At 44.7% G+C, this 142,657-nt stretch overlaps 5 protein-coding genes across 8 annotated transcripts in view; 2 read left to right on the top strand and 3 right to left on the bottom strand.

The window, feature by feature from the left end:
- GOT1L1 (glutamic-oxaloacetic transaminase 1 like 1) overlaps positions 1–695 on the bottom strand; it is a 6,105-nt gene extending 5,410 nt beyond the window's left edge. Inside the window, exon 1 of the mRNA XM_003412409.3 lies at positions 306–695. Within this exon, the coding sequence (XP_003412457.1) occupies positions 306–420 (115 nt within the window). The 5' untranslated portion in view covers positions 421–695. The remainder of the gene's footprint in view (positions 1–305) is intronic.
- A 20,982-nt stretch (positions 696–21,677) lies between these two features.
- Positions 21,678–22,886, bottom strand: ADRB3 (adrenoceptor beta 3). The gene has a single exon (XM_003412408.2). The coding sequence runs from the start codon at positions 22,884–22,886 to the stop codon at positions 21,678–21,680; it is 1,209 nt and encodes a 402-aa protein (XP_003412456.2).
- Positions 22,887–57,136: 34,250 nt separating this feature from the next.
- EIF4EBP1 (eukaryotic translation initiation factor 4E binding protein 1) lies at positions 57,137–90,532 on the top strand. The gene is made up of 3 exons (XM_003412536.3): positions 57,137–57,318; positions 87,668–87,847; positions 90,052–90,532. The coding sequence occupies exons 1-3, from the start codon at positions 57,174–57,176 to the stop codon at positions 90,081–90,083; spliced, it is 357 nt and encodes a 118-aa protein (XP_003412584.1). The 5' UTR covers positions 57,137–57,173; the 3' UTR covers positions 90,084–90,532.
- Positions 90,533–101,369: 10,837 nt separating this feature from the next.
- ASH2L (ASH2 like, histone lysine methyltransferase complex subunit) lies at positions 101,370–127,493 on the top strand. Of its 4 annotated transcripts, XR_010318647.1 has the most exons (18): positions 101,370–101,584; positions 102,259–102,325; positions 102,437–102,582; positions 106,521–106,609; positions 106,907–107,001; positions 109,774–109,869; positions 110,686–110,781; positions 111,836–111,911; positions 114,118–114,211; positions 115,086–115,303; positions 118,315–118,482; positions 118,756–118,949; positions 121,973–122,065; positions 123,404–123,502; positions 124,229–124,288; positions 124,395–124,506; positions 126,134–126,427; positions 127,393–127,493. XR_010318647.1 is itself a non-coding variant. In XM_003412535.4 (17 exons), the coding sequence occupies exons 1-16, from the start codon at positions 101,397–101,399 to the stop codon at positions 124,500–124,502; spliced, it is 1,887 nt and encodes a 628-aa protein (XP_003412583.1). In that variant the 5' UTR covers positions 101,370–101,396; the 3' UTR covers positions 124,503–124,506; positions 126,134–126,429. The 4 variants fall into 4 exon arrangements, 3 of the variants coding, with proteins under 3 accessions (XP_003412583.1, XP_064128881.1, XP_064128882.1); XM_003412535.4 differs by lacking the exon at positions 127,393–127,493 and having other exon boundaries at positions 126,134–126,429; XM_064272811.1 differs by lacking the exons at positions 123,404–123,502; positions 126,134–126,427; positions 127,393–127,493 and having other exon boundaries at positions 124,395–126,121.
- A 45-nt stretch (positions 127,494–127,538) lies between these two features.
- Positions 127,539–142,164, bottom strand: STAR (steroidogenic acute regulatory protein). Its single transcript, XM_003412534.3, has 8 exons — positions 141,787–142,164; positions 132,869–133,265; positions 131,666–131,779; positions 131,216–131,343; positions 129,914–130,072; positions 129,586–129,770; positions 128,848–128,941; positions 127,539–128,402 (listed from the first exon to the last, which is right to left on the bottom strand). The coding sequence occupies exons 2-8, from the start codon at positions 132,930–132,932 to the stop codon at positions 128,289–128,291; spliced, it is 858 nt and encodes a 285-aa protein (XP_003412582.1). The 5' UTR covers positions 132,933–133,265; positions 141,787–142,164; the 3' UTR covers positions 127,539–128,288.
- Positions 142,165–142,657: the final 493 nt, after the last annotated feature.

Here is a 142,657-nt window from a genome sequence, read left to right as displayed (position 1 = left end):
CAGTTCTACTCTGTTCTACTCCGCTATAGGTCAGATTTGGCTCGACTGCAGTGGGTAAGATATACTAATTCTTGTCCCCGAGTGGTGCAAACGGTTAAGCGCTTGACTATTGGCAGGAAGGTCTGTGGTTCAATCCCACCCAAAGACACCTCTGAAGACAGGCCTAGTGATCTCCTTCCAAAAGGTCACATCCTTGAAAACCTTTGGAGCAATTCTACTCTGCACACCTGGGACCACCATGAGTGGGAATCAACTTGACAGCAACGAACAACAAAAACAGTACTCCAGAACTACTAGGCAGCTACCTCTATAGGCCAGGAACGTCTTGTTAGGGTGATCATCTTGTTTGTAGCTCTTTAGCAAGCTGCCTTCTAGCTTGTGGGCCATGGGTACATCCGTGAACACTGAAAGGGTGGGCATAACTGAGATGAAAGTGGAGCCGAGACTATGACTTTGTGACCTGCCTTATTCCAAGCCTGTGCCATACAGGCCTGCCTCTTCCCAGAGCCTTGGCAGCTCCAATGCAGAGGCTCCCAACAACTGGTTACCAGAGCAACAGAACCTCACAACTCCCAGTCTCTGTGGTGACAATCCACAAGGGCCATAAGAACATTCCATGGCACTTAAGGAGAAGTCCCTGAGAGAGGGGGAAGGGGGAGGCAGTCTCTTCTCTAGTCCCAAGTCGCCCAATTCAAACTAACACACCAGCCCCTTTAAAGCCAGAACAGCAGGGCAGGCAGCAAGGAGCCAGGTGAGGGCTTTCTCTGCCTTGAAAACCTCAGACCAAGCGGCAACACAGGAGGAGGGATAAGTTTAAAAAGCTTCTACTTTCATTTTGCAAAGGGCCCCAGGCTTTAAAAGGAATAGAAAGAAAGCACTCTGAATAAAGAGTCCTATGCTTAGAAACAGTGTAATTTGCATTTCCCCAAGCTGGTCCTATTTCTCTCAGTTATCTCAGTGATCTAGAGTCAAAACTTGCTTCTACATTTGTTAGCAGTTTCAATTCTAGCTGTTCCATGGTCAAGCAGCGTAGAAGGCAAAGAGGCCAAGAGGAAAAAGACTCATCCTCTGTAGGGTTAATCTTGCATTTTTCTTTTTCTTTTCTGTTAATAACTTTTTAATGATTGTTGTAGACACTGTTGATATCTCACCCAGTTATCCTTTACCAGTCAGTGTCCCCACTGCTGCAGCTGTGCTGGTGGATAAAGGCTTATGCGTGTACCTTCTCTGGAGAATTGTCCATCAGTGGCAGAAGCCAATTCACCCGGAAAGGCTACATCCTCACCGAAGGGGGTAGACAATGACTGCCTGATCTAGGCAAACAAAAAGCCTGCCCCTCTGTCTCATTTGCATTCCAGAGCCCACCCTCAAGTCAGGTGGAGGCTAGACTTTACCTGAGATCACACCTGGGAACACAGTTCTGCTTCCTTCACTCCCTTACAGGTCCCTCCAAAGGGTTTTTGTGGTTGCTGTTAGCTGCCATCGAGTAAGCCACTGACTCATGGCGACCTCACGTGTGAAAGAGTAAGACTACTTCATGGGGTTTTCTAGCCGTAACCTGGAGAAGGACACCACGCTTAGCAAAGTAAAGGGTTAGCAAAAGAGAAGAAGACCCTCAACAAGATGGATTGACACAGTGGCTGCAACCAATGGGCTCAGGCATAACAACGATCACCAGGTTGGTGCAGGACCGGGCAGTGTTTCATTCTGTTGTACACAAGTTGCTATGAGTTGGAACTGACTCAATGGCACCTAACAATAACAACTTTTACAGAAGCAGGTCACCAGGCCTTTCTTCCGCGGCACCAGTGAGTAAGTTCAAACAGCCATTTTCAGTTAACTGATCGCAAACCACTTGTACCACCCAGGCTCCTTTCCTGAAAGGTACTCCTTCTATAAGTCATGTTTCGCTGAATCCCTTCTTGGTCTGTGCTTCCAGAGACCCTGCCTTGAGACAAATGATTATGCCTCGAGACAAATGATTATGAAAACAATCCATACTATTGTAAAAAATGATCATGCCGAACACAAATTTCCTACAATCATCCATACACCAGTTAACATTTTGGTGTACTTCCTTTCAGTTTCTTTTCTATGATGTTTGCATTTTAAGATCGATAACTGACACAAAAATTTTCACATAAATTTTATCATACCTTCTTCATTGAACCCTTAAGTTGTGAGTATTTTAACATGTGTGCCACTTAGGACTTTTTAAGCAGCAAATAATAAAAAAAAACAACCCAAACTAACTTGAGTAAGAGAGAGCATGTATTGGCTGTCATAGCTGGGCAGTCCAGGGTACATCTGACTTCAGCCACAGTTCAGTGCAGTGCTTCACAGTGTCATCAGGGCTCCAGCTCCCTTCTTGGTGCTTCTCTTGGCTCTGCTCTCTTGGGTGCTTCAGCTGTGTGCTCTGGCTGGCTCTGGTCATGGGAGCAAAAACAAATGCAGCGCACGTGCAAGATGATACACATTCGAGGAACTGGCATCGCAGCTTTGTTTAGAAATAAAGACAGTGCCAATTACTGAAAGGAATGGTTTACTTAATAATGGGATAGCCATGTAATGGAATTCCAGGCAGCTGTTAAAGGCGGCTCTTTGAATGGAGATGTGGAAAATTCTCCAAGATACTTCATCAAATAAGAACAAGGGAGGTACAAAATCCCGAGCAAAGTGGCAGCATTTGGGTTCACGAATACATGGAAGATCTCTGGAAAGACACAAAAGAAGCTGGTAACTGTGGCTACCACTGCAAAGTGGAACTGGGTGGTGAATGGGGAGGGAAAGGGAAGAAGGTATTTTGTACCTTTTCAATGCTAAACCTTGTGCATGGGTTTTATATTCAAAAACAATGTTTATGTTTTTAAAGAATGGTTGCAGTCCTTTCAGATGTCACATCCTTACTCTTCTAGAGGAAGAAAGAGCATCTCTTGTCCTAAAAAGAGAGGAAGTTTCCTTCACTGAAGCCCCTAACCCCCTTTCTCCTTTCTCCTGGGCTTCAGTTGAGTCATTGGCTCACCCTTTTTCTGCACACGGTTTAGGATTGGATACTGTGGTCAGTTTAAACCAACCACCTAGAGCTGAGGGTGGCGTTAATCTCTCCCAAACAGCGCTTCTAAGGATGGGAGAAGAATTTCCAAAGGAGAATTCATTCTCTCAAGAATGGGAAAGGGGAGAGGGGATGCTGGGAAGGCAGTTAGCAGCTATTCACCGCAACATCCATTCCAAATTCTAAAAAAAAAAAAAAAATCATTTTAAATGGCTATTTTTTGTGTTTATTGGCCTGTACTTCCAAACCTGTTAAACATCCAGGGTCTCCATTCTGCCTCCGTAGCAGTGGGAAGAAAGGAGAGTTCTTCTCTGGATTACCCCAGTCTATATAATGACAGCAGGTAGGGGTTGTAAGAGAAAGGGGAGGTTGGCTTGTGCCAGGGGCTCTTCCTGGTAGCAAGTCAGCCAATAATTGGGGATGGAGTGTTTGTGGCCCCATGTTTCCATCTCTCACCAGTCCAGGGCACAAACGTGGTTGTATTAACCAGACTAACTTGTCTTTCCCAGAATCTTACACATACCTACATAGTCTAGGACCACTAGTCCCTCTTAGTCTTCCCTAGTTGTTTCTGGGCATTCCTGGGGGTTTCTGAGTGACCTTAGGAACAATACTCTCACGTTCTTCCAGTCCCATCCCCCTCACTGAGATACGAGTCTTAGGATGTCACTTCGGTTGCATATTTCCCCACTGCTAGGTATTGGCAGGAAACCCTGGTGGCATAGTGGTTAAGAATTATGGTTGCTAACCAAAAAAGGTCAGCAGTTCGAATCTACCAGGCACTCCTTGGAAACCCTATGAGGCAGTTCTACTCTGTCCTTTAGGGTCTCTATGAGTCGGAATCTACTCGAAGGCAATGGGTTGGTTGGGTTGGTAGGTATTGCAGCCACTGTGACAACCATGTGACATTGGTTTGGATGCCAAGGGTGCAGCCTCGTGAAGCTCCTGAAGCTACAAACTCCCGCCTACCCACGCAACCAGCACACACCTGTGTCTTTCAGAGTCCCCTGAAAATAGCCGCTTCAGCTCTTATCTGCCTCCCTTCTTGGCACTGCACTCAGATATGAGACCACTCTAACTAGAGCCCCAGGGTATAGTGGACAGAGGAGAGTGTTGGGTGCGAGGCAGATACCTTTCAATCTCAGCTTTTCCCCTTAGTGCCCGTATGGACTTATGTAACATGTTTAAAAAGAGCCCTTGTGGTACAATGGTTAAGTGCTCCTCTGCTAACTGAAAGGTCGGGGGTTCAAACCCACCCATCAGCTCCACAGGAGAAAGGACCTGGTGATTTGCTCCTGTAAAAATTACAGCCTAGAAAACCCTATGGGGCAGTTCTACTCTGTCACATTGGGTAACAAGGAGTCAGAATCGACTCCAAGGCACTTAACCACAGAACATTTAAAATCTCACCCCAGTGTATTCACTTTTAAATGGAGATAATAAATATTATAGAGTCAGGTAAGGTTTATGGAGAGGGGCAGGTCCCATGGGCCATTACAAAAAGAAACTACAAAACCAAGATCCAAATGCAAAAGGTTTCGATTATGGAGTTTATAGTACAGAATAATTGGAAGGTCCTAGAAATAAACTTGATGAACAAACAAGGGTCTTAAAGAAGTCCCCCCCTCACAAGAAAAATTGCGGTTCCGCTAGCAATGGCCAGGTTTCTGTAACCATACTCACCAAAGTTGGCTCCTAAAGTGGAATTGCCCTCTCGTGCTCTCTTGAGGGCAAAGGAGACATCACCAAGGGGGAGGGGCGAGTATCTTCATTAACTGATTCAAAGAGTTCACTCCATTGCTTGGAACATGAACCAAAAAATGGTTGGATCCTACACCATGTCCAGATGGATGTGGTATGTGCGCTGGACCAGTGGCCATTGTGTTGTTCCCCTTGCCTATTTTTCTAAATGGGAAATTTTCTAGCAGTTTGCCTCCCAGCATTGTAGATTGGGTATATAAAGAAGTGGATAAACTCCATTTAGTCCATAAGCTGCAGTATCTTGAGCAGCCCACTTTCAGATCAAAAGAAAGGCACCTTCCCCAGAGATGCTAGGCTCTGGATCTCACGTTGGATGTGACTTCAGCTTGTTTCCTTTGGAGAAGACAGAGTGAGTTTTTAGTTGAATGTGAAAAAATTGCATAATGCTAAAAAAAAAAAAAGCTGCTGTGGAGTCAATTCTGACTCATAGTGACCCTATAAGATGGAGTAGAACCGCCCCATAAGGTTTCCAAGGAGCAGCTGGTGGATTCAAACTGCCGACCTTTTGGTTAGCAGCCAAGCTCTTACTGTGCCACTGGAATTACACATTTGAGGAAAAGAATATACACTGATGAGCAGCCAAAGGGTGGAAAGTGGTGAGTTTTCCCTAAGCCCACCCGGAAACCCTTTTCCTACACCTTCTGGTAACAAACCTCACTCCACCCCCAGCCTTGGTTCTGAATTAGAAGTTACAGTGCTTGCTCTGAGAGGAGGCATAAGACTCGAGTCAGAACTATTGAAGTCCTTTCCCAGTATTTTCTGTTGGAGCAGGCAGAGAAGAACCTTTTACTACTGTCTGTCTGTGGAGTTATAAGGAAATGATCCCAAATCTTCCAGAAGCTACTGGTCCCTGACCTGTAGGAAAACCCCAAAAAATAAAGTCACTGTGCGCAGAGAGAAGTCAGAAAGAAAGAACTTTAGCTGACAAAGCCCTTATTTCCTGTCAGTACCAGCTAGGATTCTTGGTTGTAAGCAACAGAAACTGACGAGCTGATTTAAGCATAAGAGGAATTCATTAAAAGGCTATTGGATCACTCACAGAATTGGTAGGGAGGCTGGAGAACAAGGCTTGGAGTTCCTGGAGCAGAACCACAACCAAGATCAGACCACAGAAGGAAACTAGTGAGGATTCAGCTGCCACTTCTGAACGCTACATGATGCTGTGACTGGCTCCACCCTCACACTCCTCTGCAGGCTTGGTTGCCACTGCAGGTCCTATAGAGGGTGACCTCACCACCACAGCAGCCGCTGTCGGAAAGGATCCTCCATTGCTCTTACTTCTTAACTTCACAGGCTCCCTACACACAGAACAGGAAGCCTATGTCTGATTGGTTGAGCCTAGTCATGTGCAATATGCAGATGACACAACCTTGTTTGCTGAAAGTGGAGAGGACTGGAAGCACTTTCTGATAAAGATCAAAGACTAAACCTTCAGTATGAATTGGCCTTCAACATAAAGAAAATAAAAACCCTCACAACTGGACTGATAAGCAACATCATGATAAATGGAGAAAAGATTGAAGTTGTCAAGGATCTCATTTTACTTGGATCCACAAGCAATGCCCATGGAACCAGCAGTCAAGAATTCAAACAACGCATTGCATTGGGCAAATCTGCTGCAAAAGACTTCTTTCAAGTGTTAAAAAAAAAAAAAAAAGATGTCACTTTGAAGACTAAGGTGTGCCTGACCCAAGCCATGATATTTTCAATCACCTCATATGCATATGAAAATTGGTCAGTGAATAAGGAAAACCAAAGAAGAATTGACACCTTCGAATTATGATGTTAGTGAAGAATATTTATACACTATGGACTGGCAAAAGAATGGAGCCCTGGTGGTGCAGTGGTTAAGAGCTTGGCTGCTAACCAAAACTCAGCAGTTCAAATCCACCAGCCACTCCTTGGAAGCCCTATGGGGCAGTTCTGCTCTGTCTTACAGGGTCACTAGGAGTTGGAATCTACTTTACCGCAACAGGTTGCCAGAAGAATGAACAAATCTGTCTTGGACGAAGTATAGCCGGAATGCTCCTTAGAAGCAAGGATGGTGAGACTTCTGCTCACATATTTTGAACATGTTATCAGAAGAGACCAATTCCTGGAGAAGGACATAATGCTTGGTAAAGTAGAGGGTCAGTGGAAAAGAGTAAGACCCTCAACGAGATGGACTGACTCAGTGGCTGCCACAATGGGCTCAAGCATAACAGTGATTGTGGGGGTGGCGCAGGGCCAGGCAGTGTTTCATTCCATTGTACATAAGGTCACTATGAGTTGGAACCAACTCAGTGACACCTAACACAACAATAGTCATGTGCACCTGCTGGCTCCTCCACATGCTCTCACTAAGGAGCCAGTATTGGGCAAGTTCCTCTTTTAGCCACCTTTAAACTGGAACCTGACAAGGAGGGGGATTCTGGAAGACAGAGTTCCCAGATTGTATGAGTAATAGCCAACATAAGGTCGATTTCCAAAATGTGACAATAACTCATATCCCTACTTTCCCACTTCATCTTTCTGACACCAGCCACCCATGTGACACTTTCTCTCTCTGACCCTAAGCACCCAGACTAGTGTTGGGTCACCACAAGTTAGGACTCTGTCCTTCCAGCCCCTGCCAAACAGGCAAATGCCAGCCTCTCTGCTGGTTCTCACTGCCTCCGGTGGGTTTGATAATTCACTAGAATGACTCACAGAACTCACAGAAACTATTACCTATATTTACAGTTACCCATTTATTATAACCAGAAAGAATATAAGCATAGAGACACACCAAAGTCTGGGAGAATTCCTGGCACAAGGTCTCCATTGTCCCCAAGGACATTGTCCCCTCTCCAATGCACAGATGTTTTCACCAATCCAGGAGGATCCAAAGGGAGCACTCATAGGTCCCAGGTACTCTAGTCATAGGGACCTCAATGAATATGCATGAGTGGGCCTTAACGCATAGTTACAATTGACCCAGTCAATGAATGTGCATGATTGCACTAGGCCTCCCTCCATTTCTGAAGTGAGTTTGCCAGGTGTATGACCTGAGCAGCCCCTATTTTCCTGGCTATTTTGGAAAACTAAAGCATATTGATCGCTTGGGTTATTTTCAGAAACCAGAGTCAAAGGGCCAAACCAAGTTCTTTGTCCCACACAGATTAACCAAGGTGACAACAAAATGATCAACCACATTACATTCTCTGCTCATCTTTACAGCAATAGCTCTTGAAAGAGTTTTCTATGCTTCCTATCTCCACTGTTTACCTCCCATATTCTGTTGAACCCACTCTGGTTACGTATTTCATCACCACCATACCATCAAAACTGCTCTTACCAAGGTCATGAACAGTAGACCTGTTTACTGCCAAATCCAGTGGTGTGTTCTCAGTCCTCCCCTTATTTGATGTTCCAGCAGCATGTGGCCCAGCTGACCACATCCTCCTCATAACACTTTCTTCCTGTGGCATCCAGAACACTACTTTCTTTTGGTTCTGCTTTCATCTCTCTGCTGCTTTTCTCAGTTGGCTTTGTTGGTTCCTTCTATTTCTGATCTCTAAATGTTGAAATGCTCCACGGCTCAGTTTTTCTGAATTCTTGAAAAAAAAAAATTTTTTTTTTTTCCTATGGTTACCATGCAGGTGGTCTTATCCAATTCCATGAGCTTAAATATCTATCTTTCAAATTTATATATTTGGCCCCAACCTCGCTCCTGATCTACCAACTTGAAAATCCAAGGGCCTACTTGATATTCCAGTAAATGATTAATAGACTTCCCCAATTTACTATGTCCAAAAACTCTTAATCTCATATCCCCCCACCAAACCTGCTGTTATCACCCCTTCCCCCATCTCGATAAATGGCAAGTCCATTGTACCAGTTGCTTGGGCCAAAAATCTTGGGCTTTTCCCAAACTTCTCTCTTTTCCTCTTATATTCTACATCCAACCCTTCAGCAAACCTTGTCAGTTCTACCTTTGTAACATATCTAGAGTTTGTTCCCTCAATAAAACCTTATTGAGATGGATGGTTGGATGGATGGATGGATGGTTGGATGGATGGATGGATGGATGGATGGATGGATGGATGGATGGATGGATGGATGGATGGATGGATGGGTGGGTGGGTGGATGGGTGGATGGATGCGTGGGTGGGTGAGTGGATGGATGGATGGATGGATGCATGGACAGATGAGCAGAGGATACTCTTGTGTTTGCGTGGATGATAGAGGTACAGTCTGTGTGAAAGTACAGAGGCAGAAACAAATGTGAGATGTTCAGTGAACTAAGCTTAGGGAATTTAAGCATGGATGGGATAAAAGCGTATGGGGTCATGGTATGAAATAAGGTTAGAAAGATAACCACAGCCCATATAATGCCAGACCCTTTAGGTTGAGGGTTCTGAATTTTACCCCAAAACCTTTCGGAAGCCTTTGAATGATCTATGAAAGAGAATGACATGATCCAATTTATATTTTAGAAAAATCCCTCTGGGGGCTTGTGGAGAATGAATTGAAGGAGAGCCAGAACATAATTTGGTTTGGAAGTGATGAAGGTCTGAGCTCAGCCAGTGGCTAAGGGGTGGAATGGCCAGACATCCTCTATAAAAATACCAGGCACCAGGCCAAGCCTGGGGAGATGTTGGCAGGTGGTGGCCATTCTGAAAAACACCTGCTTAATTTAAACAATGTCTTATGTATCAATAATAATTTTTACATATTTTAATGCAACTTTTATATCTCCTTATTTGTTTAAGAAACAGGTATTTTTCATTAGAACAACTAGCAAGGAATGTTGAAGGAAAGCAAATACAAAGATTTATTGAAACTTTTTCATTTTACCAGCCCCGAAGCTCTCATAGCAGACTACCCCGGACAATACCTCCCATCTGGCAACACTACCAGGGGACGGGCATGTAGTTCTTAGGGGTAAGAACCTCAGTTGTGTTCTCCCTTCAGTAGGACCACTGCAGCACTCCCGTCAGGACACGGAGGCGGTGGCGGGGAAGCCCTCACACAGCTAGGCTCTGAGTCTTGAAGAAGCTGGAGTAATAGAGTTCACCATCAGTCTCATATGTTTCTCCCTCCCCCAAAATGGTAGGAATTTCTCTGATGGAAAAGCAGCTGCCTAGTTGTTAACAGCTCGGCTGCTAACCAAAAGGTTGGCAGTTCAAATCCACCAGCGGCTTCTTGGAAACACTATGGGGCAGTTCTACTCCTTCGTTATGAGTCGGCATCGAACCAATGGCACCTAACAACAATAACATGCTTCCCTCTGTCTCCCAGCTGCATTCCCTGTGGTTCTCAGAGAGTACTCCAACATCAGTTTGATTCAGACTTGGGCCCAAGGGGAGGCTTCAGGAGGAATGGCTCCTTCACATGATCCAGTAACTGCAAGAGAATTCGGAGACACTAGGGGTAGCACGGAGTTCATGCAAATCACTCCCCTTCCCATTGCTCTCCTCTCTGGGAAGAAGTGATTTATCTCTTCTTCCTTCTGGAAATACCAACAGCCAAAGCAATAGTATTTCATTTTGTTCCTTGCTGAAGAGATTTTGGGAACTATGTTTCCTGTGGCTTTGTGTTATAAAGTGTGGCCCCTCACTAAAAACTGTTGCCACAGAGTCAATTCCGACTCATACTAACCTTATACGACAGAGTAGAACTGCCCCACAGGGTTTCCAAGGAGCAACTGGTGGATTCCAACTGCCGACCTTTTGGTTAGCAGCCATAGCTCTTAACTACTGCACCACCAGGGCTCCTGGCCCCTCACTCACTAGCAACTCAGCAATGTAAACGGTGGTAAATGGATTCTGAACTTCTAGTTCCTAAATTTCTTAAAAGGTGTATGTGTATGTGGTGGGGGGAAGAGGAGAACAAGAGGTAATGGGATGACTGGTCATTCCTTCAGGATGAGGACTGAGAGACCCTATTCCGGGAACACCCAAGCAAGAGTCCCCACTAGGCCTTTGGAAGAGAGTGGTAGGTCATGACAAGGGGCTCTCCCTGAGCACATTGTCCCACTTTGTTTTGGGTTCTGATGGGAAACCTTTAAAAACATCACCAGAGAAGAACTGTTAGAAAGAGAAGCTTCGGACAGAATCGTGCATTTAGTTTCTATTAGCTTTCTATTGTTGCATAATAAATTACCACAAACTTAGCAGCTTAAGACAACACACATTTATTATCTCACAGTTTCAACAGGTCAGGATTCTGGGTATGGGTTGACTGGGTCCTCTGCTCAGAGTCTCACAGGGCTGCGCTCAAGATGTGGGCCAGGGCTGTGGTCTTATCTGAGGCTCAGGGTCCTCTTCCAAGCTTACATGGTTGTTGGCAGAATTCATTTCCTTTCAGTTGTAGAACTCATAATGGCTGACTTCCTCAAGGCCAGCAAAAAGAGTTTCTTTGACTTTTGCTTTTGACCTCAAGACCCTTCTCTAAAGGGCTCGTCTGATTAGGTCAGGCCCACCCATGGAAATCTCCCTTTTTATTAACTTAAAGTCAACTGATTAGGGACCTTAACGACATCTTCAATATCTCTTCAAGCAGTTGGACATCCCATCACTTTTGCCATATTACATTAGTTAGAAGCAAGTTATAGGTCTCACCTACATCCAAGGGGAAGGGAATACACAAGGGTATCAGTCACTGGGGGTCATCTCAGAATTCTGCCTACCACAGAGTTAAAGAGCTTCTGAAGAAAGCAGCCTTTCCCTGAGGGGTGGCTGGAGTGGATGATGATCTTTTGAAACCAGAACTCTCAGTTAAAGGGTTTACAAGTGTTTCTTACTGTAGCGGGTTGAATAGTGGCCCTCTAAATAATATGTCCACCTAGAACCTCAGAATGTGACCTTATTGGGGATAAGTGTTTTTGCAGATGCAATTAATTAAGGTAAGAATCTTGAGGTGAGATCATTCTGGGACAGCCAATGACGGGTGTCCCTATAAGACAGAAAAGGAGAAAACACAAAGAGACACAGGGAGGGAAACCAAGTGAAGACAGAGACAGGGTTCGAGTGATCTGTCCACAAGGGAAAGAACACCAAGGACTGCCAAAGTCACCAGAAGCCAGGAGAGTGGCAAGGAATCAATTCTCCCCCAGACCTTCCAGAAGGAACCAACCCTGTTGTCACCTTGATTTCAGACTTCTGGCTTCCAGAACTGTGAGAGAATAAGTTTCTGTAGTTTTAAGTCACCAAATTGGTGGTAATTTGTTGTGGAGGCCTCAGGAAACTAACACACTCATTGACAATTATCTCCATAAGAATCCAGATCAAGGAGATGGACTTGGTCTTAGATGCACCAAGAACACAGGCTCTACAGAGATGCCAGTTCCCATAGATCAGAGGTGACCTAAGAGGTAGCAGAGCAAGGTGGTTTTATGGCTAGGTCGACCCAAGCTGCATTCATCACAGAATGTGATGTCCACTCATTTATAACTTCCTTTATCATCTCTTCATTGATCTATTTGTTTGATTCAGCTACTGTTAAAAAAAAAAAAGTCTAAAATAACTATGGCTTAAACAAAACAAGTTTATTTATCTTTCATTTAAGAGTCTTAAATGTAAGTAGTCAAGGGCTGAAATGGTGTCCACACTGCTGGATTCGCAAGCTCCTTCTGGCTGGCTTTTCTGCCATCTACAACATATGGTTGCCGTCTTGTGATCTAAGGAGGCTGCTTCATTTTTCACATCACACCTGCATTCCAGCCAGTGGGAAGGGGAAAATGGCCATGGAAGATATGACTTTTCCCTTTAATAGCAGACCCGCAAGCTGGTCACTTTCAGTTGGCCTAGAACTTAGTCACAGGGCTATACCTAGCTGCAAAGGAGGCTGCAAAATATCTTCAGCTAGGAAGATGAGTGCCCAGCTAAAAGGGAGAAGAGGAGAATGAAGAATGGACAGCAATCTCTGCCCATAAACCAAAGCCGAACCTGTTGCCATGGAGTCGATTCCGGCACACAGCTACCCTATATGTATAATCTGTGCCCATAGGGGAAAACAAACACGAGATCTGACTTGATCAGTGGCCTCTCAAATCTGGGGCCCGGAGAGATGAGAGGAAAATCCCAGAAATGGAAATCCAGGAATAGATAGCTCTCTCTTCTCCTGCAAATGGACATTCTGTCAGGTGATAGGATGAAACTGAGCCTTTAAAATACGAATTTGTAGGGATGGGAGTGAGATGGGCATGGAAAGGCCGGGAGTAATAGTGATCTCCCCTTGCTGTCACCATCTCTTCCTTTTCTGGCTCATCAGGGTCCAATTCTCATGAACCTTTGGCCCTCATGAGGGCTTTAACCTCTAGAAATGCTCTATGTTCTAAACCTTTTACCCCGTACTTAAAATATATTTTATTATACGCTAGCAAGCAGCCATCTAAGATGCATCAATTGGTCTCAACCCACCTGAAGGAAAGTAGAATGAAGAACACTAAAGACACAAGGTAATTATGAGCCCAAGAGACAGAAAGGGCCACATAAATTAGAGACTACATCAGCCCAAGACCAAAAGAACTAGATGGTGCCTGGCTACAACCAGTGACTGCCCTGACAGGGAACACAACAGAATCCCTGATGGAGCAGGTGAGCAGTGGGATTCAGACCTCAAATTCTCATAAGACCAAACTTAATGGTCTGACTGAGACTAGAAGAACCCTGGAGGTCATGTTCCCCAAACCTTCTGTTAGCCCACAACTAGAACCATTCCCAAAGCCAACTCTTCAAACAGGGATTAAACTGGACTATACGATAGAAAATGATACTGGTGAGAAGTGAGCTTCTTGGCTCAGGTAGACACATGAGACTATGTGGGCAGCTCCTGTCTGGAGACAAGATGCGAAGGCAGAGGGGGACAGAAGCTGGCTGAATGGACAGGGAAATAATACAGGGTAGAGAGGAGGAGTATGGTTTCTCATTAGGGGGAGAGCACCTGGGAATACATAGCAAGGTGTACACAAATTTTTGTATAAGAGACTGACTTGATTTGTAAACTTTCACTTAAAGCACAATAAAAAATATATATATATATATATATACATATATAAAGATAAATGCTACATGGCCAATGATGGGATGAACGAAACCAGGACCAAAATAGCAGAGACAGGCCAGAACAAGGTCTGAACATCAAAATAGAGCCAGCCATGGAGATGTACAGCAACGTGGATATAAAACCAGGGAAATCAGTCTGAGGTGGCTATGAACCTGCAGAACAAAGACCAGGCAGGATGTGCCCACAGTGACCAAAGCCCAGTGGGATCCAAGACCCAGGCTGTCGATATAAGTAGGACTATACAAAGATCAAAACCAGGAGAACTGGGACTAGTCCTAGCTCCACACTCTAATTATACCACTTTATATTGGAAGAGGAGTCTCCGAGTGGTACAAACAGTTAAAGCCCTTGGCTGCTAACCAAAAGGTTGGAGGTTTGAGTCTACTCAATGGTGCCACAGAAGAAAGGCCTGGCAATCTATTGCTGAAAAAAATCAGTCATTGAAAACCTTATGGAGCAAAGTTCTACTCTGACACACATGGGGTCTCCATAAGTTGGAATCAACTCAAAGACAACTGGTTATACATTGAGGGAGCCCTTACACTTTTCAAAACACTTTCACATACAGTATTTCATTTAGTCTTCAAAATCAGTTTGTCCAAAGATTAGACAGGCCTATAAAACAAACGGAAACCCTGGTGGAGTAGTGGTTAAGAGCTACAGCTGCGAACCAAAGGGTCGGCAGTTCAAACCCAACAGGCACTCCTTGGAAACTCTCCAGGGCGATTCTACCCTGTCCTACAGGGTTGCTATGAGTCGGAATCGACTCAATGGCAGCGGACAATAAAACAAACAATAATACCTGTAGTTCAACCGTGTGTATGACACTAAATGGGCACACCAGCACAAAAGCAAAGATGAGAAGGCAAGAAGGGACAGGAAAGCTAACGAATGGAAATGTGGACCCCAAGGTCAAGAAGGGGAGAGGGTTGTCACACTGCGGGGCTGACAACCAATATCACGCAACAATATGTGTATTAATTGTTTAGTGAGAAACTAATTTGCTCTGTAAACTTTCACCTAAAGCACAATAAAAACACACACACACAAAAAGTTTGTGTGAGCTGAATAGAGCAATAATACAATCTTCAGTTGATTCAGAGACCAAAAAAAAAAAGAAAAGGTCAGAAAGGCTAAGTAACTTGTTCAGTGTCGCATAACTGATTATCAGCAGTGTGTGGAGAGAAAAGAAAATGAACTTTCGAGTTTGGGAGTCTGGGTTAGACTCAATACAAGGAAGCGATGGAATTTCTCTGAGGCTCTATTTTTTATTTGTCGCCACTAGTAAATAACATAACATTGGTAGAGCACCTCTCCCAGTGTTGGCATACACTAGGTGCTCAATAAATGGTCATTCCCTTCCTTTCCCCCTTTCTTACTTTTTTCCTTGTTTTTCCAGCTCCAAGTTCAGTGCTCTTTACCCTACCACAGTGCTACCTCTATTAAGTAACCTTGGCTACTCGCTTAACCCCTCTCCAGAACTGCTTCCTCAACCCTATCATAAAAAACAAAAAACTGAAGGACATTATTTCTATGGTCCCTTCCAGCTCTGATAGTTTATGGTCTTATGGAAACTCTGGTTCTGGCTGCCTGACTGGACCGGCATTAGGAAGCCCAGACCTAGTGTCTCTCACATCCACCAGCAGGGGGCGCCTAGTACCATTTATGGCCCGAGCAGAACAAATAAGCAGGGAAGCTCTCGATCGCACTGGGTTTGGGTTTTTTTGGTTTTCTGCCCAGGACTTCACAGAGCTTCTAAGAGCCACCCCAGTCACCTCATTCCCCTTTTAAAGGCAAGAAAGGAGAGCCAGGTACACACTTTATTTTATAGATGGGGAAACCGAGGGAACCCATTTGATTTTCTTTAATCTCATAATAGGATGAGCTGTGAAAAATTAGATGATCTTCCGGAGCTTCTGTTGATTAAACTAAATTGCTCTTTATCCCTTAACCGCTCATCGACTGGCCTAAGGCAGACTGTACCTAGGGCTCTTCACATGAGGAGTTGGGGGGGCCATTAGCAGCTCTCCAATCGGATTGCAAGCTTCTCTCAACAGACACACAGACACAGACAGACTTCCATAAAGAACTCTGAGAAGGAGCCTAGGTCTTTGGCTTTTGGGATTGAAACAGAAAGCAGCATTATTTTCATGGCCTTCACCATGGGCCCCCGGGACCATTCTGGGTACAGTGAAAACACACCAAAAGAGAAGTTGCCCCTACTCTATAGCGGCTGAAGAATTAAGCCAGTGTGTAATTACAGCCTGGTGGATGTCCATGAGGACCACATCCTGCACTTAACCACCATCCTCCAGAAGAATCTACTATGGGGAGAGGACTTAGGGAAGTCTGTCTTCAGCCTCCTCCTTACCCGAATTCTGCTCCTTAGCAGCCCTACCTATGCACAGGGTAGGTCACCTCTGGAAAGCCCGGTCACTATTCCTTCCCTCTCCTTCAACCCAACCCCCTTTCCCTGTCATTTTGCCCCAGACCAGGCACACCTCCTGCTAACAGACTCTGGGGAGGGGAGGGGTTCCATGGGTTCTTTCATTCTCATTGGTCTGTAAGTCTTCACATTTCTAGGTTCAGGGGATGGTTGTTTGTCTTCCACAGTTCAAGTACTCAGGCCTCGTGCTAGCAAAGGCAGCCTGCTCCCCATCCAGGGATGTAAATCTCCCTTAGCCTGACACCCAGCCACAAGTTGCTGGAGAAATGACCAGGGCTGCTGCATCTCCGCCTGTCAGATGCACTGGTGACAATCTGCAGATGGAATCCACAGCCCTGGTACAAGTCTAAACACTCAAAAGGAAGTCTGACAGCTGGCACACATGTGCATGTCAAGCAAGACTCAAGCAGTATAAGCTCCTGGACAATGTTCAAGGACAATTCTACAAACCAGACCTCCCTTCTCTGCTAAGAGCCACAGTTCAAAAGTTGAGTCCTTGCCAAGAAGCCTTCCCCGTCTCAGACACCAGAGATCTCACACTGGTCTAGGTTGAAAAGGAGGTCATCTTTGGTACGCAAACATCCTAAGAAATAAAACCTGTATTCCTGGAAAAAAGGGAGCACCATAAGGCAGGTCCAGTTCACAAGGAACACCCATATGTGGAAGTCCATCAACCTTATCTAGAAGGCAGATCAAAGTTTTATAACTCTGTATTCCCTGAACCTAGCCCATTAAACGTTTGGTGATTTACTGGGTATCCTATAAATCAGCCTGGACAGTGGTCTTTGCTCATGGAGCTTTAAATAAGAACCCACAAAACTCTTCCATCATTTCTATAGAAGTTTTCTTTCCATAGGAAACTTGCCTGATAGGGTTCTTAAAATTTTTGGAATAAGAAAAAATATGAACAGGCTCAAATATGAAACTCCAGTTTTACTTTCAGGGGATGACATAGATTTCTGCAGCCAAGGAAGGGGAGAGGGAAGGTAGAGATTATGGAAAGGACGGGAAACATCGGAATATATTTAAACCAAACACAAACAATGCTTTATCCCCCTAGACACACACATACAGCGCTGGACAAAACTAGCTCCTGGTGGCAATGGGATCTTATGAATACAATACTGGCTTACAGCATGGGGGGTGACATGTGCCCTGTATGCCCTGATCCTGGGCACAGAAAACACCACACTACTGTGCAACTTTGCTACTCACTTGCCACTGGATTCCAGAAGCTTTAGAAAGGATGGAGAGGCAGGCGTGTCAAAGGCTCAAGCTTGCTCCTCTTTACTCGAACAGAATGTCTTAGTTATCTAGTGCTGCTATAATAGAAATACCACAAGTGGATGGCTTTAAAAAACAGAAATTTAATTTCTCACAGTTTAGGAGACTAGAAGCTCAAATTCAGGGTGTCAGCTCTAGGGGAAGGCTATCTTTCTCTGTCAGCTCTGGAGGAAGGTCCTTGTCTCTTTAGCTTCAATTCCTTGGCTTCTTGGTGACCTTCATGTGGCATGGCATCTCTCTTCCCCGTCTCTCCTTCTTTCCCTCACTTGTTTAATCTCTTTTATATCTCAAAAGAGACTGACTTAAGACACGCCCTACACTAATCTTTTCATTAACATAACAAAGACAACCCATTTCCAAATGGGGTTAAAACTATGGACATAGAGGTTAGAATTTACAATGCATATTTTGGGGGGACACATTTCAACCCATAACACCCCACCCTTTGGTCCACCAAAATTCATGTCATTGCCACATGCAAAACACATTCACCCCATCACATCATCCCAAAAGTCTTAAACCAGCCCCAAGTCCAAAATCTCATCTTCTGAATCATCTAAATCCAATATGGGTGAAACTTTAGGTGTATTTCATCCTGGGGCAAAATTTCTCTTCATCTGTGAACCTGTGAAATCTAGACTACAAGTTATCTGCTTTCAAAGTACAACAGTAGAACAGGCACAAGGTAGACATTTCCATTACAAATGGGGGAAACTGGAAAGAAAGAAGGGATAACGGACACTAAGCAAGTCCAAAACTCAGCAAGACAATTTACATTAGCCCTCAAGGCTTGAAAACAACCCTCTGTTCTCTGAGACCATCTGGGCAATGGCCCTGCCCTCTAGATTCTGGGTGTTGGCCACACCCTCTGGATTCTGTGTGGAGGCCCCTTAGCCCTGGGCTTCAGCTCTGCCTTCCAGGCCCACTGGGATGGCAACACTTTCCCTCATCTTTGGGTGGTCCCATTCTCCTAGTCCATCTGAGTGGCAACCCCACCTCCTCGGCCCCAACAGGCTCTATTTTTCTGCCCCTTGGGCATTGCAGCCCAGCCCCCTCAGCCTTGGGCAGTGGCCCCATCCCCTGGCATACTCTGAAACAAAATTGGCAAAGATGCATCTCTTAAAACCTAGGAAGTTGAGGCCGCACCCTTTCATATCCAGAAGACCATGGCCCCACCCTTTGAAACTGAGAAGGCCCTGCTTCTTGTGCTCCTTCCAACAGTTCTGCTGATCTCCGAGCTGCTCCAGGGATGGTCCTTTTATTTTCCTGAAGGGCACAGATGAAGTTCCTTTGGCCTGTTTCCTTCCTATAAAATGCCAAGAGGCAGATGGCACTCATTCCTTTCATTCTTTCTCTGTCCCCTGCGGTCTAAGCTGATGGGTTTCCTGCTGTGGTAACTGGTTAGGTCCATCAGTCACAGGCTTAATCTCTTCAACAAAAGATTGTGTAGTCATGGCCTCAGTGAACATTCTAGGACACATGTCCTTAGTTTGTATAACAGAAATTTCCAAATCTTTAAGTTGTGTTTTCATTTTCATTTTGCACAGCTCATTTTTAAGTTCATCTCTCTCCTCTCACATTTTGCTATAAATGGCATAGAGAAACCATGCAGCCCTTTAAAGTCTTGCTTAGAAATTTCATCAGCCAGATATCCAAATTCATCACTTACAAGTTCTGCCTTCCTCCAAACATTTGAACATAATTGAGACAAGTTTTTTGCCACTGCATAAAAAGTATGGCCCTTCCTCCACTGTCTGATCACGTGTTCATGATTTTCCTTTACAGCCTCACAGAAGCACATTTAATGTCCACATTTCTAGCAACATTTTGATGCTGGCACCATATGTATTCCCTAAGATGATAGAGATTTTCTCTATAGCTCTCCTCACTTCCTTCTGAGCCCTCACCACAACTGTCGTTGACATCCATAATTCTACCGGCAGTCTCTTTCAGGTAATCTAGCCTTTACCATTAACCCATTTTTTTAAAAAAGACCCATGCTGTTGAGTCGATTCCAACTCATAGTGACCCTATAGGACAGAGTAGAACTGCCCCATAGGGTTTCCAAGGAGCAGCTGGTGGATTCGAACTGCCAACATTTTGGTCAACAGCCATTTCTTAACCACTGTGCCACCAGGGCTCCTTTGTACTATTAGGCACCTTAAAACAGATACCTAAAATGTGGAAGCAGTTTTGGAATTGGGTAATGGGCTGGAAGAGTTTTAAGGTGCTTAATAGTGAAAAACAAAACAAAACCTGTTGCCGTTGGGTCAATTCTAACTCATAGTGACCCTAAGGACAGAGTAGAACTGTCTCGTAGAGTTTCCAAGGAGCACCTGGTGGATTCAAACTTTCAACCTTTTAGTTAGCAGCCATGCCCCTTAACTACTATGCCAGCAGGGTTTCCTCTAATGGCAAAAGGCACCTTAAAACTCTTCCAGCCCACTACCCACTTCCAAAAACTGCTTCTACATTTTAGAGCAGTACCCCACTCTACCGGTACCAAATTCTGTCTAGTGTCTAGATAACAATTCAATCCATAACACAGACTTTCCATTTTTGTTTGATGAGGATTAGGAAGAAAGGGAGAAGGATTAGTTCTAGTTTACTGTGTCTGTCAAAAGCCAACTCTGAATAGAAAAGAAAGGAGTAAGTGGATTATGACAAGAAAACAAATGGAGAAAAAAGAGGGCAACAGATGGACCGCATTCAGTAATATTTATTAATTGATTTTAAAGGGAAAAGAGGAGATCCATTCTAGTTGTTCACCTTCCTATGAACCCTGGAGCCTTCCAAAGCCCTGAAGGGGTCCTTTTGGAAACTGCTGAGGTAGATAAGAGCTGTTTCATGTCTAAAGCAAGGGAGGCTGGTGCTTAGAGAGTTGTAGTGAGGGAGCCAAGGACAAAAGCCCAAACTGTGACCTTTTCCAGCCTCCTGCTCTCAGCCTAGGCCACAGAATCTGGAGAGTGGTTCATCAGGGTCTGGGCAGCAGAAGGTATGCAACTAGGGGTGCTCTCTTTGCCCTGAGCACATAGCACAAAAGTGAGCAATGCGATGGGTTCCCCTGCCAAAGCCCCCTGCTGCTGTAAGAGCAGTGAAGCACAGACAGCCTGACCCCCCAGCTGCTGAGGTAGTGGTGAAGTTCAGGGATGGGGTTCAGAAAACTTCCTCAGAGAGAAAAGAGGGAGGGGAAGCCCCAGAGGATGGTGAAAACCCACTTAGTAAAGATTCTCCCTCCCCAGTGTGCTCCCCACCCCCAGTTTCCATGGCCCAGTCATCGGGTCCTGAAGGATAGTTTTTCAGCTGGGAAATTCCACAGGTCTCATTCTGATCAGAGGCCAGAAGCTTTCCAAAGGTTCTGGATCAACGGAGTTGCAGTTTCTCATCCTTTAAGGCCTAAGAAACTCCTTCGGGAAGCCCTGAAAATGGAGGTAACATATCTTGGGGTGAGGGGTGTGGGGGGAGGGTGGGAAGCTGGGGAACTGAAGGGAAGGGGCAGAGGTCAGAGATTCTGGAAACTGTAATTACCCAAAAGCATCCGGGCCCCACCCAGCCTCAAATCCCCTCCCTCCAACTCCAACCAGCCATTTCCCAGAAGAACTGGCACTCACGGGTTCCTCACTCATGTCTATACTTCACACCAGAAGTGGATTCTCACCAATGTAGCCATCAAACCTTTGAGAGAAACCAGAGTTGAGGCCGAAGGGTTAGGAGAGCCTCTCTGCAAGTTGGAGCCAGCCCTAGTGATGGCAAGATATCTGGGCTCCCACAGAGCTGAGGGAAACCCAAATTAGAGTTGATCAGACAGGGTCAGAGGCCTTGGGTCACAGAACCACTTCCCGCGTCGCACCCATGATCTCCAGTGAAGAACAACCCGCCCTTCCTTCTTTGCTTCAACCCTTGGAAAGGGTGGGTTAGGTACGAGAAAGAAAAGGGTCCTGGGGCCCATTTTGGCTCCCTACACCTGGTTCCCACTTCCCTCAATGCAGAGACCCTCTGCAGCTCCACCTCCTCCTACTGAATTCCAAACTCAAAAAGTTGACCAAGGAAGGGGGACACCGAATCCTTGCTGACTCAAGCCACCGGTTCCTCTGCCCCGGTTACCTACCCGGTTAGCGGTGGGGACTGCCTAGACTCCGCGGGGCAGGCCAGGGCCACAGGCGCACCAGCGGAGTTGCGGACGGGGGAAGCGGTGGCGCGGGGCTCCACCGGCCGGCAGCTGCCGCAGCGGCACAACAGGCGGCGGAAGGCGCCGCGAAAGTCCGGGCTGCGGCAGTAGATGAGCGGGTTGAACGCTGAGTTGGCAAAGCCCAGCCAGTTGAGGGCGAGGAAAGCCGGGCTGGGAACTAGAGTGGGGCCCCCGATGGCGCGCACCACGTTGGCCACAAAGAAGGGCAACCAGCAGAGAGTGAAGGTGCCCATGATGAGACCCAAGGTGCGCAGAGCCCTGTGTTCGCGAAGAGGCAGAATGCGCGCGGGCTGTCGACCGCACGAGGGCACCCCTGCAGGTGAAGCGCACGGCCCCGCCGGAGCTGGGGGCAGAAAGCAAGGCAGAGCCTGTGGAGAGTCTTCTGGTGGGAAGCGCCCCAGCTCTCCGCGCAGCAAGCGCAGTTGGCGCGTCGCCACGATGAAAACTCGTGCGTAGACGAAGAGCATAACAAGCAGCGGAAGGTAGAAGGAGACTAAGGAGGAGAGCAGCGCGTAAGGCATGTTGGAGGCGAAGGCGCAGCAGCGCGGATTGGAATGGCAAAGCTGCGCCTCGGCGTCGGCCCCCACGCGCCACCACTGGCTCATAATGGGCGCAAATGACACCGCAGCGGACACAACCCACACCAGGACCACGGCCGCCCGGGCGCGGCGCTTGGTAACCAGAGCGCTGTAACGCAGTGGGTTGGTCACAGCCAGATAGCGGTCCACGGCCAGGGCGCACAGGGTTTCGATGCTGGCGGTCACGCACAGCACGTCCACCGAGTTCCACAGCTCGCAACCAGTGGCGCCTAGGGGCCAGTGATCAGTGAGCGCCACGGTGGCCCCCGGGGGCACTACCAAGAGCCCCACCACCAGGTCGGCTGCGGCGAGCGAAGTCACGAACACGTTGGTTATGGTCTGGAGTCTCGGCGTCCGGGCGATGGCCACGATCACCAGTAGGTTGCCGCCCACGGTCGCCAGCGCTAACAGCGCCAACAGCGCCCCGGCCAATGCCGCCGCCCTCGGCACCCCTGACAGCCCGCTAGTGTTGGCGGCAATGGGCGCCAGGGTGGGGGCGTCTGGCCACGAGGCCAGAGAGCTGTTCCCGTGAGGCCACGGAGCCATCCCGCGGTCGCGCGCGGGGCGTGGGGGGAAGGGAAGGGTGTGGCCCAGCCCTCCCGGCTCAGGGGAGGGGACAGCGGGCCGTGGGAGCGATTCTCCTGGCCTGGGCCATCTTCCCTAGTTGACCGGGTCGAGAACGCTCAGCCCTCCCCCGCACCCCCTTTGTGCCACTGCTCAGGGGAGGAGTGACGCCGCTTAAAGGGGCAGCAGCCAATAGTGTCTACACCCGGACTCAGTAGAGGAATTGGAGGGAGGGGAGGAAGCGGGATGGATGCTCGACTTTTCCTTTAGCCAAACCTGGAGTAGTGTACGCTCTGACTTCTCTGTCACGATCTATCCACTCGCGCCACGGCCAGCTCCCCACACTCAGCCCGGCGCCCCCTCCACACTCATTTCCTGGAGCTCTGCAATTCCTTCACGGAACGGTGGACACTGTCCAGCAGCAACGCTCAAAGAAGTATATTGGAAAACCCCTTTATGTGTCAGAGGACGAGGTACCCCCATCCAAGGCAAGCAAAATAATTCACAGTAGCCCCTCATCGACTTGGGTGCCCTTCCCTAAAAAAAAAAAAAAAAAATTTAAGGTATTTTAAATTAAGTAACAGAGGGCAGCCAGTATCTTTTCTCCTCTCCCAAGACCTCATTCCAATGAGGTTTGTCCCCCTTTTCTATTTCACTTACCCTCCAGTTTTCTGTTCTTTTTATTTTTAGCTACTGCGGAAATTTGCCGTTTCTCAGCTAGCCATTATCATTGCCTGTCCATTTTCACTTGGATTTGGCACTAGGTAGCCTTGGATGCTGAAGAGCTTTAATTTCTCCTTTTCCTCCACTCCACACTCCCCACTCCACTCAACCTAGAAATTTTCTAATGTGCTTCTTCTCTTAAAATTCTTAAAAAGATGTACTAAAAATAAATTGGGATGACCTCTTGGTTTGACGTTGAGGCTTGTCCACCATCACCATCCAACTACCCAAAACTCTCCCATCACCTCCTCTCCTCCATGATAAAGCGTTCATTGCACTTCCTCAAAGATTTTATTCATGAACTTTAAAAAAGTGCAATACATTGAGCTGAGTTCACATGTTGCATCTTGAAGGATGTAGGAGGTATTTTAATGTTTCTTGAAGTCTTTCATTCAGTTTCATTCAGAAGTTTCCCTCACCGAAGAAGCTCAGAATTTCCTGTACCTGTTCCCTCCTTGGCACCCAGGCTTAAAGCTTAATTCCACCAGCCAAGCTCTCCCAATCTCTAAACCAGTGCCCCTCAAATTGTGTGTGGGGATCCATTTCCAGGACTGGAAAATGAGCCCTGGGGTTAAAGTTGAGGGGCAGGAAGATATGATACTTTTATTAAAGCCTATAGGGGCCTGATCCTTGAGCTGTCTTTCTTCCTGCACTGAAACAATGGGACAAAAGAGGGAGAAAAAAAATCATGGAAAATGCCTCCAGGGCTATGCCCTAGCATGTCTCTTTTGAACAGCTCTGTATATTTCAAAAGAACTCTGTATAGTCACTGGTCTAAGCAATCCCTCTGGGAGGCTGAGCCAGGGGTTGGCAGTTAGAAAGGTTGAAGGGGAAGTAAAAAAAAAAAAGAACCTAAAATTATCCCTGAGGAAAAAGAACCAGCTCCATCTCCCGGGAACCTAGCTCCTCACCCATGAGCAGGGTTTGTCAGTGGCTCCCAAGCAAATTCCCTTCATGCCCATGAGGTATGCCAAGCAATCCTTTGGACCCACAGAAATGCAGTGTGGGTGGAGGTGGAGAGGCCCAGCCTCTGTCCCCTCTTATTCCCCTTGTCCCCAGCCATGCCAGAGTGGTGCAGGCCCCACTTGGCCTCCAGTCTTGGCTGTGGCTTCTTGCTGATCATCAAAGCGGTCACTCCCAAGTTGAGTTTTGCAACACCCCAGAGAGTTGCCAGTTATCTCAAAGGGGTATCACAAGATTCTCAACAACTAATCTCTAAAACAAATACATGCCATTCAGGACAGCAGAGTTGGTAGGGGATGGGAAAGGGATGCCAGGAAGTCAAGCAACTTCAACTCGAGACTGTATCCACCTCTAGTACATGTAGCCTTGGGCAAGATACAGCCAACTGAACTCTCCTGGGCTCCTTCCTGACCTGTCAGGTAAATACAGGTGCAGACACACACATCCATGCACCCAGTTGTGATGTTCATAGGACCACGAGCTACAGCCAGCAGGAAAGTACTCTCTCTCCATTGTTGGTTCTGCTCCTCAGAGGCTGATGCCTCCTCTGGCTCTGCCGACCATATATTCTAAATCACAGACCACCATGTACCCCTGACAAAATAGGCTAAGCTGCACCCCTGGAGCCCCCAACACATAAACAGCAGCCTGGACTCCGTAGATTCAGAAGCCGGTATTCACTGCTTATTCCAAGGGCACAGAACAAAGTATTTTACATACTTTCAGAGAAAGTATGTAAAAATGGTTACATTTTCAAAAGAGAGAAATTTTGCCAAAGCAGATGAGTGCCCCTGAATTTGGGGAATGATTAGGCCAATACCCCAGCCAGACTGTGAGAAGAGAAATTCCAGGCCCCTGTTAGTGAGGCTTTTATGAGTAAGCAGAGCGATGCTGAAGCACCAGGCATCCATCCCCCACTGCTGCAGCCCGTTCTTCCTCATTGCTCAGTCTGGCCTCTCCTGCCCTAGCAGCTGAAGAGGTGAAGGGCTCCCTCATTTGCTACTTTAGTCTGTAAGGTTATTCTCTTTTTTGTGTGTGCTCTTGTGATCTTTAATTTTTTGACTAGATAATTCACATTGTCAGACCACCAAAAGATAGTAAATGAATACAATAAAAAGTGGCCTCCATTCCAGTTTTCATTCCCCTTATAGGTAACCACTATTAGTCCCCTGTTTATCCTTCCAGTAATATTTGAAGGATACAAATGCATATTCCTTTGTCTTTTCTACACAAATCGTAGCAAAATATACCCACTGTTTTGCATCTTACTTATTTTAACTTAATAATATATATCTGTGATCCTTCCAAACCAATACAGAAAAATGCCCGTTTTCATTATTCCATTGTGTATCATAATCTATGAAGCCAATTCACTACTGATGGATATTTTGTTTACTTCCAATCTTTACTAAGAGATGATATTGCAATGAATAACATACATGTCAGTTCACACGCGTGTAAGTATATTTGGAGGATAAAACATAGAATTGCTATGTCATAGGTATATGCAGGAAACCCTGGTGGCATAGTGGTTAAGTGCTATGGCTGCTAACCAAAAGGTTAGCAGTTCGAATCTGCCAGGCGCTCCTCGGAAACTCCATGGGGCAGTTCTACTCTGTCCTCTAGGGTCTCTAGGGTCACTATAAGTCAGAATTGACTTGACGGCACTGGGTTTTGGTTTTTTGGTTTTAGGTATATGCATTTGCAAATTTGAAAGAGATTGCCAAATTCCCCTCCCTAAGCAATGTACCAGTTTTCACTCTCGCAGTCATTTTTGGTGGCAAGCCGGGGGTTGGATGCCAGTGGCCTGCTGCTCTGGGAGGTTGTCCTATTGACTGGTACCAGGGGAATGAGTACTGCCTGGTCTGTAGAGGTCATCCAACTCTGGATAGACGTGTACATTACCTAGAGAGAGAATTACCATAGCCCTCCTCCCCCAGACGACCTTTGTTCTGTGCCCTTGGAATAAGCAGTGAATACCGGCTTCTGAATCTACGGAGTCCAGGCTGCTGTTTATGTGTTGGGGGCTCCAGGGGTGCAGCTTAGCCTATTTTGTCAGGGGTACATGGTGGTCTGTGATTTAGAATATATGGTCGGCAGAGCCAGAGGAGGCAGCAGCCTCTGAGGAGCAGAACCAACAATGGAGAGAGAGTACTTTCCTGCTGGCTGTAGCTCGTGGTCCTATGAACATCACAACTGGGTGCATGGATGTGTGTGTCTGCACCTGTATTTACCTGACAGGTCAGGAAGGAGCCCAGGAGAGTTTAGCTGGCTGTACCTTGCCCAAGGCTACATGTACTAGAGGTGGGTACAGTCTCAAGTTCGTAATCTACCCTTCTCGATTTAAAGGTCTTGGAAGGGAACAAAAAATACAGTAGGCTTAGGTGCCCCCCTTAACCTGTCTTCTGTTTTCCCAGGTAGGGGGTCCCCCCAGCCTATAAACCTAAACCAAACCCACTGCCATTGAGTCGATTCCGACTCATAATGACCCTATACCCAATAGGACAGAGTATAACTGCCCAATAGAGTTTCCAAGGAGCACCTGGTGGATTCAAACTGCCGACCTTTTGGTTAGCAGCCATAGCGCTTAACCACTACGCCGAGTCAAATTTCACTTTGTTCCCCCAAAGCAGTCCTGCCAGTCCTAGGGCTGACAACTTTCTGGTCATAGGCATTGCTACCAAAACCAGTAGCTGTGACATCGATTCCAACTCATGGTAATCCCACGTGTGGGTTTTCAAGGCTGTGACCTTTGAAAAGCAAATCACTAGGCCTTTCTTCCGAGGTGCCTCTGGATGGGTTCAAACCATGAACTTTCGATTAATAGTCTAGCACTTAACCATTAAAGCCACTCAGGGACTCCTATAGACATTGCTAGAAGGGCTTTATCCCATAATAGAGAAGGGGAAAAAGGAAAGAATAGCTCTTAGAGATGTGAAGGTGACACCTTTGAGGAGAGCCAACTGTACCTTTTTCCCAGCCCCCATGAGCAGACATGCCCTTTCCCACTCCTAGTAGGACAGGTACAGTTTAACCTTCTGTGTTCCCAGTTTTGGCCACCAGAGCCCAGAAGAGACAGCAGTAACCTGGGTCACACATCCTGCCTCTCTCTTGCCTGAGCTTGTCCCCAACAGTCCTAAGCTTCCTGTGAAAATGTTGCTTCATGGTTGCTCTGCAAGATATTGGCAGCAGGGTAAGAGGGGATTATCATTTCTTTTTTACAAAGAGAGCTATTAAGATTTAGTGAGGAAAATAAACAATAGATAAGGGGTAACTTCGTTCAAGGGTAAGACAGTATACAATGCAGGGGAAGTCAGCACAACTGTACAAGACAAGGTCATGGAAGCTCCATAGACACATCCAGACTCCCTGAGGGACCGAATTGCTGGGCTGAGGGCTGTGGGGACCATGGTCTCAGGGAACATCTAGCTCAATTGGCATAACATAGTTTATAAAGAAAATGTTCTGTACCCTACTTTGGTGAGTAGCATCTGGGGTCTTAAAAGCTTGTGAGAGGCCATCTAAGGTACTCCACTGGTCTCACCCCTTCGGGAGCAAGGGAGAATGAAGAAAACTAATATTAAAAGGGAAAGATTAGTCTAAAGGACTAATGGACCACAACTACAATGGCCTCCACCAGACTGAGTCCAGTACAACTAAATGGTGCCTGAATACCACCACGGACTGCTCTGGCAGGGATCACAATAGAGCATCCCAGACAAAGCTGGAGAAAAATACAGTACAAAATTCTAACTCAAAAAATAAGACCAGACTTAATGACCTGACAGAGACTAGAGAAACCCCAAAGGTATGACCCCCAGACACCCTTTTATTTCAGTAATGAAGCCACTCCCGAGGTTCACCCTTCAGCCAAAGATTAGACAGGCCCATAAAACAAAACAAGACTAAAGGGGCACAACAGCCCAGGGGCAAGGACTAGAACACAGGAGGGGACAGGAAAGTTGGTCGAGAAGGGAGAGTGTTGACAAGTTGTGGGGTTGTTAACCAATGTCATAAAACAATATGTGTACTAGCTGTTTAATGAGAAACTAGTTCTGTAAAACTTCATCTAAAGTACAATTAAAAAAAAAAAAAGATTTAGTGAGGAAACTTGTTCAGGGCCACAGCAAAAATGGGATGATGAAGCTGGGAAGGAAGTCAGTTCTCCTCAGTCTCCACCTTGCAGATTTTCTCTTCTGGCCTTGACTGGCAGCTCTTTCCACCTTCTCTTCAGAGAGGGGTTTGGGAACATAGGGTAAAGACGTGGAGGTGCAGGCAGGGCCAGAGTCTGAAAGCCAGTCATTAGCAGTCATTGTCCCTTAGCCCCCTGAAGAAGGTAAAAGGGTTAATCCAGTAGCGGAGAGGGGTATAGAAAGAAAGAGCAAGGAAGGGTGGAATTCTGAGCTATGCCAAGTCAGGGTGGAACTGAGCTCCCCCAGAGCAGGAAGGATGGCTTTGTTTATAGGGGCACAGTTTATCTGCGAGTCCAGAGTGAGGAGAGCCTGGAAGGGGTGGGGAGCCAGGATGCAAGGAGGAAAAGAATGTAAACAGTGCTGGGAATGTCAACTCTCTTCTCGGAGGTGGGGAGAATGGAAGACAGCCCTGGCTTTCTAAAAAGGGTCTTCCTTTTTGGCACCTGGACCCCATTAAAATACTTCAAATACTGCCATAAACACTCAAGGCTCAGGGTTCCCATGGCTCCCACGGCCTTATCAGAACCACAGAGCACCAAGAAGACCTGAAATGGTGTTATGAAGGAGAAGACTCCTGCCTGGGTGGCAGTGTGGGTCTCCTCCATTCCTTTATCCTCCCTCTCAAGAAGAAGAAGGAGGAGCCAAAGAACCAATCAGAGTCTGTTTTATGCGGTGTCAGCATTGTGGTCTGGGGGCAAGAAGGAGCCGTTGCTCTTGGAAAACAATAGAGAGCAGAGAGCTGCTTACATTCAGTGTGGATGGCCATATATATTTGCAGCAGAGGCTTGCTGATGTACACACCCAGCAAGACAGAAACTCAGATGGGAGAGCTGTCACATACAGGCAAAAGTGTAAGACACATGTGCAAACAAGTACACGCACCACCATCAGAGTCACACAAACTCAGAGACACGTATGCGTATTCAACAGAAACTCAGATACTAGGATATGCACCATTATCCCACCCGAAAGAGTCATCATATTCATGTGCATACCTGGCCTAAGTCCACTCACTCATAAATGCAAGCACACACCTCCGTGCAAAAGCCCAGAGCTTGTAACCTTCATGGACACGCTGCATTTGCTGAGCTGGGAATAAAACGACAAACCGCATGGCTGCATCTACCTCCAACCCCAGTGCAGAAGTGGAACCAGGCCGGCACACTTGGCTGCGTCTCTCACCACTCATCTCTCAGCAGTGGTGCTAATGGCACAGAACATCAGGTCCTGCGTCTGTCGTGGGAAAGTCCTTTTAAAGCATGAAAGGCAGAGCAGCCTAAATTAAGCCCAGCACAACCCCTGCTTGCTCAGAGGGAACAAGTCACTGGTTATCCAGCTGTCCACATTTCATTGTCCTTAGTCCCAGGGAAACTCCTCAGGCAACTCCTTTTTTTGGAAGGAGATGGCTGAGAAAGAATCCCTACCCTATGGTGTCAACTACTCACTCATCAGTTGACATACTGGACACAGCTGTGTGCTGGGCACTAGGCTACGTGCTGGGGAGATACCAAGAGGATCAGATGTGAGAGCTACCCTCAAAGGGATTCCACTCCAGGAGGCAAGATGAGGCTTAAACACAGGAAAGTAACTGCTAAGGGCAGAAGGAGGGGAACTAACATCAGTGACAGCGAGATTCCAAGGAGGGAGAAATCACTTCCAGATGGGATGACCAGAAAAAAACTTCCTGTGGGGGGGAATTGGAGTTGATTGTTAACAAAGGATTAGGACTTGGAAAGGGATTGCTGTTGTTAGTTGCCATCAAGTCAGCTCCAATTTATGGCGACCTCGTGTATGACAGAACAAAACTTTGCCCAGTCCTGGCCCATCTTCATGATCTTGGATATGTTTGAGCCTATTATTGAGGCTATTGCTTCAACACACCTCATTGAGGATTTCCCTCATTTTTGTTGACCTTCCACTTTATCAAACATGAAAGGGTTAGCACAGGAAATATGGCATCCCAGATAGTGGGACTGTCACAAACAAAAGCATAGAGGCTCCAGGTTGGCGTGGCTTCTTTAAGTTGCCTTGCTGTGCTTTGTTTAAATATGCCAGGCATCTTGGAAAGGCAGCCCGCTAGAAGTTACTCACCGTTCTCAGCCTCAGTCTTGGAGGCCTTACCTTCGTCCATTCACTCCTTACATTCAAACTTACAGACTTGGATACTCATTATGTTTTGGTTCTCACCTCTGATTTTAAGTTTGACCAAAGGTAATACCTTCCTACAGGTTATATTATCTCCTTCTGAAAAAGACCGGTGTTCTTTGGCCAGCTATCCACACACAGGTTTTCTTGAGCGACACCCTCTTTCCCCAACTTGACTCACCCCTTAAGGCCCTCATCCACCAGCACCTCCAGCAGGGGTACCTTTGCCACCTGATTCTCCAGCCTAAGACGATTCTGAGGAGCCCACTCTGAAGACATTCCCCTGGGAGTCTATCCTGGGTTCAATCTCTGAGAGGCTGCAGCGTCACAGGAAGAACAATGGACCAAGAGATATTATTAAAACCATGGGCAGGCCTGTTTTAAGGATGATGTTGTATGTACAGGAAGTTTCTTTCTTCCAGGAAAAAAAACAGATTTTCCTTTAAAAGTTCATCATTATAAATCCATGCCTTTTACTGCAGGTTGTCTCTCTTATTAAAAATGAAAAGGTCCCTGGAAGGGAGCATCTCTCCATCAATTACACCTTAGGGCAAAAGACTTTACAAGATCCTTTCCTGAGAAGGTCCCTGGGTGGTGCAAACGCTTGACTACAACCCAAAAGTTGGAGGTTCAAGTCCACCCAGAGGTGTCTTGCAAAAAAAGCCTGGCAATCTACTGCCAAAAAATCAGCCACTGAAAACCCTATGGAACACAGTTCTACTCTGACATACATGGGGTCACCATGAGTTGAGATCAACTCTATGATAACTAGTTTTTTTTTGTTTGCTTTTCTTTCCTGAGAAGAGTTTGCCCAAGGGACAGAGCATATGAGGACACTAGATACTCTGGGGGAGAATGGGAAAAATTTCTTTCTGTGTGGCCCAAGTTCCGACAGCCTTTGAGGAAATTAGCCCTTTGATAAAAAGGAGGGAAGATCCCTTTGAGCATCTTGTCTGGAGGCTGCTGTGGCATGATAAGCATAACCATTGAAGTGCAAGGGAGTGGACCAGGATTCCTGCATGAGACCCTGAAACAAAGTTTTTGGTAAAATGAGGGGGAGCCACTCGGGGCTGGGTGTTCTGAAAGCTAGGCTGACCAGTCATACTGTGATGACATGATAAAACAATAGACCTATGGAAGTCAGAGCTGGGAGGCAGTTGACGGTCATCTTGTTCAGTGCCCTACTCCCCCTCCCCCACCCATATTTATTTATTTTTGTTGTGATGAAAATAGACGCAACAAAACATTCACCAATTCAACAATTTATACATGTATAATTCGGTGACATTGATTACATTCTTCATGTCGTACAACCGTTCTCTCTCGCTCTCCTTTTCCAAATGATTCCACCATTATTTGTATAAACTCAATGCCCCCTAAGCAAAAATTTTTCCTTTCCCTCTCCCTCCCACTAATAATTTTTGGTTTCTATATATTTTATATATTTGCTTATTTCATGGAAGTGAGGTCATATACTATTCGGCCTTTTGCGACTGACTCATTTCGCTCAGCATGATGTTTCCAAGGTTCATCCATATTGCAGCATGCAGCAGGACTTATTTCTCTTTATGGCTGAGTAATATTCCATTGCATGGATGTATCACATTTTGTTTATCCCTCCATTGCTCGACACTCTGGTTGTTTTCACCTTTTGGCTATTGCGAGAAGTGTTCAATGAACATTGGTATACCGGTTTCTGTTTGTGTTTCTGCCTTCATTTCTTCTGGATTGGTATTGCTGGGTCATATGGTAGTTATGGAGCCCTGGTAGCATAGTGGTTAAGTGCTATGGCTGTTAGCCAAAAGGTCAGTGGTTCGAATCCACTTTGGAAACCCTATGGGGCAGTTCTACTCTATCCTATAGGGTCACCATGAGGTGGAATCAACTTGAGGCAATGGGTTTGTTTTTGTTTTTGTTTTATGGTAGTTATAAGTTCAACTTTCAGGAACCGCCAAACTGGTTTTCACAGTGGCTGTACCATTTTACAAACCCACCAGCAATGGATAAGTGTTCCAGTTTCTCCACAACTTCACCTGTTGTTTTTCATTGTTTTATTTTTGTTTGTTTGTTTGTTTTATCATTGCCATTCTAATGGAAGTGAGGTGATAACCTTATTGTGGTTTTGATTTGCATTTCCCCAGTGGCTAATGATGTTGAACATCTTTTCATGTGCTTGTTGGTCAAGAATGTGTTCTTCTTAAAACTCCATCATGCCCCTAAAGAAATAATGAATGTAGGCAATGGTCATCAATAGCTGCTAAAACCATTCAGTGAAAGGTGAAAGTTGAATAACGAATGGACTAGGCTGACAATGCCCAATAACACCGATCAATCTTAATATCACCAAAAGAAAAACAACCAGACTTTATACTCCCTCAGTGTAATGCAATAAAAGTGTGTGGCACCGTCAGCCAAAACACTGAGCCTGAATCTGATCAAGACCTTAGATCTCTCTGTTTATAGGAAATACAAGAGACAGAGGAACACTGAACTGCGGAGGTGCACCAGCAAAACCCAGAATGTGGGAAATTCTACAGGGTAAAGGATCTGGTTCCTTCAACATATTTGCTTCAAGAAAAAAAAGGGAAACCTATAAATTAAAAGAGACATTGCAACCAAATGTAATGTGTGGACCTTGTTTGGATTCCTACAAGAAAAAAAAAATTATAAGATAACTGAGGAAATTTTAACACTGACTACATATTTGGTGATATTAAGAATTATTATTGATTTTTGGAATGGGATGATGTTGTAGTTACAGTTTTTTTTTTTTGTTGTTTTTTAAAAGTTTTTATGTTTTATCAGTATAAAAACCCAAAACCAAACCTGCTTCTATCAAGTCCATTTCGACGCACAGTGACCCTACAGGACAGAGTAGAACTGCCCCATAGGGTTTCCAGGGAGCAGCTGGTGGATTCAAACTGCCAACCTTTTGGTTAGCAGCCAAGTTCTTAACCACTGAGCCACCAGGGCTCCTTTTTAACATATAGACTGTATCATTATAGATGAAGTGATAAGATGATTCGAATTCAATTCAAAATGATCCAGTTTGAAGTGGGCAAGGGATAAACAAAAGAAGATTGGCCGTGTGTTGATCACATGGAAGTTGGGTGATAGGTACATGGAAGGAGAAATACTCTTCTCTCTACTTTTGTGAATGTTGAAACTTTTCCACAATAAAAAGTAAAAGCAAAACACTCAGTCATTTTGTTATTGCAGCTGAGCTAAGAGGAAAAGGTATTTTTATTTACAGCCAACAGCACTATGTAGGAATACTAAGATGTGGTTCAGGAGAGCAGCCCAGCTCTGCCTGGCTGGGCATGTGGAAAGCAGGATCCCTGGAGAAATAGAGAAAAGGTCCCTCCACCACAGGTGTAAACATTGGCTTCACGGTGCTGACAGAAAGTGCTTAGCTCTTTCCGCCTTCTCTCTACACAGCTAGCTGCACGAGTCTGTTTTATTCTTTTAACTATCTGAAGCTGTCCCTCTGTGTTAATTTCAACGTGTATTCGCCTTCTACATAAATATACCAGGTGGCTTACACACCTTGGAAAGCTCAGAGTAATTTTCAGCTTAATGTGTTTTCAATGGCTTCTATATGCCAGGTGCTTTGCTATATGCTTAGGAAAATGAAGGAGAGTTAAATGTGGTTTCTGTCTGTTATGGATTGAATTGTCTCCCAAAAATACGTGTTGTGAATCCTACCTAACCTCTAGGCCCGTGGTTATAATCCCATTTGGGAATGGGTTGCCTTTGTTATGTAAATGAAACAGGATTTGTGTAGGGTATGTCTTAAATCAATCTCTTTTGAGATATGAAAGAGGTTAAACAAGCAATTGAAAGAAGCAGAGCTGGAGGAAGAGAGGTGCCAAGTCACATGAAGACTGCCCAGGAGCAGAAGCTCAGAAGAGACAAGGACCTTCCCCAAGAGCTGACACAGAGAGAAAACCTTCCCCTAGAGCTGGCACCCTGAATTCAGACTTCTAACCTCCTAAGCTGTGAGAGAATAAATTAAAGCCACCCACTTGTGGTATTTCTGTTATAGCAGAACTAGACAGTAGACACTAAGACTAGACACTAGACACTAAGATACTGACTCTCAAGGAGCTTACAGTCCAGGACATCAAAAGTGTTCTTTGGTGTTCATCCATCAGGAAAAATATTTTTTTTGCAATGATTCCCAATATATGTGTGTGTGTGTGTCTGACACAAGTGTTATATATGTACATTTTTAGAAGCTGACATTTACTGACAGTTTACTACGTACCAGGCACTGTTCTAAACACTCTACATATATTACTTCATTTATAAGATAAAACCCATTGCCGTTGAGTCGATTCTGGTTCACAGCAACCCTATAGGATGGAGTAGAACTGCCCTATAGTCTTTCCAAGGAGCAGCTGGTGGATTCGAACCGCTGACCACTTCTGGTTAGCAGCCGTAGCTCTTAACCATTGCACCACCAGGGCTCCACATTTATAAGATAGGCACAAAAATTGAGATTTTGAGAAAGATGGGATAAACATAAACAATATTTTAAAATAATTTTATTAATCAATAATTCAAAAAAATTTTTTTGCACCTGCTAACAGTATAATATAAGGAAAATGTTCTGGAGCCTTGGGTTTTAAATGTCTTACTAATCAGGATGACCACAAACTACTTTTAGCTACTCTCCTAGGGCTCACTACACACCTACAGAGAGGTTCATTATCAAGGCTATAGGGTGTAAAACCATATTTCAAATGGTAATTTTCTGCCTTTGTTTTTTGGTGAATTTGATAATTTTTGCCTTTTTGTCCAATTGTGAGTCAGATATGATTCTATGACGATGGATTTTTACCTTGTATTGTGGCTGATGAAAGGCTTGCTAGTTCCGGAAGAAGGGCAAGCTCAGCTATGCAGAGGGAGCAGGGAGTCCCTGGATGGCACAAATGGTTAAGTGCTGAACTACTAACTGAAAAGTTGGTGGTTCAAACCCACCGAGAGGCACCTTGGAAGTAAGACATGGCAAACTGCTTCCAAAAGGCACAGCCTTGAAAACTCTATGGAGCATAGTTCTAGTCTGCACACACAGCAACTAACAGCAACAAGACAGGGGGCAGAGAGGAAAGGCATTCAGCCAGGCTGAGGGGGAGTGAGTAAGAGAAGGCTTTCCTTGTGAAGCGATGTTGGTAGTCAAATGAAGGGTCAGAGGCAACAGCACAGAACAGCATGAATCAAGATCCAGATGCGTGAAACAACAATGTTGAGTGAAGAGAGGGGTGAAGATGCCGTTAAGAGCTGGGGTGGTTGTAGAGGGCTGTGCTAGAGTTGTTCCGGGCTTGCCTGGGAAAACTTAAGGAAACAAACAAATTTAAGTGAGATCTGAGGCTCCTCCACACAAGAACACATTCCCTTCAATGGGGAAGAGAGTCTGATGGGGGCTTCAGGGAGCTTAAGCCCCTGGGACTTGTGGGCCCAACCCCACCCTGCTACCAGCTAGGATTCTCTGCCTGGGTACATGAGCAATGCTCAGAGTAGAGGAAAATGTTGGAGATTCAAACAGCTGAGTGGTGACCAGCCAACCAGCTTCAAAGAGAATCCTAATAACATCTTCTCTGTGGAACTCAACCCAGGAATGCAAACCTGCTCGAGGCGCTGGCCAGCTTAGCTGATATGGTCTGTTTTGAGGATTTCGACCCTGTGAAACCAGTGAGGATCATAGTAGGATCATAGTAGAAAAGATAAACTGAGATTTCCATTTCAAATATACTTCTCTAACAGCAATAAATGGACTGAGTTCCCTGAAGAAAAAAGAAAAGCAATCGAGGAGCTGAGGGCAGAAAATACCTACACCAAAAAAGGAGCTTGTGGCACATAATGGAAGCTGCCAGTGCCTTCGTGGAGCAAATGCGGTGGGACTGAGTATACAAGAGGATTCCTTCCAATTCTGTGACTTTCTAAAGACCTGGCAGAGGGAAGGTACAAAGACCAAGATTCAGGTCTGTCAAAGAAGAAAATCTCATACTCTGGTAAGGGTGAAAAGAAAATGAGTTTTATTGAGGAATAATACAGCTTGAGCTGGGCAGTGCTGAGTGAAAATAAAAACCACTCTGCGGTTCAAGCAGGGTTGTTGCTGTCAGGTGCTGTTGAGTCAGCTCTGATACATAGTATCCCTAGGTACAACAGAAGGAAACACTGCCTGGCCCTGGGCTGTCCTCAGGATCCTTGCTACGTTTGAGCCCATTGTTGCAACCACTGTGTCAATTCATCTTGTTGAGGGTTTTCCTCTTTTTCACTGACCCTCTACTTTACCAGCTATGATGTCCTTTTCCAGGGACTGGTCCCGGCTGATAACATGTTCATTCTCTCGCCTTTCTCTCTTCTAAGGAGCAGACTGGCTGTACTTCTTTCCAAGACACCCAAATTCAAATGCATCAATTCTTCTTCAATCTTCCTTTTCATGGTCCAACTTTCACATGCATAAGAAGCAATTTAAAACACCGCGGCTTGGATCAGGTGCACCTTAGTCTTCAAAGTGACGTCTTTGCTTTTTAACACTTTAAAGAGGTCTTTTGCAGCAGATTTGCCCAATGCAATACATCTTTTGATTTCTTGACTGCTGCTTTTATGGACGTTGATTGTGGATCCAAGTAAAATGAAATCATTGACAATTTCAATATTTTCTCCATTTATCACAATGCTGCTTATTGGTCCAGTTGTGATGATTTTTGTTTTCTTTATGTTAAGGTGTAATCCATACTGAAGGCTGTAGCCTTTGATCTTCATCAGTAAGTCCTTCGAGTTCTCTTCACTTTCAGCAAGCAAGGTTGTGTCATCTGCATATCGCAGGTTGTTAATCTTGAAGCCCTGTTCTTCATATAGTCCAGCTTCTTGGATTATTTGCTCAGCATACAGACTGAATAAGGATGGTGAAAGGATACAACCCTGATACACACCTTCCTGATTTTAAACCATGCAGTATCCCCTTGTTCTGTTCAAATGACTGCCTCTTGGTCTATGTACAGGCTCTGCACGAGCACAATTAAGTGTTATGGAATTCTCATTCTTCATAATGTTATCCATAATTTGTTATGATCCACATAGTCAAAAGCCTTTGCATAGTCAATAAAACACAGGCAAACGTCTTCCTGGAATTCTCAGCTTTCAGCCAAGACCCAGTGATATCCCTCATTCCAAGTTCTCTTCTGAATCTGGCTTGAATTTCTGGCAGTTCCCTGTCAATGTACTGCTGTAACCGTTGGCCTTGTCATTCTTATGTCTGACATGAGTGCCTCCAGTCTGAAGCTTTTCCATTTACAGGTCCCCTTCCTGAATGAGGACTCATCCGCCTGCCTCAGTGAGCACCAGACAAATTGAGAGCCTGCATTTTGCAAAGTGAAAGAATCCGGGCTCTATCCTTGAGTAGCTTCAAGGCTGTTGGTTCTCAGTGTCTGTTGTTTTGGTGCTGCTATGCCCATAATAAAATTTCTGGCACACGTATGCTGTTTTTCTATACAAAACAAAGGCGAAACTTCAGTGCCTGTTTTTATGTGTAACCAAAAAATTGGGTCTAGTGACAGAGAGGGAGAAACAGAGAAATAACAGAAATGCTTAGGGATTCCTCTCTAAGGGCCCAGGGGTTTACTAAGCAGAGATTTTGTTGTCCTTGCTCCTTGGTTGCTAACGCTGAAATAGAATCTTCAAAGCTGACCGCCCTTGCCCAAATATTCTAGACCATAGGGTGGCAAATGATAGTCTGTGGGTCAATTTCGACCCACCACCCATGTTTGTGTAGTCTGAGAGCTAAGAATAGTTTTTTACATTTTCAAAGTGTTAAGAACAATCAGAAGAAGAATAGCATTTCATGACACATGAAAATTATCTGAAATTCAAATTTAAGTGTCCATAAACACAGTTATATGGAACACAGCCACATCCATACTTATGGCTGCTTTCACGCTACCATGTCAGAGACAAAGGTGGAGCTTGAAGTCAAGCAACCTCTAAGGCGTGTTAGTTTCCTACAGCTGCCATAACAAGATATCTCAAAGTGGTTGGCTTTAAAGAGCAGAAATTCATTTTCCTCACAGCTCTGAACGCTAGAAGTCCAAATTCAGGGCCTTTGCAGAACCATGGTCTGGCAGGGAGGATGGAGAGTGCTCAGATACCATCTATGGATTCACCAAGGGAATGAAATGGGACGCATGGGATGGGAAATCATCACATCACAGGCTGTGGGTTGTCATTTCAGCTACTTCTGTATGGGCTTCTCTGTCGGTGGCAGGAATGAAGCTCCTTCGAGTGTTATCCTGCCATGAGCTCTCCCACCTCTCCAACATAAAAAGCTCCCTCTCCTCGAATGCCTCCTGTCTGGAGACTGAAGAGTCACTGGCGCCTGCCTTTCATTCCAGCTCCTGTTCCCATTTCTTGGCTCCCACACAGGCCCTCCACACCTAATTAGCCATTAACAATCAGAAGAGGAAATGCCAGCAGGATGGGGGTCTGGTCATCTCCCAGAGCTTGGTTGGGAGGTCTATCTTGATGCCCTTGCTATTCAAGTGAACTCAGGCTTTTCCTGATCAGCTCTGGGTAATGGGCTCAGCAGCTGGTGTTAGGTGGAGCTGAAGCTTCCTGAGGTCCTGCACTGGGATCTTGGGTTGCTGATGGTGTCTGGAGACAAGATGCCTGGTGGGAACAGGGGGCCTTGAGAAGAGTAAGACAAGGACATTTTTCTCAGTCTTTTGTTCTGTCTGAAAAATAGCTGAGGCATCTCCTGTCTGGAGGGGGGATGGGAGGGTAGAGAGGGTTGGAAGCTGGCAAAATTGTCACGAAAGGAGAGACTGGAAGGGCTGAATCATTAGGGGGAGAGAAAATGGGAGTATGGAGTAAGGTATATATAAACTTATATGTGACAGACTGACTTTATTTGTAAACGTTCACTTGAAGCTCAATAAAAAAAAAAAAAAAAAGCTGAATATCCACTGGGTACAAAACTCCTTCCTGGGCCTGGTAAGATAAGCAAAAAAGCAGAGGACACAATGACACCTTTACCAAGCCGCATATCGGTTATAGATTCGTTGTTAGTAGTTGTTGAGTTGATTCCGACTCATGGCAACCTCATGTGTGCAGAGTAAAACTGCTCCATAGGGGTTTCAATGCTGTGACCTTTTGGAAACAGGTCTCCAGGCCATTCCTCTGAAGTGCCTTTGGATGCATTCAAACCACCAACCTTTCAGCTAGTAGTCGAGTGCATAACCGTTTGTGCCATTGAATATAAATCTGAGAAATAGGAACGCTCACCAGCTCTCATGTTAATAAACACAAAATAATTTGATGTAATTCAACTAGCGGTTATGAGTGGCAAGTTAAGTACAGGTGTGAATTTGGGAACACTTTTTGCAGGAGGTGAGTTTTGAATTTTGAACTGTTCTCTGATGGACAAAGGAGCAAAAACGCATTTATAGGAAGTTGCTGACTAGAGGTATAGGTGACAGCCCAGCAGGACGTTACCTGGAGAAGGAAGAACACAAGTGAAAAGTCTTCAAACCAAAGTCATCTCTACCCCTTTGCAACAAGATACACCAAGTTTGAGATGATGGGAAACTGACCATAATTAATTAGCATGTCAGTGTAATAAAATGTTCTGGTTAATCAAAAACTCTTTTTGTTACAATGTATGTTTAAGAGCTCTTTCTTGTTCCAAAATGTACACGATCATGGTTATGGAGAATACTGATTCCTCAAAAAGCTCAACATAGAATCACCATATAACAAGCAATCCCACTGCTAGATATACATCCAAAAAAAAATTAAAAGCAAGAACACAGATACTTATACACCGAAGTCCATTGCAGCACTACTCACAATAGCCAAAAGGTGAAATCAACCTAAATGTCCATCAACAGACGAAAGGGTAAATAAAATGTGGTGCATACATACAACGGGATATTTGTTAGCTATAAAAACAAAGTCCCAATACATGCTACAAATGGATGAGCCTTGGAAACATTATGCTGAGTGAAACAAGTCAGTCACAAAAGAACAAATATATATCTAGAATAGGCAAATGTATAGAGACCAAAGTTTATGAATTGTTAGCCGGGGCGGGAGGGAGGAGGGAAGGGAGGGTTACTACTTAAGGGTCACTGAGTTTCTGTTAAGGGTGATGGAAAATTTTGGAAATAGACAGCGATGATAGTCGCACAACTTGATAAATTGTCACTGAATTGTCTGTGTAAAAAATGTTGAAATGACAAATGCTTTGAGATACATATATAGAGAGAGAGAGCCCTGGTGGTGCAGTGGTTAAGAGCTTGGCTGCTAACTGGAAAGCTGGTGCAGTTCAACTCCACCAGCCACTCTGCAGGAGAAAAATGTGGCCATCTGCTTCAGTAAGGATTATACAGCCTTGGAAACCCTATGGGGCAGTTCTGACCTGTCCTGCAGGATCACTAGGAGTCGGACTTGACTCGAAGGTAATGGGTGTGTGCATATATATATATTTGTTTGTATACTACAACATTAGTAATTTTAGAAAATGAATCCTGGGTTGATTTTATATTTACCTTAAGACATACTGTGGAGATCCTAGGAGTTATTTTGTTAAATAAATTCCTCAGAGCAAAGGAGGTTCCTACAAATGGAGAAGGGCGTTAATGGAAACCAGGCTCTCTGACCCTACAGGCATATAAATGTGCTGGATAAACTCTAACACACACATATATACATGTACACACACTTTTAATATCTATATAGCCAAGTTCAAAAGAAAGATAAGGAAATCCCCAGGTTCCAGAAAAAGAGGGAGCTCACAGCCAGAGAAAGCTGCCTCACGAGCCTGATGCTGTAGCAGCCAGACAGGGTTGCTGTGAGCTGCACCCTGGGTGTAGGCTGGAAGTGAGACCACTGGGTAAAGCTGCCCAGACAAACAGGGACTTAAAAAGCTTTTCCACCAGTCCAAAGAAACAGAAAACAAGATCATTGTGTCTTAGAACTTGAGATGAGGAAAAAAAAAAAAAACCTCCTTTAAGAAATTACTACCCCAATCTATACTGGGTGAATCTAAATTTACATGACCTGCCCTATGATGTGACCAAAAAAAATTAACATGATTCATCCAGGCTCTGCTAAACACTAGGGCCCCAAGAGAAGGAAAGGCAAAATTACTAGGACACTTCAACAACATTCCCACAGAAAATGAAACAATTCTAGCTGAATATGAAAACACAATAAAAAGTTACAAACCCCAAGAAGAAATGAATGACCTGAAGGAGGCTAAGCTGACACAAGCAATGGGAGAACTGGCATCTCAAGAACTAGAAATAATGAAATAACTTGAAAGAGACTAAAAACAATCATGTTTAAAATTAAAAGAGATAAAAGAATAGAATCTGTAATGAAAAGCAGGATAATTTTAGAAAAAGAGTGGCAGATTTGGAACAGACCCAAATAGAATATCTGGGAATTAGCAGTAATCGTTGAAATTCCTGATTTCAACTTTGTGTGTGACTTGTTCTAGGAAATCCCAGTTTTGATCCTATCTCATAACCTTTTTTTTTTCTCATAACCTAAATCTGAAGCAGATTCTATACCTTTTCTTTCTCCTAGTAAAATAAGAGTTCACATAAGTCAAGGGAGCAAATGGTTCAGGGTTGGGTATAGTTTGTAACTATTAACCAGAAGGCACCTGGAGAAGGTGAGGGAACACTTGTCTCTCCCATGAGATACCTCCAAGAAACCAGCAGCATTTCCAACTTTTCCTCACATGAACCATGAGCTCATCTCACTCAAGTCCCTGCCACCCATAAATGAGCTCAAAGGGGATAAGGAATTTTGTCTGGAAGACAGAGTTTTTCTGTGTTCCCTATGGCCTTCCTGTGCCCCGTGCCCATCTATACTTCAGCCATCAGATGAGAGGGAGCTCCCTGAGGTTCCTCTGCCCTCTCAGGGAAAGACTAACCAGGGTTTGATCTCACTTTTCTGCCATCATGGCCTCTTTAGTACCTGTTTTATCTTAATATTAGTTAGGCTACTTCCTTACCCTTTATTCTTTTTTCCAAGATTTTTCTAGCTGCTCTAGGGCCTGTGCCTTTACATATAAATTTTAGGGTGTAAGCTTATCTATGTCTACAAAACAAACCTTGTAGGAATTTTGATAGAAATTACATTAAACCTATAGATCAATTTGGAGATAACTGACATTTTTACTATGTTGAATCTTCCAATCCATGAACGTGGTATGTCTCTCCATTTATTTAGGTGTTCTTTGATTTTTTTCACCAACATTTTGTAATTTTCTGCACACAGATCCTGTGCATGTTTTAAGTTTTCACTTAAGTATTCCATTTTTTTGTTTTTTCAGAGTAATTGCAAATGGTATAGTGTTTTACATTTCAGTTTCCACCTGTTTCTTGTGAACATATAAAAATGCAATTGCCTTGTGTGTGTTGATCTGGTATCCCGTGACCTTGCTGAACTCACTTATTAGTTCTAGGTTTTCTTGATGTGTGTAGATTCCATGCGTTTTCTACATAGACAATCGTGTCATCTGCAAATAGGAACAGTTTTATTTCTTCCTTTCATGTGTGTATGATTTCATTTCTTTTTCTTGCCTTATTGCAATGACTGGAACCCCAAGTACTATGTTGAATAAGAGTGATGAGAATGGACATCCTTGCCTTTTTCTAGTCTAAGGGGAAAAGCATTCAGCTTATCACATTAAGTCTGATGTTAGCTATAAGGGTTTTTTTTTTTTTTTTGTAGATATTCTTTATTAAGTTAAGATCGTTTTCTTCTATCCTAATTTGCTAAGAGTTTTTGTCATGAACGGTGTTGGATTTTGTCAAATGATTTTTCTCATCATTTGATATAGCGTATGATTTTTCTTCTTTAGCCTGTTGATATAGTGAATTACGTTGATTGATTCTTTCTCCTCCTCCTTTCCCTCATTCTGGCTTCATTCACCCATCCAGTAGCCTGTTGCCATTCACTCCTGGTGCAGAGCAGTGCCTGCATTGGCTCCTCTGCTCCTGCCAGGGAACTCAAAAGCTCAGGGCAGCAGCAGCTGTGCCTGACCAGAAAGCAGCCACACCAAAAGGGTGGTGGCAACCAGGACTGCCACCACCAGCTGCGTTACTGCACCCATACACCCTTTCCCTGCCTGGGCTCATGGCTACCTCTCCACTCCTGGTGCGCCCCACCTTGCACCCACAGAAGCACAAAGTCCAGACCTGGCTGCCAGGGCAGCCCTGCCGGTGCACAGCAGCACACTCAGCAAGGCCAGCCTCCTGTATCCAGTGAATACAGCTCTTGGGCTTTGTCCAGCCAATGGGCGGTAGAGGGGGCTGCCCCTGTTCCTCACGCAAGTGGGACAGCAACAGGGCTGGGCACGTAACCCAGGCACTGCCTGTATATAATATGATGTTCGCACAATGTCCAAATCACAGAAAGTCCTATTTCACAGAATATGTGGTGGAATTTAAGAGACGCATGAGTTTATTTTGTCAAGGATTTTTTTTTTTTTATCTAAGTTTATAAGAGATAAGGGTTTGTTTGTTTTTTTGGTACTGTCTTTGTCTGGTTTTGATGTCAGGGTAATATTGGCCTCATAAAACAAGTTGGGGAGTGTTCTTTTCTATGTCCTGTAAGATGTTGTATAAAATTGGTGTCTCTTCTTCTTTAAATGTTTAATAGAATACTCCATTGAAACTCTCTGAACCTGGAGATTTCATTTTTAGAAGAATATGTTTTATTTTGATCTCCACCTCTTTGTCCACAGGGGTCACAAAAGCTCTGGCCAAATTATAAAATCCAGAATTGCAAAAAAAAAAAAAAGCCTTGGAAATCATCAAGTCCCCCATCTCTCTCCATGCAGATAAAGAAAATAAGGCCAAGGGAGGGATGTCTTTCCAAGGTCACAGAGCAGTTAGCAGCAAAGAAGGGAAGAGCCTACAGTCAGAATAGCTCTTTTTGTTGCTGAAGTAAATGGTAGTGGCTTAAGAAGTGGAAACTTTCAACTTTTCAGACACCTTCAGTATGATACAGTCATTGCCCACTTTTTCTCTCATGTCGTTGTTGTTTGGTCCCGTTGAGTCGATTCCAACTCATAGCATCTCTCATAGGAGATAAAATGTTCCCCTGCATACAAGCCTTAAGTAAGAAGTTTCCTCCAGCTTCCTTCTAGCCCAAGTTAGAACAAGAAAGAGCCCAGGGCAAGAGCAGAGTTGGTGTGGTCTGGGGATGGGAGACCCAGGGACAAGGGGGCAGAGGGGCAAAGCTTTGATTACCAAAAAGCTCCTTCCCTGGCTCATCTCCCAAGAAAGAAGCAACCACAGAGCTGATCGACCTGGGACCCAGCTCTTTCTGTATTTCCTACAGGCGCTTGAATGTGAGCTTGGGCCGAAAGGGAACACAGAAGTTGGGCATCTCTCTCAACAGGTTCATCAAAGTGTAAAACGTTAGGTCTTCCGGCTCATACACTCTCTGTTTGCATTATGGTGGAAGCCAGAGGCCACTGTCCAATCTTCAGAGAAAAAGGTGGAAGACAGGAGTGGATGGATTATACCTCCACACCAACATAGCGAGTCATTTTCACAGCCCGATCCCATCACTGCTTGCAGCGCTGTCCAATAGAAGTTTCTGTGATGGAATGTTATATATCCTCACTGTCTAACTAGCCACGTGTGGGTATTGAACACTGGCAATGTGGCTAAGGAATTGAATTTTAAATTTTATTTAACTTTAAGTAATTTAAATGTAAATAGTCCTATGTGGCTAGTGGCTACTGTATTGGACTGTACTTTGGAAGTGGCAAATGAACTCAAGACCAAACATAAAAAGCACATGAAAATCAGAATCTACAATAAAGGACTGTATGGATCATAACAAATTATGGATCACGTTTCAAAGAATAGGAATTCCAGAACACTTAATTGTGCTTATGAGGACCTGCACACAGATCAAGTGGCAGTCACTGGAACAGAACAAAGGGATACTGCGTGGTTTAAAGTCAGGAAATGTGTGCATCAGGGTTGTATCCTTTCACCATACTTAGATAATTGGAGAAGCTGGACTATAGGAAGAATGGGGCATCAGGATTGGAGGAAGACTCATTAACAACCTGTGTTACGCAGATGACACAACCTTGCTTGCAGAAAGTAAAAAGGACTTGAAGCACTTACTGATGAAGATCAAAGACCACGGCCTTCAGTATCGATTGCACCTCAACATAAAGAAAACAAACAACCTTACAACTGGACCAATGAGCAACATCCTGATAAACAAAGAAAAGATTGAAGTTGTCAACGGTTTCATTTTACTTGGATCCACAATCAACACCCAGGGAAGCAGCAGTCAAAAAATCAAAAGACACATTGCATTGGGCAAATTTGCTGCAAAAGTCCCCTTTCAAGTGTTAAAAAGCAAAAATGTCTTCTTGAAGACTAAGGTGGCCTGATCCAAGCCCTGGTGTTTCAGTTACATCATATGCATGCAAAAGCTGGACGATGAATAAGGAAGACCGAAGAAGAATTGACGCCTTTGAATCGTAGTGTTGGTGAAGAATATTGAGCATACCACGGACCGCCAAAAGAACAAACAAATCTGTCTTGGAAGAAGTACAGCCAGAATGCTCCTTGGAAGCAAGGATGGCGAGACTATGTCTCACATACTTTGGACGTGTTATCAGGAGGGATCAGTCCCTAGAGAAGGACATCATGCCTGGTAAAGCAGAGGGTCAGCGAAGAAGAGGAAGGCCTTCAATGAGATGGGCTGACACGGTGGCTGCAGCAATGGGCTCAAGTATAACAATGATTGTGAGGAAGGCACAGGACCAGGCAGTGTTTCGTTCTGTTGTACTTAGGGTTGCTATGAGCCGGAACCAACTTGAGGGCACCTAACAACAACAATAAAGGAAAGAAGCACTAAGATATGATGGTAAGTCATTTAAAATTGAGGTAAAACCGCCATCCCTCAAGCTTACACCAATAGCTCTGGTTTTATTTTATTTGGACCCTATACATGCTAGTTAAAAATTCACTGTTGGCTACACAGAAGAAGGGGCAAATAGGCTTCAGGAGCCCAAAGGGGAGCTACTGCCCGGTTTTAGTAAGTTAATTGAGTCCCTGATGGCACAAATGGTTAACATGCTTTACTAATTGAAAGGTTGGAGGTTCAAGTCCAGTCGGGTGCCCCGGAAGAAATGCCTGGCGATCTGCTTTGGAGAAATCCGCCGTTGGAAAACCCTATGGAACACTGTTCTACTCTGACACACATGGGGTCCCTGTGAGACAGAATGGACTTGACGGCAGCTAGTGGTAGTGGTGTAGGATTAGTTAAGAGGAAGAACACTCTCTCAACAACTACAACAAAAAATTAAATTTAAAAAAGAGAGACAGAAAGAATACTCCAGGGACTTGGTGTGTTTTGTTCATTGCTATATCTCCAGTGCTTAAAATACTCCCTGGCAAAGGACATTCTCACTAAACATTTGCTGAATGAATTGACCAACGAGCAAACGCAAGGACAGACCGATGGAGGAACGAATTAACAAATTACAAAGCAAAACCTATAGATTCAAAGGAAGGACCACGAGAGGGCGCTCCAGCTCAGCAGTTAAACGGCAAGTAAAAAAAAAAAAAAATTTAGGGGGGCGCCGTGGCTAACTTCGCTCTCCTTCGCGGGAGAGGTTTTGGGTTCTCCTAGCACTCTCCCCGCTCTAGAGTGGCTTCAGAGAAGTAAAATTCCAACCACCCCCCTTCTCATCACGCCCCATCTCTACCCTTCCTTTTTCGTATGTCTGCATGTTTTCTCAGTGTATATGCCAACCCGCTGACCCAGAAGTTAGGGGCAGAGGCTATGGATGGGCGGTGCAAGGCCCCCAAGCGCGTTGAAACACTTAATAAATGCACATTTTGCTCTTTGCGCAGCAAATAAAGGAAATGGAGGGGTTACAGGCAGAAGCCCAGCCTGAGAATCAGGAGTCAGCCTTGAAGAGGACTCTTTGCATTCACTGACTATCCAACACAGTGTCCAACGGGATGCTGTTTTACATGGTGTTATCTCCATTTTATAAATTAGAACACTGAATTTCCAAGGGTGATTTGCAAAGATCATACCGGTTTTACTTGCATTTTGAGCCTTCAAAACCCTTGGAATTCACATTGGACCATCAGCCTTGAATTCTTTTCATTTATGTCTGTTACTACCGGCCGTTGCTTTCTGTGAGATCCAAGAAGGCCAGAAAACTAAACCCAGTGTATCAGTTAGTGTCAGGGTGAAGGAAGGGGAAGCTAGTTACCCTGGAGCCCTGCCTGGACGGCTGGGGTAAGGGCCATTGTCACCCCGGGGGGGGCGGTGGAGTAGGGGGGGCAAAATTCTTCAATCCTTCTATCCCTGTCTTCGCCGTGATCTTGCCTCTTCTTTGGCACTTCTTTCCTCGCTTCCCAGTAAAACCTGCTCTCACATAAGGCCACTATTATAAACATTCATGAAAAGGTTCACACACAGAAAGAAACAATTTTTGATGGTAACAAAGGAGGGGAGGGGTGAGGAGGGAAAAACACCAGCTAGAGGATAAGAGGATAGATAAGTGTTAAAAGAGGTGAAGGATAAGACAGTACACAATACTCGGAAAGCCAGCACAACTTGACCAAGGCAAGGTCGTGAAAGCTTCGTAACACATCCAAACTCCCTGAGAGACCAAATTACTGGGCTGAGAGCTGGGGATGAGGGTCTTGGGGGACATCTAGCTCAACTGGCATAACATAGTTTATAAAGAAAGTGTTCTGCATCTTACTGTGGTGAGTAGTGTCTGAGGTCTTAAAAGCTTGTGAGCAGCCATCTAAGATACTCCACTGGTCCCACTCTGTCTGGAGCAAGGCAGAATGAAGAAAACCAAAGACACAAGGGAAAGATTAGTCCAAAGGACTAATGGACCACAACTACCACAGCCTCCACCAGGCTGACTCCAGCACAACTAGATGGTGTCCAGCTACCACACCAACTTCTATGACAGGGATCACAACAGAGGATCCCAGACATAGCTGAAGAAAAATGTAGAATAAAATTCTAACTCATAAAAAAAGACCAGACTTAACTGGTCTGACAGAGACTGGAGAAACCCTGAGAATATGGGCCAGGGACATCCTTTTAACTCAGTACTGAAGTCACTCCTGACTGATGTCCACCCTTCAGCCAAAGATTAGACAGGGCCATAAAACATAATGAGACTTAGTGGGCACACCAGCCCAGGGGCAAGGATAAGAAGGCAGTAGGGGACAGAAAAGCTGGTAATGGGGAACCCAACATCAAGAAGTAGAGGGTGTTGACATGTCCTGGCGTTGACAACCGATGTCCCAAAACAATATGTGTATTACATGTTTAATGAGAAACTAATTTGCACTCTGGTGCTCCCCAAAAGCTTGGCAGTTCAAATCCACCAGCCGGTCCTTGGAAACTGTATGGGGCAGTTCTACTCTGTCCTGTAAGCTCACTATGAGCCGGGATCGACTCAATGGCAATGGGTTTGATTTTTTTGTTTTGTTTTTTAATTTGCTCTGTAAACCTTCGTCTAAAACACAATAAAATTAACTAAAAAAAAAAAAAAGCTCCTCTCAGATAAGGATTCCACCCACCTGACAATTTCCTCAGCTAATTTTGAAGCACTCTAAAGTTTTGTGGATCATTAACGTAGTAGAGTAGTTGTGTGTGTGGGCTTTGAGCTGAGTAGGCTATGTTGTTGCTGTTGTTAGTTGCCTTCAAATCAGCTCCGACTCATAGCAACTTTATGTATCACAAAACAAAACATTGCTTAGTCCTGGTCCATCTTCATAATCCTTGCTATGTTTGAGCCCATTATCTCAGCCACTGTGTTAATCCAACTCTCCAAGTGTCTCCCTCACCTTCGCTGACCTCCCACTTTACCAGCTATGATGTCCTTTTCTAGTAATTGGTCTTTTCTGATAACAAGTCCAAAGTAAGGCAAGCTGAAGTCTCGCCATCCTTGCTTCTAAGGAATATTCTGGTTCTATTTTTTTTTATTTCTTCTAAGACTGATTTGTTCGATCTTTGGGCAAACCATCCCAAACCCATTGTTGTCATGTCAATTCCAACTCATAGCGACCCTATAGGACAGAGTAGAATTGCCCCATAGAGTTTCCAAGGAGTGTCTGGCGGATTCGAACTGCCGGCTCTTTGGTTTGCAGCTGTAGCACTTAACCACTATGCCACCAGGGTTTCCAAGCAAACCATGGTATTTTCAATATTCTTCCACCAACATGACAATTTGGATTCAACAATTCTTCTGTTTTCAGAGTAGGCTACAAAATATTTAAATTTGGGCTTTAAACATGGGCACATTAACGACCCCCGAGCCTCCAAATCTCATTTTCCTCATCTGTGAAATAAGGATAATAACACTTGTCTTTCAGGGTTGTGGTAATACTGACATGACTTGGTGTAAAACCTCTTGCACTGCACAGGCAAAGGGTAGGAGCTCAGTAAGTGGCCATTTACTTGCTTCCTTATTGTAGTGTCATGAATGCCCAGGACAGTCTTATAGTTTGCAGAACCTTGAGCTAAAAGAAAAAAACTAAAACAGGAGAATTTCAGGCACCAGCCTGTCAGTCGAGGAGGTAATTAGGGGTGGGGAAGAATATTTGGGGACGGAGGACCTTGGTGCCTCACCTTGTGTAGAAGGGGATTGTGGATGTGGGTCACATTCCTTACCCCTTAACACACACACACACACACATACATACACACACACACCTGTTCAGGACAAAGATTTGCTGTGGGCTGCTCCACATCCTCCCTCCCAGTTTTTCCTCTACTCCTCTGTGCTGGAATCTTCTCTTTGCCCACTTGGGTCCGCTCTCCGCTGTTTCCACCATGCTCTGTGTCCCAGGAGGTTGATCTAGGCAGCAAGCATCAGTGGGATCCTTTGCCCTCTGTTTTCCAGCTAGATCTGGAACTCAAGAAGTCAGGCAGGAGACAGTGAAGTAGAACATCATTTCTCAGCTCCCTCCCTGTGCCTGGCCTGTGTGGTAGTCCCTCCACACAGCTCTCTCTCTCTGTGCCACTGGTCTCCAGTTGCCACCAAAGTCTCTCCTTGCTGTTTTTGGCTCTCCTGACCAACCCACAATACCTTCTCAGCCTGTGGCTCCCTCTTAGGTGGGCACACCCAGGACCATCCACCAGGGAGAAACCCCAGGCAATCACCTCTCTGCCACTTCTCCACTCTCCAACACCACTGTGTGGGTAAAACACAGTTCAGATGAGATCAGGGATATCCTGAGGGAGAAATAAGCCATAAAGGAGACTCTAGCAGCCCAGATTGGAGGAGTGAGGGCAATGTCAGAAAAGGTGAGGCCTTATAATTTGTTTTGAGGCTGACTCTAAGTGGGCCTTGGATTTTTGTTTTCTTTTTTTAAAAATGCCAGGCATATCTAGGGACCAATACAATGTGTGGCTGAGCAGACTCAGGGCACCTCCCAGCTTCCTTTGTTCTGGCGCCTCCACGGACTTTAGCCCTTATCCTATGCCGTTGCAGTTTTGCCTAGAGCTGCTGTAACAGAAATACCACAAATGGGTGGCTTTAACCAACAGAAATTAATGTTCTTATAATTTAGGGGGCTATAAGTTCGAAATCAGGGCACTGGCTCTAGGGAGGGTTCTCTCTGTCTGCTCTGGGGTAAAATCCTTGTCTTAGCTTCTTGGTGTTCCTTGGTGATCTCCCTGTGGAGTCTATCTTTCCCCCATTCTAACTTGCTTATCTCTGTGCCTAATCTGCTCTTTTTCTATCTCAAAAGTGATTGACTTAAGACACACCCTACCCTGATATGGCCTCATCAACGCAACAAAGAAAACCCTATTCTCAAATGTGATTATATCCACGAGTATAAACCGTTTGTCCACAAGTGAATTCCAACTCCTAGTGACCCTTTGGACAGAGCAGAACTGCCCGCACAGGGTTTTGCTTCGAGGCTGTAATCTTTACAAAAGCAGATTGTCACATCTTTCTCTGGTGGAGTGGCTGGTGGGTTAGCCGCTGAGTGCTTAACCACTGTGTCACCAGGGCTAATACCCACAAGTATAAATCCATTGCCTTGGAGCCAATTTCGACTCATAGGGATGCCACGTGACAGAGCAGAACTGTCCGTAAGGTTTTCTAGGCTGTAATCTTTATGGGAGCAGATCTCCGGGTCCTTCTCCTATAGAGCCACTGGTGGGATCAAACCACCAACCTTTCGATTAGAAGCTGAGCACTTAAACACTGTTCCACAAGGGTTCCTTATCCACAAGTATAAGGGTTAGGATTTACAACACATGTATTTGGGAAACACAATTTAATCTCTAACACATGCTGATACTATAGAGCCTCTCATTACGATGCTGTACTTTTTGCTTGCCAATGCTTGCGTGTGTGTATAGAGTCTATTTGGTTGCATTTCAGCGTTACAGTTAATTCCTTCAACAGGCATCTACTGAACAGGTTCTATGTACTAGGCTCTGTTCTAGATTCGGGGGATAGAGAAGCCAACAAGACCAAGTCCCTGCTGTTATAGAACAGACCTACTATTGGAGGAGATGAGAAAATACTACAGCAGTTGGCAGGTGACTTACTGCAATGAGAAGAAGATGGTGTGTGATGATATAAGGCCTGGGAACCTGTTGTTGAGGCTCAGGGGTGAGGAGAGATTGCAGACTCTGCTCCCAGCCAACTGAAAATTTACATAAAACTTTGAGCCGGTCAAAGTCACCATTGGGAATCCCTCACATTGGCCACGTATCTTGTTGCCATGACCCTGGTGGTCTTCAGTGGGTTCCAAAGGGACTCCAGTCTCTTCTTCCTTACTTTCTGCCCCAGATACAGACTCAGTCATTTAGAGAAAATATGCAGATTCACAATTGACTAGAGGGTAATAGACCACTGTTGAAGGGAAACAGTTTTTACTGTGAGAAACAGCCTTGCTATTGAATTTACTGAAGCAAGCAGAACTGAGAGTCACGGTGTCACCACCAAAGAGCCCAAAAGGTGGGCGGGAGATGGGAAGAGGGAGGTTTTGCTTAGGGGGTATTGAGTTTATGTCAATGGTAGAATAATTTGTAAAGGGATAGCAAGAATGGTTTTACAACTTGAAGAATGTAATCAATGTCACTGAATTCTACATGTAGAAATTGCTGAATGCCATATGTTTTATTGTATGTATTTTCACCATGATTAAAAAACAAAAAGAAGAAAGCATACGAGCCACCAGAGACTACTGGGGTCACGCAACAGGACACATGGGCTAACATCAAGGATTCCCTAACAGAAAGGGGGGACACTTCCAGCATTAAATATTTGCAGTGAATTAACACACACACACTTACAGGCACAAACACAAGTCTTTCTCTCCTACTGACTGCCTCCTTAAGTCCCTGCCTAGCCTGGGGGGCTTTAGAAGCCCACCTCTTCTAAAGTTGTGATTGCCTGAATCTAACAGCGATTCTCCCTCTTGTGGCTCCTGCCACTTCCCTCCCCAGGCAGCCACTCCTGGGAACCCTTCCCCACACTGGTCCACCTCAGGACAGCAGCGTTGAGGGGAACACCAGAGAATGCAACTCCAGGCTTTTTTTTTTTTTTTTTTATTGTGCTTTAAGCGAAATTTACAGCTCGAGTTAGTTTCTCATACAAAAATTTATACACGCATTGTTATGTGACCCTAGTTGCTCTCCCTATAATGTGTCAGCACACTCCTTCTTTCCACCCCGGGTTTCATGTGCCCATTCAACCAACCAGCTCCTGTCCCTTTCTGCCTTCTCATCTCGCCTCCGGATAGGAGCTGCCCATCTTAGTCTCATGTGAAAATAAAAAAATAATTAAAAAAAAAAATTTTATCTACTGGAACTAAGAAGCACACTCTTCACGATTATCATTTTTATGTCTTATAGTCCCGTCTAATCTTTGTCTGAAGAGTTGGCTTCAGGAATGGTTTTAGTTCTGGGTTAACAGAGAGTCCGAAGGCACTCCGGGCTATTCCTACCTCCCACGGATATGGTTTACTAACCTCACAAAGCATTTCCTACCAGAAGGACTGGGCCTGTGTGTCTGTTTGAGGACTCAAAGAAATTCCACTTAACTTAAACTGATAAAATCAATCCCTTTCTCCCCCTGCCTACAGGGCTAAAGTGGCATCCTCCCCTCCCTATTCCTTGGTTCATTCTGCTTGCTTTCTTTGGACTTTCAGCTGAAAGCGCTGGAACAGTTGTGCACTAATAGATTTAAAAGAGCCTTGAAGAGAAGACAGAAATAAACACGTTTGGCTTTGGGCAGCAGCACTAAAAGTTTTATCAATGACCTGTCTGAAGTAAATGCTTTGACACATATTCCTGGCCTGCAGGAGTAGATACAAAACTTGATATGAGTAAGTCCCTGCTCTGTGAAGAGAGAGAAATCACTGCAGGTGAAGCGGCTGAGCAGGAAGTTTGTCAGACACTTAAAATGTCAATGCTGAGGGTCCTCAGAGACCTTCAACTTCACCCGCTCATCTGACGGATAAAGAAACTGAGGCCCGGAGAGGGAAAGGGACTTGTCCAAGACTGAACAGCTATTTAGTGTCAGAGCTAGGACTAGAACCCAGGCTCCCGACCCCCAGGCCAGTGCTATAGCCGTGCCTTCTAGCTTACAGCTCCTCTTCTCGGCCTTGATCTTTGGGACCTGCTACCATTCTTTGAAAGCAGCCCTGGCGGTGCAGTGGTTAAGCGCTGGGCTTCTGAAGTGCCAACTGAAGGGCTGCTGGCTCAAACCCACCAGGTGCTCTGCAGCCATCAGCTTCAGTAAAAATTACAGCGTTGGAAACTTTATGGAGCCGTTCTATTCTGTCCTACAGACTTGCTTATGAGTCAGAATTGACTTTTGAGGAGACTCTGGCTTGGAAGTTGAGGGGCTCCCTGTAGCCCCCAGTACCTAGTTCTTCCAGGGCCCTATGTACAGAGGGCATTCCAAGTGTGAGCTTTCTACACAGGCCTCTTCCCTAGAATCTCAATGCCTATGAAGTCCAGGCCTCAGTCTAACCAAATATAAAACCAACCAACTCAGAGCAACCCTACGGGACATAGTAGAACTGCCCCATAGGGTTTCCAAGGCTGTTAATCTTTACAAAAGCAGATGGCCACATCTTTCACCCGCGGAGTGACTGGTGGGTTTGAACCGTGACCTTTCTGCTAGCAGCTGAGCGTTTAACCACTGCGCCACCAGGGCTTCCTTAACTTTCTTGTAGTCACATTAAAAAGGAAAAAGAAACAGATGAAATTAGTTTTAATAATAATAGATTTTACCATACTTCATATAGTCAAAATATCACTTCAACACGTAGTTGATATACTAAGAAATTATTGAGATATTTTACATTGCTTTTTTCGTACTAAGTCTTTGAAATCTGGTGTGTATTTTTATACTGTAGCACACATCAGTTTGGACTATTTACATTTTGAGTGCTCACTGGGCACATTCGGTTAGGGGCTACCCTATTAGACAGTACAGACATACAATTTAGATCAGGAGTGACCGAACCCAATAGGTCTCGTTCTCCCCCAGGCCATTTTCATACTCCACAAATCACAAACCAGTTGCCCATAGAGTGGATTCCAACTTATGGCTTCCCCATGCATTTCAGAGTAAAACCGCACTCCACAGGGTTTTCCATGGCTGTGATCTTTTGGAAGCAGAACCTGGCGGAAACCCCAGGTTCTTACTCGGCATGACTCTTATTGGCCAATAAATGAGAGATGGAGGTGAGAGAACAAAAAAGGCATCTTTATTTCATTGTACAAGGAAATGGAGCAGGAGGAGCTGTTGTTGCCAAGACTGCTCGCTAAGGGCAGGCAGGCAAGTTACTTTTAAAGGGGTTTCCAAGTAGAGCTCATACTACTTACATCAGCAACATTCTTAACCATACTACACAGGCCCAAGGAAGTTTATGTATAACCTTCCAGCAAAAGCAGGATTCATAATCGAAGCTGGGGTGGGGGCGGGGGGCGGGAAGCCCAACAAAGGAAGTGATTTTGTGGTACAACACTGTAGGGGATGAAGCCGGGTAAGGAATACAGGACCGTGGGGGTTCTGTCTCAGATCTCCAGGCCTTTCTTCTGAGGCCCCCTGGGTAGGTCCAAACTGCCAACCTTTAGGTTAGTAGCAGACTGGTCAGCCATTTGCCCCAACCAGGGACTCCTTCAAACTCCACAGTCACCAGTTAACTTTCTAAAATGCAACTCTATAATTATGTCCCTCCTTTGTCTAAAAGATCTCTGAAATCTCCTACCCTTGCAGGACAAAAGTCTGAAGAAGACCTCAACGTGATTTAAAAGACCCTTCACAATGGGCACCAATTTCCCCTTCGGACTTTTTCTTTCTCCTTCCCTCCTCCAAGATGTGGCCACAATGATATAAATCGTTCATTAAACCGACAGGCTTTTTCACCCTCTTTGCATTTTTCTCTCCTCTTGGGGAGCTCTTACATCTCTTTGAAGATTCATTCATTCACTTGTTCATTTAGGGAAAGCCTACTGAAAGCCAGGCAGCGTGCTAGGGTCTGGACCCGACTCAAACGTCTACTGGGCACCTTCTTTGACCAACTCTCATTCAGCTGGGTAGTTTGTTCACATATCCTTCTCCCACATCCTTTCCAAAGGCGCGGAAAGTGCTTTGTTCGTTATTTCGGGCTTTGTTCATTATTATCCTTAATGCTTAGTAAACGGATCAGGGGTGAATGATCAATCAATTCCCACTTTCTCATCTGAGGAACTAAGGAACTGAAGAGGGGTTGAGGGGAACTTTTGGCCTGATGTCCTTATGTAGAAGCCAGGTGTTCCCCGAGTGGGCCGGGTTCGCAAGGATTCCAGCACGGCCATGAGGCGCGTGCCCGGACCCATAGAAGCATTAACCTAGGGAGGCGCGGACACTCTCCCCTCGCTCTCATCTCTGCCACCGTGGCAGGGAGGGGCTCAAGAGCAGGAAAGGCAGGCAATGGAGGGCGGCGTTGGGACCCCAGCGGAGGCGCTGAATCGCCTGGGGACCCGGTTCTGGCGCAGCCCGAGAACTCGGGTGCAGACAATGTTGCGAGGCTGGGTGGGGCGACGTGGTCGGGGAGACTACAAATCCCAGGGGGCGTCGAGGCGAGGGGGCGGAAGGGGCGGTCTTGGGCGGGCCCGGGAGGGGCGGGGTTAGGCGGGAGGGGCAGGAGGGCCGCGCTCCGGCTGCGGGCGCAGCGCTTGAGCGACCATGTCAGGGGCCAGCGGCTACAGCCAGACCCCGAGCCGGACCATCCCCACCACTCGCCGGGTGGTCCTCGGCGACGGCGTGCAGCTGCCGCCCGGGGACTATAGCACCACCCCGGGTGGCACACTCTTCAGCACCACCCCGGGAGGTAGGCGCGGGTTCGGGGGCGCAGCGTGCCGGCTCCGGGTGCGCGCGGTAGGGAGGATGGACTGGGCGAGCGGGGGCAGCGGGGACCACCAATTGGACGGGGTGCCCAGGCTCAGGAGCGCGGTGACTGTGAGAACGGATAAGAGGCATCAGGGAGGCGCCAGGGGCCACGGAGGTGGCCCCAGGGAACTAGCGGGTAGCCGCCCCCGACTACCTGACTTCTGGGTGCGTCCTCCCGAGCCCGGGCTGAAAACTGCCCCATTTGGAGACAGCTGAGTACCCCCTCCCCCCCCAACACCGACACAGGACTGCCACATGGTGAGGACTACCACATGGGGGTTGAGGGGGGCAGTTCTGAGGTGGGATGCGGTGGGGTCAGGGTGGCCCAGGAATCAAGGACACGTCTGGCCTGAGGATTTTAGGGGACGGGATGGACTCTGTTGGATAAAGTGAGCTTAGGGGAAGAGGACGCCATTCACAATACTCGCAGAGTTCTTGTTCATTCCCAAGGCACCCCCAGATTTGCGTTGGATAAGCGCCCTCTGACGGCAGTTTTGGGGGTTTGCTGCGGGTGCTCCCCTGCCCCAGCAGCGCCTCGTGGGCACCTGTGGCATATTCCGCATTTATCCGGTGGGATCCCCGCGGAGGGGCCAGGGGCCACGGGCATGACCGTGCAGAAAAACATGTACTCCTGCTCGGGGGGGAGGGGAGGATCGTGTGACCTCCCCGAGAGGATGAGGAAGAGGAAGCTGAGCTGACAGGGGTGGGGGTCAGCCTTGGGCTGCCCTCGGGAGTCAGCCGTTCCCTCCCAGCCCGGGAGCCCCTGCGCCGAGGTGCTGATGAAACCTGCCCTCGTATTTGCATGATGAAATCCTCGTGGCTCACTGCTTCCCTGCCATCCTCGCCCTGCCCCAGCCCACTTTTGCTTCTCTTCCCTCCCCTACACCCTCCTCGACGCTCCTTCCTAAACTGCCGGAAAATGCGCCAGATCCTGGCTGGCTGGTGAGGGGCGCTTTTCGGCTGTGCTGGCTGCGCGGGTGGGGCCACAGCTTCTTCCCCTGCCCGGTGGGGGCCACATGCTTATTTTCTCAGGCAGCTGTCGGGCCTCCAGTGAGCACAGCCAGATCTGAAGTCCTTGTGTGTTTGTTCCAAAACACACAACGCGAGAGCTGTTAGGAATCTTAGATGTTCTCATCCAGCCGCGCTGCGCATACCTCTGCCTTCTTGTACTGAACACAGCATTGAGGCTCCAAAGCTGAAAACCTGTCTATTGTCCAGTGTCGCACGGCTTTCCCAGATCGACCAAGAAGCAGCCAGGCAGAGAGAGGACAAATGCTCGCTCCTCTATTAGAAATGATCCAAGGAAAAGTTCTCAGGGACCCTGCTTACCACTCAAATTCTCTTTCCCAGACTCCTGTCCTTGCTGTTCCCCTTTCTCTCTGTCCTGATGTGTCTGTGTCCACTAGAACCTTTCCTGACAAGTTTGGGGTTCCCTCAAGTGAGATTGTGAATCTCTGCTTGATCTGTTCAGGCTGGGCGCTGAGTCGGTCCTAGGGACTCAGGTGGACTTTTTTTTTTTCTATCTCTCTCTTTCCACATACTGCTTTTATTTATTTTCACCCTTCCATTAAGAAGATAGGCATTTGGTGCCCCAGATTTATTGGGGTGTCTTTCCACCTTCAGCAATTTTGCTTTTTATTTATTTAAATATTTATTGTGCTTTAAGTAAAAGTTTACAAATCAAGTCAGTCTCTCACACCTTGCTACATACTCCCAATTGCTCTCCCTCTAATAAGACAGCTCGCTCCCTCCCTCCACTCTCTGTTTTCGTGTCCATTTTGGCAGCTTCTAACCACCTCTACCCTCTCATCTCCCCTCCAGGCAGGTGGACCATTTTTGCACCGTTTGTTGCAGGAGCCCTGGTGGCACAGTGGTTAAGCATTGGGCTGCTAACCAAAAGGTCTGCGGTTTGAATTCACTAGCCCGTCCGTGGAAACCCTATGGGGCAGTTCTGCTCTGTCCTATAGGATTGCTATGAATAGGAATCAACTGGAGGGCAACTGGTTTGTTTTGTTTATAGGGAACTCTGATCCATTTCTCCCTTTACAGCAAAATTCCTCCTCCCTCTGAAAGTCTTTATGGTTGTGGAAAAAGGGAAGGGGCTTCTGCATCAGAGTTTAAAATGTCAACTGGAAGAAAGCTGGGATCTGCCAGTAGTCTAAGGCCAGTGCTTTCTTGTCTCAGGTGGCCTGTGGGGCAGTCACAGCTCAGTCCTGGAGAAGCCCAGCTGGCCTCTGCCAAAATCAGCATGCCTAGTCTGCCTCTGCCAAGGTGTGGAATCTTCCTGCAAAGTCCACTTCACCCCAGCCCTTTGCCAGCTCCAAGAAACTTGACCTAATGAGAAAAAGTTATATCCTGTTCCCTTTTTGCTGTAGCCTAGAGTGCTGTTTTCAACTGTTAATGTGCCTATGAATTGCCTGGAGACCTCTTAAATGCAGGGTCTGATGGCTAGGTCTGAGCTGCAAACTGGGATTCTGTACTTCTGTCTAACAAGCTGCTGGTGACTGATCTATGTACCACATTCTGAGTCCTCAGGAATTAGTGGAATGTGATTTCTCTCAACTTATCAAACCTCTGGGGTCTAGAAAAAAGTGTGATTCTATCCAGGTAAATTTTTAAGGTTGGGTCCATAGGGTGTTTAGAAAGGTGCCCATTTGTTGTTGTTAGTTGCCATCAAATCAGGTCCAACTCGTGGCAAACTTAAGTATTAAAAAACAAAAGAAAAACCCAAACCCGTTGCCATCAATTTGATTCCGACTCATAGTGACTCATAGTGACTCTATAGGACAGAGAAAAGCTGCCCCATAGGCTTTCCAAGGAGTGGCTGGTGGATCTGAACTGCCAATTTTTTTGGTTAGCAGCCAAGCTCTTAACCTCTGCACTACCAGGGCTCCTCCACCTTACGTATCACAGAACAAAATGTTGACCAGTTTGTGCCATCTTCATGATCTTTGATATGTTTGAGCCCAGGGCACCCTTATTTGTAGGGGGTGTCATTCCCTCACGAAGAGCCAATCAGTTCCTGCGAATGACACTGCAGTGTTTGTCCCTGGTGGAAAAGAAGCAGGAGTTGGTTTGAGCCATCCAGATTCCTGTAACTCTAGTTTGCTTTTCATGGTTCATGAACCCTCCACAGGCTGAGCTGAAGTTAGGTGCCTGGCGGAGTTAAGGAATTTGCTGAAGGAAGTTTCGTGTTTGAATTTTTGAGTCTGTAGAGTCGTGAAATCTGCCTTAGAAGAAGTATATCCAGAAGGCTTCTTGGAAGTGAGGATGGCGGTACTTCATCTTATGTACTTTGCACACGTTATCAGAAGGGACCAGTCCCGAGTCTTGAAACTCTCCAGTGACATCATACACACTCTATCAACCAGCAGAACCTTTGAATGCATCAAAAGCCTTCCTCCACACCTCCCCTGTTCAATCTTCACATTCCTAGTTCCATGTTAGTTGTTTGACCCCAAAGCCTGCAGAGGCTGCTTGGGTAGTAGTCATACCTAAGACCTGTACCTGGATAAGGTTAATCAGAGGTAAGCAGGTAGGGCTGCAGGTGTTAATGGCACCCTCTTTGGTTAGACAAACAAGGTCTATGCCCAGAAAGCTTACCTTGGAGCAGCTCCCAAGTCTTTGGCTATGGAACAGACAGTGCCGGGAAGAGGGGGAGCAGGTGGGACGCTGTTGCTGGCATAGCCAGTGTCCTGAGTCATATAGAGAAGAGAAATTCTTTCACTCTTTATTCTTTTTTTTTTACTGTGTTTTAAGTGAAACTTTATCATTCAAGTCAGTTTCTCATACAAAATCTTATACACACATTGTTATGTGACTCTAGTTGCTCTCCCTACAACGTGACAGCACAGTCCTTCTCTCCACCCTGTATTTCCCATGTCCATTCCACTGGATAGCTGCTATTCTTTATTATTATTGTGGTAAATACATATGTAACAAATTGTCTGCCATAGCAGTATCCTGCACACGTACCACTCAACGACATTGGCTATGTTCATCATGTTGTTCAACCATTCTTGTTGTTGGGTGCCCTGGAATCCATTCTGACTCAGAGTGACCCCATGTGACAGAGTAGAACTGCCCCATAGGGGTTTTTTTTTTTTTTTTTTATTGTACTTTAGGTGAAAGTTTACAAATCAAGTCAGTCTCTCATACAAAAAGCCATATACACCCCACTGTCACTCCCAGTTGCTCGCCCCTTAATGAGACGGCACATTCCTCCTCTCTGCCCTGTATTCCCCGGGTCCATTTAACCAGCTCCTGTCTCCCTCTTCCTCCTCATCTCACCACCAGACAGGAGCCGCCCACATAGTCTCATGTGTCTATTTGAGCCACGAAGTTCACTCCTCACCAGCATCACTATGTTATAGTCCAGGCCAATCCCTGTCTGTAGAGTTGGTTTCAAGAATGGTTCCAATCTTGGGCTATCAAAGAATCCAGGGACCAGGACCATCAGGGTCCCTCCCGTCTCACTCAGACCATTAAGCCTGGTCTTTTTACAAAAATTTAAGATCTGCCTCCCACTGTTGTCGTGCTCCATCAGGGATTCTCTGTTGTGCTCCCTGTCAGGACAGTGAACGGTGGTAGCCAGGCACCATCTAGTTCTTCGGGTCTCAGGCTGATGGAATCTCGGGCTTATGTGGCCCTTTCTGTCTCTCAGGCTCATATTTACCTTGTATCTTTGTTGTTATTCATTCTCCTTTGCTCCAGTCTTTCACTCTTAAGAACAGGTTAGGAGAGGTTGGATGTTAAGGCAGTGAGGAAGAAGTAATGGACACTTTTCTCACATTAACTTGAGCTTCCTTTTAAAGTGCTTAGAACATTCCACACTGTGTCCTTCATTAAAGACTTTTTGACTGAGGACCTGGCGTGGAACACCCCAAACCTCCTCTAGTGGCATGAGCCTCCCTGTTTATGTGGCATTCACCACAGCCAGCCTTGGAAGACACCCTGACCTCCAGTGTTTCAAATGCTAGTTTTGAAGACGAAGACTAACTGAAAAAAAATCGTGAGTATCAGAGGTGTATCTGTAGATGAAACAATTCGACAGACGTTTCCCCAATAAAATGGTAGAACTTGTATGATATTCAAGGGAGAATTGTCCCTTCCACGTAGCCACTCTGCTAAGTCTTACATTTCGATGATGCAGAGCTAAATCTTTCTAAAAATTTTTAATTGCCTTCAGATGTCTACGTATTTCTAAAAATACTTTCAAAGGTAGGAGGTCATTATTATTTGAAAGAGGAATTTGTTTTTTTTCTTTCCTGAAAGAGCAAAGAAAAGACCTTCGTTACCAAATTTGGTGAAAGAGGGCAAGCAGGGTAGTACCATATTTATTTGTTCGTATAAAGTGATCAGGGATTTTCTTGTTTGGGTTATTATTTGACATAATAATAATAATGTTCAGGAAGAGAAGTTAGAAAGGGGCAGCAGTGTTGAAAAAAGAGTATTGTTTCCCAGGGTGGCTGTTTTTAAAGAAAAGTGTTCATTTATACATATAAATTCTTGTGTGTTCAAACAAACAAACAAAAAGCCTGGTTACTTTCTGGTCTCACTTAGACCTGAGCCAGTGTTCTTCCTCCATTAAGATTCGTAACAAATCAAATCACATGTGTTTGTTTACATGTTTGTTCCTCAGTTAGACAGGAAGTTCTTTCAGCCCAATTTTACTCATCTTTGTATACCCAGCATCTAGTGCAGGACCAGGTGTGTAGGAGGTAAAAGGTTGAAATAAATCCTGGAAAGAAAGCATTACCACCAGGCCTGGATCTGAGCTGGCTTAATAAAAATGTTTAAACTTTATTTTCTGTCTTCTCAGTTGCAAGGTGTCTTAGGTTAAGTTCTCTAGAGAAGCAAAACCAGTGCAGTGTGTAAGTATGTATACAGAGAGATTTATAGCAAGGAAATGGGTCACGTGGTTGTAGAGGCTGGTACGTCCCAAGTCTGTGGGCCAGGCTGGAGGCTTCTCCGGATTCATGTAACTATAGGGGCTAGCGAACCCAAGATTGGAAAGTCAGGCAGCAGGGCTCTTGCTCACAGGCTGCAAAGATTGACAAATTCCAAAATTGGCAGGCAAGATGGCAGGTAAGCTGCTAGCTTGAGTCCCAAGACCCGGAGGTCAGATGAACAGCAGCCAGCTGCAGGGTCCAGAGCAAGCAAAATCCCACCAGCCTTGCCAGAAAGCCTGCTTATATTCAATGCAGGCCCCACGCCCAAGGAAACTCCCTTTCAACTGACTGGCTACTCACAGCAGATCCCATCATGGAGGTGATTACATTATATCAAATCTCATCGTGTTGGTAATTACATCATCTGCCAAACGATATCATAACTGCCAAACCACTGAGAACCATGGCCTAGCCGAGCTGACACACAGCCTTAACTATCATACGGGGTAGAATTGTTTATCTCTAAATGTCCCAGGGGCATAAGGAAGGGACAGAAATTAACTGTCTCTGAGCTTTCTCCCTTATCTCAATATAGATAGTCCCTGATTTACCACAGAGTTACAAAGAACCGCACTTAACGACATGTACATTTTGTCTTTAGTAATACGTACTGTATACAATGTTGCATCGTGTTATTAGCTGATGTCATTCTCAGACGTTCGCTCACAGATGTTCAGTTTTATCATTTGCTGATTAAATTTATAAAGATACTGATAAATAAAAGCCAATAATAATGGAAACTAAAAAAAAAAAAAATGAGGTATTCTACTTACATCAGAGCCAACTTAACGACAGAGTCATTGTAACGGAAGCCTGTCATAAGCAGGAGACTGCCTGTATTACAGATAACAGTATTGCTGGCAGATTAATTTCCCCAATATATTGGAGCAGAGAGTGGAAAGAAATGATTTTTTCATATACTGAACACGTCAGTATTGCGGCTGGCGTCTCAGAGACTAGGATTGATACGCCTTATTCTGTGCACCCAGTGTCACTGACTAGGCAGGAGTAGATGATGCCTGCCCACTGGCATTTGGTGCTCAAGGACACAGGAAACAAAGGGCGCCTTGTAATCCAGATAGCTATACCCATGAAAGCTCTTTGAGGGAGCTCAGATACCAGGCCCAGAGTAATAGGGCTTACCAGTTGCCCAGGGACACTTGTCTTGGTGTGATGGGTTGTATCCGTTAGCTGTCACAGTAAAATAAAAAAATTATTTAGTAACTTATTTTTTTTTATTTATCTCCATTCTCTAGGCAGGCTGTGCAGTCTTTGGTGATCTTGCCTGGGGTCTCTTCATGTGGTTGCATACAATTGGCAGCTGGTTTGGGCTGGGTGGGTTAGAAAGTCCAAGATAGCCTTACCTCCACGTCTGGAGCGTTGTTGGAGATAGCTGGAGGACTGGGGGCTCTCTTTTCTCTTGATCTCACATAATCCAGCAGTCTTGTTGTTAGTTGCCATTCCAATTCATGGCGACTCAATGTGTGCAGAGTGGAACTGCTCCATAGAGCTTTTTCTTTTATAATTTTTATTGTGCTTTAAGTAAAAGTTTACAAATCAAGTCAGTCTCTCACACAAAAACCCATATACACCTTGCTACACACTCCCAATTACTCTCCCCCTTAATGAGACAGCTCACTCTCCCTCTCCACTCTCTCTTTTCGTGTCTATTTTGCCAGCTTCTAACCCCCTCCACCATCTCATCTCCCCTCCAGGCAGGACATGCCAACATAGTCTCAAGTGTCCACCCCATCCAAGAAGCTCACTCCTCACCAGCATCCCTCTCCAACCCATTGTCCAGTCCAATCCATGTCTGAAGAGTTGGCTTCGGGAATGGTTCCTGTCCTGGACCAACAGAAGGTCTGGGGGCCATGACCACGGGGGTCCCTCCAGTCTCAGGCAGACCATTAAGTCTGGTCTTATGAGAATTTGGGGTCTGCATCCCATTGCTCTCCTGCTCCCTCAGGGGTTCTCTGTTGTGCTTCCTGTCAGGGCAGTCATCAGTTGTGGCTGGGCACCATCTAGTTCTTCTGGTCTAAGGATGTTGTAGTCTTTGGTTCATGTGGCTCTTTCTGTCTCTTGGGCTCATAATTGCCTTGTGTCCTTGGTGTTCTTCATTCTCCTTTGATCCAGGTGGGTTGAGACCAATTGATGCATCTTAGATGGCTGCTTGCTAGTGTTTAAGACCCCAGATGCCACTCTTCAAAGTGGGATGCAGAATGTTTTAATAGATTTTATTATGCCAATTGACTTAGATGTCCCCTGAAACCATGGTCCCCAGACCTCTGCCCCCGCTACGTGCTCCATAGAGTTTTCAAGGCTGCAACCTTTTTTCTGGAAGTAGCCTCAACTTATTCACACGGCAGTTTCCAAGAGAGTGAAACAAGCTGTAAGGTCTTTTACAGTCGGCCCTGAAGTCACACAGAGGCACTCACAATATTCCTTTGTTTAAGGGAAGCCACCACACCAGCCCAGATTCAAGGAGAGGGGGAAATAGACCACCTTCAAATGAGAGATGCTTACGTGTACAGTGATGGAAGGAATTACAGGGGCCATGTTTTCAGACAACCTTCTACAAGGGTCAAGTCTCAAAGGACAGGCCTGTGGAAACTTACTGCCCATCTGATACGTGGTCAGCAGAGCCAGGGCCAGGCGTGGAAGCAGACTAGAATTATAAGCCTATGAATCTCAGCTGTTAGTTCATGAACAGAGGAAACCTTCCTGAAAACTGGGTCATAGATCCCATGCCCTGTTTTCAAGGCCTTATGCCTAGTTCCACAAAGCAAGCCAAGCAAGTGGCCATAACACAAGGTGGCTGGACACTGCATTCCACTTTGTGGCATGCTGCCCCTTATCAGCCTCACCCACCTGACCTCTGCTTTCTCCCACCAAGTGTCCTGCAAGTCAGGCTTTGGGAAGGCCCTTCAGAGGAACCCACGCTTGGGGGGGGTGGTCACGCTTGGAGGGACACTTGCCCCTCCCTCCCCCCAGCACTCCCACGTAACATCCTTGGTTTTCTAGAATATTGGCAATAGGATTATCTTAGTTTCCCAGGACTGCCATAACAAAATACCGCAAAGTGCATGGCTTTAAAGACAAAACTTTAATTTCTCACAGGACTGGAGGCTAGAAGTCCTAATTCAGGGTGTCAGCAGGGCTATGCTCTCTTTCTGTCTGCGCTAGGGAAGGATCCTTCCTTGTCTCTTCCAGCTCCTGGTGGCCCCAGGTGTCTTTTGGTGTTGCTTGGCTTGTAGATGATCCTCACATGCTGTCTTCCTCCATGTGTGAACTTGGTTTCCCTGTCTATCCTCTTTTTAAATATTTTACTATGTTTTAGTGAAAGTTTACACATCAAATTAGGTTCCCATTTAACAGTTTTCATACATATTATTCATGCCTTTGGTTACAATTTTTATCATGTGTCAGGATTCTCATTTCCATTCTGTTTGTTCGTTTTCATTATCTAGTTTCCCTTCCCCTCCTTCCCTTCTCATCTTTGCTCTCAGGTAAATGTTCGTTTGTTCTCATGTAATTGCTTGTTTAAGGGAACATGTTATTTCCAGGTGATATTGTTTATCTTATAAACCAGTCTATTTATTATTTGGCTGAAAGGTGACCTCCAGGAGTAGCTTCAGGGCCAAGCTCAAAGGGTATCTTAGGGCGGTAGTCTTAGGTGTTCCACTAATCTCTACTGGGGCAGTAGATCTGGCCTTTCTTAGGAATTTAAATTTTGTTCTACATGTTTCTCCCATTTTATCCAGGACTTCTGTTGTGTCCCTGGTCAGAATAGTCGGTAGTGGTAGCTAGGCACCATCTAGTTTCTTCTGGTCTCAGGAGAGGCTGTGGTTTGTGTGGGCTATTAGTCCTATGGACTAGTTTCATCTTTGAGTCTTTGGTTTCCTTCATTCTCATTTGCTCCAGAAGAGTAGAGACCAATAGTTGTATCTTAGATTGCCACTCAAAAGCTTTTAAGACCCCACATGCTACTCATCAAACCAAGCATGCAGAACATTATCTTTATGAATTATGTTATGCCAATTAAGTAAGTTGTCCCACAAGATTATGGTCTGAAGCCTTTTAACCCAGCAAACCAATTCCAATAATTTTTTGGATATGTCTAGGAGGTCTCGGTAACTGTGCCCCCATGTGCTTTATTATATATATGGATATATATGCAGCACACACAGACATGTATAAACATGTCTTCAGGTACACCTGCACGTGCATGTATTCACATATACCTTCCTGTACACATATATGCATATGTATCTACCTATGTAACCACATACATTTTTTTTTTTGCATGTTATTACTGTTGTTGCAAAATTGTGTATGTTATAGCATTTACCGAAATTCTTCCTTGTGTACTTCTTAGTGTCATCATTTACCTTGTCAGGTTGTGCAGACTTCACCCATATTTGGTATTGCCTTTCCCATCACCAGAAATAACAAATGTCTACTATCTAGAAGGAGCCCTGGTAGCGCAGCGGTTAAGAGCTTGGCTGCTAACCAAAAAGTTGGCAGTTTGAATCCACCAGCTGTTCCTGGGAAACCCTGTGGGGCAGTTCTGTTCTGTCCTATAGGGTCACTATGAGTCGGAATCAACACAAAGTGATTCCCATTCCGCCACCCTCACCTCCCTGGTAACCATCAAAGAACGTTGCTTTCTATTCTTGACTTTTTTTTTTTCCATTGTATCCATTTCTTTTTTTTTTTTTAATTAACTTTTATCGAGCTTCAAGTGAACGTTTACAAATCAAGTCAGTCTGTCACATATAAGTTTATATACATCTTACTCCTTACTCCCACTTGCTCTCCCCCTAATGAGTCAGCCCTTCCAGTCTCTCCTTTCGTGACAATTTTGCCAGCTTCCAACTCTCTCTATCCTCCCATCCACCCTCCAGACAGGAGAAGCCAACACAGTCTCAAGTGTCCACCTGATATAATTAGCTCACTCTTCTTCAGCATCTCTCTCCACCCCCACTGTCCAGTCCCTTTCATGTCTGATGAGTTGTCTTCGGGAATGGTTCCTGTCCTGTGCCAACAGAAGGTTTGGGGACCATGCCCACCGGGATTCCTCTAGTCACAGTCAGACCATTAAGTATGGTCTTTTTATGAGAATTTGGGGTCTGCATCCCACTGATCTCCTGCTCCCTCAGGGGTTCTCTATTGTGCTTGACTTTTTTAAATAGTGGGACCGTACAGAACATTTGTCTTTTCTGACTGATTTATTTCACTCAGCATAATGTCCTCCAGATTCATCCATGTTATATTTCACTGCCTCCTCGTTATTCTTTACAGTTGTGTAGCATTCCATTGTATGTATGTACCACAATTCGTTTATCCATTCATCTACTGATGGGCGCTTAGGTTGTTTCCATCCTTTTGCTATTGTGAATAATGCTGCAATGAACATAGGTGTGCAAATGACTGTTTGTGTCACTGGTCTTACATCTCTTGGATATATACCTAGGAGTGGGATTACTGGACCAAAGGCATTTCTATTTCTAGCTTTTTGAGGACACATGGTACCATTTTCCACAGTGGTTGTATCCATCCTCTTTTACAAGCTGCCACTCAGAAGGGATTAGATTAGCACCCACCCTACTCCCCATATGATGTGACTTCATTAATTTAACTGATAGCACCTGTGAAGAAAAACCTTACTTCCCCAAACAAGTTCACATTCACCGGTGCAGGGGTTAGGACTTGAAAATATCTTTTTAGATGACACGATTCAACCTGTAACAAGGATGAAATCAAGTTTCCAGGTCCAGCGGTCCAAAAGTGGGGTAGGAGTGAGAACACCAGAAGGTACAGGTGGGTTCAGAGATCCCTTTGGTTTCAGCTAAGAACGAGATCTCTTGCCTGAGGGTCCTTGGGCAGCGCTGCCAGCGGGCCGGCCTCTGCCACACAGGGGCCCCAGCCATGGCCCGGGAGCAGTAAGTGGAGAGCCTGAATGCACTGGCCTCCCTCGCGCTTAGAAAGGGCCTGCTTCATTGTCTGCGTGCAGATTTAGGAACCGAACTTGTTTGTAAACCAGGGACTACCTGTAACCTAGCCAAACACCTAGACGGACTTTTCTGCTCTAAGAATAAAAGGGAAGAGTGGCCCTTTTCCTTTCCAACTGGGACAGCAGCTGGTGCTGTTTGAAACCGAGACATTACAGAAGGACCCTCCCTGTCGATGATAGTGAATTTCAGGGGTAGCCCTACCCTACTGTGTACAAGGCGCAGTTTAAAGTGTTTAGTGGGGAGTGAGAGACAGGGAAGGAGCATGGCCAGCCATTAGAATCATTATTTCAGCTATCCTGTTCTGAAAGTCTCTTTGTTAAAGCTCTGCCCCTCCTGCTTAATTTTCAGATAAACTGGTCTGTTCCCTCACATGTCAGAGCCCCTGGGGGAAGGGACAAACCAGAGATGTCCAGCCAGAAAGGCCCTTTGCCATTCATGGACTGCCCCATTTGGTATTCAGGTTGCTGCATAAGATTCCTGGCCCCTGAGATCTTGATTCTTTCTGCTTCTTACACCAAGATTTTCTCCCTGACAAGTCTGCTCTGCTTGTTAAACACATTGCCCAGACACGTGTTATTCCTGCCTGGTGTGTGTGGTGGGGAAGGGGTCGGAGACCCCCTGGAAGACCTCCTGCATGTCTGTGTATTTGTCCCCCAGACTGGCATGGAGCTGCTGGTCAGAGCTGTATTTAAAATTGTCCAGAGCATTTTGTTCACAGGCTGCTGGCTCGTGTGTGAGCATAAGCATGTAAACCTCCTGCTGACCCTGTTGTGAAATGCCCTCCCTTCCCCTGGACCGGGAACAGCAGTTCTAGGAATTCCATTCTTGTACTCTCGCTAGGCCTTGCCTCACGTCCCCTGGTTTAGGGGAAGAATCCTTCTGCCAAGCGGAGGCCCAGGGGAGAGTGGGGGATGAGTGCGTTTCAAGTTACAGACGTGCAGGCAGCGGCATTTTGAACCCCTAGAGTGTGCGTACTTAGGGAGATGGAGAAGAAACCAAGGCAGGGTTCTCCCTCAGTGAATCCCATTCTGGCCAAATGGCACTCGGAAGTATAGCATAAGTCTGAAGACCCCTTTAACTGTTCCAGTTGCAAGCACTAGCTGAGGGATGTAGCCTGGTCTGTGCTGCTAATTTTAAACTGGTTAGCATTTAGGGGTTGGTGGCAAGACAGACTAAGTCTGCCACTTGATGCCTGTGAGAGGCAGCCTCTCTTGAGCTATAGTCTGCTAAATGAGGATAATACTGGTGTCTCCCTCATGGGGTTGTAGTAGGGATTAAGGCTGTGGGTGCAGTGTTCTCCCGCAAAGATGACGGGATGGTGATGGTGACTGCTATATACGCACCGTATCTGAAAAGCTAAGTGTTCTTTCATACACTAAATGTTTTTTGAGCACCTGCAGGGCACTGTACGGGCTGCAAACAATACAAACAAAACTGGTTTGTGACTTTTTCCCCAGTCGTGTATGCTCTCCAAGTAACGTGCTTTTTAACAGGAATTAAACATATGTCATATTTTATTCTTGTACAAAGAATCTTGACATTTGTTATTTTTATTTAATGTAATTTATTTAATCTTGCGAGCTGTGGATTTTGTTATTACCCTTTTATAGATAAGGAATGAAACTGTGACTCAGTTAAACCCTCTGTTACTACATTTTTTTCTCAAAAAAAATTTTTTTATGGCATGTGTTTTCAGTATTGGAATGCATGCATATAAACTGAGTGTATTTAAATTTTTGGTTGAGAAATATGATCTGGTAATACAAGCCACCAGTGAGGCAGGTGGCACTTTGGCACCACCAGTCTGTGGTATGACCGTATACCAATGAGGGCTAGATAAGTAATTTATTGCGGGTGCCTTTCCATTAGGTGGAAACCCTGGTGGCATAGTAGTTAAGTGCTATGGCTGCTAACCAAAAAAGGTCTGCCATTCAAATCCCCCAAGCGCTCCTTGGAAGCTTTATGGGGCAGTTCTATTCTGTCATGTAGGGTCGCTATGAGTCGGAATCAACTCGACAGCAATGGTTTTTTTTTCCATTAGGTTGGAGCCCTGGTGGCACAGTGGTTAAGAGCTTGGCTGCTAACCAAAAGGTCAGCGGTTCGAATCTACCAGCTACTCCTTGGAAACCCTATGGGGCAGTTCTACTTTGTCCTATAAGGTCAATATGAGTTGGAATTGACTCAACAGCAATGGGTTTGGGTTTCTTTCTTTCTTTCTTTTATTCATTAGGTTATGTGGGGAACCTCTGGTTTTCCAAATATGACACCCTAATTATCACACAGGAAAGCCATTATTGTGCTTGAAAGCCTTTTCTCATGGAAATAAAGGCAAAAGTTTACAAAACTAACACATCCAGAAAGCATCACCTAATAGAATGCTCAGCCTACACAACGGTGAGGCTCCAACCCCAGTCTGCTGTGTTTCACACATTTCAAAAGGGACCCACCTTGACCCTAAATACATTAGAGCTGGAATAATGCCTCACCAATGAGGTCCAGAGGCATAAAAAGTGGTTGGCATTCCATTTATGCCAATAGTAACAAAAGGGGCCAGTACATGATGGTTCAGTGGTAGAATTCTCCCCTTCAATGTGGGAGACCTGGGTTTAATTCCTGGCCATTGCCCCCTCTTACACAGCCAGCACTCCTCTGTCAGTAGTGGCTTGGGTGTTGCTATGATGCTGAACAGGTTTCAGCCAGACTAAGACTAACTAGGAAGAAATGCCTGGCCATCTACTTCTGAATATCAGCCAACGAAAACCCTGTAAATCACAATAGTTCCAGGATGGGGATGGTGAGAGACTGGGCAGTGTTTTGTTCTGTTGCACGTGCAGTTGTCAGGAGTTAGGGGCAACTCAATGGCACCTGAGAACAATAACATGTGATATGTCTAGGTTTGAACTCAGAACTTCTACCTCCAAGCCTTGGGCTATTTGCAGCATATTAAGCACTTGCCAGTAAGGAGATCCTAAAATAAATGGCAGCATATCAGAGCTTGAACAGGACCCTGGTGTGACCCCAATGCTCCCCACCATGTCCTTTTTCAAAATGGGCAACTGACAGCTTGACATAACTAAAGCCATGATGAACCTATAAGTTTTTCTCCTTCCTCTGCCTGCCTCCTCCTTCACATACCTCTGTTAATGACTTTGTTTTGACCTGATGTTAATGATTTTGTTCTTTGTTTGATCTGATGCAAATAACTTCATTTAGTTTTGTTGGACCACCCCTGACTTACAGCCCCCCAGGGGACAATCAGCGCCCAGGTGTCTGATATGTATGTCTTTAGCCAGATAAAGAGATGTCCTGCATGTATCCTTCTAGTCTGATAGAGACTTTTGTCACTATCTTGTAGTGAATAACTCCTCCGGCCAGGCCATCTGCGGGGACTACAAGACGCTTCTAACCCTTGTAAAATCCTGTAAAAGCTCTAATGTAAAATTGCTCTTTGGGACTCCACAGAGACAGCCTGTGTTGCTCTCAGGTACTTGGTGATGTATGCATCTCCTGAGTAAACTTTCTCACTCTTTCTGAGTTGGAGTATATTTCATTGGCTCGACTGCTCCAGGGTGTGGACCCTGATTGGGTAACAGTGGAGCTTACCTGCAAAGTCTGGCGCATGGTTGTTGCTTTAAAATAGTTTGAACGAGCCTGGTACAAATCCCTTGTTTTATTGGTGAGGACACTGGACCCTAGGGGAATAGTTACATTGCTTTGTACATTCAAGTCAACTGTCATCTTCACAAAGCATACCTTTAAGAAAAAATACTGCTGCTGTATTTGGATTTGGTACACACCTGGGGTTTAAAGTCCCAGACAGCACCGGCTACCAAACATGCCCAAAACTCATGTTGGTTCTTTGTGGGCATGTGGTAAAAAAGGGTATATAACAAAACATGTGCCATTTGAACCATTTTTACGTGTATAGTTCAGTGATATTAATTATGTTACAATGTCGGGTAACCTTCACCACTTTCCATCTCCAATTTTTTTCATTACCCTTAACAGAAATTCAATGCCTCTTAAGCAATAACTTCTTATCTCCGCCTCTCACCAGCCCCCCTGGTAACCACTAATAAACTTTGGTCTCTATGCATTTGCCTGTTCTAGATATTTCATGGAGGTGGGATCATACAATATTTGTCCTTTTGTTCATGCTGGTTCTTGAAGCATGTTCCTGTCGGCCAAGGGAGGATGGAGGATGTCCTTACCCTCCCACGCCCCAAGGCTCTTTCCAGAGTCCCTCACCTCCCCCCGCCCCCCCTTTTCCCAGACTATGTAATTAGTCCTTGGTGTGGATGGACTATTTCACCTGAACCCATGCTGGTCATGATAATCATTGTTGCCCTTGAGTCGATTCTGACTCAACAGAGTAAAATTGCCCCGTAGGGTTTCCAAGGAGCAGCAGGTGGATTCGAACTGCCGACTTTTTGGTTAGCAGCCAAACACTTAACCACTGCACCACCAGGGGTCCCTCATGGTAATGGCTAGAGTTTACACAAGGCTTGCTTTGTGTCAGCCACTTTTCCAATCCACACAGTAACCGTATGAATTTGGCACCACCATCATCATCATCATCGTCGTCCCCATTCTACAGAAGAAGAAATTGAGGCCCAGAGAGATTCAGTAACTCTTTTGTCACCATTGGCATAAACCCAGCCACTTTTAGTTGGAGCCTCATTGTTGTTAGGCTGAGCATTCTATTAAGTGATGCTTCCTGGGTGTGTTAGTTTTGTAAACTTTCTGTGAGATAAGGCTTTCAAGCATAATTATGGCCTTCCCGTGTGATAGTTAGGGAGCCCTGATGGGTTTGTTTTGGTTTTTCTGTGTCACATTTGGAAAACCAGAGGTTCACCATGTAACCTAATGGAAAAAAAAAAAATGGAAAGGCACCCACAATAAATTACTTACCTAGCCCTCAGTGGTATACTGTCACACCACAGATCGGTGGCGCCAAAGTGCTATCTGCCTCATGGGTGGCTTGTATTACCAGATCATATTTCCAAAATCCGTTAGTAAGCATGAGTTCTAATACTGAGAAGACATGCCATCAAAAAAAAAAAAAGTTTTTTTTTTTTTTTAAGGAGAAAAAATGTAACAAAAGGGGCAATAACTTGCTGATGTCATAGAGCTAGCAAATGAAAGAGCTGGGTTCAAACCCAGGCTGTCCAGTTGTGCCTAACCACTAGGCTATACAAAGAGCAGCAATTCATCCTGGGGTGTTCCCCACCCCCTCTCTCCACAGGGCAGGGAACTCCTGCAATCATCTGAATTTACATTTTTCACACATGTTTATAATACAGTTATGTTTTTAAAGGGGCTTTCAGGGAGAGAATGTCCTCACTTATTCATCACAGGTAGTTCAAGACCCTTTCTTGAATTCTACCCCCAGTACCCAGCAGGGCTGGATCCCAGCTACACAAATGGTTTGGGGCATGGGGAGCATCCACTTCTGTTTGTCCTTGTGCCCTGCTGAAAGCCAAAGTTCTGGATTTCTCTGCTCTGTGTCTCCAGTTTCTCCAAGCTAGGTCATACTCACCCTACTTCCCCCACTGAGCCACACCCTTTGAAGCAGTGCAGAATTGGGGTAAGATGGATGCTTCTCTGTTTCAGGAATTTAGGGCCAGCCAGCCTGCCTGCCTGGGAGCAGGCACTACAGGAGGGCTTACTGTCTCTTCCTGTCCACAGACAGGGTCGACCCTCTCACCTACCCTCTCTGTTCCTTCACACATGCCTCTGGTTTTGGACTCTACACAACTTGACTCTAATTGTTTGTTTACATGTCTTTCTCCTCTGACTAAAGTGTGAGTGTCTGAGACAGGTACCTCTACATCTAACTGTTCCTTATATCCCTACCACCTAGCATGGTGCTGGTACAAAGTAGTCACTCAGTGAGTGAATAAATGAGACCAGCAGGCGTCTCTTCGGGGAATAGGATTGAGTAAAGACTGGTGCATGTGTGGATGAGGGTTAACACTTTGTCTCTGGGTTGTTGTAGTCCCTATGCTTGAATACAGTTCGTGGGAGTTGGTCTGGTGTAGATATTGCAGGTACTAGCTCTGAGTGAGGGCTACTGGAGAGAGGAACTCACTTCTCCATTTCTCCAGCCCAGCAGAGATCCTTAGGGCTTTTTGGGGGGGGGGGGATGGAGGAGTCAGCCTCGTTCCAGCCAAAGCAATTTTATTTAACTTGGTAGAAAAGGAGATTCTAATCCATATTGTTCGTTCATTTACTACCCCTATATCCTTGGGTCAGTGAAAACAAGGGAAAGCCTCCACGAGATGGAATGTCACCATGGCTGCGACAATGGGCTTAAACATATGAATGATTGTGAGGATGGTGCAGAGCCAGGCAATGTATAAAAAAAAAAACCAAACCCAGTGCCGTCGAGTCGATTCTGACTCATAGCGACCCTATAGGTGTGTTATACATAAGGTCGATATGAGTCGGAGACAACTCCATGGTAACTAAAACAATAACAATATCCTTATTTGAGTTTTGTATTAAAAAAATACATATATATATATATCAGTGGATGAATAGATAAACCATGGTATATACATGGTTTATCTATTCATCCACTGATATATATATATGTATTTTTTATATACATACAACGGAATACTACGCAACTATAAAGAATAAATAGGAGTCCTCAAAACATCTTTTAACATCGATGAATTTGGAGGACATTATGCTGAGTGAAATAAGTCAATCACAAAAAGACAAATATTGTATGGTCTCACTATTATAAAAAAATCAAGAATAGATATACGCATAGAAAGCGATGTTCTTTGATGGTTACCAGGGATGGGAGGGAGAGAGAAGGGGAATGACTTTTTAGAGAATAGACACTTAATACTTTCGGTGATGGGAAAAACAAGACCAAATATGGGCGAAGTCAGTACAACCTGACCAAGGTAAATAAAAACACTAAGAAATACACAAGAAAAAGTGACAATTTCGGTAAATGCTATAACATATGATTTTACAAGAACAGTGAAAACGACAAAAAAACCTGTGTGCGGTTATGTGGGCAGATACGGATGCATATATGTGTATAGGAAGGCACATGCAGGTAAATGTTCACGTATAGGTGTATCTGTAGGCATGTGTATAGATAAGTTTGTGTGTGCTGCATATATACCCACATAAATAACAAACCACATAGGGGCACAGTAACCGAGCCTAGCCAGACATACCCAGACAACTCGCGGCACTGGCTTCCTGGGTTAGAAGGCTTAGGCCCGTGTTTAGTCAGCTGGCACAACATGGCCTGCAAAGATAACAATGTTCTACATCCTAGATTGGTGAGTAGCACCTGGGGCCTTAAAAGCTTGCGAGCAGCCATCTAAGATACAACTATTGGTTTCTACTTGTATGGATTAAAAGAGGATGAAGGAAATCAAGGCTCAAAGAAGAAACTAGTCCACAGGACTAATAGCCCATGTCAACCACAGCCTCCTCTATTGTGAGATCAGAAGGACTAGGTGGTATCTGGCTACCTCTGCCGGCCAGTCTGACCAGGGACACAATGGAAGTGAAAATAGCCTTAAATCAAAAGTACTAACAGGCTTCTGTATCCGCTTCCTGTGGCTCCTGTAACAAATCACTGCAATACCACAAATTTGCTGGCTTAAAACAACTGATATTTATTCTCTCACAGTTCTGGAAGCCAGAAGTCCGAAATCCTGCGGGTCCCACTCTGTTAGGGGGCTCCAGGGAAGAATCCATCTTTGGCCTTCTCCAGCTTCTGGAGGCTTTTGGCCTTCCTGGATTTGTGGCCACGTCACTCCAGACTCCACCTCCGTCTTCACATTCCCTTCTCCTCTGTGTGTTTGTCTTCTCCTTTTTCTCTCAAATCTCCTACCTTTTTCTTATAAAGACACTTATTGGATTTATGGCCCACCCGGAAAATCCAGGATGATCTCTTCATCTCAGGTTCCTTACCTCATTACATCTGTAAAGACTGTCTTTCCAAATAAGGTCATATTCACAGTTTCCAGGGATTAGAATGTTAACATATCTTTTTCAGGGCCATCATTTAACCTGCTATAGCATCTAACAAAAAATGGCAACCTCTTTCCTCTCCTATGGCCAGAGTGCTCCTTAGAAGTAAGGATGATGAGACTTCATCTCACATACTTTGGACATGTTATCAGGAAGGACCAGTCCCTGGAGAAGAACATCATGCTTGGTAAAGTAGAGGGTCAGTGAAAGAGAAGAAGACTCACAACAAGATGGATTGACCCAGTGGCTGCAATAGTGGGCTCAAACATAATGATTGTGAGGATGGCATAGGATCGGGCAGTGTTTCCTTCCGTTGTGCATAGGGTCACTATGAGTCTGAACCAACTCCGAGGGCACCTAATACCACCACCTGTATCTCACCCTTCAGAGGCAACTGTGGTGAAATGAATTTCTTCACGTGGCCTTTTGCCTTGGTTCTTTGGAAAAACAGTTTGAGAAAAACCCTAGTTTTCTACCCTAGGAAAAAAAAAAAAAAGAGGGGTTGTTAATTTTGTCTAGGTTGATTGATATTTCCTGGGTAAGCTGTAAACAACTTGGTTTTGATACTTTTTGTCTGGTCCTAGGCTGCAGCCTACCCTGTCATTTGTATGCACCTTGCAAGGATTGATCAATCAGCTATGCAAATGAGGCGACTATAGCTTACTGTGCAAATGAAGTGTCTGTGGCCTACTGAGAGGGGATTGGTCAGTTTGTGGTCCCCCTCTGCCCCACGGAAGAGGTCATGCCTTGAAATTGACAAGGAATCGAAAATATATACGCAGCCAATCCCACAGAGGTATTTCAGACAGAAAGAAAGAGGAAGAGAAGCAGAATGAAAAAAGAAGCAGCAGAGAGAAAGAAAGGAAGCAAGGAACTACCTAAAAGAGCTGTAACATGGGTCAAGGGCTGTACCACGGGTCAAGGGCTGTACCACTGAAGGTGGCGACAGGCCTGGAAGGAGCCCGGTGGCAGAGTTGGTGGTGATGGATGCCAGGACCAAGAGGAGCCTGTCCTGAGGGGGCCAAGAAGAGGCCTGTCCTGAGGGGGCCGAGAGGAGCTGAGAGAACTGTCCTATACTGAAGAAGGGAGACTTTGCCTACATGCTTCCTGATCCTGAGTTGTACCCTGTTACTTCCTTAATATACTAACTCTGAATATGGTTTGATACTACTACTACTTCCACCCTTTTATAGCAACTAACAACATTTTTGGAGCCCTGGTGGTACAGTGGTAAAGAGCTTGGCTGCTAACCAGAAGGTCAGCAGTTTGAATCCACCAGCTGTTCCTTGGAAACCCTATGGGGCAGTTCTACTCTGTCCTCTAGGGTCACTATGAGTTAGAATCCATTTGATGGGCAACATTTTTAGCTCTTTTGAGATTTACCTCCATTTTTTAACTTTTTCTTGCTTGTATGTATTGACTTGCTTTTATGGTGGATGAAGATATTTTAGCTTGTGTATACCTTCTCTTCCTCGCACCTCATTCTTCCAATATAATTATACTGCAAATTTCAGTTAAAGCCATATACATTGTGTTTATTATTATGATTCCTGATGAGCCAAGTAATTTATAATAGCAGTATTTCCTTTTTTATACAACTTGAGTTTTTTTTTTTAACAGAGTTAATAATTGTTTCATTTAAAATTAAAGATCTTTGAAAAGTCTTCCCATACCCTTCCCATAGCTTTCTAAGATGCCTCAGTACAGTTGTGCACACAAAGTCAAACTTCTCTGGATTTATCAGTCCATTTTTCTTCCTATCTCCTGCACCAAAGCAGGGGGTTCCCTGAAGCCCCTGTCTTTCTCTAATTTTGATTGAATACATCCTCCTGTAGCTTCCAGAGAAAGGACACATCTTAAGACCGTTAAGGCATTTCATTCCTGAAAAATCTCTATTCTACTTTCACTTGAAAGTAATACCCAACCTTTGCCTGGGTATAATATCTAGGCTGAACTGAATTTCCCTTCAGGATTGTGAAGGCATCAACCCACTGTCTTTGAGCTTCCAATGTTGCCGTTGAAAAATGTTATGACGTTCTTAGTCCCAGTCCTTCTATGTATATGTCCCCCTCCCCTTTCTGGAAGAATTTAGGATTTTTCTCTTTATTTCTGGTATTTGTGAAATTTTACAGTGAAAGTGTCTTGGTGCTTTTAATTCATTGCACTGGCTACTCAAGGGGCATTCCAATTTGAAGATTCATGCCTTTTTATTCTAGGCAATTTTCTCTTTTTCTTAAGTAAATTCATTTTTACCAGTTTCTTTTTTCTTTCTTGGCTTCCTATCACCAGATACTGGACCTCCTGCATTAATTCTCTAATTTGTTGTCTTAACCTTTTGCTCTTCTTTAAAATTTTCTTCCGCTCTCTTTATTATCTCTTTCCTCCTTTTGGTTTGTTTGGGCTCTCCCTAAGTGTTGAAGGCTTTTCTCAGAAATGTCTGCAGACGTTTGGCTGCGTGTTTATATCGTAGAGTGAAGTACTCTGAAACTGATCAGAAGCCGCTGTGCACGTGTAAGGTCCAGAGTCTGATGGGCTCAGTGTATAGTCATCTGGTGGCTAGATGGTTTTTTCATTGGGGAACCCCTTTCCTAAAGTCAGCTTCTGTAGGTCTTTATCATCTCTCTGGTTTTGTTTCTCCAGAGAGGAAACCTCAGGGCAGTTGTTGGGAACTTGGGGGTCTAACTGTTCCCCGGACAGACTTCCCAACAGTCTCTCTGTTATCAGCCCCCAGCCCGATTTTCTATGATGCTTCCAATTCCTGAATCTTTCTGGGGTAAATCTCCTTCTTATCATAACCTCCGCCCCCACCTCCAGGCATTTAAGTTTCCCCTTCTTCCTCCCTGTTAGACCACCTACCTACCATTCCTGCATTCATTTTCTATCTTTGTAGCTTGTGGTTCAGGGTAACAGTTTGAGCTCTACTTGCATCCAAGTTGGAGTGTGTGCTTCTATTTCTTTTCTTTTTTTTTTTTTTAATATTTAATTTTATTGTTCGTGAAAATATACACAGCAAAATCTAGTCCCATTCCATAGTTTCTAGACACAATGACATTGTGACATTGGTTACATTCTTCACATTAGGTCAACCTTCTTGTTATTTCTGTTCTGGTTGTTCCATTTCCACTTACTTAAACTCCCTGCCCCGGAGCCCTCTTAAAACAAAAAAACAACCCAGGGCCTTTGAAGCCCTCTTATCTGTGCTTTAAAATAGCTGTGGGACCTTGGGTTTTTATGTAGATTTTTTTTTTTTTCAGTGCAAGGTGACCTCAGGGGATAGTTTCAATTCAAGGTTAGAAGTGCAACTCAGGGCTACAGTCTCCAGGACCCCTCCACCCTTAGTAGGTCCAGTAAGCCTGGAATCTTTAAGAATTTGAGATTCCGTTCCTTATTTTTCTCCCTTTTTATCAGGATTCATCTATTGTGTCCCTGGTCAAAGCATTCAGTAGTGGTAGCCAGGCACCATCTAGTTCTGGTCTCAAGGTGGAGGATTTCAAGGTAGAGGAGGCAGTGATTCATGGAGATAATTAGTCCTGTAGTCCATCCAGTTCCTTCTCTGATTCTTGGGTTTCTTCTTTCTTTTTTGTTCCGAATGAATAAAGACCAATAGTTGAATCTTGTTCTTAGATGGCCGCTCATAATCTCTATTTCCTTTTCTTGATGTTTCCTATCATTTTTTTTTTCTAAATTTTATTTTGTTGTTGGGAATATACACAGCAAAACATACCAGTTCAGCAGTTTCTACAGACACAATTTTGTGACATTGATTACATTCTTCGAGTTGTGCAACCATTCTCACCCCCCTTTTCTGAGTTGTTCCTCCCTCAATATAAATTCACTGCCCTTTAAGGTTCTTACCTTTCAAGTTGCTGTTATCAATTTGATCCCATATAGATAAAAAAAAGTCCTTAAAAAAGCATAATCCTCAAGCAGGCCTTTTTTACTAGTTAAGCTAAACTGTTGTTCAGTTTTAAGATGACTTCAGGTGATATTTTTGGTTTAAGGCTTAAAGATTATCTTAGGATAATAGTTTTATGGGTTTATTCACCCTCCACAGCTCTAGAAAGTCTGTAGAGTCCATGAGAATTTGAAATTCTGTTCTGCATTTTTCCCCTCTTGATCAGGATTCTTCTATGGAATCTTTGATCAAAACGTTCAGTAATGGTAGTGGGACACCATCCAGTTCTGGTTTCATGATGAAGGAGCCAGTTGTTCATGGAGTCAATTAGTCACACATTCCATTTCCTCTTCCTATTCCTGATACTCCTTCCTCTGTTGGCTCCAGGTGAATAGAGATCAATTTTTGTGCCTTGGATGGCTGCTTGTAAGCTTTTAAGGCCCCACGCACTACACAACAAACAAGGAGGTAGAACAGAAGCACTAAACATGTTGTTAGGCCAATTAACTGAGATGTCCCATGAAACCATGACCCTAAACCTTCAAACCAAGGTTGCACGATTATTAAGAGAAGCAGCAGGAGGAAGATCCTGGCTCTGCCATCTTGTAGTCGCCTAGATCCTCAACAGCACTTCATGCTCTTCTTTGCAGTAACCTTGTGGATTTGGGTCATTTTCCCTAATATAGAGAAGGGAAACAGTCCCAGTGAGAAAGTGGGCCCTCAGCCACTAAAGAGTTTTATGTGGAGGCAGCCCTGGTGTGATTATCCACCCCTCATTCCCACCTTACCCCCCATCCCTGCAACACACACGTGAGGTGGTCTGTCTGATCCTACCTGACCTCCTGGTGCTACTGCTCAGCTGCCTTGCAGGGACTTTGGCATCCCCCCCGGCTTCCATTTCCTATCTTTGTACTCTGGCCAAGTCCTCAGCTCCAGGAGACTCCACAGCAGTGTATGCAACCAAGGATTCATATTGTTGACAATGTGGGGCTATGAGTGTTTTATTAAGTTTGCCTTCTCTGCAGGAGGCTTAGGGAATTTGCGGAAGATCACTGTTAACTGAAGCTGTCTAGTGGTGGATTCCAAGAAAGGATGGGAGAAAGAAGGATGAAAAGGCAAAAGCAGCTTCCGTGTGAAACTCATTTCTACTCCCTTGATCTCCAGCTCCTGTTCCTCACAGGCCTCAACTTACTCAAAGGTGGCTTTGTGGTCCCCTCCCTCCTAGGTTTGGTGCCTGGCCAGCTGCCTCTCTGAGCACTACTGTTTACTCCTGCAGCCTTCCTCCTCAACCTGAATACTCTGATGGTGGGTAGCTTGTGTGTCATCTCTGCTGGCATTTTGTTTATGGATTTTATTAGCACAAGAGAGGATTTTTATTTTTAAATAAGTGTCCTACCCATAGGACAAAGGGCTCAGAGGCTGGTTTTGTTTTAAGTGTAACTAATGAATTAAAAATCACTGGGGGTTAGTGGCCTTTAAAGAGACTCTGCATAAGACTACTACTAGCCCTGAGTTCTTTTTGACACTATTGAATCTCTGACTCTTGGGTTCCATTCCAGTGGTATCAATTCCCTACTCTGTGTTGAACAAACAACAACAACAAAATGGAAAATAGCAACATTGGGGGAGGCAAGTGGGGGGATGGGGTTCTTGCCAAGTCTTGAGGATTAAGAGGCAGAGAAGAGTGGCCACATCTCCCAGTAAGGAGAGGGTACCACTCTTCTGCATTCGTAATCCACTGAGCTCACATGCACTCAGACCTAGAAGGGGCACAGTTCTTTGTTTTACAGATGAGGAAACTGAGGCCCAAAGCTGGTAAGGTAGATGGTGGGGTGGGGTTAACATGCAAAGGGTCACACAGCTGGTTCTCAGCAGAGTCCAAAGCACTTCTCCCTTCCTGTTCTGTGTTCTTTCCTTTACACCCCCTAAGAAACTGAGCTGGGAACTTTAACCCACCAGGTGACGATGAGTAGGGCTGACAACGCCTGCATTTTTGTCTTTCCGATTGCCTAGATAGGGCCAGAGTCATACTGGGATAGCAGGTGCAGGTAGGTGGGTTTTATCTTCAGTTGTCCTCACTATCTCTTTGCCCTTTCAGCAGCCAGAGGTGCTCCTCAGCAGAAACCCCATCTCATTAACTCATTCCTCTCCAGGGAGTACAGAGAAGCAATGCTTAGCATCAAGAAATGAATCAACTCTTGGAATATTACTCATCATAGCCCTCAAGTGAGGGAGCTATTTCAGGGTTACTATAAGGAAGGGCATTCCTGGAGTCGTTACATTGTGGTTTTCAAACTTGGATCATTCCTAGTCCATCTGCACCATTTTCACATCTTCTATTCTACTTGAACATGTATTAACTGTCTCAGGAAATGTTACGGAGATATTGATGTCCAGATTATAACCGCTGTGTCTTAGAGTGACAGTGGAAAAGTGTAAGTTATTTATTAAAGTAAAATCTGTGTTATTTGTTTCTATAATTTAAGCCATTTTAATGACTTTTTCACATTGATGATTACCTTACTACCTAGCGCTGCTATAACAGAAATACCACAAGTGGGTGGTTTGAATGAACAGAAATTTATTTTATCACAATTTAGGTGGCTAGAAGTCTGAATTCAGGACACTAGCTCCAGGGAAAGGCTTTCTCTGTCTGTTGGCTCCGGGGTAAGGTCCTTGTCATCAGCCTTCTCCTGGGTCTAGGAGTTTCTCAGTCCAGGGACCCCAGGTCCAAAGGATGTGCTCCACTCCCAGCTTTTCTTTCTTGGTAGTGGAAGATCCCTCTCCTCTCTGCTGGATTCTCTCTTTTATATCTCAAAAGAAATTGACTCAAGATACAACCTCATCCTCTAAAATTGTGTCCCTGCCTCATTAACATAACTGCCTCTAAGGCTGCCTCATTAACATCATAGAGGTTAGGATTTACAACACACGGGAGGATTCCTATGAGTCATAGTTGACTCAACTGCAGCTGGTTTAGGGTAATCACATCAGATCACAAAAAGGTGGACAACCACACAGTACTGGGAGTCATGGCCTAGCCAAGTTGACACACATTTTTGGGGGACACAATTCAATCCATAACAATGATCTTTAATAAAATTTATGGACATCAAATACATGTATTTTAAAAGGAAACTTGATATCAGTACTGTATATGGAAAACCAGATTCACTTGCCCTAAATAAAACGTAACTATAAGAGAAAGAGAATGACAACAAGACAGTTGTTAAATTACAGCTAGATTCGCTTTCTGGCTGAAGGCAAGATGATCAAAAAAGACTGAATAACCTCACTACTCACTGTTATTTGATGAATCAGGTGGGGTTGGGGGGGGGTCTCTTTGTTAGATTATTGTGGCTTCCATAACAAACTACCACAAACTGGGTGGTCTAAAACAACAGAAATATAGTCTTTTACAGGTTTGGAGGCCCTAAATGTGAAATGAAGGTGTTGGCAGGCTATGCGCTCTCTCAAGGTCTCCAAGGAGGAATCCTGGTCCATGTCTCTCTCCTAGATTCTGGTGGTTGTTGGCAGTCCTTGTTGTTCTTTGGCTTATGGCTGCATCACACCAATTTCTGCCTCTATTGTTACGTGGCCTTCTTCCTCGTAGGTCTCTGTGTCTTCACCCAGCCTTCTTATAAGGGTGCTGGTCACTGGATTTAGGGCCCACTAAAAAAAAAAATTTTTTTTTTTTTTTTCTAATCTGTAGGGTCACTGTGAGTCAGAACTGACTCAACGGCGATGGGTTTGGTTTTTTTTTCTTCCTTTATTTCTAATCCAGTAGGGTTGCTATGAGTCAGAATCAACTTGATGGCAATGGGTTTGGCTTATTTTTCGTTTCGAATCCCCAACTTGATTACATCTGCAAAGACCCTGTTTCCAAATAAGGTCATATTCCCAGGTACTGGCAGTGCAGTTAGGACTTGAACTTTTTTAAATTGTTGTAAAATTTCTATAACACAACATTTGCCAATTCAACATTTTTCAGGTGTACAATTTAGTGATACAAATTACAGTAATCATGTGTAACCATCATCCATAATTATTGTCAAATTTCCCAGCACTATAAACTAAAACTGCTTCCTAAACAATGCTTCCCTCTTTTCCTCCCCGTCTACCTCTGGTAACCACTAATAAACTTTAAACCCGTTGCCGTCTAGGCGATTCTGACTCAGCGACCCTGTAGGTCAGGGTAGAACTGCCCCATATAGGGTTTTCAAGACTGTAATCTTTACGGAAATAGACCGCCACATCTTTGTCCCACAGAGTGGCTGGTGAGTTCAAACCGTTGACCTTTCAATTAGCAACCAAGTGCTTAACCACTGTTCCATCAGAGCTCCTTAGTAAACTTTAGTCTCTATATATTTGCCTATTCTAGATATTTCAAATAAGAAGGATCATACAATATTTGTCCTTTTGTGACTGACTAATTTCACTCACCTTAATTTTCAACCACCACTCTGTTTTCATCTGTCCTGGAAGAAGTACAGCCAGAATGCTCCTTAGAAGTGAGGATGGTGAGACTTTATCTCATGTACTGTGGACATGTTATCAGGAGGGACCAGTCCCTGGAGAAGAACATCATGCTGGGTAAAGCCGAGGGTCAGTGAAAAAGAGGAAGACCCTCAATGAGATGGATGACAAAGTGGCTGCAACAATGGGCACAAATATGAGGATGGTGCAGGACTGGGCACTGTTTCACTCTGTTGTACATAGAGTCACTATGAGTTAGAATTGACTCAATGGCACCCAACAACAACAACAACATTTTCAGGGTCCATCCATGTTGTAGCATGTATCAGGACTTCATTTCTCTGTATGGCAGAGTAGAATCCCATGGTATGTATCCCATGTTTTGTTTATCCACTCATTTGTTGATGGACATTTACATTGTTTTCCATCTTTTGGCTGTTGTGAATAGTGCTGCAATGAACAGTAGTGTACACGTGTCTGTCTGTGTTGCTGTTTTCAAGTCTCTTGGGTATATACTTAGGAGTGGAATTCCTGGATTCATATAGTCATTCTCTGTTTAACTTTATGAGGAATCACCAAACTGTTTCCATAGCAGCTGTACCATTTTGCATCCTTATCAGCGATGGATAAGGGTTCCAGTTTCTCCACATCCTTCCCAACATTTGTTATTTTATTTTTTATTTAAGCCATTCTAGAAGGAGCCCTGGTAGCACAGTGGTTAAGTGCTTGGCTGCTAACTGAGAGGTCAGTGGTTCAAACCCACCAGCCACTCCATGGAAGAAAGATGTGGCAGTCTGCTTCCATAAAGATTTACCACCTTGGAAACCCTATGGGGCAATTCTACGCTGTCCTATAGGGTCGTAGAATTCTGAATCGACTTGACAGCATCAGGTTTTTTTTTTTTTAATAGGAGTAAAGTGGTATCTCATTGTGGTTTTGATTTGGGTTTCTATAATGACTAATGATGTTGAGCATCTTTTCATGTGCTTGTTGACCATTTGAACATCCTCTTTGGTGAAGTGTCTGTTCAAAGACTTCAACCTTTTTTGTGGAAGCCACAATTTAACCCACCACAGTCTCCTACAAGGATCTTGGGCCCCATACTTTGGAAACACTCTTCATATGGCATTTCTGAGACAATGGCACCCTTACAGGTGCCTCTTGGGTGTGGTTTAGGGATTGTGAATAATTCAAAAAGACATAGCCCTCACCGGAGGGAGTAATACTTGGAAAAGGAGGGTGGAAAAGAAGAAAAGGAATGGAATGCAGAATGTACAAACCCTGGGCTGTGGTGACACATCTGAGCAGATGGATGACAAGTGAAAGGGGCAGCCCAGGTGCTTCACGGTCTTAGCGGGAGAGCCTTCTGTGGGGCAGGTAGAGCTTGGTGGGTGAGGTCACTCTCCTCTGCCCCTGTCTCCTAGCCACAAAGCCCAGGCAGGAAAACTTCCCACTAGTTTTACTAGTTTGGAATGAATCACTTAATTTTTCTGTTCACTCATTTGTAAAATGGGATTAGACCTTTTCTGGGTGGGTATTGCACAAGAGTGTTCTAAGGACAGATTTAATAATGAATAAAAATGCACTTTTCCCTCCATCAGCTGTGACTGTCACGAGGAGTAACACCAATCACTGATGTGTGTAAGGTGATGGGCATTAAGGGGTGCTTCTGGGAGGGCACAACATGGGGGGCTCTGAGGAGAGAAAGGGTGCAGTGTGGTGGCCAGTGGGCCCTCCCTCAGAGCACCGCGAGTAAGGCGGTCAGGGCAGTTCAGAGGAACAGAGTCCTGGGCTGCAGCCAGGCCCCTGAATCAGCTTCTCTCTGCCCTGGTGCTGCTTTTGCAGGGGAACCTGCTCCCTCTGCTGCAACCACACCCCACAGAACTGGAAAATGAGCAGGCAGGTGCTTCAAAGTGGCTTCCCCATCCTCCCTGTGCCCTCCAGGTACCAGGATCATCTATGACCGGAAATTCCTAATGGAGTGTCGAAACTCACCTGTAGCCAAAACACCCCCCCGGGACCTGCCCACCATTCCTGGGGTCACCAGCCCTGCCAGTGAGGCGCCCCCCATGGAAACCAGGCAGAGCCACCTACACAACAGTCCAGAAGACAAGCCGGCAGGTGGTGAGTGGCTGGGCTTGGCTGGACTCCATTGGGAAGAGGAATGTATAAGGCCCATAGGCCTTATCTACTAGGGAGCAGCCCAGAGTCCAAAGGGTGGGGTAGGGATGAGGAGGTAGAACTTTTATTGGTACCAACTTTCCCCAAGAAAGGGGCCCAAGAACTCCAGGAGAGGTGATGTAGTCAGTGGGGAGTTTGTTTGAAATGGCATGGCTTCACACAGCAACTTCCATAATCATGTCCCTTTGTATAATTGTCACTGAAGCATCACCACTCAGCTGCAACACTTGGAACGCACCCATGATGTTCATGGTGCCTGAGACAACTTATCAAAGACACGGTGCACTTGCCTTCTGGGAAATTACATGTCTACAGATAAGAAACACATCCCGGAGGCCTTCTGTCAGAGTTTTGGTCCACGGGTGGATTCTTTTTGAAGACAGGTAGAAACAACGTGGCCAGTTGTTTCTGCAAGTTTGGCATTCAGTTGCTAGGTCCTTCCTGGTGTCCCTACCTCCCAGGTTATCAGATCAGCCACCCTGGAGAGCTGTGTGTAAATGTTCTCTTTGTGGCATTGTGACCAGCTTGCCAGAGTGTCTGAGCGTTCAGCTAAGGGAGGATGCAGTGTAAGCACTCCCAGATGACCTGAGTCAGAGCGGAACCCACTGACCCTTCACCCGGGGTAGTATACCAGGCCCAGACAGGAAACAGCTGGGCCAGGGGCTGGACTTATTCTGCGACAGCAGCAGAAACTCATCTGGCCCAGGCCTGCAGGATGTGATTCACAGCCTCCCATAGGATCCCCAGAGCCTAGACAGATCACAATTGCCTTGCCTTTCCAACTTGCAGGAGACCAGTGGTGGGGAGGGAGGAGGCGGCAGTATGAGGGTGGAGTCACGCACACACACAGCAATGTGAAAGACCTCACAAGGCAGCATGGTTAGCTGTCACTTGTTAAGGGAAGAAGGACGGATAGGTTCACATGATCAGCTGCAGTGTTTCCCTAACCTCCCCCACGCCCATTTGCCTTAAACTACACACTGGAGCCGTGGCGGCACAATGGTTAAGCACTTGGCTGCTAACTGAAAAGTTGGCGGTTCAAACCCACTCAGCAGCTCCAGGGGAGAAAGACCTGGCAATGTACTCCTGTAAAGATTACAGCTTAGAAAACCCTAGGGGGCATGTCTACTCCGTCACGTGGGGTTGCTATGAATTGGAATCGACTCAATGGCACCCAACAACAACAAACACTGGAAGTTGAGGATGGGGTTAGTCAACACCTGAAGTTGCCAAGTCACCACTACCTGAGGGCTGTCCCTCACCCCACTTACATTCCCTTCTTCCCCAGTGTCTACAGCTGCGTTGGCCCAGAACAAATGCAGAATTGCCCCAATGGGGCCCTGGGTGGACAGCTCTTAACCAAAACAGTGGTCTCATAGCCCTGTTGAGTTATGAAGGGATGTGGTGGGCTGGGGGACAGAGTTCTTCATATTGATTAGCTGGATGTAAGAAGCCAAGCCTCCCACCCTTGAGCCCACATATCTGTGCATATATAGCCAGAAGAGTTGGTTGTTTCCATGGGGTGGGGGTGGGGAGTACCAGAGCAGATGTTTTGCTGTAGAACCTTGGAGTAGCCCCACCCAGGAGATTTGTAAAGGAGGCAGTTCTATTAAAAAGAAAAAATCTGCTTTGGCATGAATTACTTGGAAATTTTGGTAGAAAGAGGAAGGTGAAGGCAGTGACTGGCTGAATTTACTGCAGGATTAGGCTGCTCCACGGGCAGCTGAACGTATACCTAGTAAGTTATGGTACCATTTGCTAAACCAAAAATTGGGACATGTGCTTGGAAAATTTTCCTGTTGAAGGAATATTTTTCTATATGTACAAAGGCATGAAAATAAAAATCCCACATAACCACTTACCCTGATAAAAAATAATAAAAATTGTACAAAATTCAGGACTGTCACCTCTCCTTTGGGGAAAACTTTTCCCTGCTCTTCCTTTGAGATTGGGGAAGAGGGTACAGTTAGACAGAAACCCTTAAGGGTTGTGTTTCCAGGAATTCCTACTTTAGTCCTGCCCCTCTCTGCTCTCTCCTTGGCAGCATAAACCTGGCCCCTGCTCTTCTTATAGGAATGACAGAATGAAAAACTGGTGCCTCCCTCGAATCCATTGCTCATCTGGCCCTCTTGTCTTTTCTCTCCCAGGTGAAGAGTCACAGTTTGAGATGGACATTTAAAGGACCAGCCAGCGGAGCAAGCAATGCCTCTGGGCCCCTCAGGCCCTTCTCAGGAGAAGAACCGCACCAGCCGGGTCTTATGAATGTTATCGCCCTGGGCAGGCATTGGGTGTGTGGGGTCAGCCATCCGGCCCTCTCCTCCCTCACTCAGGGCACCTGCTACCCTTCCCCTTAGTGAGCACCAGCAGATACCTCCATGTGCCTCCGTGGATGCAGGAGCTGCCACCCCAAGGGGAGTGACTCTTGCGAGCACACCTCTGCAGCTGAGGGGCCGGAAGTGGACACGGAGGAGCCCTTCTGATTGATGGTCTTGCTCTTCCAGCCCCACCCTCTGGGGGTGCCCCTTCCTTAGGTTGGTGTGCAGTGGGAACGCGTCCTTGGCCCTCCTTCCCCCGGAGAGGAAATAAAAGCGACCTTCACCCTGGGGCCAAGAGTTGGGCCCTGTCTGAGCTCCTTTGGGCTTCATGTGATAACACCAGCTACTATTCATACTTACTTATCCCACATTATCTCATTTGAGTCCCACACTGGTCCTGTAAGGTAAGTAGAGCAGGCATTATTGTCCTTATTCTACACAGGTCCGGAGATAGGCCAGGGAAGTTAAAACCACACAGCCAGTAAATGACAGAGGGGTCTGGGTTCAAGCTCTGCTACTCAATCTCGGGTGTTTCAGCGGTGGGAACTGCCTCTCTTCTGGGCTCACCCCCGCCCCAAGTCTGTTAAGTGACCCTGTCACCCTCCCCCTCAGCGTCCATTCCATGTGAGAGTCAAAGGAAGAGCCTGAGCCTCGGGGCCCAGCAGAGTCCATTTGATCCTTGTACACTGGATGTTTGTTGAGTGACCCCTTTGTGTGAGCTGTCACGGGGGACGCCAACCTGAGACAGGCTCTCTGCCTTGGGAATGTCACTGAAACATAAGATTTGCCTATGAGAAGAGGTAGCATGAGACAGCAAGACTGTATATGATTGGTCACTAGGGAGTGCTCCATGCAAGTGTTACACAAGTGCTGGAGGCTTCCTGGAGGAGGTGGCTTTGCAACTGGGCTCTGAAGAATGAGTGGTTGGGGAGGCAGGGCCAGTGTTACAGAGGTCAGGTGGTCTTGGGGAGCCAGGGTGTATAAGGACAGGACAGCAAGAAGCCCACTTTGGCCAGGGCAGGCAACTTGTGTGTGTGTGGGAATGGCTTTTATAAAAGCTCCCAAAGGGCCAGATTTCTAAGGCCTTGAGTGCCAGGCAGAGATCTTTGCTAAGAAGCAATAGGTGATTCTCCTTAAAGGATATGCTGAGGATGGATGGCCTGTGCACAAAGAGGCAGTGGCTGACATGGATTCTACAAGCTCCAGGCTCATAACACTTACAAATCTCCCTTGACTGGCCTTCTCTATAGCTGAGTAAAGGAGCCCTGGTGGCATGATGGTTATGTGCTCAGCGCTAACTGGAAGGTTAGCGGTTTGAACCCGCTAGCCACTCCGCTGGAGAGAAGTCCTGGCGATCTGGAAAGATCACAGCCCAGGAAACCCTAAGGGGCCGCTATGAGTTTGAATCTACTTTTCAGCACACAACAATAACAACAGCTGAACAGATGGTTGGTGAAAATAAGGGAAACCCTCAATAAGATGGTTTGACATAATAGCCACAACGATGGACTCAAACACCAACAATCACAAAGATGGCACAGGACCAGGCAGTGTTTCATTCTGTTATACACAAGGTTGCCATGAGTCAGAGCTGACTCGGTGGCAACTAACAACAACGAAGAGCTGAGGTGGAGCCTCCTCTCTTCCCAAGGTCTGTGAAGCCAGCTGGAATCCAGGTACCTCATGTGTGGAAGGACCCGGCCGTGGGAGGTGTGTTAACTCCAGGCATGCCTCTTTGTATGGGTGGGAAAAGTGAAGCTAGGGATGGGCCACCACCAGAGCAAAGAACGACCAACTAGGAAGAAATAAGGGATTGCCTCAGCCTTCCTGATCCCTCAGCTTTCCAGTAACAGCAGCTCACTCCACTGTTGGCATCTTGAAACAGACCAGAGGTCTTGCTTACCAGTCTGCATGATCAAGTCCAATCCCCTTGTTTGCACATCTCAGGGTCCAGCAGGTGGGATAAAAAAATAACTGATAATTCAGCAATAACAAAACTGATCAGAAGTGTACCTTTCCCACAGAGCAAGTGTCCTCCAGGAGACCTGTGTGTGTGTATTTCTTTGGCATCAGTTCTGGCTGGATGCTTTGGAGATGAGCAAAGATCTACAACAGTCCTTGTCTTCATGGAAGTTAAAATCTAGTTGGGGAGATGCGTCTGCTGTGGTCCAACTGAATGTTCCCGTGTACCAAGTCTTAAAGCTTTCTGAGAGAGGCTCACTCACTCCAGGAGACCATTACAGTTGGCCTCTGGGATCACCAAGATCACTAGAGTTGGGGAGCCCACTGACAAATGTCAGACATGCCACGTGCCATGAACCTACTGAAATTAAAAAAAAAAAAAAGTTTTAAGCCATGGTGTGTGTTACAAAGGAGCTTATGAGCTGATACGGAGATGAGATACACTATGAATAGTAAAAGGACATGCGGAAATGTCATAAAGCAATGCATGATCCAGTGAGCACTGGCAGTGTTGGTGCCACAAGTTAAAGGAATCAGGTCTGGGAAGCCTTCACAGAGGTGGGACAAGATGGGTCTGGTAGGGTTTTCATTCAGTTGTGGAGTTGCCTGCTGGTTTAGGAATTGCTCAGAGAGAGGGTGAAGGCCACAATGAACCTTGGGGAATGCTCCTGGGGAGCACCAGCGGAGTATAGGAAGCTGAAACGCCAGTGACTTTGTCACCTCCAGCTGCTGTTGGTATGGCTGTGGGCATTCCTCCAACTCCCAGGCAGCTAGACTGAGGTACTGACTGTAGCCATCTTCCTCCCAGTACCCTTTAGCGTGATGTTCATTAAGAGGACTGGGAAAGGAACAGACATGGCCAACCAAGAAAGGCGGATTCATCTCTAGACCCATTAACACCACCTTGTTTCTTGAAATAAAGCCTCCTGCCTCATCTACAGCAGATTAAATGAACACCAGAAAGTACCTAAACTCATCGCTGTTGCCTCGATTCCAACTCTACTGACCCTATAGGACAAAGCAGAACTGCCCCATAGGGTTTCCAAGGAGTGGCTGGTGGATTCTAACTGCTGACCTTTTGGTTAGCAGCTCTTAACCACTGCATCACCAGGGCTCCACCAGAAAGTAAGGTACCCTCTTTTCCTGCAGGTTGACTGGGGAAAAGTGCAACCCTTGAAGGTTAGGGTTTCTTGAATTCCAAAGACTATGACTTGGATGTATCCTGGAGGGAGAGTGGGCTACAGCAAAGTGGAGGTGAATCACATCTTCCCCCAACTGCTGTTCAGAGGCCATAGCATAAGCAGCTGTTTTTTTAAAAGGAAGAACCTTCAAGATATCTTTATTCTTTAGGTTCTGGTAAGAGAAAGGCCAAAGACCGTTTTTAAATTGCTAGTTACAATATGTACTAAATTTAGTGCTGCCTCCTGCTGAGAGAGTACCTTAAAACAAGGAAGCCTGCATCTCGGAAACCCATCAGGTTAGGTGAAGAAGGCTTATGTAGACCTGAGCACACTTCTCCACGTTCTCTCTTTTGCGATTATGAGACAAGTTTCTGAGAGGAACACTGAGGGAGTTTTCAGACAGGGTGACTGGAGATGTATTGTGATGGAGCAGAACCAGAGTTAGACTAGGACACTCCTACCTTGCCCAGATCTGGTTTGGAACAAACTAGTTACAGCTCTGCTTTTTCCCTTCACCCAAGCATTCACAGCCACAGATATGGCCATATTGCTTTCTGGCTCCCTACTCACCACTGAGGCCAGCAGTAGCCAGCAGACTCTCTGCCAAGGAACTCCAGCTGGGAACAAAGTTCACACGTGCATGGCTCTTCTCAAAACCATGGCTTCCACCATTAGGTTGCATGTAAAGCTCATTATCTTCTCTTCCTAGTCACCCCACCTTAATCTGGGAGAAGCAAGACCACCTTCCAAAAGGGCAGTCAGGATTCTGAGCAGTTTAAAACCCGTTCCTTAGCCTCTACGGGGTAGGTTCAGATTTGCACTGGAATCATGGATATAAATATAGCCATCTTTCAGGTAATCCCCCAACTCCTGGGGCACTTTCAGCTTCTGAGCCTTTCAAGTACCAACCTAGAAGCCTATTCACAACTGTGATTCCTAATTCCTAAGCTGAGCCTCAGGCTCCAGTGAAGGATCACGTACAGGATGCTAGAAAGCCCTGATGCCCTACATAGCAGCACTGACATTCAAATACTCTTTAAACCTGCTGAACGTTGCCATGCACACTCTTACTCAATTTACTCACAAATTATGCTAGTGGTGCTTGTCTGATTTTGGGGAAAAGTAGCATGACTTCCTCTCCCCTTTCCTCCATACCCAAAACCAAACCTGTTGCCATCAAGTCGATTCTGACTCATAGTGACCCTGTAAGAGTAGAACTACCAAGGAGCGGATGATGGATTCAAACTGCCAACCTTTTGGTTAGCAGCTGAGTTCTTAGCCATTGCGCCACCAGAGTTCCCTTTCCTCCATAAAAAAACAAAACAAAAAACCCGTTGCTGTCGAGTCAATTCCAACTCATAGCAACACTATAGGGCAGAGTAGAACTTCTCTGTAGGGTTTCTGAGGAGCAGCCGGTGGAATCCAACCATTGACCTTTTGGTTAGCAGGCTGAACTATTAACTACTGTGCCATCAGGGCTCCAAAAAAACAAACCTGTTGCTGTCGAGTTGATTCTGACTCCTAGCAACCCTATAAGGCAGAGTAGGAACAGCTGATGGATTTTGAACTGCTGACCTTTTGGTTAGCAGCCTGAACTCTTAACTACTGTGCCACCGGGGCTCCAGAAAAACAAACCTGTTGCCATTGAGTTGATTCCGACTCAGAGCGACCCTATAGGACAGAGTAGAGCTGCCCCATAGGGTTTCCAGGGAACGGCTGATGGATTCGAACTGCTGACCTTTTGATTAGCAGCCAAGTTCTTAACCACTGCACCACTAGGGCTCCAAGGAGTTTCCTCCATAGGTGGTATCTAATTCAGAACAGCCTTTGCAATGCAAGGGCCATCCCCTATGCCCTGCACAAAAGAGATTTTTTCGTGTGGAGGCACTTTGTGGTGCCATCTTCACCTCTTAGTCAGCCCTAGGTATGGGGATCTTAAAGGGAGGAACAAGATGGTCCCACCCTTCTTTCCTGTAGTCAAGATATATTAGAAAAGCCACTCATATAGTACTAAGTAAGGTTACACAGAGCCCTCTACAGTGACAAACGTTTATGATATAGAAAAAAAATATATATATATATATTTTTGATAAAGAGTAGGTAATTCCTCTGTCCACAGGGTGTCCTATTCAGCACCTCCAACCAGAACCTTTAGCCACTGCCTCCTCTCTCCCTCCTGGAGATTCCAGCTCTTTCTTCCTTACCTCAGACTTGACAGCTTCCTTCATGTTTCTCCAGGGTTGAGGATGAGCCATCTCAAACATGAGGACATTATCAGTCCCTGGCCTGTCAGACAGCTGGCTGGCCACGTGTAGCACTCACTCAAGCCAATATGTGGGCAAACCCTTCCCACAGCTGTTGCAATGACCATGTGGATTCAGTGGGGGGAGAGGGCGGAGGGCCCTGGCTCTTGGGTCTGTATCATGAGAACATAAATCTATGAGTGTGTAGCTGCATTCAAGTTTATGACTCAGTCAGAACCATTTGTCAAGGAAGAGAAATAAAGGAGGTCGTGACATTGTGTCTTTCATTCCAAGGGTCCATTTACCCCTCAATAAAGCTAGCCTGCTCAGATTTCCCCTACGTTGGGTCCCCTCTGGTAACTGCTGTCCCCTTGTCCTTTCCCAGATGTTTGGCTTTCTTGTACTACGTGGCTTCATTTACACTGAGCTCCATCACTACTCATCCCCTGCAATTCCAACACAACAACCATCTACCACACCCTGATCAGAACTTGAAATGAGTGAAGGGAAAAACTTAACCTCACTCCCGGACCACCTTTCTGGCCTCCAGTGCTCCTCAGGGCCTCTCCCCAGAGACTGGCCTAAACTGTGCACCCTCAACAGGCTTCATCACTAGCTCCCTGAGGAGCTGCAAGAGGCAGAATGAAATTCCTTGCTTGGATACATGTCGCTTGGCATTCAAAATGGGCTCCACACTTCAACTCTTCTCCCTCTCTCAGCTCGTCCTCTTGCCCATCGTCTCACTACATCAGTAGTCCTCAAAGTTCAGTGTGCATCAGTATGACCTGGAGCGCTAGCGAAAACAGACTGCTGGGGGCTCTACCCCAGACCTTCTGATGCAGACGTCTGGGGTGGGGCCCGGGGATTTGCATTTCTAGTAAGTTCCCAGATGACGCTGATGCTGCAAATCCAAGGACCACGTCTTGAGGACCAGAGAACTACCTAACTTCAGAACATCACCTTTATTAGCCCAGTGATCACACCAAGCCTACATCCACCACAAAGGGCCAGAGCAGAGAGCCAGCTTGTTGGTGCCCTATATGCCTATTCTATGTATTTTATTTAAGTGGAATCATACCATATTAGTCCTTTTGACTTATTTCACTCGGCATAATGTTTTCAAAGTTCATCTCTTATGGCATATGTCAGCACCTCATTTCTCTTTATGACAAAGTAATATTCCATCATACGTATGTACTGCATTTTGTTTATCCATTCATTTGTTGGTGGACATGTAGGTTGTGTATACCTTTCGGCTATTATAAAAAGTGCTGCAGCGAACAATGGTATACAGATTTCTGTTTATATTCCTGCTTTCAAGTCTTTTGGGTACATACCTAGGATTGGGATTGTTAGGTAGTTATCTGTTTAACTTTTTGAGGAACTGTCAAGCTGTTTTTTCATAGCAGTTGTACAATTTTGCATTCCACCACCAATTTCTTATCAACATCTTGCCAACACCTGTTATTTTTTTTTTATCATAGTCATTCTAGTAGGGGTGAAATATTATCTCATTGTGGTTTTGATTTGAATCTCCCTAATGGCCTCCACACAGCCCTGGTAGTACAGTGGTTAAGATCTCAGCTGCTAACCAAAAGGTTGGCAGTTCAAATCCACCAGCCACTCCTTGGAAACCCTATGGGGCAATTCTACTTTTCCTACAGGGTCACTATGAGTCAGAATCGACTTGACGGCAATAGATTTGGTTTAATGACCTTGAAAGGAGCCCTAGTGCCACAGTGATTAAAGCGCTTGGCTGCTAACTGAAAGGTCGGTGGTATGTACCCACCAGCCATTAAGCAGGAGAAAGATGTGGCAGTCTGCTTCCCTAAAGATTTACAGCCTTAGAAACCCCATGGGGCAGTTTTACTCTGTCCCACAGGGTCACAATGAGTCGAACAACTCAACGGCAGTGGGTTTGGAACGACCTCAAGCATTTTTCAAGTGCTTTTTGGCCATTTGTATATCTTCTTTGGTAAAATGTCTAATCAATTCCTTTGTCCAGTTTTTTTATCGGGTTGTCTTTGTGTTGTTAAACTGTATGTAAAAATATGTAAACCTTTATTTACTTATTTGAACAACACATGTGCACTGCAGAATACTTGGAAAATGTAGAGAAAAGAGCAAGAAGCAGTTTTTCTAAGCCTACCACTCAGGGATAACAATTGTGAGGGTTTTAAGAAGAGCTGGATTGCTATATCAAATTGACTTTCTGGCAAGCCGGGTGAGTTCAGCAGTGGTGCTGGGGACAGAGAGAGCTCCTAAAAAATGTTTCTCTCTCCTAAATTTCCAACCCAGTGCTCTGTCATATGAACTCAGTGATTTTAATTATCCTTATCCTGAGAAGGTGCTCCACTTGGTGGATGCTTTGCTTTCTGATCTCAGAAATTAGGTCCAGTCCCACCTTAGCCTTGCCAGCTTTTACGCACAGTTGAGTTGGCTCTGGGGAAGAGGCAGAAAATTCTTTTTTTTTTAATTTTTATTGTGCTTTAAGTGAAAGTTTACAAATCAAGTCAGACTCTCATACAAAAATTTATAAACACCTTGCTATATACTCCTAATTGCTCTCCCCCTAATGAGACAGCATACTCCTTCCCTCCACTCTCTTTTCGTGTCCATTTGGTCAGCTTCTGATCCCCTCTACCCTCCCATCTCCCCTTCAGACAAGAAATGCCAACATAGTCTCATATGTCTACTTGATCCATGAAGCTCATTCTTCCCCAGTATCCTTTTCTATCCCATAGTGCAGTCCAATCCCTCTCGGAAGTGTTGGCTTTGGGAATGGTTCCGAGGCAGAGAATTTTTAAAGAGTCTAAACGCTTGAAATTCAAATATTCCCTTCTCTTACCTCAACGTCTCACCATTGCAGTTCTTGCCTCCTCATCCAGACTTCTGGATTCTGAGTCCATCCAGTTTCTCCTGCCCCTCTGCTTTCCTGGGGGCCATGGTTAATTAATCTCCTTTCTCACTACCACTTTTCCTTCCCTGTTATCCTGGACCTTCCTTTTACCTGCCTGGCAAAACAGAAAAGTCAAATCGGTGTTTCAGTTCATCTTTATTATTATACTAATGTTGCTTAGTGCTGTTGGAGGACAGCATTGAAGATATAAATTGATGCCACTGCAACAGAGGTGCAGTCTCAGAGTTCAGTCAGGCCCTCTGCCAGTCATCAACAGTTTCCCTTAGTTTCTTCTTCCCCTTAACAGTTACATGTTGGGGCCCTCTCTAACCTAGTATGACCTCATGTTGTAACGAATAAGCTCCCAGACACTCTGCTAACGAGGAACTGAAACCATCCCCGAAGCCTACTTTTCAGACGAAGATTAACCAAAAAAAAAAAAAAACCAAAAACCCATTGCCTTTCAGTTGATTCCAACTCATAGTGACAGAATCATACTGATGAGATTCCAACTCATAGAGGACAGAGCAGAACTGCTCCATAGCGTTTCCAAGGAGCGCCTGGTGGATTCCAACTGCTGACCTTTTGATTAGCAGCTGTAGCTCTTAACTACACCACTAGGGTTTCCAGACAAAGATTAGACAAGCCTATAAAACAAAAAATAACATGAGAAGCGTGCTTCTTCAATCAAATATATGAGACAAAATGGGCAACTCCTGTTCAAAAGCAAGATGAGAAGGCAGGAAGGGGCAGGAACTGGATGGACAGGCACAGGGAATCCAGCATGGAAAGGGGAAACATTGTGTCACATTGTGGGGATTGCAAGCAATGTCACAAAACAATATGTGTATAAGTTTTTGAATGAGAAATTAACTTGAGCTGTAAACCTTCATAAAAAAAAAAACAAACCCATAACATTGGTATAGTATTATTAGGTCCCTGCATGGTGCAAATGGTTTGCAGTCGACTACGAACTGAAAGGTTAGCTGTTAGAATCCACCCACCGGTGCCATGAAAGAAAGGCCTGGTCACTGACTTCTGTAACAGCACAGCCGTTGAAAACCCTTTGGAGTGCAGGTCTATGCTAAAACACTTGGAGTCACCATGAGTCAGAATCAACTCGATGGCACACAGTACTACTAATTTAATTGCAGGCTTTATTCAGATCCCATCAGTTTTTCCACAAATGTCCTTTTCCTGTTCTAGGATTGAATCGACGATTCCACCTTGCATTTAGTTGTCACAGTCTCCAATTCAATAGTTTCTCAGTCTTTCCTTGTCTTTCATGACCTTAACAGTTTTAAAGTGTACTGGTCAAGCATTTTCTAGAATGTCCCTCAGTTTAGTTCAGCTGATGTTTTCTCTTGATTAGACTGGGGTTATGGATTTTTGGGAAAACTACTACAGAGAAGAAGTAGACTTCTCATTGCATCATGTCAATGTGACTTATCTAGTGATGCTAACCTTAACCACTTGGTAAAAGTGGTTATCTGCCAGTTTCTCCACTGTAAAGTTACATGTTACTGTTTTCCATTTCCACATTCTTGTTGGTCACTAAATTAAGCCCACACACTCAGAGGAGCAATTTAAGCTCTACCTCCTGGAGGAAGGATTATCAAAGAATTTGAGGCCATATGTTATAACCACTACACAGTAACGAATAAATACCGGGAGATACTTTGAGTCTGTGCAAGGATACTGTTATTCCTCAAAGTTTCATCCACTAATTTTAGCATCTATCATCAACATTTATTTTTGGTATCAGCTGGTAACTCAATTAGGTCCCTCTTCAATTTTGTCAAAAACAAGTAATTGGGAACCACCTTAATTATAAAAAGAATTTCCGATCCAGCCATTTAATCGGTATCGACATATTTCCAATTGTTCTTTTGTCTGCTGCCCCAGGGGTTTGTACACACTGGGGCAATGCATCATTTTAAGATTAGATTCAGGTTTACTAAGAGGTATGCCTTTCTTTTGTAAAGTGGGAGAAAGGTGTATTCTTAGGCTGTTTTTAGGAAATAGGATCTAAACTCCGATTTCCTTAAAACTGTCCTGGCCTGAATGCTCCTGGGGGTTTGTATTCTCATTTGGAGCCCATGGCTGTGAAGGATTCCACCCACTTCAATGATTTCACCTCCCAGGTACCGTCTATGATCCCTCAAATTTCCTTTAGCCCACACCTTTTCTTTTCTCTAAACACCAAGCTTCTTTAAACTCTAAGTCTTCCAGCATTTTGGTCGCCTGACTCCGGGCTTCATTTTCCTCCTCTCAACCTCGAACTTGACTTTCAAACCACAGAAAGCTTCCAGTGCACTCCAGTCAGCTTATCTTCTCGGCTGGATACTCCAGCCCCGCTTCACCTGTGTAGCTTGGGCTCTGGAATCAGGCTCCCACCTCGAGAGGCCATTTGGAAACGTGCTCAAGGTGGTAGGTCTCTAGTGGGGTACAACAAATTACTTCTGGGGTGGGGCAGTGAGAGCTTGTCTCTCTGGAAGACGTTTCGCACATTTAACGCGGAACGTTTGCAGTGCACACCACAGGCTACAAAGGCCACACTCAGTCAGCGCCCTCAAGGCATTCCGTGTGGTAATGTCTAGTCTAAGCCACGACGATGCGCAGCGTCCCCGCCGAAATAGAGTTCAGAAGAAACCCAGCTAATCACCGTGGCTCCTTCGCCTTCACCTGGCTCCGCCAGTCGCACTCGCACACCCCGAGGCTCCGCCCGCCTCCGCCGCTCCGCTCGACCTTAAAGCGGCCCTGAAATCGGGCCCTCCGCCCGTTGGCGCTGGACCCGGCACCAGCCTTTCCCATTTAAAGATTATAGCACCAGCTACGAACTCGCGCGAGACGGAGACCGTATTGTCGCGAGAAGTCCGGGAGGCGGCAGTGATGGCGGCGGCGGGAACCGGCCCCGGGTCGGGAGCGGGTGCCGGACCGGGCCCGACAGCGGCCTCAAATGCAGCCGCAGCGGAAGAGGGAGAGACGAAACCGGTGGCGGCGGTAGCAGCTGCTCCAGCCGGAGAGGGGACGTCTGCTGCTCCAGCAGCGGAGCCCAGTTCTGGAGAGGCCGATAGTGGGTAAGACGTTCTGCGACCAGCGGCGGACCGGGGAAGGGAGGCGCGCCCCTGTCGGAATCCCGGGGCTCCCGGGAGCCGTCCTGCCCGCCCCCTCCCAACCTTGGCCAACGGCTAGCCCTGCCCCCTCTGGGGCCGTAATCCCGCCCGCCGGTTGGCCGGTCCCCTGTGAGCTGCCTCCCAGGCTACGCCCCTTTTCCGTCAGCGAGCGCCAAGGGCGGCTTTTTCCCATCCTTTCGCTGGCGCCTGCACCCCGGCGCAGGCTGCTGGCCCTTGCACCCCAGCGCAGGCTACTGGCCCGTTCTTCTAGCAGGGACCCCTCAGGTATCTAAGAGAAGGAGCCATCCTGCAGGGCTAGACTGGAAGTAGTAGCGGTCCCCGTGGAAACAGTGGGAGAGCTGCGTCTCTGTGAACAACCCCCAGGACCAACTTAATCCTGTGTAGAATTGTCTGTAAGAGCCAATTAGTCTTCCCTGTGCCCCACGGACCTGCGTCTTCGCCACGTTCTTCCTAAGATCTTGGCAGTCGCCTTGGGCATTCAGTCTGAGGACAGGCTTAGCTGAAAAAGCTGTAGGAGTGTGAAGTTCACTTGTACTTGATCACCGTCTTTGGGAATAGGCGTTTTGAGGTTGGTTCATCTTGAAGATTCTTACTTGAGTGCATTCATTATCTTATAGGGATGCAAACTTGGTTGATGTAAGTGGAGGTTTGGAGACAGAATCCTCGAATGGGAAAGATACACTAGTAAGTATTTCTGTTTGCCAGGCAAAAGACAGTTTGTTTTAAAATTCTTCAAGGAGCCAGAAATACAATCGAGTCAACTAATATGATTCTCTAATTGCTTTCTGGACACAGGAAGGTGCTGGGGATACTTCAGAAGCGATGGACACCCAGGCAGGCTCTGTGGATGAAGAGAATGGCCGGCAGTTGGGAGAGGTGGAGCTGCAGTGCGGAATATGTACAAAGTGGTTCACAGCAGACACCTTTGGCATAGATACCTCGTGAGTATTTTCCAAAGTCTTTGTAAGAATCACTGTATAAAGTAGATCTCAACATGTTCAACGATTAAATAGTTGGCTTGTGGGCTAATATGAACACAGGATTTTTCCTATGTCTTCTAACCTCCGTTCAGTGAGTAGGATATTGGATTAGAAATTGTTTTAATTCCCTGAGCATCTGTTTTCTACCGACTGAGGGCACAGCCCTAACAGGTACTATGGTAGGTATTGTCCTTGATTTTGAGTTTACAGTATGGCAGGGAGACAAAACCGTGCAATTGCGAAGCATTTTATAAACAAATTTGAGACAGTGTCATTTAACCTTTGCATTGGGTGTTGTGGCTTTTGGGAGAAGTGTTGGTGTATATGGTAGGAAAGCCTGTTGCTGAAAGTTTGAGATGACCAGTGCCTCTAAATGCCTGAGCCATCCTTTTTATCCAGTTCTCCTGGCTTTTCTCACTCACTCCCTGTTGACATCCTGTGCTCTTCCCTCAGGAAAACCGACTTCCAATCATTTACGTCTTCTCGTGAATTTAAATCATTTCCTGATTGAGATTGAAAGGCTTTTCTCCTTATTTTAGAGATTTAATCAACAGCTAGCCAGGTGAACATTATTGATTCGCTGTCTTTGGTAGTAACTGTGTTGTTGGCTCTCTGTCGTGTCCTTTATGGTCCAAGGTATAAAAATAAACTTAGAGAAGAGTATCTCAAAATAAGTTTGTATTATTACTTCTGGAATCAGTCTCCCTTGAATGGGGTTGGGAAAAAGTAACCTTCCTTTGTAATTTGTTGTTTATGCTGATTTATAACCCCTGTTCTTCTTTTAATTAAAATGTTAAAGTGGGTTTTAGAAATGCTAATGTTAAGTTAACATGTGACTGGAGACCTAGGATAGAGTGTTAAAGGGGGAAAAAAGGAAGAAAGAAAGAAATGCTAAAGAGTCTGGAAGAAAGAATTGACCTTGATAGAAAGATCTGTAGGGGTTACACAAGCTAAGCAATGCTGGTCACTTCGAAGAGGGCTGTGTAGGCTAAGGGGAACTTGAACTGACAGGGTTTAGGAAAAGAAATTGGCCAAAGAGATAACTAGAAGGAATCCAGGTAAGAATCAAACCACAGTTCAAAGTTTTGGTAACTTTGGAGAGATCAGTCTGTACCTGAATTTGAGAAGTTACAGCTAAAGCCCATCTCGGTAAGAAAAAAAAAAAAAAAAACCCCATTGCTTTTGAGTCAATTCTGACTCATAGTGATCCCATAGGGCAGAGTAGACCCGCCCCACAGAGTTTCAAGGAGCCCCCGGTAGATCTGAGCTGCCGACCTTTTTGGTTAGCATCCATGGCTCTTAACCACTATGCCACCAGGGTTTCCTCTGGGTGAGATGAATTATCTTAAGACTGAGAGAATGAGCTACAGAGTATGAAACAAAAAGGCTGCTCTGAACACCTGATGGTATTTGAATTAAAATAATAACTGTATACCTACCTGTCTCTAGTGTGAGGCTTTGTCTTCTGTAAATGAGTTTATCACAACAGCCTGCTTACCAGGAGAGGTTCTAGAGAGAGAGAAAGCAACTCAGTCGTAACTTCTCCAGAGATGTAGGGACGTTTCTTAATTCCTTGAGAGGCAGCAGTAGACAGTAAACAGCACATACTTGGGCACCCTCTCTTTGAGTTTCAACAGAGTCCAAGATAAGCCGGCCTATACTGATTTATTCTCTTCCAACCTAAACCATTTGTACTAAAGGTATTTTGTGCTTCTGTTATTTTCTGCTTTTCAAGACTAAGTTCCTGAAGCTTTTCTAGTCACCCAGAGCTCGACCACCCTGCCTTTAATGTCATCTTTTTTAATGGCATCAGTTCCTCAGTTTTGTTCTCAGCCTCTGCCATATTCAGTCTTTCGCCTCTGTTGGCTTCTTCGTCGCTATCTTTAAACAGACAGGTATTCTCCTTCCAGACTCCCCTCTTTTTATGAGATTTTTCTCTATGATACAGCCACTCTTATGATACACTCTATGATACACCCCCACCCCCCATCTAATTGGACACCAAGCTTTACCAGTTCTTTTTCTTCTTGCCCTGATCTTTCCATTTCTATTATTATTACTCCAGGCCAGACTTTTTTTTTTTTTTAATAGACTTTATTTTTAGAGCAGTTTTAGGTTTACAGGAAAATGGCGTGGAAAATGCAGAGTTCCCACACAGCCTCCCGCCTCCCTGGAAACAGTTTCTCCTATTATTAAGGCCTTGTACTCATGTGGTACGTTTGTTACAGTTGATGACCCAACACTGATACATTATTATTAACTGAAGCACATAGTTTACATTAGGCTTCACTGTGTGTTGTACAGCCCTGTGGGTTTTTACAAATGCATGTCAGGTGCTCACTGTTATAATATCATACCGAATAGTTTCATCAACCTAAAAAATCATTTCAATTCCACCTGGTCAGGCCTTTTTTTTTTTTAACCTCTGCTGGTACCGCTTCAGAAGTCTCTTATATTCTTTCCCTTTTTGTAATCTCTTGCCCCTTCAGACCCACTCTGTCATTAAACTCATCACTTTAACCATAAAACTTTCCAGTCAAGGAGCTCCCTTTACTCACAGAAAAAATACAGTTCTGCCTGGCACATAAGGCCGCCTTATGCTTCCTACCTTTTCAAGCCTAATTTTTTGACATATCCCTGACAAATCCTCTGTCCTGGGCAGACTTCATTTACACCAGTGTGGCCCCCTTCCCCCTAGCTTTCATTTTCTCATCTCTGCACATAACTCACCTGACTAGAAAACCAACTCATTTTTCCAAAGCCAATTCATAACTTAAGGCCTTGAGAAACCTTCCTGAATTCTTAAATCTGTGGTTACTGCTTGGGTCCTTTGAACTCTTCCAGACTAATTGTTGTCTGTAGGATTCATTTGGCAATGAAACATTTAATGTTTTGTGACTTCTGTGTTGTTAATTAATCCTTTCATCCATTTTGTTTTCCCTTTCCAAGAACATTGTTGGTACCTTAAAGAGATATGTCTTAGACTACCTTGTCTTCTTCCACAGCTGGCCTGGTATAGTTTTTTTAGGTGCTCAGAAAATACGATAAACTACCCTGTACACAATGCCGAAGAGAACCCCCTAGATGCTGAATTATCCACTGTGGTGAATAATGTCTGTAAAAATGTCTTGGCAGTGTCTGACCTCCAGTTTTACAAGGGGGAAGAACAACCAAGATGAGCAGCCCAGGGCTGATTCTTATGAGGCGGAAGTCCGACATGCCTCGTCCCTCTGCCATCTTACCGACTCTGACACCAACTGTCCCTCCCACAGCACAGTCTGCTGGGTTCGCTAATTCATTGCCATGGCCACACAGAACTCAGAGACCATACTCGCAATTATGGAATTTATTAGGGAAGTGACAGTTAACAGTTCAGGCTCAGGAACGCTCAGGATACAGTTCTTCCCTCAGGACAACCTCTCCCTGGCTCTCAGGCTCTGCCCAAAGGCATTCAGCTGTCTCTCTCTGTGGGCCAGGAAGCCCATCGCACTGTCTTCTGCTGCCAGGTCTCTGCTGCTGGGTATCTCCTTCCCTGGTGGTGGTGGGTTCCTCCTCTCCGCTCTGGACTTGGCTCTTTTTTAAGGCAAAACTGACCCCTTGGTGGGCTACAATTACCCTATCACAGTCCTGCCCAGTCACCTGGGTGGGAGTTACAAGACCGTGGCTAGAAAGGCCACACACAAAAGTAATTGACCTGCATGTCTTTTGTGACAGAAAAACAAAAACCTAGCTATTTGTAAAAACAAGGGGCCCCATTTTGGTGACCTTCTTAAGTTTTTGAATGTATTAATAACTTTTTTACCTAACTCACAGAGAGGGAGGGATTCTTGTTGATTGACTTCTCATGAAGAATTGCGAATTCAGAAGTTCACTAATGTGTACCATTTGCTGTTCCGCAGATCGTGTTTACCTTTCATGACCAACTACAGCTTTCACTGTAATGTGTGCCATCATAGTGGAAATACCTATTTCCTTCGGAAGCAAGCAAGTAAGAACAAATTCTGGAGTACTTCAAAATTAGTTTCCTCTGGTTAGTTGGCAAAGAAGTGGGATTCGGGTTTAGCAGAATCAGAAGACCTTTGCCTGGTAGCCAGTAGAAGTTAAGTTGGGTTTTAGCTCTGAATGATGGCCATTGACCATTTCAGATCAAATGATGACACTGCCTTTTGCTGCTGTAGTTGTTAATTTTTGACCATCTAGTTGAATATTCCCTTGGTGATAGAGATAGAGTTGGTACTGTACTACTATAAATAATTTTTCCACCCTCCCGCCTTTTTTTTCGTAGACTTGAAGGAAATGTGCCTCAGTGCTTTGGCCAACCTGACATGGCAGTCCCGAACACAGGATGAACACCCGAAAACCATGTTCTCCAAAGATAAGGTAGAGATGGAATTCGTGGAATTACAATGACACCGAAGAATCAGTAGAACTTCTAAATACACTGTTTAACAACAAGTACTTTCCCCTGAATTCTTCCAAGTGTGAGACGGCCTTTGTTGGTTACCTTGTTCTTATTTCACGTGATTTACTAACTTCCTAGTAGGCGCATTTTATAATATGTACTTGGCCTAGCTATTAGGATGAACCCTTAAATAGTTCTAGCTAGCTTTATAAAGGCAAGCAGCTGTCTACCCCACAATTAATAATCAGTTCTAGTTTAGCTGTATTTATAGCTGTATATCATAGATTTTGTAGGGAGGGGATCAGTTTATACATGCCTCTTATTATCAAGAATTATCCTTTATTAAACTGGAAAACTACATGACTAAAATCAGAACTCACAATTAGGTGATTAGCCATCAGTGAGTCTTTAGTGCTGTAATTCTTGGTGAGAAATAGAATGAAAACTAAGTAAAATTTTAAAATGAAGTTTACATTGTAATACATTCATTATCTACCCACTTTCATTTAGAACTGAAACAAAAGTTTCATGAAACAGTGCTTATTCTCTGACCTTTTCCCTCTGCGCTCTGATATTTTCTGTTCTATTCAATGCTGGTTTTGATATACAAAATTTATCTTCTGACCTACTCATTGGTTGCAACTTAAAGTTTGAAGAACACTGGCGTAAGATGTGTAGTGAGACTTAGAAGGCTGAGATCAGATTGGCAAAGGCCTTGTCTATTAAGCAGAGAAGCTTGGATTGAATCCTACAAACTCAAAGAGTCAACAGAGGGTCCCCTGCCTGCCCTCCCACCACCTTTTTTTCCCCTGTATTAAAGTGTTTGAAGGAGTGTCATGATTAGTTTTGGGTTTTTCCCCTCTTTGTTTATTTTTCCCCAAATTATTATTTTGAAAATTTTCAAACCCACAGAAAAATTCAAAGACTAGTACATTGAACATACGTTTATTCTTTATCTACATTTGGCAGTTAATATTGTGCTATATCTGCTTTGTCTTCCCAAAGCTATGGGGGACTGCATTGCAGATATCGTTATACTTTACCACTGATACTTCTCCATGCATCTCCTTAGAATTTAACATTGATACAATGTCTATCTAATACACAATTTATAGTTTTATTTCTTCACTGTTACTATTGGTTCAATAATATCCTTTATGTTTTTGCTCCATCCAGGCTCTGATCAAGGATCACATATTACATTTAGTTATAATGTCTCTTTGTCTCTAATCAGTAATAGTTCTTTTGTTTTATTTTGTTATTTTGGCCTACTGTGACATTCACAGTTTTGAAAAGCCTAGACAGTTGTTTGGCAGAATGTTCCTCAATTTTCATGTATCTGATTGTTTTCCTTGTGATTAGGTCCAGGTTAAATATTTCTAGCAAGAATATTAATAGGTAACATTGCGTGTGTTTCCATGTTACCACATCGAGGTATAAGATACTGGATTGTTTTATTACTGGTGATCTAAAATTTGACCACTTGGTTAAGAAGGTACCTACCAGATTTCTCTGTTGGAAAGAGACCCTTTTTCTTTGTAATTATTAGGTAGTGCTTGGGGAGATACAGGAAGATTGTGTGAATGTCATGTTTTCATATTCCTTTCAACCGGTGGTTTCAGCAACCATTATTTTAGTCTGAATCAGCTATTAGGATGATGGGTGCAAAATAGAAGACATTTATTGGTTGTAATCCTTCGGCAAAGAAAAGTTTTCCCTCCCCCCCACGTTTTTTTTTTAATATCACGGTGGATTCATAGCTTTTTTAATCAGCGTATTATAATCCATTCTTGTCATGATTTTGGATACTCAGATTGTCCCAGATTTGGCCAGCGAAGCCCCGCCAGTCTGACTCCTGAAACTTTGTGATAAGTGCCCATCAGTGTTTTGTTTTTAATTTATTTTTTGTGGTTGAAAATATACACAGCAGAACATTCACCAGTTTCTACATGTGCACTTCGGTGACCCTGACCATCAGGTTTTGAACTCTTCCTTGCTTTCAGGAACAGCAAAATATTCCAGGCTTCCCTTGTACTGTCACTGATTCAGCCCTGGTTCCTTTTAGTGAGACTTGGTTTTTATGGAGCTAACCCTGGTGGCGATAAACTGTGGAAGGTGGTCTAGAATGGGGGAAATCTGATGTCAGAAGCTCAAGCTCAGAGACTCAGTCATGCAAGCAGGAGCTGCCAAGGACCATGATGAAAGCAGTGGGGGTGGAGAAGAAGCCTGATTTGTGACCATTTAGATGTGATGGGAGTGTGAGAAGAATCAAGGACGACCCCTGCTAGTTTGGGACTCTGAGTGGTCAGCGAGTCTAAGGATTAAGATTGTAAGGCAAGGTGCAGAGTGCAGTTTCAGTCACAAGGAGCTTTGAGGCACCTATAGGATGGCCTGATACTAATGTCTCAAGCAAGTAGCAAGAAATAGGATCCCAGGGGAGAGAATCATTTGGGAGTCTTCGTCTTCCAGATGGCAACCAAAGGGAATGGGATGGATATTTTCCCTCCACCTGGATTGTAAGCCCTGTGTGGCTAAGACTTGTATTTACTTGTTTAAAACCCCCGCAATCTATAGTGTTTGCATGCAGTTAAGTATTTTTTCAATAGTTAAAAGATTATAAACGTGGATTTTTTTTTTTCCTCTTGATTCTGATAAGATTTTGAAAAGGTTGTTTTTTTTTTTTTTTTTTTGGTGAGCATAATCTTAAAAGCAACTGTAGAAGTTTTAATACATTTTGTTTTAAAAATTAGGATATTATACCATTTATTGATAAATACTGGGAGTGCATGACGACCAGACAGAGACCTGGGAAAATGACGTGGCCAAATAACATTGTTAAAACGATGGTAAGTAGACTCAAATTGGTTAGGCTTGACATTTAGAAAGCCAGTGTTCTTTGTAAAAGTTAAATTCTATTTAGCCTCACTATGAAATAATGTGATGACTAAGAAAATGAGAACAACTTAATACTCAATCTCTGAGAGTGTGAGATGTAGCTAATTGTAAATTTTTGCAGTTTGCACACATAAAATCACACTTTCTGTCTTGAGTTAATATCACCCATGGTGAAACCTTTGTTCACTGCATTTTTGCAAGTGATAATTTTATATTGAAATTGGAGGCAATTTTTTTCTTTGATCTAAAAAAAAAAACTTATTCTAAACATTACTGTCCTTAAGGAGAATTAAAGAGAACACCTGGGGGGACCTTAACAGCAAGCTGTTAACAGTGTTTATGTCTGAGGGGGCAGAGGTGTGGGGAGGACTTTGACTCTTCTCTTTTTTTTTTTAAGTTTTTTCTATTGTCTGAATTTTTATGATGGTCATGTATTAATTTTCTAATCAGAGGAAAAGCAATGCTGTCTATTTTGGAGACTACACCTAGGAATTGACTTAAGGAGTTGGTGGTTGATCATCCATTCAGTATTTCTTTGAAGTATAAATCTCCTAAAAAAAACAAAAGCCAAACCCACTGCCGTGGAGTCAAGTCCAACTCATAGTTGGCCCGTAAAGGACAGAGTAGAACTGCCCCATAGAGTTTCCAAGGAGCGCCTGGTGGATTTGAACTGCTGACCTTTTGGTTAGCAGCCGTAGCTCTTAACCACTATGCCACCAGGGTCTCCATAAATCTCCTAGCATTACTAAAACCCTGTTTCCTTTTAGAGTAAAGAAAGAGATGTATTCTTGGTAAAGGAACACCCTGATCCCGGGAGTAAAGACCCAGAAGAAGATTACCCCAAATTTGGACTTTTGGATCAGGTATGTTAATATGCTTTATAGTCTTTTGCTGTTGTGCCATTTGGGGACAGGGAACCAGGTTTTATTTACACTTGTATCTTTGCCACATAACACACTGCCTTTATGCCCTTAAGATGGTGGGCTCCAAATAAGTGGTTACTGTTACATGTGGAAGAACACTAACCTTAAACCAGGAGACCAGTGTTTTGGTCCTGGCTCTTCCCCAAAATGTCATAACTTTAGAAAATTCATCTTTTTTAAGTTTTGTGTTCTCATTTGTGACATAAATATGCCATTCCAAATGATTTCTAATGTATCGTCTCAAATTTTGCCCTTTGAAACATTCTTTGTTAAGAGGAAAATCAGTTTGTGCGGCATCTTTAGCATAACATGAGGCAGAACAAAATTTCCACTCATCGTTTTATGGCAGGGGTTACATTTGTCAGCTCAGGAGATCAAATTTTTTAGCTGTGCCTTAAAAGTTTGCTTTGCTAGCACTGAAAATGAGGATTTTTGACCACACTGGGCCTAAGTTCCCACAGGAAGCTGAATAAATGGAACTTAACCAAAAACCAAACCCAGTGTCCTCGAGTGGATTCCGACTCATAGCGACCCTACAGGACAGAGTAGAACTTCACTATAGAATTTCCGAGGAGCGCCTGGTGGTATTCGAACTGCTGACCCTTTGGTTAGCAGCTGTAGCACTTAACCACTACGCCGCCAGGGTTTCCAAACGGAGCTTATGCACTCCAGTTTGCCACTGCTCCCCAGACCCCTTTACTTTGCCACCAGTAGTCTGGGTTGATTGCCATTCCTCATCATTCTTAATCCTAACCCACTCTGACCTTACCCTTGGCCTGCCTCACACATGTTACTTGCTGATCCCTAACTCATCCAAGTTTGGGACCCCTGCAGGTTTTAGTTTCTTCAGGATTGTCCTTTTCAAATTCTAATTGCTGTTAGAAATAGGAGTAACACCTACTGTATTGCTATTAGAACTTCTCTCTGTTTTCTGAGCATTACCAGATTGGCTTCGTTATGTAGCCCCCTTTTGGAATGTTTTTTTTCCTTCCAGGATCTTAGTAACATTGGTCCTGCTTATGACAACCAAAAACAGAGCGGTGCTGTGTCTACCAGTGGGAATCTAAATGGTGAGTGTTTAAAGGTCTTGTTGCTGAAATATTTGTAAGCTGTCAAGTCCATACGTGCCTAGAATTGGACATTTCTTTGGTTGACCCTTTACTGGATATTTACTAAGATGCTTTTAAGTCCAAAACTCAATTTTTAGGAGCTAGCCAAGGATTTGGCAGATGGTAATGGAGGAGAACTTTTTGTCACTTTACACCACAGGTTGGTCTTTAGTGAGACAGGCTTAGCATAAGGTACAGTTTTAATGTCAGGCTTACTATATTGATATTAGATTCCCCATATGTACCCTCGCAACTAACAATTTAGAAAGATTTATTTGCTGTCCATTCCATTCCCTTAGTTCGGCTGTTAATTACCATGTTAACCTCCTATACTCATTTTCTTACTCTGAAACTAGATTATTTAGGAAGTGTTTATCATGTGACAGCATTTGTGTCTCTTGATAGCATGCTTTTCTGTTTGTTAACCCGTGTAATATTGGGAATGCCCTTAGTTACTGATGGTAATCTCATAAGAGTCGGGGTACCCGGGAAGTAGCTAGCTGTCCATCTGACATCATTAACTTGTCTTTTGGAGTAGTAGCATCTGAAATACCTAATCTTTTTTAATGTGATTAATATTCTAAGATGGGTTAGAAATTGCTAAGTATGTTGTTCTCTTTTTACACCATTTTTTCCCTTTCAGTTGTTAAAATTTGACAAATACATGGTGCCACTTCTGTTCTTACAGGTGGAGCCTCTTTTGGAGGTGAATTCCTCCTCTGTCTTCTTTCAGCCTCTCAGACTTAAGTATTTTGTGGTTTGGAAAATGCTTTTTTGCTGACTTGTGGTCGAAGCTAAAACTAAGTAAACATTGTAAAGCATTGTGGAAATGGTGGCGATAGCACTTAATATGAGACAGTAGTTCCAGTTTACTGTTAGTCATGAAAAGCTTGTACGTTGTCATATTCTGCCTAATGTGGCCAGCCGTCTCCTCAGTACTGTTTGTTCTGTCCAAGCTGGATCTAAAACTTCACTTTAAAATAATTGAAATGCAAATGACAATGAAAAGGCTATTTAAAGGATTAAGGTAATTCAAACTAGAGATATTGGTATTACAGCAGTTTAACGTTAAACCTTTTATGAGAAACAGGAGTGACACCTGGTGTGTTCATAAAAGGAAGCTCTGCCTACGTCTGGTCCTGTTTATGCGGAATATGACCTACCCTCATGTCTCGATCCTTCTTATGGCAGCAGAACTGCTGATAATTTCCAAGCTTGCCCCAACTTAAGATCTAGAACTCTATGCAGTTGTTTACATAAAGGTGTTTTCCTGCAGTTCAGGGACATTTTCTGGAAGGGGGAAAAACCAAACCAGTTGAGGGGAATGTCAAAATTCAACTGGAATTTCAAAGAGCCAATTTCAGAAATACACAAGGTGACATTCCTTGCCTTTGTATAAAGCTATATATTTTTTCTGTATAAAATAGGTCAATTATCTCTTGGTGATATTTGTTCCTAGTTCCACAAGCCGGATTCATCTAACCTGAATTTAATGCATTGGCATGATGTTAATGTTGTACTGATGAATGGGTATGGGACTAAAAAGTGCCCACCAAATTTAAAGCCATCTGTCTCGTGCCATGCACAGCCTCACTGAATGTCTTGTAGCACTGGAGAGAAACACCTTTTAGTTCTTCTTTTTTTGTTTTCCATGTTTGATGTACTTTCGTCTTGTTGGATATTCAAGTTAAGTGCTTTAGCAGATATTGTGTCTTCATTATGTTCATGGAATAATTGTGCAGTTCAAGCAAGTGAAGACATTCTTCTGGATGTTTGTATTGATATGGTGAGGGGAGGGGGGCTTTATCCAGGCAGTCGTTTTCATTCTTTCTAGCTGTGGGTGTTTGGAATCTTCATGAGTTAAAATGCATTTGTGTCACACCCTCAGAAAGCGTACTAGTAGTTGTGGTTTGTTAAGAAAGGAAGGCTGGGAATGTAACACCGACATTATTGGTGCTTTCTGCCAGAACTCAGTGTTCTGGGCTGTGAGACCCACACTCAGCAGACTCATTCAGAACTGGGGTGCAACCCCATATGCCTTCAGGAAGGAACTCCTCCTGTGCTGTTACACAAATGCATGTTGGATGTGTGAGTCCCCATGGAATTTCAGTGCCCTCGTGCTGCTTCTGTCACAGCTGGTTGAACGTGACCTGCCTTCTCTTCTAAGGAGGAATTGCAGCAGGAAGCAGTGGAAAAGGAAGAGGAGCTAAGCGCAAGCAGCAGGACGGAGGGACCACTGGGACCACCAAGAAGGCCCGGAGGTGGGGAGAGCATCCACCCTGCCCACCACTGTTGGAGTTCTCTTGTGCTTACGAAGTCCACTAGAGCGTAGTCTTCAGTAACTTACCAAAGTTACTGAGGTTAAAAAAGCCTGTCCATTTTTCTTGAACCTTGAGCATTTTGAGGGGCAAAATAACTCCAGGCTGCCATGGGTTCTATTTTTTTCTAACTGTTACTGCACAAACTGGCCCCAGGGCAGTACCCTTTGCTAATAAACCTGGAAAGTAAAGTTCTGTTGAGGCATCTTGAGAAAGGATGGATGGGGAAGAAGGAATGAAACCAATATTGAATGTCAGCTCCTTTGCTTAAACTTTCTGCTTCTCCCTTCTTGTGCTTCTGCCCTTACCTTTGTCCGATACTGAGGTGGTAACGTGCAGGTCACTTCTTATTCCGCCTGGCCATAGATAGCAAGTACTCATATCTCTGAGCTTCTGTTGATTCGTTTCTGACAATACATATACTAAAGGAAACCGCCCTCCGCCCTGCCCGCCCAGTTTCGTAGACACCACTGCCAGGCTTATACCCCTGTTTTGCCTGCAGAGGGCAGGATGGCCTATTTGAGCAGCGAAAAGCATTTGCTGTGAAATCACATGTTCCAGCTGAAATCTCATGATTCAGAGGCCTGTATTACAGAATTGAAGGCCGTTGAGCTAGAGCGGGTACGGGAGAAAGGACGAGCAGGAAGGAGGGTGGCTTCTTTTAGTATGTGTGTTATTATAAATGAATAACTAGAAGCCCTGGGATAGGAGCACTTCCATCTGTTTCCAGCCTCAGTAAGAAGTGACCTGAATTTTATCACCTCAGTTTCAGACAAAGGTAAGGGCAATTTCTTTATTTTATTTTTTCCTTTTGCAGTGACCCTCTGTTTTCTGCTCAGCGCCTCCCCCCTCATGGCTACCCCTTGGAACACCCGTTTAACAAAGACGGCTATCGGTATATTCTAGCCGAGCCTGATCCCCACGCCCCTGACCCTGAGAAGCTTGAACTTGACTGCTGGGCAGGAAAACCTATTCCTGGAGACCTCTACAGAGCCTGCTTATATGAACGGGTTTTGTTAGCCCTCCATGATCGAGGTATGTCAGGTATTAATGTTTGATGCTGTGTTACCTTGAACTACTGTCATCAGCTTTGTCCAGCCTAGAATTAGATACACATGTCACTGTTATCCACCCCACCCCCATCTCTAGCTAGAATGTACAAGAAATAATTTCCTTCTCTGACTCTTACTATAAATTCCAGCCATTTGTGTGTGTGTGTGTGTGTGTGTGTGTGTGTGTGTGTGGTTTTTAATAGCTTTTATTTTGAACTAACTTCAGACTTCCAGTAAAGTTGGCAACAGTAAGTAACATAGAGTATGCATACAGTCTTCACCAAGCTCCTCCTAATGGTAACAACTTATACAACAGTAGTATTATCAAATCCAGAAAATTAACATTGGTAAATACTACTAACTAAAGACCTCATGTGAGTTTCACCAGTGTTTCCCTAATGTCGGTTTTCTAGGATCTCACATTGCATTTAGTTCTTTCTCCATAGTCTCTTGTAATTAACAGTTCCTCAGCCATTCCTTGTCTTTCATTACCTAGACTTTTTTTTAAAGTGTATTGATCAGTTATTTTGTCAAATGTCGCTCAGTGAGGGTTTGTCTGATGTTTTCTTATGATTAGACTGAGGCTATGTATCTTTGGCAAGATTATCACAGAAATGAGTCTTTCTCATTGTATTATCTTATGAGGTTCATGATGCTGATGTCTTTTTATAGGTGATGTTGACCACAGTCATTTGGTTAAGGTGATTCTGCACTGGAAAAGTTACTATCTTTCCCTTTGTAGTTAATAAATATCTTGGGGAGATACTTTGAGACTGTAAATATCCTCTCTATCAAGTTTTGCCTGTTTATTTTAGCATCTATCAATGGATCTTGTCTATAGCAGTAATAACTATGGTATCTGCCTGATGATTTTCTGTTTACTTCTTCATTTATTTATTTAATCTATTATGTATATATGTACATATATATGTAAAGTATTCTATGAAGTATAATCCAATACTTTATTATTTTGTTGCTTAAATTATCCTGGTTTTGGCCATTAGGAGCTTCTTTAGGTTGGCTCCTGTGTTCTTTCAGTAAGCCCTCACCTCTCTTTTTTTGAACTACTTCCTTACTTTCTGGCATCACAAAATGTTCCACTCGTCTTGTGTTTTGCCTTGCCTAGGTTGGTGTCAGCTACATCTCCTGGAATCCCTGATTCCTTTGATTGGAGAATGGTGTTTAGAAATTAAGATCAAGGTGTTAAGTGTGCTCATTGTTACTGGAATGCACTTTGCTTCTAGACTCTCCCAGTGGACAGAGCTAGGAAATATATTTAAGTGTACTAACCCACATGTATACACACAGCTATACTGAGTTTATACGGCTACCTCAGATTCCAGTTGAACACCAGAGTTTGTTCCAAAACCAAAAACCCAGTGCGATTGAGTCAATTCCGACTCACAGCGACCCTATAGGACAGAGTAGAACTGCCCCATAGAGTTTCCAAGGAGCACCTGGTGGATTCGAGCCCAGCCCTTTGGTTAGCAGCCATAGCACTTAACCACTAGGCCACCAGGGTTTGTTCCAGCATTCATTATTTGTAACTTCTTTTTCTAACAGTGAGAAAATTAGTTTTAATTGTTTACAAAGTATGTATTTGTTCATTTCCAATACGCACATGAAATAGCTCCAGAACCGCAAACCCCTGTGAGAAACATTTACTAGTTAGATCACAGCATTTATGAACAGTTCTTTTTGTCTTTTGCTTTGCCATATTCAGTCAAGAGACTGTTTTCCAAATTAACTTAGATTTGTTCTTTTCTTCCCCACCTCCTTCAGTGTATGTTTTTCATTCGTAATACAGTTAGGTTCATTTTTTAAGGTTTGCGTGCCACTTTGGGTTCTCTCACATCTTGGGGCGAGGAGGGGTGTGTGCGTGAAGGCTATGTGAAACATTGCTATGGATCTGAGAGTCACAAGAAGTTTTACTCAGGGTGGCACTCCCTACTCATCCCTGGTACCCCATTCTCGTCTTCTCCTTTTCTTGTACCACTTTCCCATCTGTCCCCCATCGGTAACCTCTTTGGTTTCTAGCTTATCCTTTCTGTATTTCTTTTGTACAGGTGAGCAGATACAGGTGTATTCTTATATCTTCTTTCAAGTATGTCCTAGAAATCACTCTATATCAACCACTCTATGCATGGGCATTTAGATTATTTCCAGTACTTTGCAATTACAAACCAAGCGACTTGAATGTACATATGTCTGGTGGGGTATTTTCGGTGTAGGTTCTAGAGTGGGATTGCTGGGCCAGAAGGTAAGTGCATATGGAGTCGTGTTAAGTACAGGCACGTTTCCCTTCAGGAGGGTTGTAGCAATTTGCTTGTTTCCCTTCAGTCTCACCAACAGAATGCGTTGTCCTATATTTTAATTTTCGCCAGTCTGATAACAGACGAACTTAACTGAGGGACTTTCTACAAACTAAGTGACCGGTACTGAGTGCCATGAGAGACGATGGGCTGAGGACTACCCAGACTGGAGAACGCTAAAGAGACATGCAGTGGATTGGATCCTAGACCGGGAAAAGGATATTATTTGGATCATTGGCTTAATTTGAATATGGTCTACAGATTGGTTAAAGGTGTTATATCAACATTAATTTTCTGGTTTTGATTATGGTATTATGGTTATAGATGATGTTAACATTTGGGGAAGCTGAATGAATGATGTATGGGAACTCCTAAGTTTTGAAAGTCTGAAATTGTTTCAAAATAAAAATGAAATCTTATTAAAGATAGTTGAAGTGAGAATCCAAAGACATTACAATCAGTTGTTACATGGAATATGCAGTATAATTGATTTTAACTTGTCATGTAAAATGTAAAATTACCTAACAGCTTTCTTCCTTTCCCCTGTATCTTAAACTCCTGACCTGATATTTCCGATTTTTCGTTTTGTTTTACTGTAGCCTAAGGGACTAATGTTTTTGTGGCAGTTGTCTCCAAGTACCTCAGCTAAGGTGCAGGGCTGTTTTAATCTCCACCACTGCAGCTCCCCAGCTGAAGATCTCAGATGACCGACTGACTGTGGTTGGAGAGAAGGGCTACTCTATGGTGCGGGCTTCTCATGGCGTACGGAAAGGTGCCTGGTACTTTGAAATCACTGTGGATGAGATGCCCCCAGACACTGCTGCGAGACTGGGTTGGTCCCAGCCCTTAGGTAAGCTGAAGCCATGCTATGGACATTACAGCAGGTAGAGGTGTAAGCCATCTGACTGAGGCGTCCAGACTATGGGCAGACAATGCAGTTCCTGAGAGGTTTGCAGTTCCTAGGAATATTTTTATATATAAGTCTTTGCTTGTGAGAAATGGTTAGCAATTTTACAAAATGGACAAAAAAATATAAAAATAAAAAAGAGTAGAATCTTTTCCTTTAGCAACCCAGAGTTGACTTGCAATCCCTGACTTCCTTCATATCCTTCTATTGGGACAGGTAACCTTCAAGCTCCCTTGGGTTATGATAAATTTAGCTATTCTTGGCGGAGCAAAAAGGGAACCAAATTCCACCAGTCCATTGGCAAACACTACTCTTCTGGCTATGGACAGGGGGATGTCCTGGGATTTTATATCAATCTTCCTGAAGACACAGAGACAGCCAAGTCACTGCCTGATACTTACAAAGATAAGGTGAGTTTGTCCTCTCCCGAGGGGCTGCTGGGACCTGGAGACCTGTGGCAGCCAGGGCCGGCACGTGTGGCCTTCCTGCGCTCTTATGGTGCTGACCACCATTCACTTTTTTCCTCGACATTTTATTATGAAAAATTTCCAACATACAACAAAGTTGAAAGAATTTTAGAGTCAGTGCCTTGTATTCACCGCCTGTATTTATCATTCACACGTTATCCATCCATTAGTCCACCTAGCCATCTTGTTTTAGGCATTTCAGAGAAAATTGCAGACACAGTGCGCTTCCCCCAAAGTACTTCAGTATGCATATCATTAGCTAGAGTTCAGTATTCTTTAGTTTTTCCTTTTGATGTAATATTTACATTAAATGTACAAATTTTAAATTAAATGTACAAAATTCACCGAGTTTTGAGGTTACCCAAACCCTGTGGAGATCAGAATCTTCCCATTACGCCAGGAAGTTCCCTCATGCCCTTTCCTAGTCAATCCCCACCTCTGTCATACTAGAAAAAAACAAACCTACTGCCATCAAGTCGAATCCGACTCGTAGCAACACTATAGGACAGAGTAGAACTGCCCCATAGAGTTTCCAGGGAGTGCATGGTGGATTCGAACTGCCAACCACTTGGTTAGCAGCTGTAGCACTCAACCACTATACCACCAGGGTTTCCACGTCCTCCTAGAGGCAGCCGCTATTTGGATTTTTTTTCCCCACCGTAGATTAGTCTTACCTATTCTTGAATTTATACTACTGGGATCATACAGTATGTAGTCTTTTGTATTCAGCTTTTATTATTGGCATAACGCTTTTCAGACTCATCCGTATTGTTGCGGAAATCTGTAGTTTGTTCTTTGTTACCAATGAGTAGAATTCCATTGTAAGTGTAAGATTGTGCCGCAGCTTATTTACTCTCCTGTTGATGAACACTTGGGCTATCTCAAGTTCGGGGCTATTATGAATAAAGTATTTATCATCCTCATACAGATCTTTTTGTAAGCATATGTTTTCATGTCTTTTGAGTTAGTACCTAGAAATGGAATCACTGTGTCATAGGGTGGGTACGTGTTTAGTTTTACAGGAAATTGTTAGACTCTCCATTCCCAGCAAGTGCATGAGAGTTTTATTTGCTCCACATCTTAGCCAACATTTCGTGTCGTATGTCAGTTTTAGCCATTCTGTTGTGTACTATCTCATCGTGATTTAAATTAGTATTCCTTTGATGACTAATGGTATTAGACCTTTTTTCATATGCTTATTGGCCATTCATCTATCTTTTGTGATGTTTCCGTTCCAGTATCTTGCCTATTTTTAAGTCGGGTTTTTTTTAATCACTGAGTTGTAGGAATTCTTTGTATTTATGGTCCGCATTGTAGTCCTTCATCAATTTTTTTTTTTAAGTTTTTTTTATCCAGACTGTGACTTGCCTATTCATTTTCTTAATGTCTTCTGATGAACCAACATTTTTAATTTTTATGAAGTCTAATTTAGTTCTTTTATAGCTATATTACTTTTTGTGAACTAAGACATCTTTGCCACTCCCAAGTCATGAAGAGATTGTCCTATGTTTTCCTTTGAAAGAATTATGGTTTTAACTCACACATTTAGGTCTCTGATCCACCTTGAATTAATTTTTGTGTGTGGTGTGAAGGTAGGGGTTGAGGTTAATTTTTTTTCCATATAGACATTTAGTTATTCCAGCAGCATTTGTTTAAAAAAAAAAAAAACAAACTTTCTGCAGTGGATTGCGTTCGTGCTTTTAGGAAAAATCAAATAACCATATAAGTGTAGGTTTATTTCTGGATGCTGTGTTCTGTTCCACGGATCTGTTTGTTGGTCTTTATGCCAGTACCACAGTGTCTTGACTGTTGTAGCTTTAGCGTAAGTCTTTAAGTTGAGTGGTGTAAACCCTTTGAATTTGTTCTTATAATAAGCAGCCTCAGATCCAATTTTACTGATCATATAACACTGTTCACTCATATTGCACCTCCTGTCGTCTAGAACCCTTAAATGTAAGCCTGATCCCTGGCTTTATATAATGTAAAGGTCTTTGTTAATACTGCATCCATACAACAGAATACTGTAGATCTGTTGATATAATTCCCAAGATGTCTTGTTGACTGAAAAACTCCAGATACAGAAAAGAATGTATAGTATGCTGCCATTTGTATGGCTTGTTTTGCCATACAAATACACAGTCTTTGTGTATTTGTCTGGTGTGTGTTTTTGTTTGTGTATGTTTTTAAATTGTTAAGATGTTAATGTGCCTAGACTCTCCAGAAGGATACCAAGAAGCTGGAACAGGGGTTGGTTTTGGCACGGGAGGCTAGGGTTTGAGGGAGTGGTGAAAGGGGAGAGATTCTTCATTTTATATTCTTTTGTATCTTTTGAATTTTTTAAAAATCATATTTAGTACGTGTATGTGCTAGAAAAAATGTAATTAAAAACTAACTTAATATATTAACCTGGGGACTAGATAGCTATATGGACTCTTGGGAACCAGCAACACAAGATAGTGGCCCAGAAACCACCTGTGGGAGAAACAGGTGGGGACCTAGGAGTGAAAAAAGTAGTGCTATTAAACTGACTCGTCAAAATTGTTTTTATAGAATAAGAAGCTTTACTGACTCTTCAAAATTGTTTTTATAGAATAAGAAGCTTTAGGCCTAGTAAACCTGTCATTTTTTTCGCTGAAATTATTGAGGGGGAGAAAAGTCTATGAACTAATTTAGCCACTTTTATGGGTATTTTTGTTGTGATGAGAGTGTGTGTATTTGTATGTATGTGTTTCCTCAGAATTTTCTTAGTAAAGGCCTTTTTTGAAAATGTTTGACAAACATGTGCCGTCTGGTATTTTTAAGAATTACATAGTAGTTCAAAACCAGTTCCACAGAGATTTTTAGTTTCTGCTGTAGAGCACAAGGACTCAGTGCTATTTGCGCGAATCTAGCTTTTTAAAATTGTCATGATGTAGCTAGTGCTTTAATGTGCCACTTTTTTCCCCCCCTTTCTCTTTGTTTTCAAGGCTTTGATAAAGTTCAAAAGTTATTTGTATTTTGAAGAAAAAGACTTTGTGGATAAGGCAGAGAAGAGCCTAAAGCAGACTCCCCATAGTGAGGTGAGTCATGGTCATAACGTCAGATCTAAAAGACCTGAAAGATTAGGACCAGACCCTGATAGTGAAATGAGGCCCAGAGAGGAGTGAACGAATTTGCTGGTAACAGAGCTAGCCAGTAGCAGAGCACGCAGAGGCTCGCTCTGCTGCCCACTGGTTTTGTGCTGTTTGTGCGGTCCCGTGCTGCTGCTGGGAGAGGGTTCTTTCAGGAGCAGTCTGTAGAAAAAAACAGCATAAAAACAAACAAATGAAAAAACTGTTGAGTTAATTGTGACTCCTAGCAACCCTATAGGACAGAGGAGAATTGCCCAATAGAGTTTCCAAGGAGGGGCTGGTGGATTCGAACTGCCGGCCTTTCAGTTAGCAGCTGAGTTCTTAACCACTGTGCCACCAGGGTTCCAGTATAAAAACAATGGCCTAATAAAGGGAATTACAGGAGATTGAGGAAGCAAGACAGATATATTTATTCTTAGGGGAGGAGACCTTGCTCTGTGACCCTGAGCACCAGGAGCTATATTGGCTCACTCAGCATTTTCTAGAATTTTCTCTACTTCCCCTTCCCAGGGTCATTGGGAAGATGTTTGCCCAAAGTCATAGCACAGTCAAAGGCCGGTACATTGGTGCCGGCCACAGGTGCCAAAAATTAAGAGAAAGTTCTGAACTGGAAACATTTTCCATAAAAATGCAGTGAACCACCTGGGATAGTAATAGAAGGGAATGTAGGAAAAATAAAGAAACTTGGTTCCAGTTATTTTTAGGGGAAAACCGTAAAGGAAAACTAGTAGTAAATCTAGGAGCGATATAGCCAGAGAGAAGATGGCTCTTGCTTGCAAGAGGAGGCAAAAAAAGAAGTTACTGTAGCAAAAGGTGCCTTTCCTGTAGTCACTATAGTGGTTAAGAGAAAATATTCAGGATAATTAAGGAAAAGAGAAAAAAGAAAATGAAGATGCAGAGACTGTGATAGAAGATCCAAAGACACCTTCATATGAGAAATGCAGAAGTAGGGACCTGAGGCAAGTGGGAGACTAAGTTATTTTTTATAAATACAATATAACAAATAATCGAATGTGGACCTGTTTGATCAAATCACGTAGGAGTTCAGAAAATACGAAACCTGAAGACCAACTAAAATGGCACATGTAAAAGTGAGTTGAAAAAACCTAAAGTATTATATAAACGTAAGATATTTTTGTTGTTATACAAGCTGTACGCTCTTCTCTGGATACATTACAGCAGTGGTCTGGTGTGGTGGCAGCACTTCTGAAGGGTTCTCCAAGTGAGTTCCTTTTTTGTTTGTTCTCTCCTTAAATTCTGAAGTAAAACCCATGGTTTTTGTTTCAGATAATATTTTATAAAAATGGTGTCAATCAAGGTGTGGCTTACAGAGATATTTTTGAGGGCGTTTACTTCCCAGCCATCTCACTGTACAAGAGCTGCGCAGTATGTATCGTGTTCATCCTCCGAACGTAACTGGAGGGAAGTGGGTGAATGGTTGTGATGAAAGAGCCGATGGTTGACTTCTAGAAAGCAAGCTGAATAGGCCCAAGCGCAAGATGGGAAGGAATGTGTCACTACTGTTACTGTTTGGTCCAGAAACAGTCGGGGGCTTTTAGGAAGGATTTCCTTGGATGAAGATCATGCATTTAGTGTAACCTATACTTTTCCTTTGCACTCTGTGGAGCACAAATTTTTAATGTAAAGGATATAAAGTATATACATTCATAAATCAATTTGGTCATGCTGTCTCATACCATTATTTGTTAATAACTTTTGCTTATATTGATTTTCTTTAAAGTATGATCCAGCAGGAAGAAGGGAACTATCTTCATTAGGGCCTGTTAAAAAAAAAAAAAAAGTGATTGAAAATTTAATGTTTGGAAGTTTCCATGTATTTTTAGTCTGTCAGTAGCCACCAATGGAGCCAGTGAAAGAGGGAAATCCATAAGTTGTGAACAGAAATCAATACAGATCTATTTTATTTGCCTCATTCTTGATGGACGTTAGGGCGTTGACCACTTTTAGCCATTTAATAGACAACATACATTCCAGTTACACCCTGAACATCACAACTATATTTTAAAGAGAAAAATGTCCCGTGTCAAATTAACTTTTTCAGTATTTCCTTCTTGTGTTTTTTCATGTCTGCTTGATGTGAATTTATCCCAGGTTTCCATTAACTTTGGACCGTGCTTCAAGTGTCCTCCAAAGGATCTCTCTTACCGCCCTGTGAGTAACGTTAAAGGTGTCGGCCCTGCGTCCTCAGTATCTTTGTTCTTGCCTGGCCGCGGTTGTTTTAATCACCCCGTCTCCCTGTTTCTCCTTCCTCCTGCAGATGAGTGACATGGGCTGGGGCGCCGTGGTAGAGCATACTCTGGCCGATGTCTTATATCATGTGGAAACAGAAGTGGATGGGAGGAGGAGCCCCCCGTGGGAACCCTGAGCAGGTTCCTCTTTTCTTTTCAGACATGGACTTTCTGGAGAATAATCCTGGGTGTATTCTTTTTTATTTTTGTTTTTTTAACTGCTTGAAGTGTTCTTCCTAAAATGGTGCAGAACACAGCCTCTCCTTTTTGCAAGATAAAAGTCCAGGATGGGAACCAAGCAACACTCCCTGCCCTTTTCATATTCTTCCTTCACGTTCAGTGAATGCTCTCACATCGTATACCATATGCCAGCCTCTGCTGGCCCCATGATCCTGTAAGTTCCCTGTGAAATTGGTGCTGTAACCACATACCCCACCAGCTGGGATTTGTTACCTTACCATGTTTTCTAAGGAGTGAATAATCGTGTCCCAGTAGCTAACTTATTTAAAGATAATGCCTTCTGTGGGTATTGACTCCATCCCATCTGATTTCCAAGGAAGTGGTTGGCTTATTTCTGAGAACAGCTGACATCAACAGCTGTACATTCCAAACCAATCTAAAAGTTGTTTCCTTTTGGTACAGGTTTATTTTTGTTATTAATTTTGAAATACACTTTTGAACACTGATATCTCTGAAACTACTAGGCCTCTAGAGCTAAAATTGTGACAGGAACTTGCTTGCAGCTTTAACAAAGGTAGAAGCTCTTCCCAAATAAAACTTGTTTCAAGTTTGTGTGGCACTTTGGTTCCCTCAGGTTGGGGTGCTCTTGGTGACAGTGTCAGAGTGGGGGCAGTATGAGGAAGGGGATCTCAGCTCCTCTCTTGTTGCTTCTATCCTAGCCAGCCAGTCAACCACCCCTTTCATCCTGGGGAAATTGGACTCTGAAGGAGGTGAACAAGAGTTTAAAGAGCTGATGGTTTCTCTCCTTCTCTTGTCTTTGAACATGGGTGTTGATCTGTGCAGATAGTTTCCATGCCTTGTTTATTTTCCTTTGCAGTTCTAAAAATTGGAATGTGAGGGTGACCCTTCCCTTGGGATCCCTTTATGGCTTTCCTGCCTCCCTTTTTATGTAAAAACAACACATCAGTCTTGTGGCAAATGCAGCCCTCGTAGGATTGTCCGAAAGACGCTTGCATATAACTTTCTAATAGGTACAGAGGTTTGCCACAGAATCACCATACATTACGTCTGTGGCTCCTTTAAATAATTTTCTTGTCATTTCCTGTTTAAGAAATTACCCAAATTTCAAGTGACTGTTGGTATCTTGACACATTAGCTTTAACTAGTATATTTTTCTCCAGATGAATTCCCTAGACCCTTCATTTAGTCCATTATTCCATATCTCTTAACAGGAAACCTGACATAGAACCAGTATGTTCACAAGCTGGAGTCTCAGCTTGTCACCCCTAGATACCTATTAATTCTTGGGCTGGTCTTAAAGACGGATCTGGTTATAGAAACTTCTGGATCTTGAGAGTTTGAAGGACTACAAGAAAATGAGGGTGATGTTATTTAGAGGAAGAGAGAGGTAAATTCTTTGTAGTATAAATTACTACTTAAAAGTTACACACCTACTCTCCACCTAAATTGTAAATTAGATTTTTGTATATTTAGTTTTCATAAATCAGAAGTTATAGAAATAGTGATTTTCCTGGCTTATACATCATATTATATATATATATTGTTTTTTCAATATTCCATTTGGAAGGCTTAAAGAATACCCACTCTTCATATTTGTTGTGAGCTGCCGTTGAGTTGGCCCGCAACTCATGGCAACCCCATGAACAACAGAAAAAATGCTGCCTGATCCTGTCCCGTCTGTGACCATTGTGACTGATTTTTGGAAGTAGATCGTCAGGACTTCCTAGTCCATCTTAGTGTAGAAGCTCCGCTGAAACTTACTGAGCATCATAACAACACACAGGCCTCCGCCGACAGATGAGTAGTTGCTGCTCGTGGGGCGCGTTAGCTGGGAATTGAACCCCAGTCTCCCGCATGGAAGGTGAGAATTTTACTACTGAACCACCGACTGTCCCTGTCTTTACATAGTCCTGTATAAGATAGTTTCGGTAAGCAGATCATCGGTGACAAGTTCTTTTATTCTAATGTAAAATGAAAACAAGAGGGAAAAGTATCTCCCCAGATACCATGAAAACAGTTACATAGTTTGAAGAAGGCAAATTATAATCCAGCTCAAAATCATGACCTTTGTTGAAAGCCCATTTCTTCACTATAAGCTTGTTTTCTCTGGAAACTAGAGTATGTTTCTTTACACATCTTTTAAAAAGTAGTCATTTTCTTTTAGCTGGGAGGGGTTGGTAATTCTGTTCTAGAAACACTTCCACAGCTGTCTTCTCACTCTGAGGCTCTCAGATAAACTATAATTTCATCCATGCCAAAAACAGATTAAGAAACAATCAGAATAAATAATAATAAATACTTCTCTCAGTTGTAAAATTTCAGTACCTCCATAAATACCAGTATTCTTGCTATTGCTAACTGTTGAATAAATAAGCTACAGCCCTATTTCCAAATGGTGAAATCGTCAATGTATCTAGAACCAGAGTGGAAGAGCTTCAGGTGGTAATGGTTGATTCTTCATCCCACTTATAAATTTTAGCAAAGTAATCCCAATTTATATTTTTAAAGCAAAGTTCTCCGGATCCTGAAAAGGATATTTGCTGTCACCATATTCCTTCTCCCTCCAGCCATGTCCTCTCCCAAAATAGCAAACTATAAGGCTGTTAAAGCAGAAAAGTAGCAGCCCCACGCTGAGCTGACAGCTGTGGCATTGTCACAACTAAATGATATCATAAATAGCAGAAACACTAACCCAGAGCTTATGTAATCGACTCTTAAGCTGAAGATTCAGCAATCACTGATGGGAAAATAATAAAGCTTGATTTTGTTTATCTTAGAAATACTGTTCTTTTTCTCATGTCTGGCACTATCCTTCCTTTTAATTAGGTAAATAAAATCCTCAGTCACAATCTCCATCTTCCAGAGCCCACTGATGAGCTGCCAGTTGTCGAGCTCTGTAAGAACTGACTTTAGGCTTGTACTTATCATGGAAATTAAATTCTTAATAAAAGATTCTGATAACAGATTCTGAACAATTGGATGGCACAAACCTCCAGTAGTTTGTTTCCTTTTAATGAGCTAGAGGAACTGGTTTAGTTTTTCTTTGTCCGGAACTCTTCTAGTATGAAGTTGCAGTTTACTAGAATAGATTTTTTTTTTTAAGAGTAGAATTTTAAAATAGGTTCAGATGAATGTTTTTCTGTTAGTTATGATTCTTTCTTCTGAGTAGTGGTCTTAGAAGAAGTAGGGAACGAGTCTACTAATTAGCTTTTTATTTTTTCCATTGAAAAACCTTGCAGTGGATTTCTGGAAGGTACCTCCAGAGGGAGTTGTCCACGCAACTGGAGCCCCTTTTGTAAGCCCTGCTTCGCCCTGACACTGCCAGCAGGGAATGTTCTTGAACCTATAATGCATGAGGCCCCAGTCTCTGCTCTTAGCATTTCCCACACTCACACTGGCCAGTAGCATTTTAAGATGTTTTTAGATGGGCAGATAAGGACCCAGAAGAAAGTTTTACAAATATTTTGAGAGACTTAGCCTTCATTTCTCAGCTGACCAAAGAATGAAGTAAGAAGGCTCTTCCTCTTTGTCCAGGAGCCTCACCCCTATTTTCTTTGTGCTTGTATTTTACCAAGCTGAATCCTAGTATCATACTCTAAGCATTGCAACCCCATCCCACTGTACTCAGATGACGATCTGAAACTTGCAAGCTTCTAGCAGGGATTTTTCTTGAGCATGCATGTTGACATAGCTAGGAACAGCTAAGAGCAGCAGGCTGGTCTTTAACACCTGGCTTCAGAGGCCAGGTTGGAGTCCAGATGGTGTCGCAGATGGTTGGCAAAATCCATCTGGGTTTGTGATAGGACCTGGTTGATGATAGTCTTTGGCAGCCACCCCTGGAGTAGAAGATAGTTTGGTCATGTTTGGGTAATAGTCTACTCTAGGCCCCTCTGCCCCCATCACAAACATGGGTTGCTTGGGACTTGGTCTTCCAGTTCTCTTTATAGGTGCAACCAGGGTTGACCAGGGTCAAGGGCTGGAGGACTGCATTGCCACCTTGTTGTTATGGCAATGTCAGAAGCACAGGATTTGCAGTCAAGACAAATTTCAAACCTGTGTTTTCCCAGTTGTATGACCCTGGACAACTTGCTTCCCCTCTCACACTTAAGATTTCTGGGCATAAGTTTCCTTGTGTAAAATGATAACTAGAGTGGGAATTTGATGTGAGAGGTAAGAGGGAGCCATGCAGGTTTGTAAGATGGTGGAATGTCAACCAGACCATCACTCAAGTCTCTTCCTTCACTACCACCCACCCACTGAGCCACCTCCCATACCCCTTACCTTGAGGTCAATGCTGAGTAGCCAAGTGAGTTTGGTCTTTGAAGGACTTCCAGCTAGGGGATGAAGCACCATGCAGGTGGGACCATGCTCACCTCTGACAAATGAAGAGAGATAGTGTCAAGAAGACAATTCAGAGTTCTCTTTTAGGCTGACTAGTTATACTAGCCGTGTTTCTAGAGCACCTTGTCTGATCCCAGATGTCATCAGAGAAGTATCCTTTGCCAAAGATGATATTTAACATGTTAACATGGTTACCAGCTCATCAGAACAGCTGCTGGTTGTAGTGGAGCAGGAGCCCAGAAATCCCCTACTGTGCCTTGTGGTTATTAGATCATGGGAAGGTGAGGGAAAGGGTCCAGGCTGGTGGCTGGGCCCTTGGAACACTCAGGTAGCAGCTATGTTCAAAGTGGAATCAGTTATTTCAAGATTTTAATTGGAAGCCCAGCTGGACCTGAGCATATCCTGTGAACGTCAGCCCTGCCCTCGCCTTAGAAAATTATTAAGATCCTTAAACTTTCTGGGAGGTTCAGAACAAACTTGCTGTCTGTGGTGGAGCCAATCCTGTCTTCATCCCCTGCTTTGGAAAATGAGAATCTGCTTCCTTCGTAAACGGCCCTTTGAGGGTGGAGACCAAGGATCAGTTTCTTGGAGGTGGGAATTCAGACCATCACACACTTGGTGGGTGTATGCCCAGGCGCCTATGTTAGAAGGGAACTTTGAGCCTGCTGCCAGTATTACCTGATGACTCCTTTCTGCTCAGGCATCTCCCCGAAGTGTGTGGCCATGCCAGCCAACACACAGGTGGAGCCTCGGCGCTTGGCACATCGCACACTCACAAAATCACGGGGCCCCACGAGGTTTCCTGCAGATTCTGCAGCCAACTCATGGGTGATGACTGTATCTTTTCCAATCTTCTGCAGAACCTACCAGTCCACAAGGGAACCAGAGCCATTACTTAGCCAGTATTGGGCTAAGGCACCACCTACAGAATGGGGTGGCTTCTTTGGCCTGCCTTTCAGACTAGGGTCCCCTGGGTCCGTGCCGGACACACCTGGGCTCTCCTCACCTTGATCTCCTTGACATTGGGGTTCCACTCCCCCATTGCCTCCATGCGGTCCACAAGCTCTTCATAGAGCCTCTCCATGGGCTGGTCTACCACCACCTCCAGCCGAAATACCTTGCCCACGTCTGGGACCACTTTACTCAGCACTGTGTCTCCGTTTGCCTGTCAGAGACCAAAAGGAGCCCCAAGATAAAGGTTAGGGAAAAAAATTTCTAGCCTAGGGCCTATAGACAATACCAGGCAAGGTAGGAGGGAGGGGAAGAGCAAAAACTCCAAGCTAAGTATGAGGAAACCTGGGACTATTTCCCATTAAGATAGAGTATGTTATCTTTCCTGCCATAAGCTTCATATGTCTGCTGAAGACAAAGAGGTTACCTACCTGACCCAGAACTTTTTGTTTGCGGTTTGGGTAAGTCCAACTCAAAAGACCCTTATTTGACTTCAGAAGCTTAAAGGTCCTGAGAGACAAAGCTGGGAGAGGGAAAAGGCTTGTCTACAACCAGGTAATTGAATACGGAGAATGTTGGATGAAATTTTAGAGATTTTTTAGTTCAATATCATTTCATACAAGAAGGATGTGAGACCCAGAATGTTCAGTAATTTGCTCAGGTCCCTCAACCAAGAGCAGTAACAGACCTAGATCCCAAGTTTCTTGACTCTCACACTAGTAGTCTGTTACCTCCGTTACCCTGAGAACTTGGGGAACGAGAGGTTTTACCTGAACTTTGGGTAATGGGCAGCATGTAAGCTTTTACTGAACATAAAGCCACAGAGTCTCCTGTAATAGAACCACTGGCCTTTAACAAGGGCCTTTTTAGTGGCTCCCAGTGCCAGTTGGTGGAGTTCTCAGGAGCAGAGAACCCCAGAATGCCTTGGACTACCTCTGTGTTCTGGTCCAGCCCTGTTGCAGGGCAGAGCCCAGGCCACCCCTGCACTGTGCAGCCACACAGTGAGCTGATCAGAACAGACCCTGTGTCTTGGTGCTGTGGCCTTGCTGACCCAGGAATGACAAGGCCTCTAATACACAGTCCCCATGGCATGGTCTCTACTGAATGGGTGCACAGTGTATTTGGAGGGTCGCTAAGGCTCCAGCAACAGTGTTTCTCAAACCAGAGCCTCCAGATACCTTTGATGGGGTTGGGAGGTGTTGTCTGGGGACGTATTCTTGGGAAAAGAGTTCTCAAGTTAACTGCTGGTGCCTGACAACTGCTACACAAGGGAGGAATCAGAAGAGCAGGGACCTTAGCTGGCCTTGATGCCAGTGGAACAATGAGGAGCTGTAGGCTTCTCCACCCTTGCCATTACCTGCTGGTTCTCCTTCTTCCAGCCTTCCTGGTTGCTGAGGATGCCCAAGGCCTTCTGCATGGCTTCCTCTCCCTGCCGGATGTAGGCCATCTCCTGGTCACTGTAGAGACTGTCTTCCAGCCGCGAACCTGGGTACATGGCCGAGGAGACAGAGCTTCCTTCAATACCTCCATCCTCCCACCAGTTTTCATTCCTTTGATCTCTGGTTCTCATCTTTCCTCTGAAGAACCAAGATCAAAGCTGTAGGGTCTAGACTGCAGGTCAAGCGAAACACTTGACAGGGAGGGAAGGGATCTGGCCTTGAGCAACTCTATTCCCAACCTCCCAAAATAGAGTGAATGGGAAAGGGAAAGGTGTGGGGCAGGCGGGGAGAGGCTGGAGCCACATATCCAACCTCAGTACCCAGGGAGCCCCCTGAGCCTGGCCGAAGCCCGCGGCTTCCGTACTTACCAAGCAGAGAGCTCCGACGACGGACCTGGTTAATCCATGCACTAGGGGTTGGGCCCCCCAGTGCCCTCCGGTTCAGCTCCTGGCCAATGGTCAGCACTGCTTGGTGCCTGAGGCCTGCAGGGAGGGAAAGAAAGTGTTCCCAGGAGCAGGAAATGGTTAGAAAAGGACCATTCCACCCGCTATCTTGTCACAGATGAGCAAACAGTCCCCGGAGAGGGGAATAACTTGCTCAGGAACACACGGATTCCTAGCAGAGAGCCTGAACTAGAGCCCGGTCTCCAATTCCCAGTTCGTTGCTCTTTACACTACACCAGGCTGCCTCTGGGCCTGGAAGTCTGCCTTCCACCTGGGTGGTGGGACCTGATCCTGCTGGAGGCAGGTGCTGCTCCACAAGTCAGATTGAGTCTCCCCACCCCAAAACGAAGAGAACTTTGTCCACACAAAGCTAGGGTCCCATGCATGAGTAAAGGGTCCCTTGTGTGAGTAAAATGCTCAGTGTGGCATTGGACAGGTTAGGTAGGTCTTGTTGGCTTCAGTGAGAACAACCCAACTGCTGGGTGCAGGTCTTCCAAGCATGGCTTCTATCTAAATGGTAGTTAATTCAACCCAATGTGTTTGGAAAGGACTTGTTTAGATGGCAACAGGGGGTTGGCTGAAATGACCTTGGGGTCCTGATTAGCTCTACAAAAGTGGCATTTAGTAACTGGTTTCTGTCTCTTCGTGACTGTGCAATGATGACTTCCCTGTCCCACCCCCCACTTTCTCTCATCTTGATATTCTGATGTCTTTTCCTTCTCCTCCCCTTCTCTCTCCTCTGCCCATGCCTCAAGCTTGCTGATGCTGCTTGTTGAAGTCAAACTCATTTCCGCCTTCACTGCTGTGGCCCAGATGTTCCCGGTACCCCTGGTACCAGCCACCTCTAGCAAAGTCAGGAATAGTTCAAGAAAGACTGGAGCCTTGGAGGGGAGACCAGAAATGATGGAATCTGGAAGGGTTGTAGGCATCTTAGAATTCAGCCCAATTCTTCAGATGGGAAAACAGGCCCAGAAGGGAAGGAACTTACCTGGGCTCACCCAATAAGAGACACCGCTGGGATCAGAACCTGGGTGGCCTGACTCCTACCTAGTTCAGTACTTTTCCCACTAAATCACATTGAGAGCTCCTCGTCACCACCCAAAAAGCCTACTACCTCACGGAACTCACCCTTCATGTTGAGGACGTGTTTGTAAGAGATCCCAGCACACAGCTTAAACGTGGCTAGTAGCATTGTTTCCCGGAAGCTGGGTAGATGCGGTAGTGGTGCTCCTGCTGCTGCAGCTGCCGCTGCTTTAGCCTCTGCTCTCAAGGGTGCTTCTTCTGCCCTGAGCCTATCAAGGTCTACCTGTGGTCCTGCAGCTGTGGCTGGGTCCCTGTGGGCTCTGGGTCTTAAATGCCTCCAGCTGAAGGCTGTGCTTCATCACCAGGAGATAAAAAAGCCATCACTCACTGTGCAAAGGAAGGGGTCAAGGATGGAAGGATTGCCTCACACTGCTGCTTTGGCTGTTTGCGGAGAGCACGAGGGGGCTGGAAGCAGAAAGGAGTGGAGAGGTTGGTGCCAGACCTGGAGGGTGGAGGGCGGAGAAAAAGCAGCCTTGAGATCAAGGCAGTGCAGAAGAGAGCTTACGTCCTCCTACTGTGGTTTCCAAGTAGCACCTGGGGTGCTTACTGTTACATGCGAATTTCTAACCCTCATCCTCTGAAAACCAAATCAAGTCCAGATTTAATAGGCCTAGAATTGAGGCTCAGAAATAATGCATTTTAAAACAAAAAATTCCCAGTTGCTAGTGATCCTGTGGAAACTCTGGTCGTGTGGTTAAGTGCTACGGCTGCTAACCTAAGGTTGGCAGTTCAAATCCGCCAGGTGCTCTTTGGAAACTCTATGGGGCAGCTCTCCTCTGTCCTATAGGGTCACTATGAGTCGGAATCGACTCGACGGCAACAGGTTTGGTTTTTCAGTGATCCTGTGGACTGCACTTAGAGAACCACTGCCCTAGGAGAGTTCTTAGAGCCTCTGTTCTTATGGATGCAGGCATTGGAGTGGAAGTGACTTGTTTAAGGTCCAACAGATGGTCAGTGGCAGGGTGGAGGCAACCCAAGTCCTGTGACCTTCAGTCTTCTTCACGATTCCTCCTCAGGCCCCTGGATACTTCATCTGTTAACTGTCCATTTGCTTACTTATCCACTCTACAGACATTTACTGAAGCCCTGTTCTGAGTCAGTTCTTAGTGGCTCCATCTTAGAGGTTTGTATTGGAATGAGGGTGATGAGAACTCAGGGTTGAGTGAGGCTTCAGCCCTGTACGCTCGCAAAGCATAGGATAGAACTGGACAGGGAAGTAGGGAGTGGGGACCTGGGCCTCAGCTGCTCCCTGCGCCCATCTTCACACTCCCTGAGGTGCCTAGGCTGGCCTAGCAGTAACATGGGGCTTGGCAGGTGCAGAAAGGTTGAAAAGACAGGGTATTGGGTGCTCACCCCAGTCTTTGCGCTTTGGGGGTCCTGTGTTGCTAAGCAGACCTTCTCTCAAGCAGCCGAGTCTCCTCTGCAATTAACCACAAAGAGTCATCCAAGCACAGAGAGGAAGACCCTTTTCTAGGTGCACGGTGCTGTTGGCAAAATCTTTTCCATTTAGGGATGACCTTGAGGTTGCTTTTAAGCCAGACTCACCTGGCAATGTAGATTTTCCCTAGCCCTGGCTCTGTGTGTGTGTGTTGTGTCCTGTCGCCACTGCCCAGAGGCAGGGGGAAGGCTGAATATAGGGAGCAGTAGCAAGCCCCACCTGCTTTCACTCTCTCCCTCACTCCAGAGAGGATGAGAGGGACAGGGCCTGTGCCTAGAGCCCACATGGAAGAGGGAGAGGACCACAGCCCATCTCAACCCTGGTGAAACAGTGGGAGGGGTCTGCAACCCAGACAGCCCTTAGTCCTGGCCACCTTTCAGAGCAGCAGCTGCCTGCAGGCCCTGCCTGGTCCTCAAGGCCCACTGAGGGGCCTCTTCCTTTGTGAGGCCTTTCTTGACCACCCCAACCTTCTGGAATGTCTTATTCCTCTGACTCACACCCTTATTGTTGGTACCAAGAGGGGTATATGTTGGTCCTGATTTAACAGTTTGTGTGTCTCTGCTTGTCTGTCCTATGGGATTATCTCCCAGAGTCAGGCATCATGTCCAATTCCCCTTTGAAGCCCCCACCCCTGGCCAAGCACTCAGCTCCAGGTGGGGCACAGAGCAGACTCTTGCTCCTCCTCAGCTTGGGGTGCAGGTGCATCTTCAGATGCAGGAAACCTGCCTGTAGGCACTGCTTCCAGCCCTCTCAGCGTCCCCCGAGAAGACAGCACTGAGGCTGAGCCTTGGTGTCTGTTGGGCGTTTCTAGCCTTTGCCTGGGCCCTCTGGCTCTCAGAAACAAAGAAACAGAAGGTGTAAAGGGGATGCTGAGAAGGCTGGAGTACCAGTGACCCAGGCTTCTCCTTATGTGTGTACTTGGGACACGTGCGTCCTCGTGCACACGTGTGCCTGCCCTCAGTGTAGTGGTGGGGAAGCGGTTATTACGTGACAGGTCACGCAGATAATGTTCAAGGCCTTGCTGTTGCCATCCTGTGAATTATGGCCATTCTGAGAGGGGAGGAGGGGAAACCAGAGGACTGAGGGCCTAGGCTTTTGCTGATGTCAGAAGGCGGCTCTTGGCTCAGGCAGGGTGTGCTGGATGACCTCCCCAAGGGGCCAAGGCTCCCTTCTTCTCTTCCTCATCCTTTCTAAACTAAATAACTAGTTAACCCTCACTGTCCCTCTAAGCAGTAAGGTCGGGAGAGAGCTCAGAATTTCCTCTGGTTCTGGAAGTCATCTGTATCTGGCTCTGCTGTTTGATGAGGGCAGAACCCCCAATGGAAGAAGCTAGATGGACACAGACCAGAAGCAGGGATAACCAGAGACCTGGCTCAGGCCGTGTCGAGTGCTGGAGGGAAGGCCCCAGTGATCAGGGAAGGAGGCAGGGCTTTGAGAGCAGGAAAGGGGACTCCATTCATTCATTCATACATTCAACAATCTTTTATTAAGTGTCCGCTATAGAGCTACACAATTATGAGGAAAAATAAGCCATAACCAGTCTGGACAACTGTAGAGCAGACGGGGAGTCATGGAAGTACAGAGGATGAACACATTATTCCACAGGGAGAGGGAGGAAATAGTGTTGTGGAAGGCTCTGGGAGGAAGTGACATTTGAGCTGAGTCTGAAAGTGCAACTCCGAGTTAACCAGGTTTATGGTGGGGGGTGGAGGATGGGGTGAGAGTATTTCAGGTAGAATGAATGGCCAACAGCAATGGGGAAGGCAGGGCTCTGAGGCTGAAAGTGGGCTGTCTGGGGGAGCTTTGTTCAGTGTGGCTGCGGGTGCCACAGAATGCCTGTAGGGTGGGGTGAGAGGTGAAGGCTGCAGAGAGCAGGTCAGGGTGGGAATGGGAGAAGCAGAGGTCAGGGTGGGAATGGGAAAATCCTCGACAGATTCCTAGGAGGCTGAGGGTATAGAGTTGAGCAGGGGAATCTTGAACTTGTCCGGGCCTTGGCTCAGAGGAGGTGATCACTGGGCAAGAGGACCTGTCTTCTGGTTTACTGAACCGGTAGTGTGGGAAGCTGTGGACTGGAGTGCAGAAAGCAGAGGTTTTGTACTCCAGCAGACCTCCAACCCTGGTCCCACCACTTACTTTATGATTTGTGAGCTGCTCACTTCTTCAACCTAAACTTCAGAGGTAAGTTTTTTGATTTTTAAACCCTCTCGGTGCTGTAACAATACATGAAGAGGCCACAAGATAAAGTCCAGATTTCTTAGCACTCAGCCAAATTCTCACCTGGCTTTCTTCTCCAGGAGCGTGCAACATACCCCGACATGCCTGCCTGCAGTCTGCCCCATGCAGATGTTCTGAACATTCAAGGAAGCTCACGGTATTAGCTCTCATCAAAGGCCCTTGTGCCCCACCTCACCCTACTCTAAGAATTTAATTCTTTCCCTCTGGGCCTCCTTTACAAATATTAACCACAGTATCAGTAACACGGTTGTCCTCCCCCCGTTTTTACATGTCTCCATAAGGACGGGGAACCCTTCCCATATTTGGTTTTTGAATCCCCAGGGCTTAGCACAGTGGCTGTTAATACTGAATAAATGAGTAATAAATGATTGAAAAGCGTAGAAGCTGGCACTTTGTAGACTCTCAATAAATACTGGTTTTCTTCCATCCCTGAAGGGTGGCCAGGCTGGAGGTGAAGGCAAGCCCTTGACTACTCCCTGGGTATATACTTAATATTAAAAGAATGGTGTTTCCCATAGTTGTTGAGAAGGCGGCAGAAATCCATTGAGATTTCTCATCAGGCTTGAGATAATCATGGATTACATCTCTTTTTATATAACAGTATATATACGATGTAATTTAGCACTCAATTCCACAATCTGAGTTGGTCACCATTATTTCATAAGTATTTGTACAAAGAGATTGTTCAAGTATAAATTCATTGAGTGTATGGAATACATCCCAGTATATCCCAAGAGTCTGGGACAGTATTGGAGATTCAGCTCAGCAGATTATAATAGCTAATTTTGAGCACCCATTCTGTGCCAGGCACTATTCTAAGCTCTTTCCATGTATTCACTCATTTAATCCTCACACCAACCCCAGAAGTAGGTACTATCATTATGCCTGTTTTATAGGTGAGAAAACTGAGGCACTGAGAGGTTAAGTAACTTGACCAAGTTCAGAGAGCTAGCAAGTGAAGACACCAGGATGCAAAATCAGGCAGTCTAGCTCCAGAGTCTGCTCTTGGTTATACTGCATAACCTTTTCAAATCTCATGTCTGTCTCTGAAAAATGGGGCTGATAGTTGCCTCTCAAAGGCATATAGTAAGCACTTGACAAACTTTAGGGGGACAGGTGACTTACTCAGCTAAATTATGCTTGGTCTCCTTGTCTTCCCCTTCACCTGCTATTTCAAGCAGGTAAGCCAGCCTTTGGGTGTCGTTGCCTCAGGGATTGGCAGGGAACATAAAGCTTTCAGTATTTTATTATAGCCTAAACCAGAAGAGCAAATTGGCAGGTGGGCCGAATTGAACCTTCCAGATGTTTTATTTAACCTGCTCATGAGTTAGTTGCCAACATAAACTATAGGGCCAGGAAACAGATCAGTGGCTGCCAGGAGCTGGGGAGGAAAGAGGAGATAAAAAAAAAAAAAAAATGTGGTAGCTGAAGTGGGGGTGGTGGTGACAGAAATATTCTATATCTTGATTGTGATGGTGGTTACATAACTATATGTAGTTATTAGAACTCATAGAACTGTACATAAAAAGGATGAATTTTACTGTATGTAAATTATCCCTCCATGAACTTGACTAGAAAAAATTGTCTTATAGATTCCCAGGCATTCTGGGTTATTGGCCTTTAAATATACCAGCATTGAGCCCTCTCTTCCTAATGGCCTGGTCTTGCTACCTAGCCCCTGACACCACTCAAGGCTCTACGTTTCCAACGCAACAACGATTAAGGCCATTTTCTACCCCTGGGTCTGGCCAAGTGGCAGCAGTTGCTGCTGAGTGGCTGGAGTTAGGGGAAAAAAAGGAGAATGGGTAGAAAATAGGAGGCTGAGAGATGAGAGAGGCAAAGCAGTAAGTGTTTGCAGGAGAGAAAAAAAAAAAAAAAGGACCTGATTTTATCCTCTGCTTCCAAAGAGCCCTAGCAGAGCCCCAGGATTAGATAGGTAGGGGAGTTCTAGCCAAGGTGGATGACCCAGACAGACCTTTGCGACAGGAGAGCAGCAGGTACGCTCTGCTTTCTAGGGTTGGTTTTCCGGTTTTCTCAGACAAGAAGAACTTGGGAGGAAGATAGGAACTTTTTTTTTTCTTAAATCTTGGGCCACTTAGGTGGCTATAAGACCTACTTGGTAGGTCAAATCAAACACCCATGAAGCAATCTCTTGCTCCCTTTACCCAGGGGACCTCTGGACTGCCGCCCAGCTCTGCCTGGAGTTTGTTAGCAGAACAGCAGAAGAGTTATCTGTTTACTTCCAGCAACTGACAAGTGCCCCCACCCCAACTCCATGTTCCCCGGGGTACCAATTATCTCCAAACTTCACACCCCAGGGCCTATGGTCTACATGGAAGGCTTCCCGTAGGGGAACATCTCCATATTCAATACAAGAATCTCTACTAATTAAACCACTCTTGGTTACTCTCTGGGTCCAGCTGTCCTCAGCTTTTGGCCCTACCAATCTCTGAAGCATCTTGGTTCACCAGCTGTACTCGCTTCCTGCTTTCACCCTCCACTCACTCAGTCAAGATACATGCCAGACACTATTTTAGATGTTGGGGGATACAAGAGTGAACAAAACAAAGATCTCCTGTCCTTTAGTGTTCACATTCTGCTGGGGGAGGGGAGTAGACAGTAACAAGATTATGTGAGATGATACTTGCTATGGTGAGAAATCAAGCTGGAAAGGGGAATAAGTGGAGGGGGCAGGGAGAAGGGTGCTATTTTAAAGACACTGAGAGAAGCTGACATGTGCAGTGTTCTGAAGATGGTGAGGGAAGGATTCATGCAGATATCCAGGGGAAGTGTGCACTAAGTACCAAACCAAAAACCAAACCCATTGCCATTGAGTGGATTCTGACTCATAGTGAACCCATAGGACAGGGTAGAACTACCCCCTAGGGTTCTCCAGGCTTCAAATCCTTTTTTTTTAAAATATACATTTCATTAAGGCTTTAAATCTTCACAGAAGCAGACAGTCACACTTTTCTTCCGTGGAGTGGCTGGTGGGTTCCAACTGGCAACCTTTTGGTTAGCGGTCTAGGATTTAACCACTGCACCACCAGGGCTCCTTGTGTTAAGTAAAACCCAAACCAAACCCACTGTCGTCGAGTCGATTCTGACTCAGAGTGACCCTAAAGGACAGAGTAGAACTGCACCACAGAGTTCCCAAGGGGTGCCTGGTGGATTTGAACTGCTGACCTCTTGGTTAGCAGCCATAGCACTTAACCACTACGCCTCCAGGGTTTCCTTTTTAAAATAGAGAACAGCAAATTCCAGCCCCGTCAGAGCACAGGTGATGACCAGGGGTTGAGATAAAAGATATGGGAATGGACATGTACTTTTCTTTCGTAGTTCCACTAAGTATATAATGATTTACCACAAACTAAGGCAAAGTTTTTCCAACGTTTCTGACAGCTACCCAGAGTCATAACTGTATTTTACATTGCCAGTATTGACACACATAAAACAAGTTTCACACACGACCTAGCGTTATTACAGGTGATGCACTATTTTCTATTCTTAAATGCTGGTTATAATCCACTAGATTATAGACCTGGTAGATTGCAACCCGGGTTTAAACTAAGTTCATCATGTTGCAGTCTCACAGGCAAAAACCTTACCTCTCTGTGACTGAACACAGTGACGATAACGGGGTGGGTGCCCTCTGTAGAAGTCAGGGGCATCGGTAGAGCAAGCGTGCCTGTGAGCTTGTGCGTATCACAGATGACATTCCTGCTCTGCTCCCATTAGCTCTGAGGTGCTAACTCAGACAACACTCTCTCCTGCTACTCTTCCTCTATTGAGCAGAACTGTTTTTAGTTTTCCCAGTGTTTGAAGCTGGAGGGTTGGTTCAGCATTAGGGAACTGGCCCGCAACACCTACAACCAGAACACCTTTTTCTTTCTCACTGTTAATGCTGGGTACTAACAGAAAAGGGTGTTGGATGGAGCTCACCTTGTAGCATGTCTTTTGAAAGGTAAGAAAATGCATCATTACCTGGACAGTGAGGATAATCCCACAGATATGCACATCTATTTGTGTGTACAGACTGATACGTACACAAAAAATGCACTGCCGTCCATTCCGACTCAAGTGACTCCTAGAGGACAGGGTAGAATTGCCCCATAGGGTCTCCAAGGGGTGCCTAGTGGATTTGAACTGCTGACCTTTTTGGTTAGCAGCCATATCTCTTAACCACTACATGACCAGCATTTTCATATATACACATACATGTACTTTTTTGGCAGGGAGTAGGGAAGTGCTCCATTAACTGCCTATCCTCTAGTATTTCTTTCCAGGTACCAGAGCTCATCGTGCTGTGCAGTGTGTGCAGTGCTGCATATGGAATTGGGGACTAGAGGTTGGGAACTCCCACAATAGCTGCACCAGTCATCCTCTGCCTGGTGTGCCTGCTGTACCTGCTGGCTGACCCTTTGCCGCCCACACATGTATGAGGAGCATGAGGCCACTTTCCAGTCTTCTTCCTTTCTGCAGAATACCTCTAGGATTTGCCCTGACATGGCTTCCCTGAGAAGCCTTCTACAGTGCACAATACGAGGGTGTCTGCTCTACTCAGTATATAGGGCTGCTAGGAGTTTATCAGAGCAGGGGAGGGAGAAAGAAGATACAGTGGTTTAAACGTAGCTAAGAGTGTGCAATCTAAGGTCAAGGGCCAAGGAAGGGGAAAAAAGAACAGCTGGCAGAGTAAGAGATAAGCCACCATACTCAACCATATCAGAATAAAGATGGCCAGGAAAGAGGCTTTAGAAGGTCTTCCTTATTTATTTTTCTCCCTTTAAGCCGTCTCAAAACCAAAACAAACCTGAGGCCCTCGAGTTGATTCTGACTCATAGTGACCCTACCGGACAAAGTAGAACTGCCCGGTAGGGTTTCCAAGGAGTGGCTGGTGGATTCAAACTGCCAACCTTTTTGTTAGCAGCCACAACTTTTAACCACTGTGCCGCCACGGCTCCAAAGCAGTCTCCAGGAAATTCCTTGAGTTTTTTTTAAAATTGTGCTTTAGGTGAAAGTTTACAGCTCAATTTCTCATACAGAAATTTAGACACATTGTTATATGAACCCAGTTGCTATCCCAGTAATATGACAGCACACTTACCCTTTCCACCCCGAATTTCCCATGTCCATTTTTTATTCAACCAGCTCCTTTCCCGTTCTGCTTTCTCATCTTGCCTCTGGTCAGAGGCTACCCACTTAGTCTCATATATCTACACCAACTAAGAAGCATACTCTTCACGTGTATCAGAAGAAACTTTTAAAGATAAAATTATGAGCGGGGACTTACTCTGAAATATATAACAGAAGAAGGAGGTACCAGCAGTAACAGGAAAAGATCTCAGTATCTGCAAGAAGCCTGGGCTGGGCAGAGCTGTGGGAAAGCCACTGCACTAAGCAGCCTGAGGACTAAGAGGAAGGAGTGAAGTAGTTTAGTTTCATCCCGTAGGTCTAATTCTTGGCTGCTGCCTGTATGACAAAGGTCTGAAAGCAACAAATTATGCATAATGATTGAAATCTCACTATTACGGGAAATTCAACAGATATCTTAACTGGAAATTCAGTCCCCTCTCCCTCTTTTGACATAAGAATAAATTTTAACTCTTGTTATTACATTTGCAATTTTATTTGAAGGAGGTTGATAAGGTAACTATTATTGTTAGGTGCCATCGAGTCAGTTTAGACTCGTAGCAACCCTACAGACAACAGAATAAAACACTGCCCAGTCCTGCGCCATCCTTGCAATCATTGCTATGTGTGAGCCCACTGTTGAAGCAACTATGTCAATTTATCTTGTTGAGGGTCTTTTTTTTTTTTTTTTAAATTTTTATTGTGCTTTAAGCAAAAGTTTACAGATCATCAGTCTCATACAAAAATTTATATACACCTTGCTATATACTCCTAGTTGCTCTCCCTCTAATGAGACAGCACACTCCTCCTTTCCACTCTATTTTTGCGTCCATTCGGCCAGCTTCTGACCCCCTCTGCCCTCTCATCTCCCACCTAGACAGGAGCTGTCCACATAGTCTCTTGTGTCTACTTGAACCAAGATGCTCATTCCTCACCAGTATCATGTTCTATCCCATAGTCCAGTCCAATCCCTGTCTGAAGAGTTGGCTTTAGGAATGGTTCCCGTCTTGGGCTAACAGAAGGTCTGGGGA

This window comes from Loxodonta africana, chromosome 19 (genome assembly GCF_030014295.1).
Source record: "Loxodonta africana isolate mLoxAfr1 chromosome 19, mLoxAfr1.hap2, whole genome shotgun sequence".
Classification (NCBI taxonomy): Eukaryota; Metazoa; Chordata; class Mammalia; order Proboscidea; family Elephantidae; genus Loxodonta; species Loxodonta africana.
This window is presented reverse-complemented; position numbering and strand designations above follow the sequence as displayed.

Coding starts and splice junctions, on each gene's coding strand:
- ADRB3 (XM_003412408.2), bottom strand. CDS start 22,886: ATGGCTCCGTGGCCTCACGGGAACAGCTCTCTGGCCTCGTGGCCAGAC.
- EIF4EBP1 (XM_003412536.3), top strand. CDS start 57,174: ATGTCAGGGGCCAGCGGCTACAGCCAGACCCCGAGCCGGACCATCCCC. Junction 57,319..87,667: donor CTTCAGCACCACCCCGGGAG/GTAGGCGCGGGT, acceptor TGTGCCCTCCAG/GTACCAGGATCATCTATGAC. Junction 87,848..90,051: donor AGAAGACAAGCCGGCAGGTG/GTGAGTGGCTGG, acceptor TTTCTCTCCCAG/GTGAAGAGTCACAGTTTGAG.
- ASH2L (XM_003412535.4), top strand. CDS start 101,397: ATGGCGGCGGCGGGAACCGGCCCCGGGTCGGGAGCGGGTGCCGGACCG. Junction 114,212..115,085: donor ACCACCAAGAAGGCCCGGAG/GTGGGGAGAGCA, acceptor TTCCTTTTGCAG/TGACCCTCTGTTTTCTGCTC. Junction 118,483..118,755: donor GGGTTGGTCCCAGCCCTTAG/GTAAGCTGAAGC, acceptor CTATTGGGACAG/GTAACCTTCAAGCTCCCTTG.
- STAR (XM_003412534.3), bottom strand. CDS start 132,932: ATGCTACTAGCCACGTTTAAGCTGTGTGCTGGGATCTCTTACAAACAC. Junction 131,344..131,665: donor TCGTCGGAGCTCTCTGCTTG/GTAAGTACGGAA, acceptor CCATGTACCCAG/GTTCGCGGCTGGAAGACAGT. Junction 128,403..128,847: donor TACTCAGCATTGACCTCAAG/GTAAGGGGTATG, acceptor CTTCTACTCCAG/GGGTGGCTGCCAAAGACTAT.